General features: G+C 40.4%; 7 protein-coding genes and 1 long non-coding RNA gene across 11 annotated transcripts in view; 1 reads left to right on the top strand and 7 right to left on the bottom strand.

Annotated features, from left to right (window-relative positions):
* Positions 1 to 10743, bottom strand: part of znf385c (zinc finger protein 385C) — a 159465-nt gene extending 148722 nt beyond the window's left edge. Inside the window, exon 1 of one of the 2 annotated variants that reach the window (XM_038704596.1) lies at positions 10420 to 10743. The gene's annotated coding sequence lies outside the window, so the exon portion shown is untranslated. The remainder of the gene's footprint in view (positions 1 to 10419) is intronic. The other variant, XM_038704614.1, reaches the window with a different exon arrangement.
* A 2129-nt stretch (positions 10744 to 12872) lies between these two features.
* On the bottom strand, positions 12873 to 17278 carry dhx58 (DEXH (Asp-Glu-X-His) box polypeptide 58). Of its 2 annotated transcripts, XM_038704577.1 has the most exons (12): positions 17138 to 17278; positions 16744 to 16934; positions 16419 to 16623; positions 16091 to 16281; positions 15853 to 15966; positions 15453 to 15585; positions 15152 to 15337; positions 14785 to 15035; positions 14358 to 14669; positions 14086 to 14276; positions 13879 to 13978; positions 13562 to 13750 (listed from the first exon to the last, which is right to left on the bottom strand). In XM_038704577.1, the coding sequence occupies exons 2-12, from the start codon at positions 16918 to 16920 to the stop codon at positions 13562 to 13564; spliced, it is 2049 nt and encodes a 682-aa protein (XP_038560505.1). In that variant the 5' UTR covers positions 16921 to 16934; positions 17138 to 17278. The 2 variants fall into 2 exon arrangements, with proteins under 2 accessions (XP_038560514.1, XP_038560505.1); XM_038704586.1 differs by lacking the exon at positions 17138 to 17278 and having other exon boundaries at positions 12873 to 13750; positions 16744 to 16920.
* On the top strand, positions 16804 to 17387 carry LOC119892415. Its single transcript, XR_005442554.1, has 2 exons — positions 16804 to 16893; positions 17162 to 17387. It is a non-coding gene; the product is annotated as an uncharacterized LOC119892415 (long non-coding RNA).
* Positions 17388 to 21247: 3860 nt separating this feature from the next.
* On the bottom strand, positions 21248 to 27992 carry kat2a (K(lysine) acetyltransferase 2A). The gene is made up of 18 exons (XM_038704569.1): positions 27768 to 27992; positions 27311 to 27434; positions 27013 to 27158; positions 26788 to 26877; positions 26343 to 26524; positions 26039 to 26230; positions 25193 to 25299; positions 24832 to 24936; positions 24494 to 24630; positions 24195 to 24403; positions 23997 to 24123; positions 23385 to 23495; positions 23155 to 23298; positions 22941 to 23055; positions 22823 to 22859; positions 21761 to 21824; positions 21579 to 21663; positions 21248 to 21441 (listed from the first exon to the last, which is right to left on the bottom strand). Exons 1-18 carry the CDS (start codon positions 27990 to 27992, stop codon positions 21248 to 21250), a joined length of 2394 nt encoding a protein of 797 aa, XP_038560497.1.
* A 1628-nt stretch (positions 27993 to 29620) lies between these two features.
* Positions 29621 to 41519, bottom strand: rab5c (RAB5C, member RAS oncogene family). The gene is made up of 6 exons (XM_038704635.1): positions 41396 to 41519; positions 34485 to 34830; positions 32157 to 32308; positions 31799 to 31921; positions 31584 to 31677; positions 29621 to 30924 (listed from the first exon to the last, which is right to left on the bottom strand). Exons 2-6 carry the CDS (start codon positions 34648 to 34650, stop codon positions 30797 to 30799), a joined length of 663 nt encoding a protein of 220 aa, XP_038560563.1. The 5' UTR covers positions 34651 to 34830; positions 41396 to 41519; the 3' UTR covers positions 29621 to 30796.
* A 1211-nt stretch (positions 41520 to 42730) lies between these two features.
* kcnh4a (potassium voltage-gated channel, subfamily H (eag-related), member 4a) lies at positions 42731 to 59754 on the bottom strand. Its single transcript, XM_038704557.1, has 16 exons — positions 59423 to 59754; positions 54111 to 54344; positions 53596 to 53727; positions 53302 to 53435; positions 52156 to 52408; positions 50572 to 50729; positions 49828 to 50035; positions 49189 to 49383; positions 48891 to 49090; positions 46206 to 46455; positions 45884 to 46098; positions 45664 to 45702; positions 44785 to 45152; positions 44613 to 44692; positions 44243 to 44319; positions 42731 to 43975 (listed from the first exon to the last, which is right to left on the bottom strand). Exons 1-16 carry the CDS (start codon positions 59496 to 59498, stop codon positions 43001 to 43003), a joined length of 3594 nt encoding a protein of 1197 aa, XP_038560485.1. The 5' UTR covers positions 59499 to 59754; the 3' UTR covers positions 42731 to 43000.
* Positions 59755 to 64008: 4254 nt separating this feature from the next.
* Positions 64009 to 66120, bottom strand: hcrt (hypocretin (orexin) neuropeptide precursor). The gene is made up of 2 exons (XM_038737691.1): positions 65974 to 66120; positions 64009 to 64589 (listed from the first exon to the last, which is right to left on the bottom strand). Exons 1-2 carry the CDS (start codon positions 66028 to 66030, stop codon positions 64218 to 64220), a joined length of 429 nt encoding a protein of 142 aa, XP_038593619.1. The 5' UTR covers positions 66031 to 66120; the 3' UTR covers positions 64009 to 64217.
* A 3857-nt stretch (positions 66121 to 69977) lies between these two features.
* On the bottom strand, positions 69978 to 143820 carry si:ch211-210g13.5 (inactive phospholipase C-like protein 2). Of its 2 annotated transcripts, none has more exons than XM_038704540.1 (6): positions 143063 to 143820; positions 99044 to 101530; positions 90253 to 90456; positions 86064 to 86139; positions 75312 to 75421; positions 69978 to 71903 (listed from the first exon to the last, which is right to left on the bottom strand). In XM_038704540.1, the coding sequence occupies exons 1-6, from the start codon at positions 143363 to 143365 to the stop codon at positions 71451 to 71453; spliced, it is 3633 nt and encodes a 1210-aa protein (XP_038560468.1). In that variant the 5' UTR covers positions 143366 to 143820; the 3' UTR covers positions 69978 to 71450. The 2 variants fall into 2 exon arrangements, with proteins under 2 accessions (XP_038560468.1, XP_038560473.1); XM_038704545.1 differs by lacking the exon at positions 143063 to 143820 and adding an exon at positions 124471 to 124585.
* Between the last annotated feature and the right edge of the window lie 359 nt (positions 143821 to 144179).

The following is a 144179-nucleotide window of genomic DNA, read 5'->3' as shown; positions in this document are numbered from 1 at the left end:
AAATGCTCTTTTAAGGCTGAGCGAGTGTTTTTTTGTGTAATTCTCCAAAGGTTTAGTGTTTTCTCTGAATTAGAATAGAGCTTTGGATGCAGCGGAGGCGGTGTGGGCTTTTAAGGATGCTGCAGAAATATTAAACCTAGATTTGTGCCCTGAATCTTTTTAGCAAATATAAAACAAATTACTTATTTGATCTTTCTTGTTTTCTAAAACCACTGTTCTAGCTTCTCTGCCCTGTGTATTCTCACACTTTTGAGAGTGAGCTCCCACAGGTCATGCAAGGCTAGTTCATTTCCGTGTGCCATGTCCCAGAAAACCCTGACGTGCTGAGCGTCACTCCCATCCTCCACCCTCCACTAACACTCCCCTGATCTTCCCTTTCAATTTCCTGCAGCTCCACAAGACAATAGAGAGCTACATCAAAGGCCCGCATGAGGGGTTTGATAGCTCACATCAGCAAAAAAAATAAATCATTCACACACAATTCTTGTTCAACAGTATTTGGACAACTCATCATCATTCAATGCACTTCGACAGAGATTATATTTTCTCTGAGGTCTCCTTTAGAAAAAGTCAAAGAAAAGCTGTTCAGACAGCGTGTGCTGGCTGCCATAAAGACTGAAGAGTGGAAAGCATTTTCAAGTTGGCTTGATCCATTTCAACAAAATGTAAGGAATACAGGTCGGGTATGAAAACTGAAAATAGACAAATTGTTCTCTACACAAATTGTCCTCTACACAAATAGTATTCATGCTGAGAATATATATTGATTCAAGCCACCCCTCCATAGGTTTTGCACTGAAGGTGACTGCAAAAGTACACATACATGTGCACAACATTGATAGAGCAGAAATAACAGGGAAATTATGAACACAAAAACATAATTGAATGGTCCAGATATAAAATTACTTCTGGATCCATTCAGGCTAATTTACCTTGGTTTACTCTGTGTTGTTTCTCTTTTAACAATGGATATAGTGAGTCAACACTGTCAGTCTGGCACTGCCCTCCCGCTGCGACTAGAAATTACTTTCAACAGCTTGATCAAATTAATTGGCTTGACTGTTGGGCAGAGGGAGATAGATAGACCATTAGCTATTGAAGGGGAAAAGATTGACAAGTATGGTGTTTCTCAGGAATAATTGAGAGGGAGCCCTGCGACTGGAGGGAAAGTGAAGGGTACACAAAGAAAGCAGGCCTCAGATGAGGACAAAAGAATAGATTTTGCAGAAATGAGCCTGCTTTGTTTCCCCTCCTTGGCAGGAGTCAGATGTTTTGCTGTGCTCCATCTTGTGAAGCATGACTCCCTTTTCTGCTTAGACACAAAACCTATCATTTGGACATTTGTGGATAGACGAGAGAAAAGCCGCTTTACCAAAGACAGGAATAGACATTTTGAAAAAGGAAAAAAAGGGGGGTGTGGTGGCAGCATGAAAAGTATTCAGCGTGGAAACATGCGTTTCCTAGTAATACACTGCAGTGTATGATTAGTTTTATGAGAATATCTAAAGCCAAGAAAAACAACAGAAACATGATGAAGGCTTGAACAGTGTTGCTAATTGCTATTGCATCTACTTATGGTAAACCAAAGGGACTAGTGAGACAATGGGTGAGCAGGAGCAGTGTGGATGCCATGCTACCATATTGTTGCTTGTGTGAGGGTTGCTTGGAGGGCAGGGCAGTGGCAGAGGTATGTAGCTCATTCTAATTGGATCTGTCAAAACTCACCACCAGTTAATGTAGTGCCTCTATTAGGCAAAGCTGCAGCCCATGACCTGCAGCTCTCCAAGTGTGATCAATGGCTCCATTTGTTATTTTGCTGTTGTTGTTATTGCTGATGATAATGACAATGACAACATTTTTGAGACAACTGGTTCAAAATTGAAGTCACTGTTAGACAAAAACAGGCTTTTAAATTGTGAAAACTGTGGCTAGCATACTGAATTTATCATTTGTAAGTTAAATTGCTAGCTAATTAAGCTGACATAGGTTGTTGGAAATGCTAGAACAAGAACCCTGTAAAGGGCTCTTAAATATTCTCCTATATATATACTTAAGTTTTTTGTAAGACCTCTAGTGGCCATATGACAGTAGCAAAGGAGGAAGTCTTGTGTCATAGTATAAAGAGCGACAAAGTCCACGTAAGGAGTTGATTGGGTTGGTTGGATGGATGGGTCAAGGAAACTCAGGACTCTCACTCAGGGGGCCGAGGTTCAACTACTGTTCAGTCAACGTTAACTTAAAGGTTAAAGTTGAATAACGTTTTGTGGGTGAATTAAGTCATATGACTTACGTTAATGCTAACCAAACTATGACCGTTTCACAAAGTTTACCATGTGTTAAATGTCAAGTTACTTATGTAACGTACTTAAGGTCTTTCTTAACTCTAGAACCGCAACAGTCAAATTTACCTGCGGCTGTTTTTTGATTGTATGTATCTTTGTTTCAATATAATATTCAAGTCAAGACAGAGAGGGCTGAGCGATGTGTCCTAGGTTGATTCTGCATCGGGTAATTATCTGACAGCGATCTTGCATGAAGTAAACATGCATAAAAGCCGGTGCTTATAGCTTTTGTGTTGCTACATGATCATCAAAACTAATGCTGCAATAGCCTAGTTTGTCCCTGTGATAGAGGTGTGTTCGGTGGTCCCTTCAAGAGAGCGTTCGGCTCCATCATGTGTTTTTTGATCGGCTTTAACTTTTCCAATGCTATGTATTTTTTAGTAAAAGTGATCATTATATATTTTCCCGTTGGGTAAAAATCTACTATGAATTTTAAAATTGATTATAATTGTTTATTTCGAATAAATAGCCTACTTTTATTTAGACTTTCAAACTTTTGTAGCTATGTATTACTAGGCTATCTGGATGCCCGATGGAGTCCAAAAAAACAAGCAGAACAGTAAGAACTAGCCAACATTATTACCGCCTATAAAACACTACAACAGTCAGTCGTTTTTGTAAATTGTATGCTGCATTTAAATTCGAGCTGTGTTTAGAATATAACTAGGCTATAACATCTATAACAGTGGCGAGTGGATGACATCAAAAGAACCGCCGCGTGTGATCGTGCCCTTCGTAGATGCGTTGCGCAGGCGATCGACCTGCACGGTGAAGACAATGAATAGAATAAACATTCGGTAAATGCCTGAAATGTGGTAATGGTGTTTATAGGAAACGCACAGCCAAGGTGCTGAATGTTTCCCAAAGTGAGTTGGAGCAAAATGTAGCAGAAATAATCACAAAATCACTGCATTTTTATAACGGGTAAATTTTACCCGCTATGGCGGTTATAGGTAGGCCTATACAACGAACCCTGGCGGTTCTAGTGTAAAGGTACTTTCCAACGCTTGAACATGTAATTTTGGTGAACAGCTATATAGACTTTGTGATCTTAATTTCCAATTGTCATATGTTGTTTTGGGACAATTGAAAATGGAAATATTTTAGCGTTAAGGTATGACAACGTGTTAGAAACAGCATTCTTGAAAAGTTCTAGAGTGCTCGGAAGTTAAAAAAACATTAGTTAACGCATTATTTAGGCTAATTAACATTGACAATTATTTTATCTCACGTTAACACAGTTTTTAGATAAGATATAACTTTATTAATCCCCTCCCAAATTTAGTTCAACATAGCAGCACAAAGGAATATAAAAAACAGATGTAGTTTTGTAGAAGTATTAACACACTATACAATCAATAATAATTATTTACAACCATTTATTATTATTATTATTATTATTATTTTGAAAGTCCGTTGCTCACTGGCTCTGAATACACATACAGTCAAACCATGGGTCGTAGGAGGGGTGGGATATTGATCAGCCTGCAAATCACCCACCCAAACAAGCAGTGGAGGGAGGCTTCGGCAGACTACGCTGGATGCAGTGTGTGGTAGAGGTAGATAAACAAAAGCAGGACAAGTGATCAAATGCCATAGTGAAGTGGATAGCTACACACTGCATACTGATTAGTATTTGGGAAGATGTCGATCTTAGGAATGTCCTTAAAATTGCAACGTAGTCGCTTGGCTGGAGACACCGCTCCACGAGTAAATGGCAGGCGCTCTACGGAGAGTAACCATGGAAACAGCTTTTTTGCACTACACAGCTGTAGCCTACTTAACTTAAGTTAAAATTCTATTTAACTTTACCTGATAGGTCTACACCTAGTTTTGCGGGGATGCTCTGCCATGAAAATTCCCTGATAACTATTGGGTAAACAGTGTTGTAGTAAGACCAAGACCATCAAAAAGTGGTCTAGACCAGTCTTAAGACCACTTTTTGATGGTCTTGGTCTCGTCCTGGACTCGACCTGATTTGTACACGGTCTTGTCTCAGTCTCAGACATTGAGGACATGGGATTTTATTTCAAGACCAGACAAGATCATAACTTTGGTAATATCAATAAATTGCTTTTGCATTGTTTGATTTATTTGTTAACATCCTAACTTTGATTGGATGTAAAACATATTGCTTCAAATGCAACCAATAATCCTAATTAAAAATGTATTTTTACCGTTAGCGACTGTCACCCCTGTCTGTCGCGATGGTCAGCATGGAAAAGAAGCGTTGAATAAAGACGTTTACGTTGATTTCAGCTCTTAGTGTTTGTATGTGAGTGTTTTAATGGAAATATGGATCTTTCAGATCAATTTGAGAAGTACCGATGATCTTGAGCCACATTTTATTGTGTGTCATGTGGGGAACTGGTCTTGGTCTTGACTCGGTCTCGCCCTTCCTCGTTGTTGGTGTGGACTTGGTCTCAGCCCCTAAAAGTCTTGGTCTTGTCTCGGTCTTGACTTGCTCTCGGTTTGGGCGGTCTTGACTACAAGACTGGTAAACAGTAATAGATTCTGGAAACCCACAAACAGTGAGGATCAGTCTCTCTTCCAGTGATTTGTGCTGTGCGTCGCGACAAGAAATTCAAGACAATTCAACTTTGGCAGCGGGAGGGCGTGTGCGTGAGGCGAGCACAACCACGACAGTTTCACGGGAACGCACCCGCTTGTTGTTGTTGCTACGCCTTGTGCTTGACTACTTCACCTCACTCTAACAGGGACACGTGCTACTGAACATAGACTGTTTCTGCTGCTTGCTGATAAAAGAAAAATGTTTCTGCTGATACCTGTGCTGATCCCAAGAAAACTGGACTCTGATGGTAACTTGTTTTAACAAACTATAAAAGATGCCCTGGCAGTGGCAAATGGCTTTGTTTTATATTTGATTTGATTACATTAATATTTAAGTTGAGATTTATTTTATTACTTCTGTGTAAAGGGAATACTGCTGGTAAAAAGCACCTTATTTGTTTCAAGTGTTTGCAAACCACATGTTATTGCACTTTTGTGTATATAGAAGTACATTTAAATTAAAAGTGCGCAATACACTACGTTAGAATTCATTATTAAATTTTGTGCAAAATAATGCGAATAATCCCAAGAAAATCATTCAATTAATTGCGATTACAAGTTTTAATCATTTCCCAGCACTCTTCTGGGAAGTAACATGGTTAGGTTGCTGCAATAAGCTAACTGGCTGGACATGCTAACATTTGAACGTTGGAGGAGATAAACGCACTGTTTACTCCTCTTCATTAAATTTTTTAAAATCGATAGCGGCTATGTAGAGCGTGCTAACCTCAACAACCCAGCAGTATTCTAACATTAACATAGCTATCCATATTAGCTAGGCTCCTTACATGCTTGCTTATAACTTATTTGAAGGTGGGTCACTGCAGTGTAGTGCAGATTCTAGAGACTTTTTTAGGTCATCTTAGTTCTAATAGTAATTTAGTTAAAATCGCCTTAATATTGGTGCATGAAAAACCAATCACTGATCATCCCGTCAATCGTTGATAGCTGATCCAGTCGCCAATCGGCACAAGACTAGCACTTCATCATGTGGAGAAATCCAAAGCTTGACAATCCTGCCGTGCCTACAGCTAAGCTATGATAGCACAACCACTATCTGGGGGAGGGTTTAGCTGTTTACTAATTCTCTTCCCTAATGTGTCAGTTCACATAAATCCAAATTCAGAACAATCATTTTAAACTCACTCCAAGTGATATCAGCTGCTGAGGCTTCTGTTGCCACTAAGATACAATTTTGTGCTGTTCAAATGAATGAACGCACCTTGTTATAGAATAATCTACAGACACTGCTCCAAACACCTCCAGTGTTGTCTCCAATTGTCTTGACCCTGTACAAGACCCTGTACTGCCTTTCTAACTAATTCTATTGATTGCTTATTATGCAACCTATAGCTCACAACATGTAAGTAAAACATTCTGAGATTTGAAGTAGTCTTCACTCTTCATCTGACTGTCTCAGATAAAAGAAAGGGATCAATACCTCGCTGTGCCAGAGCTTCATAAATCTGCAGAAATCTTTTTATGCTATATGAGCCCTCTACTTATCTCTGGCTCCAACTGGTACAGAGAAACAAGGCTTTTTCTAGGTTGGACTGGGCTGCTTGGGGATTGTAACAATGTTTATCAACCAGCCCTGTGAGACTTTTGTGTTGTTGTTGTCTCTTTCTGTTTACATCAGATTTCTGGGAGTATGTCCTGTGTCCTGGCAAGGTTATAGATGATGAACGACTTCACTTACGTGTGACAGTCTAGTATTCCTCCTCCAGGACATATGCTGTTGTTCCTCCTCTCTAATTCAACCTCTCATTTTTCTACTCCATATGAAGATTTTCTGAACTCTCCTTATTCTCCCTTCTATAATCCATTTTTGTACACTCTCCTCCACGCCCTGTTGTTCTGTTACCATCATTTCTCTCTGTCTGTAAAATTAATAATTTTCATGACACTAGTCATTCTTTACTTTTCCCATTCGTCTTATTTTTAAGGTTGGTATTGAAAATATCAGACTTCGCATGTCTAAGCCTTGACTACTTTATACTAGTGAGGTTTTCATGGCATGCAGTAATCGATATCCTCATCACCGAACCTGTGGATAGACTGTTTTAGTCAAATGCTTTTGGGTTCCTTGAGTGTGCAGTTGTTTCAGCCAATAAAAAGAACAGAAAATAGTGAACCATTGCAAGTTTCTAGAATCCCAAGCTGAAATAGGTTGGGTTTTTTTGTCAAACCATTGTCCAAAACCAAAATATATTAAATTTACAGTGATTTAAAACAGAGAAAAGCAGCAAATATTCATATTTGAATACAGCTGGAATGCTGGCCTTTTTACCTGATAAAAAAACTTAATTGTGCAGTTGATTATTAAAGTAGGGCTGTAACTAACAATTATTTTAATTATGTAATGGTAAAATGGTAAATGGTTTGTATTTTGTATAGCGCCTTTCTAGTCTTCTGCTCACTCAAAGTGCTTTTACACTATGTCACATTCAGCCATAATTATATACTGAGCCTAAGTGCTCAGGATGCAAAGTAACATTCACACAGATTCACACACTGATGGAACAGCCACCGGGGACAATTCAGGGTTCAGTTTCGGGGAATGAACCGTTGATCTTCTGATTAACAGGCAACCCGCTCTACGTATTGTATGTATTATGTATTAAACTGATTATCATTTCCCTGATTAAATCAATTCATCATTTGGTCTATGTCAGAAAATAGTAAATATTTGTCACAATATTTCCCTGAGCCCAAGGCAACAACTTAAAACTGTCTGTACAGAAGTCTAAAGCACAGAGACGTGTAGGCATATATTCTAATTTGAAAAATTGTAAACAGTGGGCTTTTTTTTTTTGCTTTAAGAAAATAGGTAAACAATGAATATCAAATTGGTTGTTGATTAATTTTCTGTCAATCAACTAATCGACCAATCGTTTCAGTTCTATACCAAAGTTGTTGTTGACTCTTTTGTCAATAGAATAATTTATTATTGTTTCAGCGCTACAGTATTTGTCAAGGTGAGATGAGTTGAATGTATTCCGTTAACCCTCACATTTGTCACACATACAAGGCAAAAAACTGTTGTCAGATGAGTCCACAATAATCCCAACCAGTCTGAATGACTCAGAGCGACTCAACATGGATTAATAACAGGGATTAGAGTGACACAAATTGTGGTCAATACCATAGACAGAGGAAGGAGGACAGAAACATAAATTTATTTTAGTCCAGACCAACCATTACACCTACACACACAGCTATGTACATGGACACACACTTAAAATAAACACTACCTAGAATAATAATACTTAAGAAACATTACTCTGTCAACATTCTCTACTTCTCTACATTTTAATGTGAGCACTAATATTTATACTGCTGATATGTGATAATGTTTTATTGTCTAAATACCCAAAAAAAGTGCTACAATGTTGTAGAGTAAAATACTTTGCCAATGAAACAGTTGAACAATCTGGCCTAAGAAAGGGACAAGACAGCGAGTAGCAGACAAAAGCCCGGCCACAAACTGGCAGACAGCAAAGACAAGTGTGTCTTTTATTTGTTCTATAATAAAGCATGAAATAGGCAAGGTAACTCTCGACTCTGGCACTGAGAGCTCCAGTCCACTTCAGAGAGCAACATCCTCAATCCAAGGAGATGAGTGACAACAAAGATGCACCCTTTGAGTACCTGTAATTGCTTTCATGTTGCCCTGAAAATACACACAAACATTATTTTCAAGCATCTGGGTGTTAAAAGGAACGAACAGTGAAATTAAAATGTAGAAAGGAATGTTCTGTATAAAATTACTCTCCATCTTGAATTCATTCGAGAGCTTATTGATGGCAGCCAAGACACGCTTGCCCCGAAAAAGGTCAAATGGCATTACAAGACAGAAAAGAAATGCCAACGATACCCATGCTCCCTCCAAATCGCATGACTCCAAACATAGTTGACTTGCAGTACTCTACATCCACACAGGCTGGGCAGCAGCTTGATAAGCACTTTGAACTACAAATAAGGCACAGATGATACATAACAACATACAGTAGGACAACGGAAATGTCAACACTAATCGTGTCACTGAAAGTAACCTGATCCACTGCTGTTGCCATGAGAATAGAGACTGTGAAGTCCTATCGCCTAGACAAGAAGGCCAACAAACAACACAGCAAGCTCTCAGACAGCACAAACAGCTGGCTGACAAGTAGAGCGATCCCAGAGGAAATGCCTGTCCTGGTGACCGGCTCACTGTGCTGTATGAGATATTTGTGTCTGTCATTGTCTCTGTCCTGTGTGCGTGTAAGTCCTGGAGAGAGTATGTGTGGCGACTACACAAGAAGAAAGCGACTTGTTGACAGTGTGAGTGTGTTACTTTATGTGTGACTAGCCTGACACTGGCCTATTAGGTGTGACTTCTGTCTGAAGACAGGAAATTGACCAAGTCAGGGGCTCTGTAGTCCACTCCTATAAATGTTGTCTTACCATGCTAATTGTATGCACAGAATGCTTTAATAATATAAGGTACAAGTTTTTTTTCCACCATTGCCATAGTGTGGACTAGTTCCTATAATAATAATCCATGCGAAAGATGTTGGATCCTGTATCTCACACTAGCTGTCTTCCAAAGTAAACAAGTTAGATATGGATCCCTTGATAGATTTTAAGGTTGGTGACCAGATGATTGAAGGGATAATACAAGAAAATAAATATTTCTGTTACAAATAATATTTCATAACATTATTAGGCATTCTGTTTGTCCACCACTTTGGTCCAGACAGAAATATCTACTGGACTAGAGTTCTACTGGATGGATTGCTATGAAAGTTTGTCCAAAGTTTCAGTTATCCTGTGTAATATTTCAACATCTACAACATGGATTGTCACAGATATTCATAGATACCAGAGGATGAATCCTAATGGCTTTGATGATCCCCTGACCTTTCCACTAGGATCACCATACAGTTCACATATAGCCAATTGCTAGATGAAATTTCATATGCATGTTCATGTTCCCCTCAGGATGAACTATAATCACTGGTGATTGATGCCCTCAAATGTTTTATAGTGCCCTCATCGGGTCACACTTTCTATTTGTCCTTTGGTTTATGACCATCTGTCAAACGAACGACAGTCCCATCTGCCTCAACTGTATTTTGCGTTTCCTGTTATTTAGCAAATGTTAGTATGGTAACAATGTGAACTCAAAATACTACAGAGCAGCTGCGTTATTTGCAATACAACACACATCCACGATACAACAAGAGTTTGACTAGTCAGCACAAAATACACCCAGATAGACTATCTGCTCATGCGCTAAACTGGTTCAACACACCTCAGTAGATGGACAAGTACGGTCAGTGTTTCTCTCTCATATGCGTGTATGTATTTAAGGAAGATAAATAAAGGGGAACACATTCATTTAGGAATCCCAACAAGCTGCTTAACGTTAAATTTTCACCCGGAGTACAGCAGCTGTCAAAGTAGAATATGCGTATAGGTAACAAATAAGCTGCCAGTGCACAATTAATTTGGAAACACTCACCTGGTGCTGAGCTGCCATGCTGCGCCGCACTTTGCACTAAATCTTGTTTACTAGCTCACTTTGCTTTTTGTTGAGTGGCTAAAATGCCCACTGAAGATATCTGGAATTTGTATTGAGAAAAATGCAGCCAACTGGAGAGGCTTCTGCAATAATAGCCCTTCATTGCATAGTTCAAGACACACAGGTCCCAGGTCTCCTAGCTGCCATTACGATTAGCTAATTAAGCTAATGAGCTGTCAATCACACCATAAAGACAGGATTCATATATGGAGCTATGATTTAGAGGTTTCCTGTCTTTGATAAAACAGGTTAAAACCGTTCAAAACCGAACTTTTTTTTTTTTTAGAAAATGTTAAGTTAAAGAAGAACTTTAACTTTATTTTCATTATCAGTGAATCTGCCGAATACTTTACCAGTAAATAAAACATTGTCAATAAAATGGCAAGAGCCCAAGGTAACATATTCAGGTTGCTTATTTTGTCACGTTTAACATGCTGTCCAAAACTCAAAGATATATATATAACAAAAAGTAACATATGCATTTCAGAATTTGGAATCCACCAGATTTTGGCATTTTTGCTTGAAAAATTATGCAGTATTAATTGATTATCAAAATACTAATCGATTAATCCACCCATAATCTAATAATTGCCAACATTAAAAAAAAAAAACACTTTTAATTTTTAAGTTTCCATAGCTTTAATTTTGTTTGAACATGCCCCAAAAGAAATGGGATCCCTATTGCTTCTGTCAAAACATGCAGAAAAGCTCATCTTGCTTTTCACGTTTTAAATGAAATAACTGGACAAAGCCATGTTACTTAGCAAACTGATTAAGTTATGCTATATAATGGAAATGTCTTGTATCTATAAATAAATAGGATCTTACATGACATCAGACAGCTTACAGTCAGCTTAAGATGTGCTTCCCCTCATCATGTCAAGGAATACTTCTCAAGTAAGATACTGTATTACATGGGACACGTACAGGAGTCAGACAGATGTGTATGTGCTAGATACTAAAGGAAAGCTTATAAATTTGAGTGGCATCACATAAATTCACACAAACACACCTACAAACACATACAGTGTTATCCTTTGCTCAACTACTCCAAGCTGCTTTAATTTCAGAAGAGAGCTAATTGCAATTAAGATGCATGGGGTGTTGAGCAGGGAAGTAAAAGGAAGTAATCAGTGTTGATTATAGAGCCTGAGCCTGATCAGAGTAAATCATACACTGTACGGTTCCTGTCCGCCTGCCTGAATCTGAGTAAAACATGACACTGGAACAGAGCCTGTTTTTAGTGTGATTACATTCATGGCAGCAGTACTGACTCCAGAACTCCGCCAGATTTAAAAGGATTACGGCACATGTGACACAGTGAGGTTGACCTAATCATGTCTTGCCCAGAGATGCACACAAAGATGGGTTGTGGGTCAAAAGGGATTATTCCCCATACAGCTGCAAGCCTGAAATTAATGGTTTCCGTCCTTCCTTCCTTACTTTAGGTTTCATAATCTCAGTTTGTTTTGGAAACTGCTCATTATAGCTGAAGCTGTGCTGCCGTATATCAAGCTTGATTTGTGTATATAAACACAGCAGCAAAATAAAACTAAATAGTTTCAGCAAAGACTGTTTTCTGTGATTAATCTAAATCTGTATTTTGGAGATTGCTAAAATCAAGCTGCGAGGGTTTTGTGAAACAGTGAAATTATTATGCAGTAAAATGCATCTTTGAAGCCATTGTGTTAAATGAACAACAAAGTAAATTTGCTCCTCTGTGTCGATTGTTAAGATGTTGTTAAATGACCCAAGTTGAAGTAAATAATCCTGTATTGATCCAGTGAAGCAGAAGCAGCACAGTGAGGTGTGGCAATCAAAACATTTTAAAAACTACTACCGCTCTTGCAGATGTTGTAGTTCCAATGGTGTTTTTAGTGCACACAGGGGTTCTACCTAAACCTACATAAAGAAACACTTACATAGAAATAAGCCACTGTTTATATCAGAACCAATGCATGAAAATACTTTGTTCCCTTTCCTGTTAACTGAGTACATTTTTTATTTTACAGATGTCACATACACACATCTGGAGGCTATAACCAACCATCCTGTACTATCGACAAATGAGCTGCTTTATTGAAGCAGTGCCTTGCTCAAGGGTACACCAGTAAATTCTGGTGAGTTTGCGAACACAGTTATAAATGAATCTTTCTCACCCTCCTTTCTAAGGATTTAAACTCATGTCTCTAATCTCAGAGCAGCTGGGCATCATGGACGTCCTGCCTTCAGTTTGGGAAACAACAGATGTTTGGACCAAATGTCCATTCTGGCTTTATACTTTATTCACACCCTTTGTTAGGGGATACAGAGATAGAGAAATTGTGCCTAACGTGATTGGCTAACCAACACTGACACCCAGTGGTTAAGGCAAAATAATTACAAAAGCTTGGTTAGGCATTTCAAGAGGAATGTTTATTTAAATGTCATCTCAACTTTGGTTTTAGTTATGTATAGTTTATCATTTAAAAAAAGTACACAGCAACAAAAGAAAATGAAAGAAAATGAAAGTGGCAAGTAAAATATGATGATACAGTTAAAAATAACCTCCTGTAAAACTTTTGAATAATTATATCCATGATTTGAGATTACCAGTGCATCCACAACATCTGCAAACTATGCACACACATACATGTATATACTACTGCATCTACTGTAAAAATTTTGTTGCCAATTTAAAGCATTTTAAAATAGCTAAAGGAGAGTTCATGAGAAATCATCTTCCTCACGACATATCAAGTGTTCGTTATGGTAAAGGTTCATGTGCTTTGTTTCTGTACTTGACTTGAGATGAAGTCGAGAGTTAAGGACCTTGGGCATAAACAAAGCTCTCATGCTATTTTCAAGCATGACAGATGCGTAATGTGTTTTAGCACACTGCGGCCTCACTGTCCTGGCAGCACAAATGAATGCTAGCACATGCGGAGGGGATTTTTAGAAAAGCACGTGTTCATATTTAAGCACCTCATACAGTACAGTGATGGTTTCTCTAAATTGGCATGTGCAAGGCACTGGATGGGAGCACCAACAGACAAGAGTGAGAAAACAGATAAAAACTGACATGTGATGTGGGGGGGGTGTCTCAATCATCAAAGGTGTCAGGGTAGTTTTCTTCGCAGTATTCTTTAAAGCTGAAGTTCTCAACAGTGAAAGTGACATCCTTCCACTTCTTTACAGTCTTCCTGCCATCAGGAGTCTCCAGGGCAAAGTGCTTAATGGCCATATTGGGCAGCAGGGCTATCTCCTTGTACTTCATCTCAAATCCCCATTCCTGTGAATTTAAATAAGAACAAATCTCACACCCCAACATGAGCACCAACATCAGCTCTGTTGATGAGCTGCCTTAAGCGGGACAGAGTCTGTTTTTTAAATTAATATTTGACAGAGAGCCCACTGTACCTTGTTGCAGTTGCCGTTATTGCAACTGATTGTACGCCCTGGCTCCCAGTCTTCAAAACTCCGTTCTAGCACCACCTGCCCACCAACTTTGTAGTGTCTCCTGAGAGAAAAGATAAGCCATGATTAGAGCAGTAAAGACATTTTGTAAAGGCTTCAGCTTTAGTATACTTTGGTATGAACTCTTATACCAAAAAGAGTTCAACTCACTTAAAGTCAGGATTGACGTTGACATAGTGCACGTTGTCAACAAGTTTAATGTCACTGCCAGAGGCCACAGGCTTGAAACAGTTTCGACACAAGAACTGGATACTGGCAGCAGTGTTGAGACTCCTCCTCGCTGTTGTGCGGCTTTCCGAAAGTTTTCTGGAAATAACTGCCTGCTTTTGTAGCTCAGTTATCTGGAGAGATAAAAGAATAAAAAAAGGGGATGGCAGAAACACTAAGCAGTTGGAGTAAGGGATGAAGTGCCACACACTTACATTTCTGCGAAACTCATGGAGCTTCATATCTTGGACCACTGCAATGGCTTTTCCAGTCAGCTCTTCCAGATATTCATTGGTGAGCTCCCGGCGCACTTCCCGCCCCCCTGTCTGGGCCACCACTGAATACTGGCTGTCTCTTGCTCGGGCACGCCCACTGGCCTGCTGCTGGGCAATCTCATTTGTAAGCAGTCCATAGCGTACCACTAGGTTGCATTCAGGGATGTCAAGGCCTTCTTCAGCCACACTGGTGGAGATCAGGAGGTTGAGAGTACCGTTGCGGAAATTGCGGATTGTGTCCGCCTGCGCGTTCTGTGCACATAAAAAGTATTTAAGGACAAAGTCATAAAAAACACATTTATAGATTAAGATGTTACTGAACTGGAGTGATACAATGCTAATAGGCTGGAATTGTATATCAACACACCTGTGTCATGTAACCAATACCATTGCCAGCCCCAGTGAGTATGGCTGACTTGATGCCAGCTTTCTGCAAGGCTTCATTGGTGAGGACCCAGTCATGTAGGCAGTGGACGCTTTTACGGGTTTTACTGAAAAGGATCCCCCTTGATCGCACGCCTGGACCAAACTGTTTCAGCAGAGTGCTCTCAAGTTTGAACATCTTTGGGTTCTCATAGCGAGAATCCCGTGCCAGGTTCTTCAGCTCCATCTGATTCTCTGTATAAAAGTGACTGATATTAATCATTTCTAGCATGGGGAAAAATAGCACAGTGGCCTTAACATAAATTAAAAATCATGCAGTAAAGTACTAACTAATATTTCTGGATTCCTACCCTGGAAAAGTCCCACCAGGAAAAAGTCTGTTCCATCAATTTCTGTGTTGAACTTGGTGTTGTAGAAATCCTCTAGGGAGCGATAAGCATCAGTCATTCGCAAGGTGTCATTGATGAGCAGGGCGTCGTTGTACTGTCTGAGGTGGAGTGCACATTGTGCTAGCAGTCTGTTGCTTTCTATTACTCCTGATCCAAAAATACACAAATTATGTACAAGCATCAGCAGAAGCATGTGTTCTCCGTGCCATCACAAGTGAACACCCTTAAAACTATAGGATCAAAAAAGAAACTCTGTTCTTACCTCGCTGCTCTAGAACCACCACATCTGCCTCGTACTCTTGTGTGCCACACTCCCTCAGTCTGAAGTCTGGAGGTAGGTTCATGTACTCATGGATCTGCTGCATCATCCACTTCAGATGATCCCCCAATGGATCCTACAAGGAGAAAAAGTGCCTTTGCATTGACTATGTGGCTGATAATGTAGAATTTTTGTGATTATAGCATCTTTCAAATTGTTTTGAGAGCTTAAGTTTTTGTGTGTTAAAACATGACAATCCAGATGAAAATGAGTGCAGGCTATGTTGTGTAAGGCCCATTTATCTCAGGTCAGTTGCGGTGTGGAGTAATTATCAGGGTACGTTAATGTCTACCACAACATCTGTTTTTTTTATTCTACAAATAGAAAGAAAAAATCTGCTTACCTCAGGCCTTTTATCCACAATGTCAAATGTCTTGATGGGTCTGGGTACTTTATTCTTCAGCTCAGACGTATTGTTTTTGGTCGAAACTATGGCAGAGTCCAGGTTGGCACAAATCTGGGAGGGAGTGAAAGATTATGATGGAGAAAAAGAGGCAGAGATTTGTGGGAGGTTCTGAAAGACCAGCTCATATTAGTGAAAAATTCAGTTAAACAACAGGGGGGGGAAGGTAAACCCTGACCTGCAGCACATGCTCCACAGCCGTTTCTAGGATCCTTGCGCCCCCTGTCCCTGGTGATGCAGTGAGACCCAGAATCTGTGGCAATTTTTGTTGTCCTTTCAACTTTTTCTCCACATAGCATCCCATAATCTTGTTGTAGACTGAGTCCTTATGGGTGTGGTGACACTCATCGATTATCAATAGAGTAATATCTGTAAGGAACCATGAATGCAAGGGTCACTATTTGTGGATCTTATGTCTATATTAAGGGACTTAGTAAACCTATCCCACTTCAGTTCACCTTATCATCACATTATAATCAAGAATGTCTAAGCTCACTTTTACTGACCTGAAAGCTCAACATGTTTGGCTTTCTCCATGTTAGTCAGAGCATTATACAAGATCTGTGCTGTGCAGATGACCAAGTCTGAGTCCCGCACCACGTCACCGAAGAAGTCCTTCTCATCACTCTCTCCACTGACTGGCACCAGAGTGTAGTTACGGCCTAAGTGAGGTTTGAACTCTTTGGTGAAATGTTGGTCTACAAGGTGAACCTACAGTGTAGAACACATCAAAAACACACTGGTTGTAAAAAGAAAATGAAATCCATTTGTTTTTTTTATCATTATGAAAATGATTCTGGACTGCCTGTTCTGTCTGTGTGTTCTGTGTACCTTGTTTACCAGGACCACCACCTTAGCGTTCAGTGTGGTCTCCAGGTGTTTTTGGGCCACATACACAGCAGCACGTGTTTTTCCGCCTCCCGTCGGCAGCCAAATAATTGTGTTCTCTCCCAGAAGAGCCCTTTCGACCACTTCCTTCTGGTATGTATACAGTTCAAAATCTGCCATCCTACGCTTTCCTCCTGTTTGACAACACATCAGAATTACACAGAAATCACATTTTGTAGACAAGAAATGAACACTAGACCATAGAAGTGCATCGAAACTGTGATAATTTACACCATAAGGTCTGGCTAGATCGGGGTAAACAAACAAGCATTCTGCTGAATCATTGTATCATTTATCTGTAAGCTGATAGAAAAGACATCAGCCTTTATTAACTCACCAGTCAGCTGTGTGGTGTTTTCAGCTTCGCCTTGTCCACTGCCACCAAACAGTGCAGTTGGTGGGGGTTTTAAATTCTGTTGCGATCAGCTGTGTGACGCGGAGGCACGGAAACGAAAATGAAAGACTTTGAACTCTGAAAAATGGCCCCACTGAGGGAGGCTCTGGAGGAACAACATATAGTCTTCCTTTTGCAGTGACTGGGGAAGACTGAAATACAGTGACATAAAATTGGTCTTTTTTAAATGAAACCATGTCTACTCCTATATTTAAATCTTATCTATAGATTTGCTCTTTTAGGTGCTAACAGCAGAGCAGTTTTTGAATGCACCCTACTTGGGCCCTAGCTGCTGTTCTTCGTTGCATCAGGAAAGCGAAACCGATGTCAAGAAAGCAAAACCGACAGTTATTGTTTGTGTTTATGCAAGGAAACCCTGTGGCTGTTTAAACATAACCTGATGTAACTTGATGTTTCTGTTTTGGTTGGTTGAGTGATAAAGTTATAAAGTATAACAGTTTCTGGAGCAACCAGATGCACATCTAATCGGATCTAATCAGAAATAATAATAAAATCAATAACCTGAATAAAGTTCTGTACTTATACATACCAATAAAGAATAGAATAGGTTTTATTAATCCCACAATGGGGAAATTCACTTGTTGCATCAACTCCAGTACAAAAAAACAAACCACAACAGAAGCAAACAGTACACAAATAAAATAGACTTTAAATTACTATAAAGGAATTAAAATTGGAATAAATATGTATACTATTTACAGATGCAGGTATGTGCAGGTAGGACCGGGTTTAAACATTGCACAGATTGTGCTAGATAAAGTGCAGTAGTGGTAATGAGTATTGCAGTTGGTGTATAGCAGGCACGCATACAATGTTAAACAGTAGTGCAATATGATAGTCACACTATGTTGCTTCCGAGTTAAAAAGTCTGACTGCAGCTGGAATGAAGGACCTGCGGTAGCACTCCTTCTCACACTTGAAGAAGCTGCTTAAAGACACCACTGTCTCATGCATGGGGTGGGAGCTGTTGTCCCTGATGGACTTCAGCTTGACTAGCATCCTCCTCCCACCCACCTGCTCTGTGTTGTCCAGAGGACAGTCCAGGACAGAGCTAGCCCTCTTAACCAGTTTGTCTGTCTTAACCAATAATATAAAATGATTCCTATTCCTTTATTAGCAGGACAATACATTCTGGTCTTGACTACCCCAAAACTCAATTACCTCTACCTCTATATAAAAAGGTTGCTGAAAGAAAAATAATAAAAAATAAAATGTACATGATAAATATACTACATTCAGTAAAATACATATAACACATTGGAGTTTGTAACTCCCTTTTACTACATAGCAGATAATATACATTAATATAAAAATGGTTATCTCTGCCTGTAGACAGTGCGAATCACAAGACCTTTAGAATTGTGGTAATGTGATACAGAGAAACAAAACTAAAGCATCTGTGGCCCTACTGAGGGAGGCTCTGGAGGAACAACGGCTAGTCTTCACCATGAGGAAGCCCAAACTTTACTGACAATAAACTCTTTATAGTCTAGCCCTGGATAAACTTATATTGATCTTAAACTATAATAACAGGTTTACCGTTGAGCGATTTTTTTATAAACTGAAAGAGAGGCCACCACAAACTTGTTTTTCATACTGTCTTTCAACTGGGCCCTGCCTACTTTTTGTTACATCAGGAAAGTGAAACCTACAGCCTACTGCCACACACTTAAAAACCAAGTACATGAGAAGTACTGTTGGTACTAAAAAGAACAATAAGTCTCAGGATGCTGTATGCTGTAAAGCCATTTGAGGTAATTTAGACTATATAAATAAAAATGACAACTTTATAACAAATGTTATAAAAACAAAAGTGCATGCAACCTGGGTCACTAAGGGGAGACCTGCGACTTGAACACACTTGTCCTGTTTATTTAGTATTCACCACAAAAGGAATAAAAATAAAAAGTTGTCTTACAAGTCTTTGTATTTTGTCAAGCCTGAAATTCCCAAAATCTTGATTTAGTTCTGACTGGAATCAGAGTGAAGTGACTCAAGTTCATACCTGTCTGGTTGCATTCCCTTTTTGTTCCCAGCGAGTAATTTATGTTTCCTTAAATCTTGGAAAGCACCTACACATTTAAGTGTTTATTTAAAAAAAACAAATAAAAACATCAACTTTATTGTTATGAACAGTATTACACTTACAGTAAATGGCATTAATACCATAACTAGAGACAGTAGCCATCCTCAAACAGGTGAAAGTTCAGACTGACCTTAAGAAAATCTGAAATGCAGCATAAGTAGATTGAGGGAGAAGTATGCAACTGACAACCCTGAATAATGCAACACTGACATCACTTCAGTAATTCAAAGCTAGTCATGATTCAAGTACAAAATAAACACAACCTCACACACACATACACATACATACAAGTCAATGGAACATTCAACAAGCAGGCTCACCCAGCATCAGACACTTCCCATAAAAGCAGAGGATGCATCTCAGGAAGCACTTTGTTTGACACTGACCGCTGAACAAACGAAATGTGTTAAACATTTCATTAATGTTTGTAACACTGTAAAAGAAAAAAACTGCAACAGTGGCTAAAAGTTGGATGGTTTTTATGTTTTCAAACTGTAAACTGTCTGTAATGCATTAACACCCACTATAGCTTGTGTATGGGTGGGATCTTTCCAAAAGTCCAGAATCACTAAGGACTGCTGGCTAGTTTTCATCTCCACCATGTTTAGATCTCATCAACGTGAACTAGCCAGTAAATCTGCGACCACCACAAACATGTGGCTGTACACTATATAGACTACTTAGCATATGTGTGTGGAAGTGACTACTTCAGAGTCTAGCAACAGAACAAATCAATGACAACAACTACAGTATCACACCTGCAAGCATGATAAAAGCTATACTAATATGTGACCTTATCCAAAATGGTCTGGAACAAAACCCTGCCAATGGAAATGGTTTGTAATAGTATGGATGCATCATATTTACTGTACAAATAAGCATCTATTATGTTGTCAACATGAAAACAAGTGTTTTCTTGAAGGCAACGATTGGGGAAATTATTGTTTAGCACACAAGTGCTGGAAATATTAGATGCCCAGTCCATCACTAGCAGTGTCTCAAACTACTCAAGAGTAGGGCTGCCACAAAACGATTATCGGTTAATCTGTGATGTTTTCGTAGTCGTTTGTTAAGAATGAATGTTCCTAAAGCCCAAATGATAAATAAGTGCCCTTTTCTCTGACCAACAGTCAATAAATATCCAAATATATTCAATATACACTGGAATGAAGAGAAAAAAGCAATACAACCTCAATTTTAAGTAGGTTAAAACCAGTAAATGTGGCGAAACTTGCACATAATCGACTTTAACAATTGTATTCGATTAACTGTTCTCCAATCTACGGATAAAATCGTTTCAAGGCTACTCAAGAGTCAAAGTACTGTCCATCCTTCAGCGCGAAGCGTTTTAAAGACTTCACCACTCACTTTGTCTTAATACCCATGAAGATGGCTGGGATGTTCAAGTGTCTGTCAGTAACTGAAGGCAACGTGGCTTTAGGTCCCGAGGTCCAGTTTTCTATGAAAAGAACTACACGACACATACATCAGCTCGGGTGAAGAGTTTTAAGCAAACTGGAATGAACAAATGTCATTCAACGTGACAAAACCAGGTCAAATCATACTATAAATAATGGTGGAAAGTGTGGCATTGTTTCAACTTGGACCTATAACTTTGGTACACTTAATGACACATGTATATGCAGAGTATTAACCCATTGCGTACTGGAAGAGAGAAAATGACGGAAGATCACTTCAAGGGGAAAGGTAATGCCACTTTGACAGCAATGCTCAACTGGCTCTGATATTTCCAAACAACCCTCTGTTATGTTTGTTCAACTCCAACAATGCCCTTTTAAAATTTGTCAGTCATGTACATACCCATTTATTAACTCAGGACAATAGTTAGAGAAGTTTTCCTCACTATCTGCTCCATCTTGGTGTGTGGCAGCTGTAAAGTCATTCTTCATCTGTTACAAAATCACTAAATAATTCTGTGGCTGAGTTCATTTCTCGATCAGGCCTCCATCTTTTAATTTGAAGTAGAAGAACTTCTCCAAGGTGTTGGCACACTTAAAGTACTCGCTGTCTGAAGGGTTATACTCGCGACAGTTGGTGATGATTCGCTGCAGGTCGGCAATGAAAAGCTTCTTGGTCACATAGTATCTGTTCTTCAGTCTCTCTGTCATGGTCTTCAGGTCTGTGGAGACAAAACAGGAGAAGAGAACAACAATCTGTGTATTAATAATGGAATGAATAGTTTCTGTAACATAAGCAGGAACTAAACGATGTAATCAGTAAGAAAATAAGCTGCTATACAGTCAGATGTTCATGTACCAATGGGAAAGCGGATGATCTCGTAATAATCTGGAGCCTCCGATTTTTTCACTGGTTCCATGAAGGGCCAGGCATCAGGATGAGTCTGTTGAAGAGATAATAAAGTCCTGGTTTGTCTATGTTCTTGTTACTCGTGTGGTGTTTGTGTGTGTTGCTGTCTCGTATCAACAGCTGACCCTTACCTTTATCTGGGCCAGGAGGTTCTTCAACATGTTGTATAACACGTCAGGATCCTTCACCTCTTTCCTGCAAAATGTGGAATGATAAATTAGTAAAATATTGACTACACTTGGACAAGAATAGAGGGAAAAAAAGCACTTTGAGATCTCCAAATGAGATTATGCATTTTAATCAGATTCATACAACACAACAACATTCATACAACATACATACAACAACATTAATGAATCCCTATATTTCACAAACGCATTTCAGGGCAGGGTACATTTTTTAGAGGCCAAGCATTCAATGATGGATTTTTGAGAGACCTGAGACCTGGGTAAACCTTCCTTATCTAATCTTTTTGTTTCCGTGGTATTGATAAGGTCGGTCTGGGATCCAGAGGGGAGTGACATGAACTTCCTTAGAAAAAGAACAAGGTTTTGTGGTTTTACAATTTCAGAATGTGTCTAGTAGAAAATGTTTACGTGCTTTAATGTGCAAAAAAACATTTTTCTCATACTGTGCATAGTTTCAACACCTCTATGGCACCTTTGTTTGAACACTCAGCTCCTGTCTCTTGAAGCCCACCTTGCCCAAAACAACACTTTGTTCTGAATGGCCAAATTCTGGAAGCCTGCAGAGGGACAGGAATTAGCTGGCACAGTTGTGAATCGCAGTGTAGCGATAGGTCTGGCTACGAGACCAGGCATCACTGATCACAGTATGAAAGCACACCTTTATAACTCGATCAGATTTTATGGAGAAAATATGTTCTGGTTTTCCTTCTGATGTCCTCTGGCTGCTCTGCCTCAACCTTCGGGGATTTACAGATTTTTCTGATGGACAGATAGCTTTACTTGTTGTAAGCAGGAACTTTAGTCTTGCTTGGCGCTCTGGGTGGGTGTTGGCATTTACATCTATTAGTACAGGAGCATAAAAGCGCTTTATGCGAGACATACTGAACAACCTCCAGCTCTATAGCTCAGCGATGCTCTTCCAGAGCACCTGATAATAACATCAGCAAGAACACAGGCATCTCAACACTACAACATTCATTTAAATAATATATATTAAAAGTTTACCCTTTTTCCTTGTTACTGGGTTTCCAGCCTGTCTCTCCTGGAAGGAAAATATGTGTAAGTAATATGATAATACAGATTGTTGGTTTGTTTTTTTATTGTAAACAAACGAAACACTCACTTATGCCTGGAATGCTCTCCACTGGGATCTGTCGTACACCTTCTTTGAAGCAGGTGAGACCTGGGTAAACCTTCCTTATCTGGGTCTGTTTCCTCTCAATCAGCTTCTTAATAATCTGTTAAACGTTGACATTAAATATTTCTGCGATATTAAAAACAAAGATTCAGAAAACACATTTTTTGCTTTAATTAGAACATCTCACCGCCTCTCATACCTCCTTTTGTCTTTTAATAATATGAGAGAGCTCAGTGTAGGGGATTCTCGGGTTCAGCTCACACTCCATGAGTGTCGCTCCCTCGTAGTCTTTGATGTATCCCAGGTATCGACTCTTCGGCACTTTGATGTCTTTGGAAAAGCCCTGCCAGGAAAGGACAAATTATTGAAAGTAAAAGGTGGAGGGAGAGGACAGGGGCAAAGCTAATGTACAAGTCATGTCTGCAGTACCTGCTTCTTGAAGTAGCCAATGGCGTACTCGTCAGCGTATGTGAGGAAATAGAGGATGTTGTGTTTGATGTGATACTCCTTCAGGTGGTTCATCAGGTGGGTACCATAGCCCTTCCATTAAAAATACCAGAGAAGAAATTTGTTTACATAAGTACATAAGGCATCTCAATACTATTCTGATCTTTCCAAATGCAAATAATTTTGCACCACTGAAGAATATTTTTCTAAAAACAATTATTGAGCTTTTCACCACATTAGAGCAGCAACCAGTCCCTCCAGGCTTTTTTTGTATTGTATCTATCAAAGATAAACTCCATGAAGAAAGACAGGGCTGGCAGCAGAAAAGTCATCTGTGTGGACACCACATGTGTGTGAGATGTAGCAGTTCAGTGAGGTAGCCGTCACGTGTGGACGTAGCGTTAAAGTTAGGACTGCTGCCCTAACTTGGACCGCTCCTCTTAGCTTTAGGGTGTTTTATAAATGTGTCCGTGTCATTAAGAAACTAAAAAGATGCTAAAGAATATACTACAAATGAAAATGTGTTGACAAGGACTTCTTTAATCATTATTTGGACAGCCACAACTCTGAAGAGTGTGAATGATTATCATGTACCTTAACTTGCTCATTGGATGTGACTGCACAGAAGACGATCTCAGTGAAGCCCTGAGTGGGAAACATCCTAAAACAGATGCCACCGATGACGCGGCCATCTTTGATAAGAGCAAGGGTCTTGTGCTTCCTGTGGAAGATGGACATATCAGAACAGTGCGCAGGCATCCGATAACATGTGCTACAACAACATTTACTTACGGGTCAAACACCAGCCGTGTGATGTACTCTTTGGGCATGCGAGGTAATTGATGAGAGAAGACATTCTGCAGGCCAACCAGCCACATCAGGATCTTCTTGTTGGACTTCTGGGAAAGCGAGTTTCCAATGACGTGGAACTCTATGATACCCCGCCTCTCCTCCAGCCTGGCAGTCTCATCACGGGCAGCATTTGGCGTCAGCAGATTAGTCTATGAATATCAATAGACTGTGAGTATTACAGTCTAAACCTTTAACAAGCCCCTTTTCCCTTACCAGATCCCCTACATTAAATGACTTACCTCTGGTCCAAGCATAGCAGCAGGGTCAGTGATTGTCATCATGACTTCATTGACCAGCTCCATAGGAATGTCTCCCATCACACGGATCCGCTTGGCATCCTCCAGGGTCATCGCCTCTGGAAGTTTACGTTTTTCTCCTGAACAGACAGCAGTGATTACAATAAGCATATAAATATTTGAGTAACATATGTAGCCACAGAGTGTGTTGGGTGTTTTAGAGTGGCTTTTAATATTACACAACTCTATTTAACTGCATGAGACATTTATATGGTACCACCGTAGCTACTGAGGGTCTGGTAGAAAGGTAATGAAGAATCAAAGAAGCAGTGTTCACAGACCTGTGATGGGCTCTGCACCTCCTGGGTCCATGCTGCCCAAAGAGGAGATGCTGCTTAGACCCTTGGGCAGAGCGGGGGAGCCGGATACTGCAGCAGGACTGATCACTGCAATTGAGACACACCAAGGTAAATAATTACTAAACAAACTAAACAGCAGCAAAAGCTTGCTCTGGTTAATCTGTTTCCTATGCATTTGCTGTGTCTCTTAGCATGCTGCATCATGTGAATTTTACCTCAGGGGATCAATTAAGTCTTGAGGATTTTACATTCTCTACTTGTCATAGTTAATCCCTGCTCAAAAAAATCCCCACACTTATTGTTTATAGAGGTTATGATGAATTGAGTACAGTACTGTCCTCACCTGTCTGATGTCCGAGCTGTGTGCCGTCGGAGGCGGGCATGGTGAAGTCAGCCTCCCAGATGGGTGAGTTCTCGCCATAGATTTCCTCCTCCAGCATGGACAAGAACCTGATGATATTCAGCATAAAAAGTTCTATCAAAGGCAAGCACAATATATTTTCTGTTTCTAGTAGCTTGTTTCAACATTTTAATGTACTTCATTATCCACCTTATATTAGTGTTTACTCACTAATTTAATCGGATTTCCCTTCGGTTCTCTTTTCCCCGCACACACCTACACCTCTGCTGCAAACACAGCAGCTTGCACACTGTGGTTTGATGTCTAAAGCCTGAATGTAATCTCACAAATACATGGTCAGTAAAATCACCTGATCCTACAAATAAGGTCCCTCTGTAAACACTGATGTTAATGTATTAATGGTCTGTATTAAATTATTATGAACAGTTGTTCAGGGTGGCTGTGGCTTAGAGGTAGAGCAGTATAATTCACAAGATTCCCAACTCCTCTAGTCAGCATGTGAAAGTGTACTAGGGCAAGATACTGAAGCCCAAATTGCTCCTGTAGGCTGTGTGAGTGTGCATGAATTATGAGGTTTTTTTCTGATGAGCAGTTGGCACCATAGCTCCTTCCATCAGTGTATGAATGGGATGAATGTGACATTTGGCGCTTTGAGTGGTCAAATCATCATTATGCTAAGGTGCACAAAGGCAAATCCTCAAAAACCTTGTATAGCAGTGTAGCGATGAGCCCTTTGAGGCCCCCCATGTTGCTCAATTGAATCCATATCTTTTTCAGCTGTCATTAAAGCTGAGAGACACAAACTATTTCAAGACAGTCTGCCCTTACTTGGGAAAGTGTGTGAGGATGAGTGTGCGTTTCTCTGGTAGCAGTTTGTCCTTCTCCACTCTGAACTTCTCCAGGAGCTGGCGTCGAGTCACAGTGAAGATGGATTTGAGCAAGCTACGACCGAACACCTGAGTGGTTTCATAGCGCGGTAGGCTGTCATTGCTCTGGGGGACATGGCAGTAGCACAGCCACCTGGGAGTCACACGGAAAAAATACTGCTATTGACTGATATCAGCATCCAACACAGAAATCTAACAGGTAAACACATGTACCTGCTTTCTTTAAGAACAACACACCCACACACCTGGTGTAGTCCACTTTGTATGCTGTCCCATCGTCTTTCTGGGTGCGCTGGCGGTACTGCGTTGGCGTCTCCAGCTTCCAGTAATTTAGGCATAAGAGGAACATCTTTGAAAGCTCAAACATCGTCTGCCTTTCCTTTGGTGCCAGGTGGCTGAACTTGTACTGCACAAAATTCAAAACCCCCTTTGGAGGAAAAGGAAACAAAAGATTAAGAAAAAGAGGCAAATGCAACGAAGCAGCATCCTGGCATAAGTTTGTTTGTCTTCAAACTCTTTTCCACAGGTACACCAATACAAAACTATACAATGCATGACAAGGGCATAAAGCACAAGACACAAATAACAAGCATGCCCATCTTCTGAGACAGGCAGGATTATCCTGTTGGTTTTCCAGCTACTGCTGACCATCAGGACATGACCTGTAGATCATTTTAGTTTTATGTTCACCTGCTCAATGTTGGGCTTTTCAAAGGGTGGACTTCCAAGAGATCCCTCTACAACTGGCTGGCTCATCTGCAGGATGCATTTTCTCAGCAGCTAAGGGAAATACCGTATAAAAGAATAACAACGTTGACTGTTAAACTGGGCTGAAGAATATCATGCACATAGACTCGCAGTTATTGGTAGATCTGTTTTACCTCTTACATTGATGTGAGATGCACATTAGGTTACCTTGAAAAGGTAGAAGTAGACCTGTTTGGTGTCAGTGTCCTCCTCTTTGTGTACAGACATAAAAAGGTTCTCCACATCCACCACCATCCCCAACAGCCTGTTAATCTCATCCTCGGACACATTCTCCAAGTGGGACACATGATCAGCTGTAAGCAAGGCATTAAATAAGTCATAAATATGGTTAAGTCAAACTACAAACATAGAAGTCAAACAACATTGTGGAAGAAGTCCGAGGAATATAGCTTTATTTGTTGGTGGGAAAAAGGCTGTGCTGTAGTGGAAGCTGGTTAGTTTGTACCCAGAGCATGTCCACAGCTGCGGCACGGCTCGCTCAGGCTGGCTGCTTGTTGTTGTAGGTCCATACGTGTGGCTGATGGTGGATTTGGGTTTTTCCATCCATTGCACTTGCATGTGTCACTAGCCTGCGAATAAGCAAATTATGCTCAACACCAAATAAAGCAACGTAAACAGTGACTAACGCAACTGCAGTTTTTGTACGTTAATGAATGACTAAACTTAAGCTAGCTGATAATACATGCAGCATCTTCAAAGATGCAGTGCCAATGCCTGGGAGACCGTTTAGCTAGCTAACTTACAAAAGTTAACAGTTACGTAAGGTTACTGCGTTCATTTGTTTATGTTTATTCGTTTGCAATTCCTTAGCTGTGCTATAATGGCAATATGCACCAATGCTAATACTACCTAAGAGTGCTTTGTTGTGGTGAACTTTGGCTAGCTAAGCTAACGTTAGCTACCTTGCATGCGGAGAATACGCCAAGTTTCTCAAGCTTTTTCGCCCGTGGGAAAGCTCGGACTTGGGCTTTCTTCTGGCTTGCTCGTTGTTGCTGGCTAAGTCCTGGTCTGGCCGGGTCACTATTCCCCGACCCGGAGCCTGTCGCGGGAGTACTGGACCCAGCTGAGCCAGTAGACTGGGCTTGGAGAAGCCGGGGTTGCAAGGCCTGCGCCGCCGGGTCCGACATAACGCTGCTAGACTCTTCCTCCGCTCCCGTTTAGCTCATATGCTGCCTTCAAGTGCTGTCGGCAAAATGGGAGTTAAGATGACCGCAGCAGTGTTAACTAGTGGAAACAACTTGAGATGTTTCCATTAAAACAAAGGTGTTCATACGTAAAGAATTCAAAGACCGAGAACAAGTGATTTACGCTCGAAACAGACCTTCCCACACAGTATCAACTTTACAAAGTAGAACTAGAACAGCGAGCTGCCTAATTTTAATGTTTTATTTTGGATGTCTTGACCGGAAGATTCAGTAACTATTTTGTCTGCCTTGATGCCCGAGTCCTTCATGGTTGCCTTGATTGATGTTCAGTGAGTAACCCATAGTGCTTAACCACACCTCTAGCTATATTAAAAGGTCTTCTTAGTAAATTTATTAACTGTGTACTGACTTAGTAGAGTCACTGGTTGCCATAAACAGACTGACGGGAAAAAAACTCGTTCTTAAACCCTTTATAATCGCGAGGAAATTGTAGACCTTACAGATTACCTTCTCACAATAAGTAATATGCATAGACTGTGAAATTAGCCTACAGAAGTAGCTTCCTCAGTCCATGGTCGCAATCCACACATTGGCTTCTACACACCAGTGGTTAGTTCTCCGTCTGCCGTGTGTTTATTCAATTTTAGCAAATTTCTTATGGTATATTTTAATTTAAAAATCCTATTTCTGTATCTATTTATATTTTATTGTTATTTTGCCTTTAGATTAGAGATTACAGAAGAATTGCGAGGGTTCCCTGCTCTCCAGTGGTCACAATCATTAACTGCAGCACCTTAAATTCGTCCAAAGTACATAGGCAGACATAACATGCCATCACTTCCGGTTGTAACTTTTCCAAATAACGTGACTTTATGAAGCGATTGAAAAAACGAATCATAAATTAAAAAACTTATTTAGAGGCATCAATAAGGCTGTTCACTGTCATGTAATATACACAATAAATACATTAATGAAGTTAACTTTGTTATCAACCATGTCAAATAATGCAATAACTATTACTTTACTTAATTGGCCTACTGGTAGAAATAATATTTTTAAGACAGAGTCTCTCTTTTGTTTTGCAAAGGTAATCGGAAGTGCCAGCATATCTGCCTTGAATAGACTCATTTGTGTAACATGCAACACAGAAAAGATGTATGGGTATCTGCATAGCAAGTGCACATGAATGCAACACGTCTGATCTGTTGTAATGGTTCTGTGTAATGTAGTTTCTGGTGTATTAAAAAAAAAAAAAGTGATAATTAGGGTGGGGAGCTAGGATGTTTTAAATAAAGGATAATCAAAAGCAAATGTTTCACTGGTAATTGTCTGAGACATTAATATTTGGATAAGGTGAAATGATTAAACAGGCATACAGAAGAGATACCATCCCCTTGTTTATTGGTAAAATGTTTTTTTTTTCTCCTTCTTACTCTACCCATGACCCCACCCTCCCAGTTATCCCCCCACCAGCAGTGGTTGCTGTCCAGGTGCTGTTGTGCTAGCTGTTGATGCCATAACAGGATGACAACACAGTTGAAAGCAATCCCCTCCCTGATATGAAGAGCAAAAACCAAGAAAGAAAAGAAAAAGAAGCCAACGATAACATCTCAATTCACAAAGATGATGAGACAGAACCAGTGCATTTAATACCATAGATCTCCAGGAAAAAAATTGACATAAAAAAATCCATCACAAAATAATTAAGGTTAACAAAACATCATGTAGAGATTGTGAAGATAGTTTTGACAATGACTACTGATTGATTATAAACTTGAAGAGTCTGATACAAATACAGCAATGTTGTCAATACACAGTTGTGATTTTGGTCTAGAAATCATATCTTGCTTTATGTAGTTGTCATACACTGATGATTCAAAAACATTATATTAATGCTAAAATTACTTATGGGTGACAATGTTAATAAAGTACTATTTACTGTATATGGTTTAACATAGATGGGTGATTGTAAAACCTTAAAGTTTAGGCTTTAAAATCATACTGAACAGCCTGTGTCAAAAGAAGTTGGAGTAATAATAATAATAATAGTGAAAACAATAACAATGTAATAAGTCAATCTACACAGCCCTATCATCTATCTATCATATCAGTCCATTCCCATTCTCCTGTTACGAACCTTCCCGCTTCATCTTTTCCAGGAAGCTGACCAGGAACAAGACAGAAAAGCGAAGGACTGCTGCATGCACCTGGATTGGAGTTTAACCATCATCGAAATACTTAATTTATGGTGCGTGGGAAAGCAGAGGGTAGAAGAGAAAGGACAGGGCCAACCAGCCTGTTTATTTTCCTTCTGGTTGCGTTAATTCCCCCCCCCCCCTACACAAATACAGAAACAAACGTGAGAAAGATGGCCTTATTGTGTGCCATTGGTAATCACTGATCTTTTTTTTTTTTTTTTTTTTTCCATCTTCCATGAATGGGATGTTTTTTTCCCCCCCTAAGGTGACGTCAAGTGTCCATCATCAAGAGAGGTCATGGATTGGCAAGTCCTGGGGTTAAAACATGATTTTGCCACTACGCTTGTGGGTTGATTTCTTGGTCTGTTGGTTGGTTCATCAGCTGGATCCGTCAGTGGGGTCTGGCAGTTTGCTGGCCAGAGGACTCATTTGCCAAACAGTTAATTGATGATGTGTTGCTCAAAGGGTGGTTGGTCTGACCATGGTTTGATATGACCAATGGGACATTGTTTGACAGCTGGCTAATATCTGGTCTGGTTGATCGTAGCTGTAGATTGGTTCGGATCAGCGGACTTATTGTTGTGTTGGTTAGTTCCCGCCCCCACAGCACTGGCCACTCCTGCCATGCGGTGCAGCTTCCTGCAGGTCCACGCCGCCTCTGGCTCGTCCACCGGCGCCCACTCCGCCCTGAGGTTCGTTCTTAGGAAGCTTCTTCGCTGTTTTGAGTTAGGAGTACAAGAAATTAATTGGCAAGATGGCAGTCGGGCTGCAACAAATGACTCATTTCATTTTCAATTATTCTGCCAATTCATTTAATCAGAAAATAGTAAACACTATTAATAAAAATATAAAAAAAGTGATGAAAAAAATGTGAAAACTATTTTCTAGAGCCTGAGGTGATATTATCAAATGTCTTGTTTTATTTGACCAAAAGTCCAAAACCCAAACATATTCAATTTACTTCAAGAGAACAGCAACTTTTCACACATGAGAATCAGAAATATTAAACATTTGTAATTTTTACTTAAGAAATGGCTAAATAGAGCCTAAATCATTTTTTGGCTTGATTAGTCAATCCACAGAAAATGTATAAACTATTTTAAAAGAGGAATAATCCTTTAACTCATTCATTCTCTGGTTCAACCTTCTTAAATGTGAGGATTTCCAGTACACTAAATTGAATTTCTTGGGACTGATGGGCAGTTAAAATAAGTAAATTGAAGATGGGAAATTATAAACAAAACTATTAATCAAGAAAATTAACACTAATTATCAAGATATTTGAAAATTTATTTTCAATTGATCGACACATCGATTAATAGACTAATTGTTGCAGCTCTACATGACAGTAAAGTGTGTCTTTGTTAGTTCTTACCTATAGCCATAAAAATTTCATTGACATTCATAGCAGTCTTGGCTGAAGTCTCCATGAAGAGCAAACTGTTGTCATCTGCATATGCTTGCGCTTCCTACAGAAATAAACACACAAACACAGAAATTGGGAAATTGACTGCTTATATTAATATATTCAAGAGTTTCATTAAAGAATTTTTAGAACTTCAATGTCAGACTGTAAAAATTAATCTCTACCTGGAAATCTACAGCTCTCTTGTTGGCCAGATCTGCTTTGTTTCCTGCCAGTGCAATAACAATATTCGGGCTGGCTTGTCGCTGGAGCTCCTTCACCCAGTTCTTTGCACGTGTGAATGTATCCTTTCAAAAAGAAAAAAAGAAATAAAATACAGTTATATATGCGGTGCTTTTAAACTTTTAAACCTTGATAGAGGTTTTACATGTTACATATCACTGTAAGAGTTAAAAGAGCAAAGGTCTGTAGCCATCTCTTGAATTAAGCAATCATCAATCCAGGCTGGAAGACAAGGGTCAACAAACAAATGACACAAGACTTTTGACTGTCTTGGCTGACGTCACAGTCCATGTGACTTACTGTGTTGGTGATATCGTAGACCACGATGGCAGCCTGTGCTCCCCTGTAGTACATAGGTGCCAAGCTGTGATACCGTTCCTGTCCTGCAGTGTCCCAGATCTCAAACTTGACTGTTGTGTCATCCAAACATACCGTCTGTGTGAGAAAGGCAGCTGGACAGAAAATAAAACATGTAAGACTGAGAAGAAAGGGGGGGGTGTCAGAGCAGAAAATCCCAGACTTGTTATCTACAGGGCTGAAGTTTAATATTTAAGCTTTAAAATGCAGTGATTAAAACTTTGATGACACAAGGTAGAATCAGAAAAACAATAAACAATAAAAAGAGATTTAAATTGAATATGGGTAGGTATAGTGCTAAATCAACCACACCAAATGGGCGAGCTTGACCATTAATGTAGCTGGAAATACACAAAAGAGTGGGGGGGGGGGGAAATCAGGTGTACAATAAGATCATCATGTAGCACATAACAAGCAGGCACAACTGCACACAACTGGCTTACTCAGCCGACTGTCACATGACAGAGGAAACTGAGCACTCGCTTGTATAGCAAATACTTTAAAGCTTTGTAATCTTTGACTAGGCAAGCGGCTGACCACAAGTTCACTGGAACGTAAAACATGCTGAGATGCATACGTGCTTTTGACTCTCTGGGCAGTCTAAGCACTGAGCGTCCTGTCCCTACATCCTAAAGCCACATTACTCATCGGATACAGGAAGGTTGGTGGAAACATTGGTGCAAAGTAAAACAAAAAAGTAATGACGCAAAAAGAACTTCTGCTGCTAGTTAATATATGAATGTCTTCATAGAATTACACCACATAGTCAACCTCTTAGTCAAACTATTAGCTGAACGACGTTTCAGTTATTGTTGACTAATTCCTGCTCTTCTATTGTGCTTTTCACTGTTTTACAGACGTATCTACTAGGGACACAAATTACATTGTCAACCTCGTTAATGATGACTAATCAATTTATCATTAACTGTTTGTAAGGGTTGTAATTACTACTGCAAGTGAACACGAAAAAGGATGCCCTGATCTCCCGACAACAACAGTTTTTTTATATGTACATCAAAAGTAAGACTTATAGTTCTTTTGCAGTAACTTATTGTCAATACACATTTGGGGGATCAGCTTTGCACTGGACTGCAGTGGAGGAATAAAATGGTTAGATCAAGAGTTGCAGGTGACAGAAGCTTTCTTCACTTTGAGTGAAAACGTCTCACAGGCCACCACTGCGACCTGGGGGCTAAAATGTGTACCAAATAAAAGTCTGGACCCTCTCTCTCTCTCTTCCCATGTTTTCTGTCTGCCCTGCTGTCACATACCCAGCATGTTGTTATTTACAGCAATAAGCTGGGGGATTCAGACCAGGGTGCTGAGGCTGTGGGAAGCCAGTGAGAAAGAAGCAATTCAATAATAATTCATCAATTCAATAATGAACTACAAGTCCAGTCTCAGAAGTCAGCAGCTCCAGCGGGAAACCTGTCGCTGTTGTTTTTCCCAGCTGGACTGGGGATAGGCAATTAACACCCCAATGTTAAAGTTACAGGCAGATCATCATATTCTTGCTTTAAAATATAACAATACTTTTTGATCAGCTTCGGTGATCTACAGGAGGTCCAGGAAACCTCCATTGTTGTCTCAATTCCTTCCTGTTTAAAGTAACCTCGCCCCTCTGCTTCTCAAGAACTGGTATTTACAGAACACTCTAAAGTCATTTTCTGCTCATTATTATAGCTCTATGTTAAGAATCGTGTATTGATTTCTGTGAAATCAATACATATGGCATGGCTGCCGTGTGAGGAGCTTGGTGGCTCATGGGAGAGTCAGGTGATCAGCTGCAAAGAACTCATTCTGCCACTCATGCTGCACAACCTCTGACAACAGAAAAGATTAAGACCAGCAAGCAAGCCGTTCCTCAGTACTGGCGAGGATGTGTTTTTTTCCCCTACTTCAGCGCTCACTTTATGTCCACTGACACGTTGAAAAAGTTGTGTGTAAAAATGCGAACAAGAAAAGATTCTGTACAGCCACATGATGCATTTATGACAATGATAGTTCCTTCAAAAAAATAAAAAAACAAGATCAAAACTGGTTGGGTTTTTCTGTTATTATGTTGTTGGAGTGTAAAAATCCCTATGTAATTTCTAGTAATGGAATATTTAAATAATTCCATTGATTATATCTTTTTAAATATCATAAAGGATTTGTTTAGAATTATCCCTCTGCGCTGTAACTTACAGCTGAAGAGATGTACAGCCATGATGCCATTAAAGCACGACTGAGAGCAGAGACAATCCTGGGGATCAAACACAAAACCCTCACCTCCGATGGTGCTCTCCTGGTACTCGTGGAACTGGCCTTTGACAAAGCGCAGCACCAAGCTGGACTTTCCCACAGCTGATTCCCCCAACAGCACTAGCTTAAACTGGCAGATCTTGTTGCTTGCTGCAGTGCCGTTGGTCCGTGCTGGTCCGCCTCGCCCTGCCATAGTGCAGTGTTGAAACCTGAGGGAAAGAAGAAGAAGCCGGAAGAAGAGGGAAGATGTCTGGTTGACTTTAGCCTTGGTGCAGGGGCTGGTGAGGCTGAGCCCGACGGGGGGGAGGGGGGGGGCAAGTTCAGTTCAGGCAGGTGTATGAGCCAGAGGAAGAGGAGTCCTCACCAGTGGGAGCTGGAAAACAAAACATATTCAGAATATTACTCCAAACACAAAACAGGCTTTCCATTAAAACAATCATGTTGTGTGTTGAATATTATAGTCAGTTAAAACTCAAAGAGGTATAATTAAAAAAACAAACAGATTCATCTCTTGTTCCTGCTTTAATAATAATAATCTTTTTTTAATAGAGCACTTTTAAAACCAGCATTACAAAGTGCTTAACGTGAAGCAGTTATAACATAAAAACATATAAAAACAATACAAAAAACAAAAGTCACTTCAAAATATACTTCAAATAAAATCAGGGAATGCTCTTCGATAAAAGTATGTTTTAACAAGGGATTTAAAAGAGTTTACTGATTCAGCCGACCTAACTTCCTCGGTTAGATTGTTCCAGAGCCTCAGTGCCCTAACCACAAAGGCTCTGTCCCCTCTCAATTTCAGCCGGGTCTCTGGGACAAATAAAAGCCCCTTAACTGGGGATCTCAAGTTACGAGCTGGTATGTAGGGTACTAATAGGTCAGCAATATAGCAAGGGGCGAGACCATGTAAAGCCTTAAATGTAAACAGTAAAATCTTAAAACCAATTCTAAAACATACTGAGAGCCAGTGTAACGAGGCCAAAACAGGAGTGATATGATCACGTTTCTTCGTGCTAGTTAGAAGCCTGGCAGCTGAATTCTGAAAATACTGTAGCCGATCAATAGATTTTCGATTCAGGCAGGTAAAGAGAGTGTTACAATAGTCCAAACGTGAAGAAATAAAAGCGTGTAAAATGGTTTCAGTTGCCAATTTAGAGTACTGACTCAAGTAAAATATTCTGTAACTTTAAAATATCTCAGCACTACAGCTTTTGGTTTTGCCAAGATTATCATCAGACAATTTGAAGTTTAAGTTGTTGACACAGAAACCTGCATCACACCGGGGTCGGGCCTCCAGATGAAGAGTTTATTATTTAACCATGTTTAGTATAAACAAGTGGTGGAGAACACTTGTGTTTTATTTGAAACTGTGTGTCATGTTCCCACAGGTTGTCCTAACAGTGTGTGTTTTACATGTACGTAGTACATAGTACAAGTAATAGTAATTGATGGTGCAAATGTACAGAGGTAGGTGTTTAAACAAATGCAAAACTACAATTGAAGAAATTAAAAACAAACATGGGTTATGGTTATATACATATATATAATCTCCCATAGAAATTAGCGTTAGACGCCCTCCCCAAGCATAAGCTCAACACATTTGATCCATGAGTCAACTCTTAACAGATGATAGCCACAGTTTTACACCATGACTAGTAGTGTTAAGATCTTTGTGTCCATTTCCATGCAGCAACACTAAAGCACATAATGACCTTAATCTAAAACACTGACATTAATTGGCAAGTACAAATACAATATTAGTCTAGTGACAACATTTTGTTTTGCGAGGTCCAAACGGCATAAATAAAATGTACTTCAGTATATTTTGATTCAGTCTTGTTGTGGCAGTTTACAATCTGTAATAAGAGGAACCTGTAGCACACAGGTTGAATCTAAACTTTTTAGTTTGAGACTCCCAAGCTTAAAAAAACTTTACTTGATAACAGCATACCAAGATCTCAAAATAAGCCAACCATATTCTCTTCACTTGGGCCTGCTTTACGTATCTGAAACCTTGTCTAATCTTTTTTTTCAGTTGGGTGATACACATGAGGTCAGCCAGCTTCTGCTTGGTCAAAGGACAGGAAACACAACTCAGCTCAAAGCAGGAAGTGAAGATTGCAGAAGACATTTTACTGCTGAGCACATTAAAACTTGAGATAGTGTCAGCTTTGTCACTGGGACAACTTAATGCAGAAACGCAATGTATACTGAAGACAATTAGGAGGTTAGACTGTTTCTGAATGAGAAAGAAAATGTCAAGAATGACGAAACCTGAAGTAAAAGGTGTCACTACTGATTGTCTATAGTTTAGAGTTTGGTTGTGCAAGCCTTTTTCTCAGCTCACTACTGAGCCGGGCTTAAGCTTCAGCATGTGATAAGAGATCACAGCCCTGTCCATAAAATATTTAGAACAAGCATGCTTCATTTGACAGTGTACCAACCATGCTGCATATGTTTATCATATGAACTCATTTCTGCTGTGCGGGTCTACTTCTACCATTATGTATTATAGCATTAGTTTAATTTTAGAAATCACAGAGCATCGTGCGATATCAAAAACATACAAGTTCCTTCCGTCTTCCCCTTTTTTCTCTAATGCAAAAATAACTTGTCTCTAACACAGTGTCATCGTATGTGTTATAATTAAGCTTCAGCAGCCCACCAAATCTGAAAAGGTGCATGAAAGTACAACTGTAGCCAACTACAGCTGTCTCACCGGTTTCTAACTAGTGGACACACACTATCACAAGGCCTGAAAGAGCAGTGGGAATCCCTCACAGCCGTAGCAGAGCTGGACAAGGAATAAAGGCACTCTGGGTCTTCACTGGGTCAGTCAGTCTGTACACATTTGATTCTGAGCAGCAGAGCTGAGCTCTCACCTGTTTCCTCACTAGACAATGCAAAGAAAAGCAGGGGGCGATGGACTGGGTTTATGGAAACAGACCTACAAAATAACCAGAGATGCACGGATCAATCAGCCAGTGGCCAGAATTGGGCAGTTTTCGGCTTGATCGGCCATGAACGGTGACCAGCTGATCAGTCTCATGTGTCTGTGCTACTGTGCGCATGAATGGCACAGAATCAGACGGAAAACAGACACAGCTACAACGTGTTGTCTCCGTGGAAGTTCTTCATTGTGAGTGAAGATGACACAAAACACGCAATTTTTTCAAAATAAGTGGTGTTTCCCCAGACATTACCACAGAAGGCTATATATATATATATATATATATATATATATATATATATAGACCCATTTTAGCACTTTGCAGAGAAACACAGACAGAGAGAGAGAGAGAGATTTGATTAGCCCACATTAGAAGACATGGAAGATATTTTACAAGCAAGGACCACGCAAAGCAACAGTGAACATAACCATGCTGATGTCATTCGGTACCACGTTGGTCTCGATCGTTTGGTGTGGTCCTTCTTTGGTAAACACTGCGACGTGTTGTATTGCAATTAATCTTCAGGTGCACTTTTTTTTTTTAGATTTGTTTGAGTGAGTAGAGAAGGGTCCTGTAACAACAACAAGTGGAGTTTTAGAGAACACTTAAAAAACGTATTTTATTTAACAGTCAGTGTTTTATTATGAACATGCAATTGAACGGACCCCAATAATCCAATAATTGGATTTGTAAGGTTTGGAAAAGTGGATAACATTGACCTACACCAACAACAGGCCTTAGGGAAAAAAAAACTTTTGTTATACAGCACAGTTACTTACTTGTGACAACTATTTTTGCCAGCACAAAAATACTGTGCTGCAGTAAAGGTAGAAGTGGCTGTCTAGTTTGCAATCAGCTGCTTGCGATGGATGCTTTGATGGCATCCCTAATGGGCTAGGAAGACCTCCACAGGGAAGTGGGTCGGAGAGAGAGACAGTGAGACATGGGTCAGAGAAAGGGGGTGGAGAGCAAACTAGAGGGAGAGCCTGTGAAATATTCATCATGGCCTCCTGTATAGTCTGCTGCCAGCATGGTATCAAAGCGAAGCCTTTAGCAGGGAGTGCAGTGCATTCAACACCTAAATATGTTAAAAACCTGTATAGATACAAATATAAACATATTCCTATTATTAATTGCTGTTCACTTTATGGAAGCATACGCTGTGGCCTCCTGAGTCAATTGATTCCCTTCCTCTGTGTTGTCTTGTCACAGCTCCATAATAACAAAAAAGATAGAACAAACAAACTTGATATTCAAATGATATTCAAACTGGTTCAAACACATTGCCCTAAATGATATTTGAGTGTCAAGTCTGAAACTGCCGTGGCACGACAATTTGGATAAGGTTTGATTCTTCTCTGCATCTTCAGCAGAAACAAAATATGGAAGTTTAAATGTATTTTTCAACCAACAGCAACAACTTAAGATGCCTCATTTCAAGAACTAAATAAAGTTTTCCATTATAGGTCAAAATTTAGTTCAGGACAAAAAAGCGCATATAATATATAATGACTGCAAACATCTGAAGTCAGTCACAAATTCTTCTTAAGTAGCAATCCAACAACCTTTGTGGCTGGTGGCACTATACCTTTATTGAAAGGGTGGGGTCCTGTGGACAAACTGGTGGTGTCTGATATGAGCCATTCTCCTTTTGTCTATTATGCCAAATGGTCAGACAGTTCAAAGAAGCAAATTTCCATGTACAGGGAAACAATATATTCAAGACCTACACATTACTGGCAAAAGTTTTATATGTAACACAACAAATACAAGAAAGTAGAACAATCCTTGAGATTTTCTAATGAAACCGAAAAAGCTCTAGATCCAAGGTAAGCCCTTCTACAGTACTAATAAAGAATGGCTTTGCAAACAGTGACAGGGAAACTGGTGACATCTCTCAGGAAAAGCAAACAGGATACTCATCACTAGCAGTTAGCAAAGCCAATGGGAAATCACAGACACTTCCCTTTCTTGTGACTTTTGTGGGAACAGCTCGATACCCAAATAGAGAAATATAGTTATCCATAAGCACAAAATCAGCACCTCCCTGTCAAATCACAGCAAAAAAAACCTAAATTAACCAATTAATTTGAACAACAGTGGTTCTTCAGATAACATAAGTTACATAATTGCTCACCATATGAGGAAGTTCTTACAATATGGGCTGAGTCTTGCACAGTTTTTGTCTATCTAAACATGGCATAGGAAAATACAAAAGGAAGACCATCTCTTACAAATTCTTTCTTTATGCATGAAAATCCAAGTACAAATACTTGTTCCAATACTAGCTGCAACTGAAGTAAATTCCTTCCTGCGCCTTATACATTTTCCATTTATGCTGTGCTAGCAGTTTTTCATAAATGATCAAAACAAAAGCTTCAAATCTGCTTCTTTCTGCAAAAAAATAAGTTGGGGCATAGTTGATGGAACACTTTAGGAAATTAAACCACTACTAAGCCAAGTTGTCTGTTCAACAGTACTCACAACTTTAGACAGTGCTGAAAGAAAGACAGTGTGAGATGATTGAGGTGTGTTCTTACTAAACCCAAACCCAAATACTATGTTAACTGATGGGATGGGGGACAAATTCACAGTCCTTCTTTAAGGGCACGTTGGCTAAGATGTGTCACCACTTTAGAGAGACAAAGTCCATACACCATAAACACAAGAGCACAAGCAAGTAACTGTGAATCCATTCTGTCCACCATAAACAGGAGCTATGAAGATACCTGCATATGTGAATATGTTTACTGTTAAATGAATGGACACACACAATGACCGTAACTATGTAAATTGGCCAGATTACAACACAAATGCTGTCAGCATTAATGACACATTTATGATAATGTGATGGCACTATAGAAAGGAAAAGTTGGCTGGCATTTAGAGTAAGAAACTGTGAACCCTATTTACTACTTCAGGTAAGTGCCTAAGTTAAAGCTTCATGGGAAACTTGTCCATTGATGTCTGCTAACATTTACCATAATAACATCACAAAAGGGAGATTAAAAACTGTCAAACGGCCTATTTTAAAGTTGATCTACTGTACTTGAGGAATACATGTGGCTTGACAGCTATAACGTTAACGTTACATCCATGACTTGAGAGTAACAACAATTATTACCTACTTGATGATCACATAGTGTGGGTTAGTGTTTTTCTACTAGTGCATGCTACCAATGTTATCAATTACAGTTAAGCTAAAATCACAAATATATCTGAAAAGCAAAAGTTACATAGTTAAAATGTTACTTCTGTCTGGTTGTGATTAGCTACTAGAGTGATAAGCTGACTAACTAGCTAACCAATAAACGTAACCAAATACACAGGTTTGCTGTTTACAATAATTTATCAACTAAGTTACGGTAACGTAACGTTAGCTAACCCAAATGTGAACTGTTGCTATACTGGCTAGTAAGAGCAGATATAGATATATATTTGCTGTACCAAGAAGTCTACCAACTTACTAACGAACATCAACTAGCTAACGTCAGCTATTGATCATCAATCCAGCATTAGCACTAGCTTGCTAGCATCCATCGTCGACATATATATATATACTATTGCCAAGGAAAGGAAAAGTTGAATTCAGATAGCGTTAGCTTGATTAGCAGATACAGCCAAGTGTCGAAAACGTCAATAGACAACTTTCCTTTTCTCGGCCCCGCATGGCGTCAGCTGTTTGACAATTGACAACTCGGGGACTCAGACTTGTTATTGTGCCTGCTGCTAGCATAAACGTCATGTCATATGTCCCCAGGCTTTCTGGACATTTTATGTGGTCTCACAGGGCTAGAAGCTCGTAGCCTTTCTCGATCCGTTCTGATGGACATTTCGACTGAACCCGGACTTGACTGATCAGTTGAGCAAAATGTTGACAGAGGGTGTCTAAATATGGTTCAACTCGACGACAAAGGAGTCAAACATGGGTTTAATGTTCCTCTTTACCACCATCTCCTATCAGTTCTAGTTTTTTGTACTTACAATACTTTTTCTTCTTTCGCTGGCCTCATCGGCGGCTGTCTTCTTGTTCTTCTTCTTGGGCTCTGGCCTTCCCTTCCGGTTAGCGATTTTTCCGGGAACGTCCCACTTTTTGTCAGTGGCTGTCTGACCAATGACAAGACACCACTTTCTGCAGCACGAGGGGGGAGGGGGGGGGGGGGGGTGCAGGGCCTTTTAAGTCAGTGTCATTTCAAACGTACACATATTGCACCAAGTCATCAAAAAGCCGTGAATGTAAATCCTAATAATTAATCAGATTTACATTTAAATTTAAATAAAACATACACACTTCAAACAGCTTTTTTAAAGCATCAGATTAAATGTAAAATGTTGACATATCTTAAAAAACACTATGACAAAGTCTTCTTTTACAAAACACAGATCCGTTTTCAGGTTTTGTTTCTTAGCTATTTGTTTCTTCAATTACGTTTTATTTGTAATTCCAGGGTGCATGTGCTCACCTTGTGTATTTTTTTTACTCACTTGTCGCTGCTAGACTATACTGCAGGCCAACTGATGAACATGCACAACCACGGGAAAACAGACGGACGGAGGCATCTGTAACATTAAGCATTAAGACACAAGCAGCATTTTAATGTTAGGCTGTCGGATTGCTTAATCGGTGACTATCATTTTATATAAATGCATCATGTGAAATGAAAAGTAACTATAAACTCCAGCTGTAGCATAAATGGAAACACAAGTAGCTTGCCTCAAAATTGTACTCCAGTACAGTATTTAGTTGCTTTCCACCACTGCTCAATGTGAATGTTCATTTTGTTTTTATGAAGGCTGAAATAAATATGTAGGTGAAAAAAACTAAATAACACATTGTGATTTTCTTCATGAACTCTACAGTTGTACTCCAGATTTGCTCTTTTTATTAGACTTTTATCTCAGTTTTACAGTGAACAATCTGATGAGTATGGTCTTGTTCCTATCTTATTTGTTATTGTTACCACCTGTCGCCAGCGAGAGGCGCTGTGCACACATAACTCATTACTTGCAACTCACAGTGAATTGGTGTAATTGCTGTGATGACAGCAGTGAGAATATTTACAGTTAATCTCCCTTGAGCTAATGCCTTGCATAGCCGATAACAAAACAAATGCTTGTTTTTATAAATATCCAAATGATCCCGTATTGAATGCTTAAGAGACTGTGTGGTGCATGTCTTTGTGGATATCAATGCATTTGCCATTTAACAGTTTGCAGATCATAAGCAATCTCTACCAATTTAACAAATAACACTATTCATCATCAAAAACATGAAGAGATCAATATATCACAAACATGACAGTATCCTTTAAATGTTTTATTCAGGGGTGGTGATGGAGCAGTGGATAAGTCATATTCCTTTGGTGTGAGAGACCAGGGTTCAGTTCCCTATTGTGACACATCTGTGTGTCCCTTATCAAGACACTTAACCCCTAGTTGCTCCAGAGGCGTGTAACCTCTGGCATACAGTACTTAGCAATTGTAAGTCGCTTTGGATAAAAGGTAGGGTTTCAGCAGTTGTTGTTTGATGGAAACTTTACACCAAAAGTCTTCAAAGGTACATAAAGTCACAACACAATACTGAGATCATCAGTGTGGGGTGTGCATTCCCTCCATGTCCAAAAGAGGTGGTTGAACTTCTACGGTTGGAGTACTGCGGCTCGTCCCCTGATATTCAATATTGTCTGTTTTCTCTTGATACGGTGAAGCTCTACAGTCTCTGTCTGTTACCTGTCCCATATGAGAACATGCAACATGGTGTGCAGGGCTGGATCCTACTGGGTCATTTTTCCTAGGGCCAATCGTAGAGCCCTGCTGGCCCTGGTTGTGCCCTGTGCATACTGAAGTGTTGGCTCCTAAATGGGTTAGAGAGCTGAAGGTTTTGTGACACTGAGGTTGGCCAGTGTGAGTGATGGAGGAATGGATGGGTATCTGGGAGTTGGTCTGATTATGTGTGGGATCAGAGTTGGTTTGAACACTAGGAGACACATGGGAGCAGCCAGAATTCACTGGGGAACATACAGGGTGAGAGCTGCTCATCATGGGAATAGAAGCATTATAAGCCACCTGTGGGGACTGACTAATCACTGGGAAGCTACTGAAGGCAGAACTGATGCCCAGGAGGGATGGACCACCCTGGGCCATGTAGGGAGAGTTTGGAGATTTTCTGGTGGTTTGGTAGGGATCACACTGGCTCGTTAACCTGTGGGCTGTGACCCCCTCTCTGTCAGAGCAGCACAGGTGTAAACAGGATGACATAGGACTTGAAGAGTGCAGTAGGGTGGGACTTCTACCTTGGGAGGACATCCCACTGCAGCCCCACATATTTCTTGCAGGGTGGCTAATTGCTTCATGATGGAGGTGCAGCCCGGTGGCAATATTTAAAGGGACATGGGACTGCCAGTTGCTGGAAGCAGTCACACCAGGACCAGGAGCCATCTGTATGCCATAGGAATATGATGAGACTGGGGAGTTATGGAGCATGGCCATATTAGACTGTAAGAAATGCATCATGTCGTGGAGCTCCTTGGCCAGGTTGGATACTTCTTGGTTCAAGTTGTTTACCTGAAAAGAAAAAGAAAATCTGTCTGTAGAGCACATCTACCTTTAATGACTCCTCAATGACAAGAATCACGAGACACCTGGAGGAAAATGATAAAGGCCTAGTTTTGTCAAAGACTACAGTTAAAATTGGAGTGTGTCCCATTCTTATAGTATTTAACAGTGTCACCCAAAATGTTTTCAACTCAAGAATTCACAGATACATTGCATAGCAAGCTCATTTAAAATTTCCTATTTCTATTATTGAGTTGGATCTAATATTGACCATACCTCTTTGTTCAGTTTGCTGATGTTCTGTCTCACTTCCTTTGTCTCCAGAAGCAGGTTAGCATTTACCTGGAACCGGTCTAAAAGTATGAAAAGAGAGAAATTGAGCTGATCTGATCTGATAACCCCCTTCACTACTGATTGTGCCCTCTATAAAATGACATCTAACCGTACAATAACTAGAATTGTAAATACTAGTTTAATATAGAGAAACAAAATGAGACACAAAGTGAAAATCTGAAATTTCCCTATGCTTATTCAACCTTGCATAATTTAGAGTTAAGCATTAGCTCCTGAAAAGTGTTTTCATCAAGACTTTGGTGCCCATATATAGTTCACTTTTCATCCATTGTGCAGCTTGCAGAGACTTTACCTGTTAGAAGAGTCTTTGTCTCGCTCTGTTCTACATTAAATTGAAATGTGTGGCCGTTGTCCTCAATTCCATCCACGATCCTATTAGAGACATAAATCAGTGTTACATCACTTTAAATATGTACAGACTGATTACTAAATCATATTTGGGTAAAGGGGGATCAACAGGTCACCTAGGGCTAAGGTTCAGTGGACTAACACAAGGAAAGGATGGCATGAGTAGCTCAGCAGGCCGATGGTTCAGGCCTGGGTAACTGCTAAGACTGGGCAACAGAGATGGAGAAAACTCCTCATTAATGAATGGCTGCGGAGAGGGGCTGCGGCCTCTGCCGCCCTGAACAGGTGACCGACAGAGATGAAGTGCATTAATGTGGCGGAGCTCCTCTCCTAATAGGGTGCTGAGGCAGGGCTGATGAACAGGACTGGCTATTCCATCAAACAAAGGCACTCTCCTCTGCTGGGAGTGTCTCATGTCTTCTCCATGTTCCGTATCATCTGCCTCAACAACATAGGGTAGTTTATGGTCCAGAGAAGCATGACCCTGAGGGAAAGATGGATGGAAAATTAGATGTTTTCTTTGATTTATTTAAATCAATGAAAGAGTCTTAAAGCTGACATTTTCATTTATTTATATTTACAATATACCCATTAAATCAGTGTACAATTAGGGCGTAAACATATAGTAGAGCAGAATCCCATTTAATGTAAAATGTCAACACAAAAGCCTGAGCTTTTGCTCCTGAAACACTACATAAACCAAAAATAGAAAACAAACAGGGTTAGGTTTCTGAAAACAACCTTTCTGTGTCAAATAGTATGTGTAGTCCATGCATAAGCAGTTTCCTTCACTTTTCCTCTCTTTTATGTAGCAGCTTTGTATCCATCTTTATCTCAGCTCTGTATATGAATTCAGACACATTATCTACATTTATCAGGTTTTCCGTAAAGCAGACGAATGCCGTGTGATGTAAACACAGAATGTGCTGCAACTGATTGCAAGATGTATCAAGCAGATCTAGACTGTAGTAATTACTTTGGTGAAGAACACATACCTGAGACAGTTTGGAAGACCGTGGAAATCTTGTTACTCCCTAAAGATATTGAATTCAAAATTAATAATGGATTACACACACATTCTATATTTGGTGGCAAAGTAAAGGTATGTTGCTGTAAATGAGCAGGAGAAAATCAAATTTAATAGGCCTAGTACACTGAATTTTCTGTCAGCCTCTGCAGTTCTCCACTGCCTAAATGTGATTGCAAATGTCTTACGTCAGCTTCACTGCCCTCTCTCAAGTTGTAGGTGAGGTTGTGGTGGATGTCAGAGCTGAACCGACTGCCATACTCTGGGTACAGCCCAAGGACCTCCCTCAAAGCTTTAACACTGATGTACTGCAAGTCACAGTAAGTCAGCGCCTTCACGTCTGCATTGGTCTTGATCACCTTGTCATGTTCTGGGAGGTCAGCCCCAATAAGGTCACCCTTGCCTATAGATTTTGTGGATTAAAACAGAGGAGTTACAACAAGGTGCAAAACAGCCGATAGATGCAGAATGAGTAAGAGAGGAAATGTTTCACAACTGGTGCGCACTGACCCAGGATGGCCAGGACCATGCTATCTTTCAAAACTTCCAGCGAACCCGAGCAGACAAAATAGTTGGCTTGTAGGGCATCTCCATGGCGTATAAGGTATTCTCCAGGTGCACAGAAGGAGGTCTTGATGTGCAAGGAGAGGGAGCGCAGACACCCTCTGCTGGCTCGCTCAAATACAGGCAGCTGCAGGATGTCTTTGTTCAGATGCATGGCAATGTCAGCTCGCAGTTCGTCCGGGAAGTCATGCAGCAGCTAAGAAAGAGGACAGGAAAAAAATAAGTCTTTGATAGTCAAATGCATCCGCTACAGTGCTTCAGGAGAAAACCCCACCTCTCTGAGTGATGTCACTGTCTCTTTTTACTGATGAGCATGAATACATGTTATGTGCTTCCCAACACTGTCCACTGACTAGATGCTTTGACAAAAAACTATTACACACACTTCAATTAAAATTTTTAACGCTGAATCAAATGACTCCATGAAATGGGCTAGGGTCAGTAGCTAAGTTAAATACACTAACTTCTTGTCTACACTGGCTGCATAGCAAAAGCAGCACGCCAGCAGGATAACTGCAGCAGCTGGAGTCCTCTGTCACTGGATCTCGTCAACAATGCTTTTAGAAGTGTTTTGACAGTACTTATAGCCTAATACATTATCAACATAGTTTAAGCCAGTGAAATTCAGTTGAAATCTCAGAAGATGCCTCAAGTTGTAGACTAGCAGCTGCATTAGTTCAAATTGAAAGACATCTGTTTTGTCAAACAGTTTAGAGACAGAAAACTGAAAAAACATGGCTGAAAGACATTGTTGTAGACAGGGGCAGGACTGAACACCCAACTCTGCAGCTTTATGCAGATTCTGGCCACTTTCAGCTCATAGTTTAGGATGTTCAGCCCCCACATCAACTGATGTGACATGAGTAAATCACATGACCAGGAGAAGTGTCTCTTTGTACTTACCAAGCTAAAGACACAAATATTCTAGTCAGGGGGCGGTAGGGGCCAAACTAGAGCTAAAATGAATACATGAATGCATCAGGTGCCCGGAAACAAAGCTACTTGGCAAAGCTCCAAAAGGGAACCTCCTTTAAAGAGGTGGTATTATGCTCATTTTCAGGTTCAAAGTCCTATTCAGGGGTTGTACCAGAACAGGTTTACATGGTTTAATTTTCAAAAAACACCATATTTTTTGTCATACTGCACATTGCTGCAGCTCCTCTTTTCACCCTGTGTTGAAGGCTTCGTTTTAGCAATGGAGTGATACATCATTGTCATTACATACATTGTCTCTACATGAGGGGAGTTGCACATGCGCAGTTCCTAGTTAAGGACTACTAGCCAATCAGAAGCAGAGAAGGGCAGGTCAACAAAAGGCCGGTAATAGCCAATCAGAAGCAGAGAAGGGCAGGTCAGCGAAAAGACTGTAAACAGCTTTGATTCAGCTGTAGGCTACATGTTGCCGACCAGCTTGGCAACATAGACTAGAGCAAGAGTTTCAGAGTGGTGAGTTATAAATCTGTAACAAAAGTATCTTTCAGCCATAAAGTTTTAATTGAGCTCTGTCTCTACATCACAGTAACAACTTTATGTCCATTGACTGCCTGGAGGGTAGCTAGTGTTTGGAAGGGAGAGGAGTGTTTTTCCACTGGTGTTTTTGAGGGCGTGTTGGACTAGTCGCTCAGCGAGCATTATGACACGTATTTACTTGTGACGAGCTGTTTTCAGGCAGTTCAGACCAGTGTTTTCTGCGGGAGATGGGAACTTTGGGCTTTTTTACTTGTAAATGTAGTACATGCACAAAAAAGATATATAACTCCAAAAACCATAATACCACCTCATTGAAATACTTAAAAGACTAAACATTTTAATTAAAGACTTCTACTTGGAATTTTACCTTGAGGTTCTGCCACTCCATGTAGCCATGATTTGAACACGTTGAATATTCTCACTGTGTGTGTTGTTGTAATGGTTTATGGTGTCTGCGCCTGTTATTTCTCTATTCTCCCTGTGCTGGAAGTAAGCTCACATGCTGTAACAAAACAATTACCACCAACGCTGTTGTGTGGCAGTATCTATCTATCTATTTATTTATCTATCTACTTCTTCACTGCTGAATACAGGAGCAAGTCACACATTGTGGTTTTAAAGGTTGATAGTCTCACATGACGTGCCATGCCGCTCAGTAAAAACAGACACAAGGTGTGAAAGCCAGCATGTTCTCAGAAACTAGTGGCTGTGTCTGTTACAGTGAATTAATTATCAGATGTTGGTGGCGAGGGTGTTAATGAGTATTCTCTCTATTTCAACTCCTACCCTTATAATTACAGGGAACTTCTCGAAGATCGGTTCTGGCATTGTTACTGTCGTTCTACATATTCTAAGTGCCATCTACTTAAGGAAATGGAATAAGACTCAGGAGAATTTGAAGCGACCCACATATTAAAGATGACATTTCTGAATCTGGAATCTAGCACCCACATAAAATGTCTTTTTAATTCATGCAGCCCACACATACTAGCCCAACAGTTCACATACTGTATAGTTGCTTATTAAAAAAAAAGATTCACTTAAACAGAAAAACTCTTTTTAGGGTTCAATATAAAATAAAACAAGATATCACAGGCAAATGGTTACCTTTTGTAACTGAACAATGAGAAGAAGACTACTAATTTATGATTCTTCACCAACCTCATTGGCGTTGATGCCATTGTTGACTGACCAGGTGGCCTGAAAATACTCCAGCATCCTCTGCTTCAGCTGTTGAGGTAGCCGATGCACACGGATGAAGTCCTTGAGATCCTTCATGCGGGTGTGGTAGAGAGAGCGTCGTGAGTACATGCGCTGGATGATGGCTGTTACGTTTCCGAAGACCACTGCGTGCATCAGGGCTGGAGGTGGGAGAGGGAGTGACATTGTGATATTACATTTTGAACATTGAATATTTATCATAATTCTTGGGATTTTCTGTGATCACCAGTGAACTCACCTCCCATGAGCATAATACAAATGGAGAAGATTTTCTCGGCATCTGTATTGGCTGACACGTTGCCAAAACCGACACTGGTAAGGCTACTGAGGGTGAAGTAGAGAGAGGCGATATAGGCACTGGGCATGGAGGGACCACCCATTGTACTGTTGATGTACGGTGTCTCCAGACGCTTTCCCAGCTCTTGAAGCCAGCCTGGTGGACGAGACCAGAAGGTGACTCTAAAAGACTGTGGGTATCTTAGGTGACTAATCTAATTGTCGAGAATCAGTGTATTTATTTTTTCTTTGAGTCTGCTTCAATGGATGACCCTTTCTCCTTTGGTGGGTGATATAATGGGTGATGGGTGATATAATGTGGAATGATATAATGCATTAATAATGGAATTACTCTGTGACCTGCGCTTCCTCTGGACTGAGAGGAGAAGAGCTAGAGGTTGAAATGACTCTGTGGTATTCAGGCATTCAAGCATGACTAGAGATGAGGAGTACTTGCCCCCTAGGGTTGCCAAGAGAGACTTTAAAATTGTCTTAGCAAAGCTTAATGAGTGAGGAAGAACATTATAGTCTTGATTCAATGGTGTCAAACACAAACACCCACGCACCCACACGCACACACACACACACATAATGTGCTCACCTATGTCCCAGGTAATTGGGTCACCACTTTCTATCTCCTTACGTCCGATGACGTACCAGACACAAGCCATCCAGTGAGCCAGCAGAGCAAACACAGACATAAGCAGGGTCAGGACCACAGCGCTGTACTGGGAGTAGCGATCCAGTTTCTGTAACAGGCGCAGCAGACGCAACAGACGAACCGTCTTCAACAAGTGCACCAGCGAGGTCTGGACAAGAAGAAGGAGAGCAGAACATACAAGGTGGATCATTTTGTATCACTTCTTTAATATACATATTTCTGCACATGTAGTCTAATTCCACTCTTATTCTACCGGATAGATGTATTGCTTTAACTTGTGACCCATCCTTCTTTCTCTTATAACCTTGTTTCAGTGTCTTTTAATAGACTCTATTGAGAAGCACTGAATTTAATGTTACTAGCAGGAAGGTCATTTCAACAAAACCAAGGCTGCAGTTAGAGAGATGTCTTTCTGTGTCCGAAGAAGCCTGTGGCAAAGTACGATTAATCCATGAGAAGTAGTAGTGTTCATCCAGAGGATAAAACTGAAGAGAGCAGACAAACAAAAATGCTCAGTGAAGTGGTTGAATGTAGAGGGATGATCGTCTGCAGTATATTGCTCTGAGGGAATAACACAACTAAAACCTTAGTGGCCAATCTTAAAGTTAGTGCTCTTAAAGAGACAGGAAAGGATAAAACCTGGGGGCATAATATACTTCATGATACGTAAAACAACAATCTTACCACTGTGATGTTGAAAGCATAGAGTAGGTCAAAGGGCAAAGCTGCAATCAAATCCACAAAGAACCAAGTGGTGCAGTAATGGAGGTAGATGGATCGGGCGTCGTACACCACCTGACCCGACTGACTTACATATGTGGTATGGAAATTCAGGATAATATCTGAAATTGATCACAGAACATAAATAATACAAAGAAAAAAATGACACATTTAGTCTTAAGACGGACAGTTTATTCAGAATAAAGCTTAGGTACACACAAAAACAATTTAATAAATACTCCAGAATGATAACATGGTGATTAATTTGAAGCTCCCTAGGGAAAAGAGTAAAATGAAAATGTGTTTATATTGTAATACACCTGCAGATCTTAAAATAATAGCTGTAGTAACCATTAAGGATGTGATAACTGAAAAAACAAGACTTTAAGAACTATTCTATCAATAATGGGGGCATGAGAAATGGTCATTTTAAATATTGTAGTACACTATGATAAATAAATAATTTCTTTCGTTTTTCCCATTGGGGAAATGCATTTTTTTACTCTGTTGGTAATTTTACACACACACACACACACACACACACACACACACACACACACACACACACACACAGGTCTGAGCACACACAAAAACCTATGCACATGCAACTGATGTGGAGAGATGTGAGAGCAACAGGTCTACTGCATTGCACAATGTCCCCAGCACTTAGAGCCAGTCGTTAAAAAAAAAACACCCTCTAGCTTTAGATCCGTGATTAGAAAACACAGTAAATAGCCAGATGAAATGGACAAATAACATCTGCAGAATTTCCAAACAACATATGACCCAGTTAATATCCCTATCAGTACATTTAACTTGACACTAAAAAGACAGTCTCTTCGTTCGTTTATTGCAATTAAGACTGAATGGAGAGTGTTTGTGAATTTAAAGGACAAGCATTTAACATTTAGTAGAATTATCTTCACTGAAACTAAAATTTAATTTCACAAAAAGGAAAGACGGAGCAACAGCATGTGATAGCAGGTGAGCTAATTTTGAGCACAAATAGCACTGTCTGTGACAAGAAAAAAGTGTTGAGGGGAAGTCAGAGAGCCTCATGACAGATGTGCTATCACACTTCCTTTGGAGGAAAAGTGGGACGAAGTGAGAGAAATCTAATTAGGATTCGTAACCCGGGGCAACAAAGACACACCGTGTGAGAAAAGGTAGGAGGTTCAGTTACGTGTTAGTCAGCTGCACTGGAAAATATATTTGTTCTTAATTTAAACTCAACATTGTTGTCTCTTCATAATGTTGCTCAAGATGCTTCAGCATAAAGGTCAGCTGGTGTGCAGCATGCAATTAGTGTGTTGCTTTAAAATTATAGTGGTACAAGCTACGAAATGTTACTGAAAGAACAATACACTTGCCTGTTATCTGGAGAAGGACTTTTGTTACGTGAAGTTTCTTACCAGTTGTAGTTCAAATGTAGGTTTTTTTTATCATTGAAAATTAATGGTTTTTGCAAGATCAATAAGTACAAAATGACAAAACTGCTAACACACAATGACAACACAAACTGTTTAATCAAATACAAATATATCTTACCAAGAATGAAGAGAATCTCCACTGCTATGTCACTGCCCATGGTGCTGCTACTGACAAGTGAGTGATGGTCACTGCCCTCGTCATGACTGACGAAGCAGATGTCATAAGGCACAGCGACAGCAACGTAGAAGGTCGCCAGCAGAATAAGCCAGTCCCACAAGGCCTTGGAGATGCTGTAGTGCAGCAGAATGAAGCGTGACTTCTTCACAGCTGCCACCTTGTACTCAGGTAGAGACGGTTTCTGAAACACACTCTGACAGACAGGGCACATGTAAATCAATTACAAATCATGAAAGCATCTCAAGAATTTGAACTTGTTTGGAAAAATAGGAAAGGTATGACATTTTAATCTGCAGCGCTCTCACTGACATCCTGGTGCTGTGGTGAGTGGACACAGTTGGAGAGTTTATAAATGTAGTCTATTTGCTTACAAATCTAAAGCGCTTGGATTCTATTTATGGTGACCGTGACCCCTGATGTGTGTACTTAATTCTTTGGATAAATAAAATGAAAAATGGAAATAACAAAGGAAGCAGCAGTACATGCATACAGTAATTAGTTCAGCAACGAAAGGGTAGCCTGCCCATGATCATCCAGCTTCATCATCATCATCATCATCATCATCATCATCATCATCATCAAACTTGAATAAACTATTTATGCCCATATGCCTGCTAATTGAACAGCAGTGGTTTGAAGAGGCGTACATAAGAAGCAAGGTGCATTTTCTGATCTTTGGTGTCAAATAGGTTTTTGAGAAGACCAGCCTATTTCCACTAATACTTATTTGACAGACATCATTTCTGTTCACGGTAACTGTAACTATATTAGATTTTTTTTTAAAGTGAGATTTAGACTCAGTTAGGGTAATTTAGAACTGCCATTAATTAAGACACAATTTAGATACAAAGACTGAAGATTGGTGTCAACTCACTTGACTATGGTTCACATTACCTGATGAATGCCATAACTTGAGCAAGCTTTTTAAAATGTCTTACATATAAGTTTAGCTATTAAGAAAGCAAAAGCTTTTATTTTAAGGAAAATAGCTGAATATCTCTCAGTAATAATGAATGATGAAATACTGAGACTTAAACAGTATGTATATAGTGTTTGATGATCTTTAAGTCAGCGGTTTGCACTCACATTGGTCAGTTTCCTTTTGCCCCTCTTGGTGAACAGGTTGGTCATTTGGTGCAGAATAGTCCTCCCCCTCTCTTGAGCTTGGGAAAAGTGTGATCGATTGCTTTTCCTGCTCTGGTGAGCAGCCTCTGACATACCTTTGAGCAAAATCCCAATACTTACTGAATACATGTAAATGCTGTATTTGTTTTAAATTTAAACAGTAGAAATGGATGCGGCACCATGACAATTTGAAGATGAAAGAGCATAAATTAAAGTGAGACTGTTGACCGCTAAATGCATGTGGCCAGGCCTTACCGTCTCCTTGGCTGAGGTGATGGGTTTTCCCGTATGATTCACTGACATCTTTGAAGGATAAGAGGAACAGCACCACCTCACCTTTCTCATTTTTAATTGGCACAATATCCAGGAGGCACCAAAATGGATTTCCTGAGGATAAAAATGATAGCACTGAGATTATCCAACAATGCAGCTAGACAGTTCTTTCCCCCAAAATGATGATTGGATTTCTATTAACGCTGGAATCACAATGTTTTTTTTTCTTATTTTTTTCCTCACCTCACCTCTTCCTCATCTCACTTCACCTCACCTCACTCCCTTCTATGTGTTCTGGAGTTGCTTCCCTTAAAAATAACCATCCTCACAGTGATAGAAAAGGTCAAGGTTTAAATTCAATACATCACCGCCAATTCTCATGCATAAAAATACTTTTGGTTTTGGATATATAAAAAAATACAAATTGTTTAAAAGGTGTGTGTTTCAGAAAGCATGGCCATGCCAAACATGATCATGCAATGTACTGCAATCCTCACCATTTTTCCTATAGAAGCAGACTTCTCCCTGGTACTCCTGCTGGCCCTCCAGAGCTTTGTCTACCTGCTGGATTACACTTTCATTGGTCTCGGCTCCGATGAGGAAGCTGCAGGTACAAGTTTTCTGCATCACCTCATTCCGAACATGGCCTGTCAGCTCACAAAACCCATCAGAGCAGTACACGATGGGGTAGCCATAACGACCCTGAGCATTTCCCAGTAGGAAGTTACTGTCTGCAAGTGAAATAAAAGAAGACAGATGTTAGAGGTAAAGCTACTGTGTGACCTTGAGGAATAGAAAAGAGTGATTGAACAACAGGCAATATTTTGTGTTTATCTAACTGCACAGCTGTGAAGCAGCCAGAGAAAGCAGCAGCTTTGAAAGCATCACATTCAGACATGGTGACTAGGCTCTTTCGGTTGCCTCTTGTCTCCAGAATTAATTTGTTTATGCACCAACAGAAAACAACCATTTTTCTTTACCTGAGTCATTCTATCTACCTTCAGCTCAGAACCCTGAAATAGACTAGTGTACATCAGAGAGGGCTTTGAATTTAGCTGGTGGTGTGAAGTCTAAGGATATGTGCAGGCCCCCAGCTGGCACCATGGGGTGCCAGTGCCTCAGTTAGGATTTGGCCCTTAATTGGCATGTGGAGCTTGTTTCTATCCTGCCAAAGCTAGACACACGCAAACACACACATAGATTTTTTTTATTTTTTATTTTGCATTAAAGGTGGTGGCAGCAGTCTAAGCAAGGTGGTCCAGATGTCATTTTCCTCAGTAACGTTTTCCAGCTCCTCCTGGATGCCCAAACCACCTGGCTCCTTCAAATGTGAAGGAGCACGGGCTCTACTTCGTACTCCCTCCGGATGGCTGAGCTCCTTACCCAGTCTCTAAGGGTGAGCACAGTCACCCTATGGAAGAAATTCATTTAGGCCTTGTTAAGGCAAAACTGTGCCTGAAACTAAATTAGAGTTTTTCTTTATACTTCTTATACTACTTACACTCAGTGGCCAGTTTATTATTAGGTACACCTAGCTAAAACTACTGTCTATTACAACAGTACAGAATTAAAGAATCACATTGCCTTATACTGGCAGGTGTTTATATCATTTTGTCCATTTATATCATTAAGTATTTACAGTCTTTGTACAGATTAGATTAAACAATGAAGGAACACGTTTTGTGTGCTGACTGGTGGATTTTGTTTCCTTTAGACAGAGACAGTCTATAGTAGCTGTTTCTCTTTTCCCAGTCTTTGTGATAAGCTAGCCATCTACAAGTAGGCCTACATTTTTTGTGTTTGTGTTTATTTTAATTTCTTAATTTTTTTTGTTTAATTAGTTTAAATGATGTTGCTTGTTGCTGCTAAATGGACATTTCTTTGTATTTAAATACCCACGATAAAAAAATCACATGGACTCGGGAAACGTTCTAACACAGCTTAGAAGCATAATTTACTAAAACTTTAATATGCAGTTATTACATAACAGCAGGCTACATGCTCCTATGGGACGAGAGAGAATACCTCATCTGTCATATTAAAGGATGCTTTTATGCATGAGAAATAATGGTGGAGATGATCCTTGTGAAATCCATCCCGACGGATCCTTGAAAATTAAAAGTCTTGTTTGAAAAAGAAAATGTTGCAAACTGCTGGAACACTGAAGAGTAATTTTAGGGCAGGAAGTGTGGGTGGTGAAGCAGACAAAACTGCAATTAGACAAAGCACTAAATTCAATCTGCAAGATGCTTTAGCCTATGTCTCTTTTGTAGACTACGGAATACTTATACCAAAACATTTCTTCACATTAATCTGTTGAGAGGGCTGTATCAGGAGCCATGTGGATAGAAAGAATTGACCTTAGAAATCAGCAGTTAAAGCATGACATCATAGTCAATGTGCTACAAGATCTGTCAATTTAATTCAATTCAGTTCAGCTTTATTGGCATGAATGTAAAACAACAATGTTGCCAAAGCTTCAAATAAATTACAAAAGAACAATTCATTTCATACATTTCATTAAATAAAGCCAATAAAACAGTAAGTGTGTGTTAAAAAATAAATAATAATAATAAATAATACACATAAAATGTTGTGAATTAAAATCATATGGTTCATCAAATAAATAAAATAAAATATGTGTGTGTGTGTTAAAAATAAAATAACATAAAAAGTTAAAATAAAATAAATAAATAAATAAAACAGTAAACTTATATCATCTGCTAAATAAAATAATTTAGAGCAGGGAAATAAAGTAGCCTAATTAATTTAATCCACCCCTTATAAGCTGCAAAATCATGAGTAAAAAATACAGGGTCATGCCGTCAAGATTATTAAGAGAAGCAACAGACTAATGCTGCTTTCACTCCTGTCCACATAACCGATAATATCCATTCAATATTTAGACAGATTTAGAGTCCACTGAATGGTGTCTTTTATTTATTCATCTAGTTGTTATCTAAATGCAAAGGGATAAAATTTCAAACAAACATCTTTGTTTGACTATGCTTCAAAACAGTATATTGATGATGTAGCTGCAAAGGCAACACTGAACCACATGTTCGATTAATGATTTGATTAATAATAGCGAAGCCTTGTTTTCTCCCTAAGGCTATTAAAGTAAACACAGACGCATTATACCAAAATGTATTCAGATGCATGCAGTTACACAGCTATTGACCTTATACATGTTATGATTTTTAAACCAAAAAATAACTTTTAAGCAGGCAGCAACAATGGGTGTTATGTGTTTGTTCCAGAGCAAAACACATGCAATGAGTGATGTGTGGATATTTTGTACCTGATTAAGTGTGCAGTTAATCTCACAAGAAACTAAATTAAGATCTTTCCATGCTCATGTTGCCATAGCGATTTGTGTAGGAAAAAAAACATATGGCAACGCTGCCTGTAATTCATCAGTTTTATCAATATTGATGCAAATCAGTCACCTCTTCATGAACAAAGGTTTATCTTGGTAAGGGATCTGATCAAGATATGCCTTTGTTCCTGAAAGTATAGCTTCATGGACAAAGGTATATCTTGATCAGATCCCTTCCCACCAGTTGTCAGGTCCTGTCTCTAAAATCGAACTCTTTCACTTTCCTCCATATCTGTCCTCTCCCTCAGCCTTCAGAGAACAATATGGTTCACACTGACAGCCATCAAAGCCTGACTGGCAAATGAATTATCCATGAAACTTACAGTGATTTCCTGTCAGTAAATGCTTGTGTCTAGCTTAGATGGAATCAGGCAGTAATCAGTGCATGTTGTGAATCATTACATAATAAAATCATTTTAATATCTTAGTCAGTGATTCACTTTTGTCATTGTTACATCTCCAACTCTGCTGGGCATTCTCCTAATGCATTTGATTCTTTTCAGTTACAGTAAATTGCAGTCACTCAAACATCACACTTCTAATCACTAATTATCCATGACAGGACTTGATGAGGAAGAAAATACAACACCTACCAAGGCAATTAGCAGTAGAGACTGCAAAAAGGAGGGATACAAATAAGCCATGGCTTTCTATGGCTGGTACTTTAGTCTTCACTCAATCGTCAATTTCAAATCTAGATCTACTCTTGACCCTGTAATCCACACAGAAAAATGTTATATTAGATGTAATAAATGTTATTCTAAACTATCAATGTAATTTTGTCTTTAGCTGACATTAATATTTGGAGGTGGCAATTGATTAAATCAATAATGTTGTTTTTTCTGCCTTCAAAGCCCGCTGATCATCTTTGACTCTGCATGATGTATTTTAATTAATTTCCCTGCTCACATTTCAGTGACATGGGAGAAGCATATCCATTCCCCTGAGTCCAGCCTCAAGTCACCTTCACACTGTCGATATTTGTATTATTTCTTCTGCTGAGAGATATTGAGTTGAGAAATAGACTTTTAGCTCTGCAGTTATTCCTTTGTCTTCAGAGAGATGTCATCACACAGAAAGGCTTTCAGTTCAGCCAAGAGAGATTCGAGACAGTTCTTAGATTGAATAGTGCTCTGCGCTGAAGCCATCTCTTGTTAGTTGGCCCCTTCGCCTCCCACTCAGCTACTTGGTCAATCCGCCCACTTGCACATCTGATACAGAGGTATTATGGCAAAATTGAGAAAATGTGCACATCTATGTGTGTGTCTCATACAGAAAGCAGGGTCATGGAAGTTTTGTGTGTGTGTGTTGACACAGACAGAGATAGTGTCATCACGCTGAATTTATTAAGTTGTAAAGGACAGTCTGACCCATTCACACTCCTTCACACATTTCACCAGGCTCTGAAAGAGCTATCCAGTGGCTGTTGATGATTTTATACACTGTGCTAATTCTGAGGCATGGTGCACACTATCGATTTGGACCAGTAAGGTAGGAACAAAGCATAAAGCATACACAAAACAAGGGTATCATAAATGAACATTACTGTTGAAGCATGAAAAAAAACAACCACTGTCTAACTGTTGGGCTCAATTTTTATACGCAATAACACATACCAGCATAGTTTATGCAGGAAAGGTATGTGAGTGTATGTTCAATGGTAGCAACACAAGTCCCGTCATGTCACGCTTTGATGCCTAATCTTGCATATTTTTATTTTTAATGCAATAAAACATGCAGACGTTCCAAAGCCATTGTGTGGATATAGTATTATTTCCTTGGAAAGATGACAAACATAAGCTCTACAGTTGTTAACATTACTTTTGAATGAAATACTTTAACATTTGTTTGCTTTAAAGAAAGAGCTTGACTGATAAGTGCATAAATCTCAACAGTGAAACATTCTAAGCAGCGTTGTGGTTAAACAGGTGGCTCTTCAGTTCTCATCCCCAACTGCCCTGCCCGTCTAGTTCTGGTTAACTGTCACAACTTGCATTCTTATAATTGGATCTCACCACTGTTGGCCACGTGTTGACAGCAGTGTTTTTCTGTGCCAGTCACAATCCTAAACTGGGTTACAAAAATGCCAAAGGCCAAAATCCTAAAAGCTAGGCTTAGCTGGTAGAGTTGCAGATTCAAACCTGAGAGGAATCTATTTGCAGGCATCACAATTTTGATTTCACAATGTGTATCTCTGGAGAAAAAGTTTAAATCACATTGACTACAGTATTGTAGTAATACAGTATGCCAAAAGAACTAGCACAGGCAAGGATGTACACGTTTTTTTTGTCTGTCCAAAAAATTACACTTAAACTTTAAGCTCAGAATTGGCATATGCAATCTAACAAAAAGGCACTCATAGGAAGTTTTCATATTAAGTTTTGCCGGGACAACTGTATTATGGAAATTATTACTCCAAGCTATACTTACGAGTGCCGTCAAAGTGGTTTGCAATGGTGTCCAAGAAGGTGTTTTGTGGAGCAAGGAGGCCCTTCATCACAGGCATCTTTTACTAGAGATAAGGCTGCAGACTCTCAGAAAACAGTTTTCAGTAGTTCGTCACTATTTCCCAAAGAGGACCTGAACGAGAACCACGGTGCCTCTCCGCGTGCTCGCTTGTAACTCTTCCACAGTGTTCTAATGGTATTTTCTTTTCTATGCTGTTGAAAGGAAACAACTAACTTGCACCATACATTTCTTCTTCGGAAGAGAGCCTGGAGGTGTTCATTTCGCTCTCAGTATTGAGTCAATAGCTGTCAGGCTTAGTTGTGCATCCTTCTGCTCTCAGCACTGCTCCAGTATCACAGCAAAGCCTCCGCTTCTCTTCACTCAGTCTAACTCCGCTCACCATGGTTCCTGCCATCTCTGAGTGCCCTGCCTTTCTCTCTCCCTCCCTCTATCTCTGATACAAAAGCCTGAACCTTCCCCCTTTCCACACACTGTGGATTTATTTGTATCTCCTTCACCTTCTCTCTCTTTCTCATATAAAACCTACATCATCTTACTTGCCACTCCCAGAGAAGTGATCAGAAATCCCTTTCTTCTCTGTCTGCTCTCTCCTCTCTTTTTCTCTCTCTCTACCTCTCCATCTAAAACTCTTTATTGGGAGGTACAAGATCCTATTCTGTTGCTCAGGCTGCTCGCTTGAAATTGTTGATCATTTAGAATTAATATGCACAATTAATATGCATAATATAACACACACACACACACACACACACACACACACACACCATGTGTTGGTTGCTGGGGATATTCTACAACATAGGGGACAAGACTGCTTTTGTATCTGTATAAAGATTTGACTCTACTTCTGCTCTTCTATGGACATAGTGTTCAGCGGTCTGGTTGAATAAAGAGCTGCACTAGACGATGATTCGGTGTCTGGCTCAATTATACATCTACTGTTAAACTTGATGTTGTTCAGCTGCTTGAAGAAGAATCTATCAATATTACAATATGTATATCACATTTACTTGGTTACATAAACAAACACCCACATTCATAGTTGCTGTAACACAGCATAAGCATGCACATAAGCTAACCCACTCACGGTATTTCTAAATGATAACACACACCGCTTCTTTGTAGAGCAAACATGTGGTCAGCACAGCTAATTAAAATCAATGTTAGTTTTCATATCAAAGGTATTTTAGTTTTGTCTGTTTGAAAAGGTTACATATTGATCCACAAAAGAGTCATCTTGTCAGATTTAAAGCACCTTTAACGGCAAGATAAGCAATCTAATGGCAATGGTAAAATTACAGATTCAGCTTGAGGCAAGGTGTATGCTGTAACATGTTGCTGAGCAGCAGTCCTTCTTGAATCTGTCCCACATTTTGTGCTTATTGGTTACTCTGCAACAGAAGTGAGTACCCTGTCAGACAGCTGTCTAAAATAATCTGGTCCCCCTTAATTTGTATTTACTGCAATTACAATCAGCATTGTGTGAGGTAAAATGGTTTCTGTTTTTATCAGGTGAAGCTCCAGGAAAGGCAAATCAATAAAATGTCCCCAAAGGTAACAAACAAACGTGTAAATTTGTGTATAATGTAGCCTATCTGTGTTAGCATAGATTAATGTTAGGTAAAGAGTCCCAGTGAAGTAATTAGGCAAACTATAAGATCATCTCCCTCTGCAAATTGAGCAACTCTCTTCTAGAACATTTCAACATCTGCATAAATACACAGCTTCTCAATAATTTTCTATGACACTCCTACAAGAATCTGTAGATATTGGAATGCTGATGAAATAAAGTAAAATTATTGTGTCCATTTATCTTACATTGTGTACAGAAAACACAAGTATCATTCGTCTCACAAAGCATCCTCTAAGCAAAAGCACACTACGTACAAGCAGAGGCCAGTGTTACATAAAGAGACTCAAGGAGGGGTATGGCTTTGTCTCTCAGTATATATGCAAATGGTTCTCTGAATCTGATTACATCCAACATTTTCAAATTTAAAAAGCAGATTTGAATTTTTTACTTCTGAGAGGAACTTTAAATTGTGTTTATTTCTTTTTTTAAATGGACGAAAAAATCCAACCGCATTCCTTCAGCCCTCCCCCAAAACACATTTTCATGCACAGTGAATACACAGGCAAAGTTCAAGAAGGCGGGCAGATAGACATGCAGATAGGCAAGCATTCATTGGTCCAAATTAAATGATTGCTGCACTTATTACAGTCCTGCGACAGCCACAGATACGTTTTTTTTTTCATTTTGTGTCAGAGCATTTTATTTACAGATTGCTGTAAAGAGAATTTCAACAACATAAAATGCTTCTTAAATAAATTGCCTACCACAGCTTTAAAACATGCAAGGTTTTGAACCTCCAAGGTAATCCATGTGGGGCTATAAAAAAATATTATAAAATATGGTTACCAAGTATAAATACATACACACAATTATGCTAATATATTTGAGCTACAGAATACCACACATACGGTAGATCAGGACAAACAGAAGTGACTAGAACAACTGTGTATATATTTTTTTGTCCTATTGGATCTGCACTTTTGTCATATCAGCACCATCTTGTGGTCCTCTTTATTCCCAAACTGTGATGGTCTTATATAATGAATGAACTGAGAAGCTAGGCTGTTCAGTGTATTCAGTATAACTAACTGTACAAAATTATTGGGATGGGGTGTTGCCATACAGTTCAATGCTGTTTCTCAATTTTGTGAAGTGAACAAATGGCATGCTTTTTAGATGGATAATATTTAATTCCTACTAATTACAGAGATCCACAGTTTCTACTCTGTTTACTTTTTCTTAACTGACATTAAGCTTCTACTAGCTACTAATTGATGAAGTGAATTGAAGTAGAAAATAAAGCCTCGAAACAGAGACTTGATAGTTGTCCTCTGTATATGGTCAAAGGCACCATTATGATCCAAGGTGCACACAAAAGGCATTATTTTGGATGTACATTTTTGTTCAGTAATTCTTGACTTCCGGACTGGCTACATACTTCTTAGAGTAGTTTCAATCACAGCCTTTTTGTTAGATGGAAAGATTGTGAGGAAAAATGCTATGAAATAAGAATGCTTTCTTATCAATTAAGTAATGGAACAGAAGAAAAATCAAATCAACATTTGGTGTCTTTAAAAACAGCATAAATTCTTGTACAGTAGGTACTCTTGCACAAAGCTTTAGAAGGAACTCTACAGGTAGTTTGGCCCAAACATCTTGGGGAACTACCTACAGTCCTTCTGTGGATTTAGGCAGCCTCAGTTGCTTCTCTCTTTTCATATAAACCCAGACAGACTCGATAATGTTGACAACAGGCCTCTGTGGGGACCATCCCATCAGTTCTTTTTGCTGAAGATCGTTCTTAATTACTTTAACTGTGTGTTTGGGGTTGTTGTCATGCTGCAGAATAATTTGGGGCCTATTGGGTGACTCCATGATAGTATTGCATGATAAATAAGTATCTGCATGTACTTCTCAGCATAACTCCCCAAACTTGCAAGCAACCTCCACCATGCTTCACTGTTGCCTGCAGACACTCATTCTTGTAACACTCTCCAGCCCTTCGGCAAACAATCTGCCTTCTGCCACTGCCAAATATTTCAGATTTTGAATTATCACCTGCTGCCATTTTTCTGCACCCAAGTTCCTGTGTTTCTGTGCATAGTTGAGTTGATTGGCCTTGTTTCCATATCTGAGGTATGGCTTTTTGGCCACAAGTCTTCCATGACAGCCACTTCTGACCAGACTTCTGTGGACAGTAGATGGGTGAACCAAGGTCCCACTGTTTTCTGCCAATTATAAGCTGGTAGCACTGCTGGACATTTTCCGATTGCAAAGGGAAGTAAGCATGATGTGTCTTTCATCTGCTGCAACAAGTTTCTTCAAAAAATCGTGGAAAAATACATCTGGAAACCCCTGTCTGCCTTGAAGTGACCTTGTTTATGCTGTATAACTACCTTGTTTCTTGTTGCTGTGTCTTGCCATGGTGTATGACTTTTAAACTGTCTTAGCAACCTCACCTTGTTAGCCGAGTTGGTCTGTGCCTTATCCAGTTGTATTGCTCCTACACAGGTTTTTCTGTTTAAGTTAATGAGTGTGTTTCAACCTACATATTGAATTGGTGATCAACAGCACCTGTTTGGTATAATTGTTTTATCATACACCTGACGATTTGCCTACGAAATCCCCAACTTTGTGCAAGTGAACCTAGAAGAATTTATGCTGTTTTGAAGGAAAAAGGTGGTCACACCAAATATTGATTTGATTTATATTTTTCTTCTGTTCACTGACTTTGTTTTTTCCACACTTTTGAACAGTTCTGAATATAGGATATAATTATAGTTATTAACATGATTTGGGTTTCTAGGGACTGCATTATAAGCTTGAGCCGTGATAGAACCATCAATGCACTTGATTTTTGTCAAATGTTGTGATGTCAGGTAGCTGATGTATTTTGAGCACTTTCTTAATAATAGATTTAAGAAATATATAACCTAGAAAACCCACCAAGAATACTTAATGACATGTTGTCAGCTTTACATATTTTATTACACTACAAGGTTTTGTCCATATATGTACACAATTACACATTGTTCTAGAGTTATCTCATGCGGTCACAGTTCAAAGAAAATCACAAAAATGTTTCTACATAAGCAGTAAAATATACATTTGTTGAAATAACACTCACCAAATAAGTGAAATTTTTTTTTGTACCTACAGTCTCAGTATACTTATACCATGAGGTATTTAGCTTAAATCAGGCAGGGGCGTTGTGATGGTAGTTCTTGACTGAGCCATCCAGTCCATGTACTGCTCCCCAGACCTTTCTTCAGTCCTCTTCCCCATAGTCAGGATGCCTGCTGCTTGGTTCCTGGAGCCTTGGAGGAGCTGGTGGAGTCGGCTCTGCAAGCGTTCCTCATCTTCTTTCCGTTTACCCAGAGTGAGGATGCCAGCGGCAGCATCTCCTGTAAGCGTTCTCCCTGAGGTGTTGCTGCCAGAGCGACACAGCAACACATAGAGGCGACAGGAGCGAGACGGTTCTCTGCAGCACTCAGACACACTGTGAGCATCACAGGCCAGTTGAGACAGCAGCAACATCAAAACCAGCACCAGGATTTTCTGCTGGGCAAAAAAGGTTAGTTTACACTAAAATGAACTGATACAAAAATACGATCTGTAAAATGTTTCAAAACTCCACTTAACAAAATCTAAATATTGTTAAGCATGTATGTTTTATGTGCATACACCATGCTTAACATTTTGCTGATTAGATCTTGAAAGTGTATGTTTAATGCTGATTGACTCAAAGGACTTAATCATGGATGGTTAGACAAACACCTGACATTTATTCTAAATATTCATAATAAAACCATAACCTCTAGTCATGGATACATTGAGTATTACCATAATCGACAGTTGGGATAATGGTTCTGTGCATATTTATTTATCCATGCATTATTGACATGAATCACTGAATCTGCAATAAACTAATAGAAATTTATTCCACATACATGCTAAAACCTTAATCTCTTGTCAAACATAAACAACGTTACATTTATTCATTTTATCTGACACTTTTTATCCTAAGCGACTTACAATTGCTATACATGTCAGAGGTCACACGCCTCTGGAGCAACTAGGGGTTAAGTGTCTTGCTCAGGGACACACTGGTGGATGTCTCACAGTGGGGAATTGAACCCAGGTCTCTCACACCAAAGGCAGGCGTCTTATCCACTGCCCCACATCACCCCAGTCTAACAGAATCTATTTTATTTTTTTAAAGTTCTTATAATTGAAAATGTGCAACCCCAGTCATGGATAAGTAATTAACCTAAATTATTATTTGTGTTTTTTCATAGAAACAGATACATAGGAACAGAGAGGGACATACAGCCTAAGCTAATTTGCAGGTAAAATTACTATGTAAAGACGTTGATTACTCGTGACTATATGCATGATTACCACTCAGAGAGTTTCAACTTCTTCAGATGTCCCAGTAATGATCCATATTAATCCCCTGAACAGAGAAAACTGTCTGTCCAAAAGAAATTTGTAAGAAAGGGTGTCCTACAGTTCCCCGTGAATGCAACCCAAGTACCATTGCTTCTCCATGTGAACTTGCGGTGACATGGTGAAACAGTGTCACTTGTAAAAAGCTCAATTGGAAATGTTCAGAACAAATGAAAAAACTAACATAAACTTGATCATTTTATCAAAACTAACAACAAATTTATCAAAACACTTTCAGTCAGCTGCCTCTGAAAATACATCTTCAGAAAGATTTATAGACATAGAAAGACCTGGCTGCAAACTAATAAATGAGTAACATCCCTTATGCAAGTTTTAAAACCATGAATTTGCAATTTTCAATGAAATACTCATCCATCCATCCATCCATCGTCAACTGCTTCTCCTGCGTACAGGGTTGCAGGGGGCTGGAGCCAATCCCAGCTGACTTCAATGAAATACTAATAAATAAAAAATCTAACTCAAGCTGTCTTACCCTATTAGACGTGTCCATCCCAGCAGCTTTCTGGAAATTAGTCGAGAGCCACGTCATCTTCTGGCTTGTCTGAAGGGGAGTAATCTGATCTTCTTTCTCCCCATGGGAGAAACGAGTGTCTTTTATATTGTTCAGAGAGGTCCACACGGATGGACGTCATTCAGGCCAACCACAAACATGACACAAAAACTAAATTCTCTTGTTTGAAGTGATGTCAAGCTCGCTGACATTAATTAGTCTCCTGTTGCAGATCATCTCCAAGACACTTCTCTGGACCTCTGATGAACTACAGGTATTTCTTTGTGGCTGCATGCCAAAGTTTTATGAAGACATACCATTATAATGAGTAGTGAGTTCTAAAATATAAATATAGAAAAAGCCCAGATGCCCTTTCTCAGTTCTAATGACAAGCTCATTCAAAAGTCATGCTAATGAGCTTCTATGGGCTTTATTCTCTGGTACAAAAGCTGCCATACTAACACATCAAAAACAGTTTTGTGCATTATCTTGTTCCTAACACAGTGTTCACTTGTGGGCTGAAAAGGTCCCCAAGACTTCAATTATGTTTGTTTTTTTTCAATTCAACAACTTTATTAAACCCACTAGGGGCAATTCTTTAAGAGCAGCATGTTTGCAAAAGTACATAACGCAAAATATTCAACTAGGCAGTATAAGCATTCACGCTGCCCTCGTATTACTCTTTTGGGAAGCCAGTGTGACGGCCCCTCTGCACAGTTCATACTGCTGTTGGTGTTCTTTCTGTCTTCAGATTGGTGCTCAGACAGTAGAGTAATTGACACCTACTGCTCACCGGACCTAGAGGCCATGTCTGTCCAGTGCCGACCCTTCTACCTGCCACGGGAGCTAACGGTAGTCACTGTGACTTCTGTCTACATCCATCCCAAAGCTAACGTTAGCACGGCACTCGGCCAGCTTCAGCCCATGGTAACTAAACTACAGAGGGCTTATCCGGATGGCGCTCACATCATCGCGGGGGACTTTAATAAAGCACTCCTTAAGACTGTTCTCCCCAAATTCCATCAGCACGTTAAGTGTGCCACTAGGGGAGAAAACACATTAGATCATGTTTACTCCAACATAAAACATGCCTATAGAGAATCCCCCCTCCCTCATCTCGGACAATCAGATCACCTCACCCTGTTCCTCTTCCCAGCCTACACCCCCCTCAGGAGGCAATTAAACCAGCCACACAGACCATCACAGCCTGGCCTGAAAACGCTCTCACCCAGCTGCAAGACTGCTTTGCCTGCACAGAGTGGAGTACTTTTGAAGATCAGGACTTGGACACGCACACTGAGTCTGTCCTCTTCTACATCAAGTGCTGTATCGACAACGTCACAGCGGAGAGACGCATCCGGATCTTCCCAAACAGGAAGCCCTGGATGACAAGTGAAGTCCAGACACTGATCAGAGCTCGTAACTCTGCCTTTAGGACGGGAGACAGAGTTCTTTACTACACCGCCAGAGCTGACCTGAGGAGGGGCATTAAACAGGCCAAGGACTCCTATAAGAGGAAAGTAGAGGGACATCTGATCGACAACAACCCGCGACAGATGTGGAAGGGTATTCAGGCCCTAACCAGCTACAAAGGCCGCTCCCCTCTCACATCTTCCAGCAGCAGCACCCTGGCAGAGGAGCTAAACAGCTTCTTTGCCCGCTTTGAGATCACCACCACACACCTGCAGTCACTGTCTCCCCCTGGCTCTAGCACTGCACCTCTTTCTATTCAGGAGCATGAGGTGAGGAAGAACCTGAGAGCAGTGAACTCTTCAATCTCTCCCTGATACATGCTACCGTCCCCACATGTCTGAAGGCCTCTACCATCATCCCCATTCCCAAAAAAACTGCCATAGACAGCCTGAACGATTACAGACCCATCGCTCTGATGTCTGTAATTATGAAGTGCCTGGAGCGATCAGTCTCCCAGCACATCAGAGACTGTCTCCCTCCCTCATTCGACCCCCACCAGTTTGCCTACAGGGCAAACCGGTCCACGGAGGATGCCATCGGCCTCACACTCCACACAGCGCTTAGCCATCTGGACTACAGCTCAGTGTTTAATACAATCATTTCCGACATTCTTTACAGTAAACTGACACAGCTACAGATCCCTCTCCCCACCTGTATCTGGATTAAAAACTTTCTGTCGAGCCGCCCACAATCTGTGAGACTAGGCCCCCACCACTCCTCCACACTCATACTCAGTACTGGTTCCCCTCAAGGCTGCGTTCTGAGTCCTCTGCTGTACGTCCTGTACACCTATGACTGTTCTCCAACCCACCCAACAAACCACATTATAAAATATGCGGATGACACCACAGTAGTTGGATGTATCCACGAAGGGGACGAGACAGCGTACAGGGCAGAAGGATCTGTCGCGCTGGTGCTCAGACAATAACCTGACCCTGAATATCCCTAAAACAAAAGAACTAATTTTGGATTTCAGGAAGCACAGACAGGACTACACCCCTCTCCTCATAAATGGAGATGGGATGGAAATGGTCACCACCTTCAGGTTCTGGGCACTTACATCTCTGCTGACTACTCCTGGACCCATAACATCAGGGCCCTGGTCAAGAAGGTTCAGCAGCGGCTACACTTTCTGCGTGTCCTCAGGAAGAACAATCTGGAAACGAAGCTGCTGCTGGCTTTCTATCACTCCTCTGTGGTGAGCGTACTAACGCACTGTGTAAGTGTGTGGTACACAGGCTCCACAGCTGAGGACAGGAAGGCGGTACAGAGGGTTATAAACACTGCCCAAAAGATCATTGGCTGCCCTCTGCCCAGCCTGGAATACATCTCCATATCCTGTTGCCTCAGGAGAACCAAGGCCATCACAAGAGACCACTCACACCCTGCCTAGCCCCTGTTTGATCGTGCCCATGGACACTCACACACATAAGCCTCCAATTCACCCAATAACGCCCGAAACAGCAGACAATCAGCCCACTTCCCCCCTATTTTGCACTCTTGTAATAACTATAGACACTTTAAGACTTTGCCTTTTTATTAGATTTTGTGTGTGTATATAGAAATATACAATACAAGTATATATAACATATATACATATTTTATATTTATATATCCTGGTTGTATATATTATTGTGTCTCTATTTTTATGAGAACATAGTTTGTTTTAACCTGTTTTTGTCTTTTTTGTTCTTTCTTTCTTTTATTATTTTTATCGTGTAAGGGTGGCTCCGTGGGAGCACCCTAAATTTCGTTGTACCTTCACAGTGCAATGACAATAAAGACTATTACTACTACTACTACTACTACTACTACTACTACTACTATTCTATTCTATTCTCTTCTTCAGGGCTGCAGACCTGATTGGCAGAGTAATGGGCCCGGTGTGCCCCATGTCACATACTGTATAAGCCAGAGCAGTCAGTCTTGGTTGGACTTCCTTATCTCACGGCTTCTTTTGCTCGTTTAGTTTTTTGTCTTTGTTTTTACAGTACAACATCCATGCAGCACATTTTCACTCATCCACTCCCTACATTACTGATCTTCCCACTCATTGGTTTTGCTTATTTTCTTATTAATAAATCACTTTATTTAGTTTAGTGTCTCCCGTTTTGTTACAGTCCAAGAGCCGGGCTGTGACACCAGTAACTCTTAGCTACACCCCTGCTCCAAAATGAGCTGCTTTGTAAACCGTCGAATACCGGCCTCTCATAAAACAACAACAGGATCACAAAAATCACTTGAAAGAAATTACTGACTTTCAGATTGTTGCTTTTCATCCTTTCATCCTCATAACCACTTATTTCATATGTGTTGCCATCTTATGGACAACAGGAAGCATTGCTTTAAATAGACAAACTCATTCATGACAAAATAAATAGCCTACTTCTTTTTAAATGGTAATTGATCAAGAGAATTAACATTGCACTTATTGCTGAAATTCAAGTCAAATTATGAACGGGCATATCCTCATTTGAAAGTCATTAAAGAGAAATGAACGAGAGGAGACGGGATAAACAATGAAGCCAGTTTTAATGGGCCACTAAACAGAATCCACACTCACTTTGCAGTGAAACACATATCTGGTTATTGTTTGACCCTTGTGTTGAGCGCTAACCCGTAATTCCTCGTTCCAGTCCCACATGCACCAGTTGTCCTGATCTGCACCACAGAACCAACAAGTGTCAAATGACTGTATATGTGGAAGTAATGTTAAAAAAGAAACAGAATATCAATAGAACTAACAACAATTATCATAATATCAATTATTAATGTCTGTGTCTGCAAGAATTATTATAGCAATATATGTTTCTTTCGTACATTTTAAATACAGTTTACATCTATATTCACTTTATTTTGTGTTTTTATTGACAGCAGTACCATGTACCTGTTGACCATTGACCTCTAACAAGCAGGGTCAAATATTCCAGTTGTGAGTAGCTGGTGAGCCCGCCACCTACGGACGTGGGCTAGCTCTACCCTGGGGACCAAAACACCAACTCACGTAACGTTACACACACAGCCCCAAGGGAGGAGACAAGGAGACCTGTGGGGATAGTCCAGGAATGTTTTAATCCAAAGGAATGACACTGGAGATGTGTGGGGCTCGATGGAGGTTGAGACCAGCAAGGGATGCAAGAAGAGTGTCCATGTGACTAAACACATCAGCTGCAGTTAGTTTTTCTATTTAAGCTCTACAGCTCCCTGATTTGCGCTGAAATGGTCATCTGTGACTCCTACAGAGCTCAGCCTAATCGAGCTGCTTAACTTTGTGCACTTAAAATAAAAATGGGCATCCTCTTCTTTGAAAGGAGTAAGGGTTTGCACTTAGCTTTATGTCTAAGATGGAGGAGAAAAAGTGTGAACATGAAGAAATAAATGCTCAAAGACATGCCAAGGAGTCTCTGGAAATGAAAAGGCAAATGTGTCGTAGAAAATGCCAATGTGAGGTAAAGCCTGTACCCACAGAGCTAGAGTACATAGTGGAGGGGTATGTAAATAGCATTGCCCAGAGAGAGACAGAGATATATAAGTCACTGATCCAACTACTGAACACGTTCCTATGTAGAAACACATATCAGAAGTTTGTTACCATCTGTTACCCTTTTGGACTTTTCACAAGAGAGACAACAGAAGAGACCTAAACTTCCTGGCTCAGATGGAAGAGGATCTTCCAAATCAACAACACAGAAAAGCAAACACTGTCTTTCCAGTTTTCCATCCTGTTTAGAAATGTGTGATTGAAGTGTCAGGTCTCTCTTTCTTTTCTCCTTCAGCACTCTGGCCAACTCAGACTCTCAGACTTGTGTCTCGCTTCTAACACGACGACCCTTTCTCACCATCATCATCTCTTTAACTTTCTCAGTCACTTCCTCCATCTCCCTTTTGTTACTGGCCTCCTGCCTTTCTTTTTCATCCTTCTGCTTCTCTATCTCACTTTCTCTGTCTCTCGTTGGGTGGGATTCTCTGTGGGCACAGGCTGCGGGTCAGCAGGATCTCGCAGGATCGTCACTGACCACCTCTTTCTCAGGAATGGCATCCAGAGGTCCTGCTGCCCTCTGCTGCTGGCTCTGGAACTGAAACTGGAGCTGTGATAGGGGTGGGGGTTGGTGATAGGCCGGTGGCTTAGAGAAAGTTTGAACCAGAGGGAGAGCTGGTAGCTGGGGATGTTGCTGCGGAATGGGATGGAGATAAGCCTGAGATGTGGTCTGGGATTGGGGCTGAGTTTGGGAGTGGTGCAGTGATGTGGGCTGTAGGTGGGCCTTGGCCTGAGACTGTTGCTGTATCTGGACCTGCTGTGGCTGGTGGTGAGGATGGTGCTGGAGCTGAGGGGAAGTTGCTCCGTTCTTACTGAGACCACAGGACTGAGCTGCACAGTGGATCTGACGCAGGGTGTCCAGTGCCTCACTCTTTGCGTGCTTCAGCAGATCTGCCTGGCCCTGAGACAGAAAGAGAGACTCCTTTGTCAACAACACATAACCATATCAAATTTTAGGGCAACAAAAATACTAAGAAACATCTTTGATATCCATTCCTTCAAGGCTGCTTTAACAGTCTAACTGAGTTAGATAAGAGCATCTAGTTCTATGCAACCTTTTTGGCCTGAACTCTTTTGAAAATGAGACTTTAATCTCAAAAGGACCTTTACCTGCTAAATAAAGATGAAATAAGGAGAAAAGATACGGTAAAAGTGGTACAGGAATATTTTTCCTGTAGTGTATTAACTAATAAGCAACAGAAGAGGGCAGTATAAAGCCACTGAAAGAGGGCCTTTGGTTGCCTGCCAGCCCTTCATTCTGCTCCTCTCAGCTGGTGAATTGTACTGTCATATGGTGATAATGTTATACTACGTTTCTGCTCTTTATTCGGGAGCACCCCAGAGATGAATCCCTGCCATATGTGGAGGAAGTGGTCAGGGCTGGCCTCCTGCTTTACAGCACAGTCAAGTCAATCTGGGACACTTCCATGGCTGTCTGCCTCCTTAAGCTAGCTGTCTCTGCCATGTGGAAATGTGGTAGAGTCTTCTCCACAGGCGGTTATTTCTGTGTGTAAGAGGTACTTACATTAATAGAACTGGCCACAAGAAAAAAAGTAAAAAAATCTGACCACATGCCATTATAAAACTCTCTCCACTTCTACTGTCTTTAAATCTTTGACTCCACTTAGGCCTCTCAGTCTTGCCACAACCCCCTTCTTTCAGTGTGTCCGCTCCAACACTTTCTTTAGACCCCCCCCACCGCCCACCCCAAACATCTGTTCACAAGTTGAAAGCAGTTGCCTTCTCATCTGTGAATCTGCATATTTTCCCTGCCTGCCACTGAACTTCACTCTGGACTCTATCTGACCTGCTGTGACAGCTCGTTAAGTTAACATCCCTGTGAAGAGGCACAGGCTGACCAGATTGTGTAAATGGTGAAAGGGATAACGTTCTCAGTGCCACACGGCAGGCACAGCAGTCTAACATACTGCAGAATGAGTAAAGTGCTGCCCTGGACACAACGCCCAGGTGATGTCAATATGCTGCAAGTGGCCTTTACCTGAGCCACTCCAGCACGCAAACCACGAGCATGAATAAGTCATATGTTTGAAACACAGGAATTATGTAAGTCATGACTCACCAGGCATACAATAAGACAGCGAGAAGCCTGTCCTTTGCTGCCAGAGCCAAATCACAACGGCACTTGTTTTCACGTACATTCACCCTTACAGCTGGCTAAGCTCAAGCAAGGGCAGCCACCAAAGCCCACAACTATATCCTCATTAAATTCTATCTTAATCTCCTCCTTGTTTCTCAAAATCAGTCCCTTTCATACAGAATATCAGCAGTCAACAACATGCTTTTACTGTTCATTATTTCAAGGTTAAAGACGTGGATAGAGAGTTGTATGTGAATTCGGACGACGAAGAGGACTGAAAGCCGTGCATCTCGACTTGAACTGTCATTTATGGTGGCAAGACAAAACAAGGCCAGAGTTTGCCTTCTGTCGCTACAGGCTCAGCCATTTTAGTAGGGGCTCTATTTGGTCTGATAAATGCCTCAAACAATAATTAAATACAGTAGAAAATAAAATGTTGGGAGGCAACAAGTTGCAACATGGTTGTGGGGCTTCTTCTTAAAAAGGGTGGCAATATGCTTGACACTTGCCCTAAAGGCCTCTCTTTTTGTCTCTCTGATTTTGCTTTTCTCTTGACAGGGAGGTACAATGAGTCACAGGGAGAAATGGGCAAATACCCTCATTCACCATGACAGCTCTGATCTGACTGTAACTGTCAAAGTCAGGGTGGAGAGGGAGTTTGGGAAACAGAGAATGAGAGACAAAGGGAAGACTCTACTCTCTTTCTTTCTCTCACTTCCTCACACCCTTCTCACCATCTACCAGTGAGTTGCTGCCAGGCCTGCTGATAATCTGGAGAGGCTGACAGGTGAAATAACTGGGCATGGCAAATAGGTTCCTACCAACTGTTCAGTTGTAATCTGTGTCTCACACTTAAGAATCGGAAGAGGAATCATGTGCACGCTAAGATGCATTCATGTTGAGAATGTGGCTCAGCGAAGAAATTAGAGGACACGGAAAGGAAGAAGTGTTTGTTTGGAGAGACATCGCAGGAAGGAGAAGAGCTGGGTGCGTTTAGGGGTGATGAGTATAGAGGGAGTACGGGTGAGGTAGGGATTAGGTTTGTATCCATCTGTTATGCTACTTAAGCACACGTACTTCCCAATTCTAGAGAGTGCAATGATGGTTAATTAAGATAAATCTGTCTGCTGCTGTATTAGTGCAAGAAATAAAGCAAGAACACAAATACTTTTAACACAGCCTTGCTATAGCCAATACCTACACTTGTGCTGAAAGGTATAGTCAGTTATTCAATGAGTCAAAAATTTAGCAGAAACTGTTTTGATAATCAGTTAATTATTTAGGGCATTTATCAAAGAAGGTGTTTCCAGCTCCCTAACCTTGAGGATTTGTAGCTTTGTAAATTACCTCTCTTCAGACATGGACAGTTAGTTGGGTAAAACAAGCAATCTAAAGATGTCACAGTGATTTCCAGCTACTTGTAATGGTAATTTTTCACTATTTTCTGACATTTAATAGACTAAACTATAGTGAAATGATTGCTAGATTTATCATTAATAAAAAACAAACAAAACAGTCCTAATTTTTACTTCCTATCTCATAAGGCAGACATGAAAAGGTAAAGAAGATTAAGCAATCAAACATCTACCTAACCTGACACTCAAGCAAAAAGCTCAGCCAAGGGAGCTTCTTCACTCAATACTAAATAACTTCAGAGTGATGAGATAAAAATATCCTGGCTGCTCTGTCCTTATTTAGCAAAACAGGCCCACTGTGCAGAGCACAGTCTGAGCAGCATGTGGTGTTTTATCAGTGTTGGTATTACAACCAGTGCTCATATACGCAATGAGATGAGAGCATGGGACAACCTTATCTTCCTGTGTCATGGGGCCAGCAGAGACAAGAATGCATTTTGCTGTGCATCATCTTCAAGACATAACCAAGGGGCCGAATGTACCCTTATGAGAAATAACAGAGCAGCATGTGTGTGTTTACAAACAAGTGTGAACAATCCTATAATGTCTTATCAACATAGTTACACGATCAAATAAAAAAACAGAACTTGGAATGGTCAGTAATTAATTAAGAGATTTAGGGATTAGAGAGGAGGCAAATACAATTAGCCCTGAAAGCTTTCTTAAGACACCATGTAGTTTAATCTCAGCAACAGGCTCTGAGATTGCTTATCCAGCTGGTTCAAGTCTCTAGAAAAATATAGGGGTCTTGGTTGTGCTGAAGGTCACATGCCAGGTGTGGTTCAGTCCATCTTACCTTGAGGACTGTGATGTTCCAAGCGTAGCTCTCCATGGCCTTCTGAAGTTTGCGGCCTTTTAAACCCTCCTTTGCCCCAATGCAATGCAGGTCTTCATGGAAGTCCAGACCTGGACACAGAGACAGAAACACACGACATGTAAATTTTTCATAGAATATACAATTTAAAGCTTATATTTATCTATATATAAAGCCAAAAACAGACCTGCAATGCAAAAATGACATTTTAGTCAGAAAAGTTGAAAATGGCAATAATTTTCAAACGTCTGATTTTTTAGTAGCAGAAATTGTTAAATTGTTGTTCCACAAGTGCAAATATCTGAAGTATACACACACAAATTAGGACAATTCCTTTATAAACCTAATTAAAGAATTTGGCTGAATGTGCCTTGTTCTGTTGAGTGTAGCTGACAACTACTGTTATATTTTGTAATATGTGTGTATTACCTTTATTTATTTTATATTGTTTGCCCCATACCTAACTGTATATACTGTATGTGTCTATGTGCATGTATGATTGTGTGTGTGTGTGTGTGTGTGTACAAATATATGAAGGGGTATATCTATGTGCATCTGTACAAATAAGCGCATTACTTATTTTTAATTGCACATCTATTGTGCATTGTGGGGAGGTAGCACGAATTGTTGTCATTGCACTGGAATACAATGCTTCTAATGCAAGACAATAAACATGAAAGTATTTAATTATAGGAGTGTGCAACACAAAGTCTGCAGAACAAAAGACATCTAGCCAGCTCTTCATGAGCACCTTAATGGCCACAATAGCAGTTCACCTTACAATGTGCTGCATTACTAATGGGGGCAAAATAGAGGTAATGCAATGCAGGCTAACCTTTAATTGGTCTATCAGTAGGTCGGGCTTCATTTAGCCCAGGCAGAACATTACTAATCCTCTGGGCTTTAAGAACAAACTCTTCTTAAAGCTGTACTTCTCAGCCTGCTTGTCAGTCTCTCCCAGACAACTGACCTTATGCCAATCCAGCTTTGATTCAATGCAAAGACTTTCACAAGACAAAATACACAAATAATTCACAATAACTGCTTGTTTTTTGAAAAATTACTCAATACTTTATCCTAAATTACATGGGTAGAAATGGCATGTATGTAATGGACACAGATAATCCAAAAGACGTAGATGTAAAAGAAGCCATAGCCACCATGACATCACCCATTGGTTTGTGGACCTCTGTTTTGAAGCCTCGAGTTGGGCATTGTGGCTGTTGCCATCTTGTTTTATTGGAACCAGAAGTGACTATATTTGGACAAGAGGGATATACCTGACAGATCCCCATTGTAGTGACTTCTCAATCACAAGGTAGCCACGCCCTAAAGCTGCTTTATCTTCCATTTTTTCTAAATGGGACCATAATTTACAAAGTGAACATCATGGAAATAGCAACTGAGACCAAAAACTCATTAGGACAGTGTTTACTGAGGTAATAAATCATGTGAGAAGTAGGATAATTTTCTCATAGACTCCAATGTAATCAACCAGTAGTCACCCCCGGCTGGCCATTTTGGAATGCAAGTTTAAGGCACTTCCACATTGACTTCCCTTTTCGGACCCGGAGTTCCCGCTTGGTAACAGAGCTGTATAATATTGAATATTTGGCTTAAACCTGCAGTACGGAACCTTTGTCTCCCCCTTCTGACAGTGAGAGTAATTGACTCTAATATTATATATTATATAATATAATATATATAATAGATAAGGCTTTAATATTCAATGCACTGCTTACAATTTGCACAATGAAAGTATGCCATACTCTCTCTGTCTAATCATGCAGTTACATTGTCTTCTACTACACATACCCGTCATATTTGTCACAAATATGTGTGAACATGTATACACATATACACAGGCCAGGTCTCAGCACCAAAAGCCAAAAAGAATAATAAGGTATCAAACCTGCCCAGGCACTGCAGATGAGAATTAGCTTTTAGTTATGTCGGGTACAACATACACTATACACTAATACTAAAAGTATTGGGACATGCCTCCGAATCATTGAATTCAGGTGTTCCAATCACTTCCATGGCCACAAGTGTATAAACCAAGCACCTACACATGCAGACTACTTCTACAAACATGTGTGAAAGAATAGGTCGCTCTCAGGAGTTAAGTGAATTCAAGCATGGTACCATGAGGTCCATTAGTGAAATTTCCTCACTACTAAATATTCCACATTAAACGGTTAGTGGTATTATAACAAAGTGGGCACAACAGAAACTCAGCCACAAAGTGGTAGGCCACATAAAATCACAGAGCGGGGTCAGCGCATGCTGAGGCACACAGCGCGCAGAAGACGCCAACTTTCTAATAGCGACAGACCTCCAAACGTTGTGTGGCCTTTGGATTAGTCGGATGCATTGGTGTAAAACACGCCACCACTGGACACTGGAGCAGTGGAGACGTGTTCTCTGGAGTGACGAATCACGCTTCTCTGTCCGGCAATTCCGATGGACGAGTCTGGGTTTGGCAATTGCCAGAGAACGGTACTTTCCTTACTGCATTGTACCAAGTGTAAAGTTTGGTGAAGGGGGAATTATGCTGTGGGGTTGTTTTTCAGGGGTTGGGCTTGAGCCCTTAGTTCCAGTGAAGGGAACTGTTAATGCTTCAGCATTTTGGACAATTTCATGCTCCCAACTTTGTGAAACAGTTTGTGGATGTCCCCTTCCTGTTCCAACAAGACTGCGCACCAGTGCACAAAGCAAGGTCCATAAAGACACGGATGAGCAAGTTTGACTGGAACTTGACTGGCCTGCACAGAGCCCTGACCCCAACCCGATAGAACACCTTTGGGATGAATTAGAGCGGAAACTGCGAGCCAGGCCTTCTCATCCAACATCTTTGCCTGACCTCATAAATGTGCTTCTAGAAGAATGGTCAAAAACTCCCATGAACACGCTCCTAAACCTTGTGGACAGCCTTCCCAGAAGAGTTGAAGCTGTTATAGCTGCAAAGGGTGGGCCACCTCCATATTAAACCCTACAGATTAAAAATGGGATGTCATTAAACCTTCATGTGCATGTAAAGGCAGGCGTCCCAAAAAACTTTGGCAATAGTTATATATTGTGCATTACATTAAAAAATGAATAAAAATCCCTGTGTTACCAAGATCCTGTTGAAAATATACATATACCTATACCTTAGGCTACATCGCACTTTATCACATAATCTGAATTACCTCTACTCAATACACATCTCAACCCACTTTTCTTTGAACCACCCCAAATGTCTGCAAATGTCACTCCAGCCATACGAAGTGTATGCTTGACACTCACTTCAAGAAATATTTTTCTAAATAATCCACAACACATTTACAACAGATCAAGAGGTCAAGAAGTAAATACAGATGATACAATATCCGGCCTTCAGAGTCAACCTTGTTCTTTAATTTCCATTTAATTGGTGATGTACAGCCATGGCAGCCTATCTGTTTCTGAGCCTGAAAGTTGTGTTAACAGGGTTTAGGGCTGATTTGATCTTGTAATCTGGTGTAGTTAATGGGCTGCTGCTGGTGCAGAGCTGAGCCAAGGCGATTTGTGACCACAGAACTTTGGGAGTGAGGCAGACAGAGAGCCGAATAAGAGATGAAATTAGCTGGAGGCGGCCTGTCGCAATATAGCTTCTTAAAGCATTTAATTTCCCAATTATTAAGCATTTCCTTCCCCCAACAGTCACACAGTTGCGGTTTCTTACTGTCACTTAAACTCTTTGAATTTTGAGTTAATAAACAAAATGTGCCCCCCCGGCACACTCTGATGAGACAAGAGCTTATGCTTTGCTTCTCTAGTGGAAACACAAAGAGAAAGAGGAGGGGGGTGGGGGGCTGCTTTGACAGAGAGGAGGACTGAGGGGACAACAAAATGTCTTTTCTGAGTATAAACTGAGTAGCTTGAGAGACACAATCACACACACTAAATCCTTACAGTCTTTGCATACAGCAGAGAGCATTTTTGCCTTTGTAATGAGTACTGCAGTAGCACCTCTTATTCTCCAACTACACATGCACAGAAAAAGAGACCGCTTCAGCCAGGGAGAGAGAAAGGTATGTAAATAATAAAATCAAACAGAATCTCTAAACAGGATCTAATGAAAAGATATGATGACAACAAAGATGGGAAAGGGGGTGAGAAGGAGATACATTTAGCCGGATCACTGTTTCATTAATTTATCTCACTCATACACACTGCAGAGCCCAGACAGAATATCATCATTGCAAATAGAGAATGGGATTTTCCAGCTGCTGATAAGCAGAGAAAAAACAATGACTGTACAAAGACAAGGAAGACAAAGGGAGGGAAATGTCTTTATTCTTTGGATATACATGGTAATGGAATCCACATGGAGTGGCTTTAAACCGTACCAACACAGTCGGAAGGGTCAGACAAAGAGAGAGAGGCTTTGCATCAATAAATAAGCACAGTCAGTTTTTGCAGGAAGGCAGCAGCTCCTAAACTCAATGAGCTTGCAGATGTTCCACAGTCTGCGTGAACATGGCAGGATGCAGGACTATATTCACACCAGACACCTGAATGCCTCACAACCTGGATGTAGGATACATAGATGCGTGCTGTATTACTAGATTAATTAAGCACTGCCCCGTCTCTAATGTAGCTGCTGTTCTACTAGCATCAAGTTTCTCAAACCAAAATCAAATACTATCTAAGCTCAGTATGTATCTACTACTGTAAAAAAACTGAGCACCTTCTCACTTTAGCAAAAATAAATGATCATTTGGTAGCCAGTGGTGGAAGAGTTCAGATCCTTTACTTAAGTAACAGAAGAAATACCACAGTGTAAAGAATACTCTGTTGTACTTGAGTTAAGATACAGAAGTATTTAAGTTAAAGTATTTGTTATGCAAAATGGCTCCTCTCAAAGTGTTGAATATAACGTCATTCAAGTCAGAAACTCTGGCAAAATCTGTCTAGCTAGAGTTTGGCAACATAAAAACACCTGATGTCACAGCAATATGGCGGTGCACACAGAAACAGAATGACCCTTTCATCACATTTTTGCTATATTTAGTGTTTGTGTTGTGAAACGTTGTAGTTGCCATTCAGTTGATTCCACCAAAAGACCCTGTACACCTGTGACCCATACCCACAGGTGTTTCCACTTATTTTACCATTAGACCTTGAAATTGGCCTCTACCAAAAAATACTAAAGTAAAATCCAAGTACCTCAAAACTGTACTTGTTGCAACCAGAGACACAGGCGGATGCTTGGAAAACTAGTAGTGTTTTTAATTTCTGTACTTCACAGAACAAAGTAGCATAATACATCTCTTAATCCGCCTGCAAGTCTCTCTGCTGCCTAATATTTTCTTGCTATAACTACTGGTGACAACAAAAACAAAAGCGGAGAGTAGTTCTTCTTCTACAACTTCCTGCTCACTAACAGGTGGCAAAAACTGTGCAGCAAATTCCTATACATATGACTACTGCTACTGTATAAAATAACACTGCAGCACACATTAACAACAACATATTCAGGAAAATGTGTTGATATTGACCCATGTTGTTCTTGTTACTATGTTGGTCTAGTCAATTTTTACACATTTATAGTCAATTTTTACTTGTATTGGGCTTAATCTACGTGTACTATTTTACTCCTTTTATCTTTTTATCTGTGATATTACCATCTGTCCAGGGACAGCAGATGTAAAATAGCCTTTTGGCTAATTCTGGCACATTATACATTAATTTGTGTATTATTAGTGTGCATTGTCCCTGTTAAATAAAACTGAAATAAAAAATAAAATAACTAAAAGAATCTCTGTCTATATACACAGAAATTAATTTTAAAATTCAAAAATTTAAATGTTGTTGGGTCCCTTATATCCTAAAATACACATAAACAATATTCTGAAACATGAACAATCTCCTGAGTAGTGCGGTACTATTGAGTTTGATTGGGACTGTAGTTGCTAAAAAAATGATCATAATTTTACCTTTGTTAAAATTGCTAAAAGGTTAAAATTGTACCAGCCACCAATATGGCCACAAAAGCCCAGGAAGATGTTTCAAATGTTCAGAAAACTGCTGAAAGAAATCCTTCCTTGTGTTGGGACCACAGGGACAGAAAGAGTGGTTCATTTGTGTGGATTAAACTGAACTTTTATCATGTGAGTCATTGAACTCTTTTTTTCCAGGAATCCTCCAGGAGTCACACCTTGGAGTGCATTCAGTTCATAGACCCACGTTTCAGCTATAACTGCTCAGTGACCCATGACGTCACCTGATCAACAAAACCTCAGTGCAACTTCAGTTTGTTCCCTTTTCTATGGACTCGATCACTGATGCTGATGACAGCAGCAGCTTACTCCCTTTCTTATGGCAGCAACACACGTGCCTGCCTAAGACGCCTGCAAACCAACTCAGTTAGCCAGCGCCTACAACACAAATTCTGCAAGCTAACTTCACATGCTAACATAAGCATATTAACCTTTGTAAATGTAAACTGATGTATTTTTCATTGAGGATCATTGTTGTGATCATTTCATGGTTAACGTGAGGTTATCATTGTAACCGTAGTTCTCAGCCTCTGCTAAATTGATGTTACTAATGTTATGCTCCACACAGACACAGAGTCTTTGCATACTATCTAACTCCTTTTAACACTGCGATCCGACACAGATGACACAAACAGATAAACCTCTGATTTGGCCTTAAACACAAAAAATTTAAAGCTCTTGCTTCACAAGCCCTCTTTGTTCTGATCACGTGTGTTCATGCTCGTGAATGCGAGAAATACGGAGGCAGAACAAAGAAGCTCACACACTCACACATCTCTTTGTTCTTTAGCACAGTTTAGTTAGATTTCATCTTGTGTTTTGATTTTGTTCATGTTAAATACATGCTTGTGGATAGACATGCTGGTTTCCTTAGTAGTGCATATGAGTAAATATATAATTAACCTCATCTATGTAGAACTTCCAAATCCTTCAACCAACTAGCTATTGATAGTAATTGTGGTTATAGTTATTCATTTCATTATTAATCAGAGTTCCAAATTGCTGATAATTGGCTATAGTTTTTGCCCTGAGGTGAATTTAACACAAGTTCAATTCTATTATTATTCTTAATTAATAGTAATAATCATTATTATTATTACATCATTTAATGTAACTATTGATGCCATTTGAAACCCTAATTCTCAGCACTGGAGAAAACCATTTTGGAAGCTAGTAGTAGTAGTGGGAGTTGTGCTCTCCATACACAAAGAGATTATATTTGTGGACACACACACACACACACACACACACACACACACACACACAGTGGTAGCATCTGGAGGTGCCAGTGTGTGCATCCCAGCTGCCTATCTGGTCCCCCATTAGCTGTGTGTGTGATGGCAAGCCATCAATAGCTCCCAGGGGGGATCATCCAGCACCTCTCCATCCTCATCAACACGTCAGCTTCAGTTTCCAAATTAAACTGATTAGCTGCAAAAATGACGGGGCATAAACTGAACACAGGAAGGAAAGAATAGGCGGAGGGGCCGTTGGGAAGTAAGAGCCATAGCAACCCAAAAGAGCCCAGCATCACCATTTCACACCTAATGTATGAGTGATGAATCTGCCAACGTGCCACTCGTTGCACAATGCTTGGATTTAAAATGAAAGTCAAGCTAGGAGGTATGGGGTTAGTTCAGGGCCCTCATTTCAGATGACAGGCTGTGCGTCATTGTGATTATGGCTTTGTCACAACAGCATTTAGCCAATGTGCAGAGCACACTTTTACTGGCTAGGTCAAAAGTGTCAGGTCCAATCAAAGGCCTTAAATTAAACTTAGACACACACCCTCTCCCATCCCATATTCCCTCTCCAATGCTGACAGCCCATACTCTAATAGCACCTTTTTCCGCTTCTCACACACCCATTACACCAAAATTATACCTTTGGCTTCTGGATCGATCAGAGAGACAAAACCTTAAATTCTATGCAAATTTACCATCTCACTCTTCATATGCCTCCACTCTCTGATTCTCTGTCAGTGTTCAGGCTGTTGCTATTGTCATCATCAGTCTGAACATAATCATATGGCTTATGAGATAGCTTCTGAAGGGTGCATTCACCGCTTGTCAGTCTATCAAAAGAGGTAAATTCATGCTTTCCCAGCCTTCAGAAAGATGCAGCATTTTGTTGGTGAGTCATGAGTTCATCCAAATGTCCTCCATGGTTTTTCTGCTCTCTAGAGGATAAGACATGCTTATATTGAACTGAGACACAGGCTAAACAACGCAAACATGACAGAAAGAAGGAGAAAGACCATTTAGGAAGCATGTTGTAACAGAGACAGAGCACATTTTCGAGCAGATTCACAGTGAACAGAACAAGTTTTCTAGCAGCTCAGGACAATATATATTTTGTGTTTCCATGTGTTGATGTAGATGGAGCTGTTGCAGTAACAAGAAAGGCAATATTATAACAGTTATGACAAGAAATAATTGTGTATAAACCTGAACAGGTAGTCAAATCGTGTGATAAAATACTGATGTTGGACTTACACAGTTCTGTATTCAGAGCTAATCTTTCTTTATATTCCGGCCAAACAGGTTAAATTTAATTTAAAGTTTAGAATTGCTTTTACAAATTATGATTTAAGGCAATAGGTTTCTTTATCTTACTATTCTGCACATGAAACCTAAGTAATTAGATTTTAAACAGGAATCTGTTACTCTAACAGCCTTGTGGAAAGCCACATTATGTCAGAGAAAAAGCTGCTATTTGTATTATATTTTTTCTTTCCTCTTTTCAGCCTCATATATCACCATCAAAACTACAACTACAATGAATGTCTGGACCAGGAGTGAACAGACACAGCAGTTGTCTACTTGGAAAATGGCAGGGGTTAGGATTGAGGCATGTGTGTTAGGGCTGGGAGCAGTGGAGTGGGCGATAGGCAAAGTGCTATGTTTGACATGCAGCTGAGGCCCTTCAGGGCTGTCGCTCCAATCCTCTGCCTCATTGTTTCATTCTTACATAATGCCGCATTTAAGTGAAAAACTTGTAACTCCAAATTTAGAAACATCCATGTTTTTACTTTTTTGGATTGTAAGGATTACCGGCTCCTTGGAAAAATCTTATCAACCCCTAGGCTTTTGAAGCCCTTTTAAAATTAATTTAAACAAGCATGTCATGCATGAAACAAGGTTGATTTTTTTAATATTCTTCTGAAATTTGACATTTTGGAAGTAAAAGGTTTTCACCTAACAGCAGCAATAAGCTGAGCACCAGCATCTGGTATCCAGCTATAATGACACTGCTGTGAGTGCGACTGTGGCTGTGTGGGTTTCACAGGGGTTTATGTTCTGCTTAATTCTGCAGTCATCGCCTTTAAAGATGCTTCTAGCTCTGAGATAGGGAACCTTAAAACCAGAGGACAGCTTTGTGATTAAAGGCCCAGCATTCAACCGACATCCCTGGGTAAATGCTTGGCTTGTTGTGATGGGAGGAAAGAAGCATATGCCTTCCTCTGTGTGACACTAGGGAGTAAAGCTGGGAACAGCGGGCTTAAACTGGCATATCAGCCTCATGATACTGGGTTGGCATATGCCAGTGAATGAGCCTTCCCTGTCTTCTTGGGGTTTATTATACACACAACCACAACAATACCACACAAACTACAAATGGTACCTTTCCATGTTCACACCAGCTGCTGTAAGTTCTATAATAAACCTGAATCTGTACGTTTCACATTTGCTTCAGTTTTGGGTTGTCTACAGCATTAGAGTGTGAGGTATAAATATGCAAAATCAAATTGTCAGTATTCAAGCTATGCACTCCTATTTGAGGAGCTCTTCAGCAGAAGCACTGCTGCGCAGTAGAGAAGCAAGGTAAATGTGGAACAATTAGTGCTGAATGTGAAAGAGGCTGGAGAAGACAAGGCACAGGATTTCTTGATTTTAAGCCATTTCTCTCCTAATGATCTTATTATGGTCAATTTTATCCTCTCCCTTAAAAAGGCCAGGGCTTTTACATCAAGCACCCTTTTAAAAACTGTGTGCTGACGAAATGCTTCTTTAATTACATTCTATCCTTTTTGCCATCCCTCACCTCTCACTCCACACTCTGTCAAACCTTTTCATTTCTCTCCTCCTCTCAAAGGATGTTTATGCTCTCCATCCTCTTTCTGCTGTAGCCCTTTGTCTGTGTGGCTGGCTGATTGTTTTCACCTGCCCACTGACATGATAACTACTTGGTGCTGACTCACTGATGATGGCCTGTTCTGTTGACAGCAGCCACTGCTATTGATGTTGATGGAAATGATGTAGCAGTAGATACACTACGCTCATTCTATTAGGACGACACGACACATGATACGTTTGAAGGCTGCAGATGCATGTTCTTACAGTGCATGATTCATGACAGTAAAGTAGAAGAGCTAAAATATTAATCTCAACAAACTCTCTCATCTCATTTATTTATATTGCTTTGTGTCTTATGATCTTATTTTTCTTTAAAGAATTAAGAAATATGCCTGAAAATTCAGGTAATTTCATCTTCATCTTTGAATTGTGAGTTATTTTCCTCACAGTAGGAGAGAGATCTACCTTTTCCTACCTTGTTTAATGCTGTTGTTGCTTACTTTTTGGCACAAAAAAAAGAGAATCTTCATTTGAAAAAACATGATTCATCTCAAGATAAGATTAAACATGTTGGCAATCAAAATTTCTGGTTTGGAAGATGAGGACTCTGCCCATCCCATAATGCAGCTTACCTTCCCGTTGTGCTTGTGTGAGCTTGGAGTAGACGATGTCAGCCGATTCAATCAGTGTTCTGCTGGTTTGGATCATCTAGAAGACAAAGACAGCATGTAGTTAGTTTGCATCACATCTCAGCATCATACCGGGGGCCTTGAGCAGAGGCCCAGCCAAACACAGATTTGACCACTCAACATCTAGGGCTAATTTTGTAGTATTTAAGCTCTTAGCTGCTATGTTTACAGCCACACCAACAATTCAGCTTTAACACTACAAACGCCAATGGGTCAAATTTACCCACGGCTGTTTTTTGACCAGATTTGAAAAAAGGGCATTTATACCTATATGAAGAAAATTTACCCCATAGAGAATATAGTCATTTTCGCGCTATTCACTTTTCACATTTAGATAAACATTCTATGTTGTTATTGGCAACGCCTTTTCTACTACAGGCATTACACTTGCTCAGCGCAGTGAGTGAAGGAGAGTCTGACGTGGGGGCTGAGCGATGTGCCCTGGGTTGATTCTGCATCTGACAGTGATCCACTTGCATTAGGTAAACATGCATAAAGGTTGCATAAAAGCAATGCTTATAGATTTTGTGTAGGCTACATGATCATCAAAACTAATGCTGCCGTAACCTAGTTTTTCTCTGTGATAGAGGTGTATTTTACAATCCCTTCAAGAGAGCGTGCGGCTCCCTGCTTTTTGACCTGCCGAGGCTATACAGCTTTCCAACGCTGTGTATTTTTTAGTAAAAGTGATCATTATACATTTTTCTGTTGGGTAGAAATCTACTTTGAATTTTGAAATTGATTATAATTGTTTATTTCAAATAAATATTTTTGTTTGGATTTTTAAATTTCTTTAGCTATGTGTAATTCTGTGGATGCCCGATGGAGTCTGAAAAAAAACAAGCAGAGGAGTAATAACTAGCCTACATTATTAGGTTATTAACCTATTATTACCACCTATAAAACACTACAATAGTGAGTATATTGTATGCTACATTTAAATTCAAGATGTGTTTAGAATATAACTAGGCTATAACATCTACAACAGCGGTGAGTGGATGAGAGCCGCCGCGTGTGGACATGCCCTTCACAGATGCAGAGGGCAGACGAACGACCTGCATGGTGAAGTCATAATGAATAGAATAGAATAAAGCATTCTGTAAATGAAATTCTCCTGAAATGTGGGGATGGTGTTTATAGGAAATGCACAGCCAAGGTGCTGAATGTTTGTTGCAGTTCCATTGTTAACCCAATTAACCCCAACCCCCTAACTCTTGACCCCAAAACTACTCCAGTGGTGCTGCTCAGTTGCCAACGGATAAAACTGTGTTGTACTGGGCAGCTTCCAGGTGTGAATGTACAGTGAACAGTGTGAATGTGATCAGGGTCTTCCTGCAAAAAAGAGGCTTCCTCTCAGTGACCTCCCCTAAATAAATAAAGGTAAAAAAAAAAAAAGCATAATCAGGAAGCAGCTTCTTTCTAATTAATTGGGCGTGTAAACTACATAATTCAAATTAAATTTGCCTTGTATTTAAGTACAAGAGAAATCTAAATTAAATTCACGAGCAAAGCTAAATTGTAAGCAGTCTGTTTACTATTACAGCCTTATAACTGCAGTTTTTGACTTAGACTGCACCTGTCTCACTTTTTCTACTACTCTCACCAATTATGTATATAGCCTCATTCACTAATGTGTGTATAGAAATGTTCTTACTTTGAGTACAAAATAAGCGTCCACACAAAATTACTGTCGGATTCATGACATGTGCGCACTGGATAGTTTTGTTCTTACCACTGTGCATATGTAAATAAATCCGAATCATTATAAACTGATGTGCATGCAGATTGCAAATAGCGTACTTGCTATTTTCCATCAATATACTGCCACACCCCCATTTGTTGTAAGAGAGAAGCATGGCCCATGAAGCAAAAAAGTAAGAATTTCATGACTGAACAAATTGAGATAGAATCCAGAAAGGACACATTATATTAAACATTATTGGCAAAGTAAATAAAAACAAAGAAAACCAGAACTGCTACATTTCAAAATGGACATTCTCATATACTCCATTGTTAGCTTGGACTAGGATAGTTTTTATAGTACTCACTGTTTGTGAATGATGATTAATATATGCACATAAAACCACCGCTGTATGTAGAGTAACTTATTATTCATTAAAGCTGCAATGATTAGTAATTTAATCAATTAGTTGACCAAAAGAAAGTTAATCTGCAACTATTTATTTTGTCTAGCAAAAATGCAATTGTTGCAGGTTTTCACATGAGAATTTGCACTTACATTACAGTACATGGCATATTTCTGGATTGTTGGTTGTACAAAGCAAGACATTTAATAATAGGATATTATGATGGGCATTTTTCACAGTTTTCAGATGTTTTATAAATAAAATCAATCATTAAAATTTCACATCAATCGATTAATCGAGAATGTAAATGGCAGATTAATCAATTTAAATATTTGTTGCAGCCTCATTATTTATACAATAATTATTCTTTGCATTCTTTGCACTACATGCACTCTTGCATGATCTGTCCCTCAACCCTGTACATAGTCTATGGTACATGTACAATTTGACCTGTATATAGATTGTTGTCTGTCTCTTGCCTGTACATAATTGCTGTATGTTTGAGTTTGTTTACATTTGTGTGTTGATTCTGATGCAACTTCAAATTTTCACCTCTACCTTTGCATCTGATCAACACAACACTGTAGTTTGAGCCCTAAACATCATCCCACAGGCTGAGGAAGAGCAGCTGGACCAGCCCTGCAGCACAGAGTAGGAAGGTAATGAAGTTTCACACTCCTGTTAGCGAGAGATAGGAAGTGGGGTGGGGGGTGTTAGTGTTTGTGCATGTGCATGCCTTTTCCTTTGTTTTGCTTTCCTTTGAGTGCAGACAGTTTTGTTAAAGTGAGCTCATTTTGAACAGTCCCTTCATTGGGAGATGTTTTAAGCTAAGGATCTAAAGGAAAAATTTAAAAACATGCAAAATCTAACTATTCGATTAACGAACATTTCCAAGAATTGCTTCACCAATCCCAAAAGAATAGATGCGAGTACAGTGAGTTGTATACGTACATAAGAGTTGTAGCAATAGCGAAAGTAAGACAAGAGCAAATATTTCCAACAGCCACAATTAACAAGATGGGGAAAGCATTGGAACTTGTCATTATAGGCTGACATAAGATGATTAAATGAAAAGAATACATTTCTAGTGGAATTTTTAAAGTATATTTTCTAATCTCTAAAACTCCAAAATATGGATTCTGGGCCTGCTTTTCTGCTTGTCCCCAGAAACGTTTTTTGTGGACTGGAGCGTGAGAATTACTCTGACAGTGCCAAGCCTCCTGTTTGGTGCAAAGCCTCATAAAACCCAAAGCAGATTCTATTTGGAGCTGCTCGCTGCGTCGCTGCAGATGTCAATGCACTCCTGTAGATGTCAGCAGCAGGAGCACTGATGATCTGAGCAGCGTGGACACAACAGCCTTGTTCCTCCCTCATGACCCACTTCACCAGCTCCCACCAAGCCTCGCAGGAGGGGAGAATGGGAGAGGAAACAGCAGGTGATAACTAATTACAGACACAGTCCTCCAAAACCTTTTTTGGGCCGTACCAATGTCAAGTGGTAAAAAAATGCAGTGTTCTTCGAAGAGAGGAGGTAGGATGGAGAAGGACATGTTAAATTATAAAATGAGTAGCTGCAGCTTGACAATCTGGCTGGTGGTTTTAGCCACGTTTAGAAGCCTTGTAAACATGTCCAGCTGTGTAAATGATTGAATCAAACGATAAGCAAACTAGTATTAAGGGAGGAAGCAATGTAATGCTCCTCTTTGGGCTTTTTCTGTGCAGCACCTATGAAGATCTGCACAAAGTAGGAAGTGCACACAGCCTCTGTTATACTTAAATGCCTGTGTGTTTTGACATTTTATCTTTACCTGAAGTAGATATTTAGTGAGATGTTACACACTTTAACAACAGTGTTAAGCGTATCACATGTAACACAGTATAAGATGCATATAAGTGTGTATGTATCCATGTGTACTGCATTTTCATTTAAATATTGATCTTTAAAAGGAATTTCTGCACAATACATTTCTTCAAAAGATGTTCACATGTGTTATACCAACAACAATATAAACATTTCTGTTTGCATGCGTGTGCAGGTTATTTACCATGTCATAGGCGTTGAGCACTTTGCGCAGCAGCTCAGGCACAGGACCCTGAGCTTCCATGGTGGGGTAAGTCTCGCTCAGGTCAACTGTTACCCTCAGTGACCGCTCGCTGTTCATCAGCCAGGTAGACACAGTCAGGATACACTGCTTCATGTTGGCAGCTGGGGTCAGGCCACAGAGCTCCTTGAAGGACACCATGGCATTCTGGGAAGGAAAACACCAACACTGAAGGATAGCAATTTGGGTATGAACCCTTTAAAAGGTATATATAAAAAGAACTAACTCTCTAAGCCACATTTGTGTTCACTCATTTTAAGTTGCTCTGGGAAGTAGCACCAAAAGTAAAGTAAGTGTTTAATATTCTGCTTGTGGTGTCCTCTTTGTCCTTGCTCTCTGAAGCTCTTAGCTTTCACAGCAGTATATTTTTGTTTTAATGAAACCAACCAAAGCATCGATCCAACTTCCAATGTAACCAACTATGGCATATTCCCATAGAGTCTTTTGCTTGGCAAATGACATGATTATACAGATCGAGCCCCTAAAGGGCCATGGACAAAAAAAACCCAAACAGATTATCTCATGTGCACCAGAAACTAACTCAAGCACACCAGATACTTTCTCTTGAGCGCCAGATACTCTTCTGGTGGGCCTTAGAAACGTGATTTTTTTTCCTTCTCCCTGTCTCCTTGGGGGCTCCGTATGATTGTGGTCCTAATGGAATGGCAAATATTTTTACAACTTTTTACAGATGACCTTGAGTGAGGAGATTCAATGAGAGAGATCCTGATGCTCCCCTCATACCAGGAACAAGATAGCAGCAAGCGTTTATCTTGTTGACAGTAAAATTATCAGTTTCTCATAATGTCAGTCTGCTCATTCAATAGCTCTGGAGTCAAACTTCTAACCACAGCCTGAAGGTTCTATGTACTTTTAATTACTCACTCATCTCTGTATTTATCTTTCTTCTCTCACTGCAAATATCCAGCTTAAAACTATGAAATAGTAATTAAACAAAAGCGTCAAATAAACGTGATGTAATGTCATTAAAGAACGTGGTTAAATCTGCAAGCACAGTGATATAGCAAGTTTGGACAGGTAAGATTTGGAACCACAACACAGACAGTGGCTTTTAATATACTTTGCAGTCAGAATTCCACACAGCCATCATTGATGCCTTATATCAACTAGAAATCGGTTAACAATGCCGTGGGTTTGTATTTTACCAATTTGATTATTTCTTCTAACTGAACAACTCTCACAACAGAGTAGATGCAGTGTTTGTGAGCATCTGCTCACACACATGGCAACCCATTATATCTGCCCACCATCAATGTTCATGGATTTCCTCCTCACAAATGCTTCTACCTGACAAGAACTACTGTGTACTGTCATATGGTGGGAGCATCAAGTTCAACAGCAGTTTGGTTTGTTGGCCTAAAGACACTAAATCAAATTGAATTAAGAATATGCTGCCAGACTCACTCTCCCTCTGTTTCGCAAAATCTTCCCCTATCCCGGGCCAGCCTGCTTTAAAGTCCATGGAAGCCAGAGTTTCTGCACGTCTGAGTTCAAAGGCTTTGCAGCCCTAGCAACTAGGCAGCATGGGAATTTAAGCAACCAAATCAGGCCCACTGTTTTCACATGGTACCTCATCAGTTACGTTGGTTAAAGAGAGCAAGAAAAGGAAATGCAACAGAGCAGGATGAGAGAAGAGAAAGGACAGTGAAAGAGTTCAAAAGAGCAGTCTAGGCTGAGGCATGAAGAACAGAGTCTGAAACTGCAAAGAGGTAAGAAGAGTAAGGGCGCTAATGAGAAGCATTAAGGAAACTAAAGTCAGGTAAGACAGCATGAGGGAGAATAAGATGGGGAAAACTAAGTGCAGAATATGAGCAGGCAAAAAAATAATAATTTATAGAAAACAAGCCAGTGTTGGTGTTTAGGAGTCCGTCCACACATTTGGCATTCTGCAGGGAACCAGCTGTCTCACTGGGCTAGACCTCCAGGACTGCAGAAATATCCACCCCACTACCCCAGAGAATGTGCTGTCACTGTGGGGCCAGACCTTCCTGTAGATGGAAAGGGTGGCCAGGGGACATAGTCGGCATTTGTATGCTGAGCTTCAGCCACAGTTAACACCTCATGGGCCACTGAGCATAGCCCGGGGAAACAATGGTGGAAGCGGGACAGCTCTGGATTAAAACCCAGCGTATGCTTGTGTGAACTATGAGCATGTGTGACTGCATGTGTTTATGTCTCAGTGTGGTCTGAGCCGAAGTTATGCTATAATGCCATACATGTGTGTACGCAAACTCATGAATGAATGTTTTTCGATAATTGCTATGCAATAAAAACACTATCAAGCCATGATGTTAAAAACCCCTTGAGAGGCTTGTGGGTTTTTTTAAGAGTAAAAAAAAATAATTATCTTTTATTCTATGCTGTCCACCATGAGGTTTTGCCTACAATCTTGGCTTGTGTTTTTAATTACTCCCTTCCCCCACTTCACTCCTATTCACATTCCCCAAATGAGAGCTCCATGTCTGGTTACAACACTGCTTTTGTTTCTGTTTGCTCCTCTCTCTCTCTGATTCTATCTTTCTATCTCTCTCCTCTTCTCTTTGGCCCACAGTAGTGAGTGGAGGTGAATGTGCCTACAATGGCACACACACTTTTTAGCAAATAAAAAGAAATCCAGGCTGGCAGCTTTCCTCCAACTCCATCAACACATTATAAGGTTGATGGGTCGCAGCACTCCAGAGACTTCATTCAAGTCTTCTGTAGAAATAATTGATTTGCAGCCTAGATCCACATATGAAACATGGCAACCTATTAACCTATCGCAGCTGCCCACTGATCAATGTTTACGGATCATTGACCAGTGGGTTGTCTTTTCAACAGTCAAATACACTTTCTATAAATATTCAAAGCAGACCACCTGGAATTTTTGCTTTTTAAGGATGAAAGGAGTCCTAAAAGAGCTAAGTTGGGTGAAATAATGAGTTTGATGGTGACATCTAAAGTGTGTGCATGTGTGTGAACTGCTTTTATCGCTAAGGTTATAAGCCATGATATCTGGGATTTTAATGAGTATGAGTACAAAAGACATTTTTTTTCCTCATGTTAACGTCTAATCTTGGCTTCAGTTCAGGGGTGGCAAAGCTTCCAGTGCTGGCATGGCTGTTGCCTTGTGAGTTGTTGGCTATAGGCACTGTTTCTGCCATTCAGCTCTCTCAGGATCTAAGGCACCAGGCCCTACACAGCTGGCCTCCACAAAGCATTCACAGCTGTTCATTTTTTACATTTAAAAGGCAAAGGCCTTATTCTAAAAGCACCTTAATTTATCCTCTTTAAAGCGTTCCTCTCACCTCTTTCATTTATTTCATTAACTTTTATCTCATAATTTCAAAAAGAAAAATTTACATTTCAAACCTGAGGATATTGTGGTTTGGGGAGCGGTAGTGTTTTTGATCTGGTTAAGAGTCATTTTTCATGCAAGTCTATTGATTCAATTCTAATTTCCATATTTAGCATAAGTTCATTGACTGGAGCTTTACAAAAGTTTGGATGTGTTAGATATGTCTGTATAACTTCACAATGAGTCACATTTCATGTCTTATTCAGGAAATGTTCCTATGCTAACTCACAAGCCAGCAAAGACTAGAACCTAATCATGACAAACTACTGAGGCATCCATTTGTCACCATTTTAGATTGTCATGAATTTATTTTCAGTGATTTTCCTGAAATTACCTCCCCCTTATCCCATTCAGACAGTAATTTGCTAATATTACTACCTCTAAAATTAATTTCCCTTCCTGAACGTAAACATATTTCTCCCTCTGTTGGGATATTGGAGAGTAAATGTATGTCCTCTTTCAGAACATGCGTCTTTCCACAGTTGAAAAATGCATGACAGCATGCCACAGGATCTCTAATCACATCTCTGTTCATTTAGATGGTCTGGTCTTTGTTTGCTGTGCCATTAGACCAAAGTTACTGTTGACTGAAGACAGATAAACAGACCTTTGTATTTATGACCTGGTTGCGTAATACATATACGTAGTAAGAAGTGTGTTATTAATAGCTTCTGTTGGAACATACATGTGTCTATCTAATTATATGTCTTCTTATACATGACATTAACTTTATACATTTGATTTTGTTAAGCCTGCATCCTTCCAACAGTAGCTACAAGTAGCACAAGACATTAGGTATCAGGTTAAAATATAATACTCAGAAGATGCTGCCTACTACCACATTTTTGAAGTGAGACAGGTATGTTTATATACATTATTACATTTACATTACATTATGATTAAATTCGGACTGATGAGGTAATCAGAGGACAATCTCACCATTTTTCATCATGCATATACAGTATCTGCTCAAGTGTGTCAAGTGACTTATTTACATTATCAGTATAATTTTAAATTAAACTTTGGATATAAGAAAGAATCCCTGCTTTTGTTTTTTTGCAATACTGTCACTGTTTTTGTCCGGGATTCTTATTTTTACATTTTATGGTGCTTTTGTTTTCACATGTGCAGCATTACCAATAATTATTCAGCATTGTTTTATGAGAGCATTGTTTAAAGTATGTAATCATGTAAGTAAGTTATTTGGTTACTCAAAGTGTTTTCTAAGAAGCACAATAAAAATAAATTACATTTGTTATTTTTGATCCCTTTTTACTACTTAAGACATTTCTTTCCCCCTATGTTGAGAAAGTATTGTTGATGGAGTTGTGTAAGCAAGATCATTTTTATTGTGTTACTTGTCAGAGAAGACAAGAGCCTGCCAAACAACACAACACGTGGCATGTAAAATGCACACTGGCTCTCCGTGTGCATGTAATTTGTAGACTGAATCAATGAGACAAGCATGTATATTGTATGACACCATTCAGTCATCACAAACAAAATGATAAATGCACTGGTTATCAGGTCAAATATAAACTGTGGTTACTAATCTTAATTTGCTCATCTAGGGGACTTTGCTTAGCAACCCAGTCATCTCCTCTGGGCATTAACTGTTCCTCATTAATGATCAAACTATTCATAAACCTCATAATTGTACAGCAGTGTCACTTTATTACTGTTCTCTTGAACAACATTAATATAGTACAAGTGGTAACAAGCCTTAGTTCACAACAGCAAGTGATGTGAGTCCAATCAGAAACACACTGTTGGAAGAGGGTTCCCTTTCTTTTTTATTTCTTAACTTAAATTACGGTATGGAGATGAGTTTCAGTCTAACCTTTCATCAACTATAACACAATATAATGTTCAGGATACCATTTAAATTACTAAGAATATTCAGGTTCTGTAGAGCATAAACATTAACGATTTTGAACATCCTGCTTTACCCCTCGGACTGCATTTAAATCATTTAAAACACCTACAGGCAGCAGCATTTGAATGTGTTGCTCCAATGATCTTTTCTATGCCCAGCACTGGACTGGTAATACCTGTCATTTTCCCAGAGAGCTGACGCACCTTGGTGGCCAGTTGAATGGCAATAATATTATTTATTTTTTCATTTGACGCTTGGCTTGCCCAATCATGTCTCTTGCTGGGCTGGGCCCACCACTCCCATTCTGTCCTCTCTAACAGCTCGTGTCAGATGCTGTGGCTCTGGCTTCAAGCCAAACATCTAAGGCGACAGCAGTAGCTGTTATGCAGCAACAGGTGGAAGAAGGAGAGGTGACAAGCCATGGCCAGTGCCAGGCAGAGGAGCAGGAACAGTAGCAGGCAGAGAAGCAGTGTGACAGGGAAGTCGAGGAACAGAGTGAGCAGGAGGAGAGTGTAGTTGAAGAGGTATGCACGGGGTAGCATGGAGGGAAACAGGGAATCTCAAGAGGTGGTGTGTGTGCCATGCCATCATGGCGATGACGTATGATGATTCATTCAATTAATGACGACGATAAGTTTACATAATCTTAACACTACCATAAAGTGAGACCATTAGCTACTGGTGCTCACTCAGTCAGTAGCAATCTCTCTCTCTCTCCCTATGTCATTGTCTAGTTAAGCCAGGCTGTTGAGGTCACAAAGGAGGTGAGAGACAGGGAGGAACAAGAAGCTGTAGACTACTTAAGCATGGATATTGTGCACTCCACAGCTACCTCTGATCACCAGAGAGTCGGTCAAGAACGAGTGAGTACACTGGTCAACTTGCACTGATACACTTGTCCATGGCACTTACTACTCAGCTTTGTAGTGGTTTGGAGGAAAAGACATATTTAAGTGGGCTGCAAGGATGGTTTACTGGTGAGTGGTGTTCGACCGGTGATTCTGACAATTTATGTTGCCTAGTCAAAAAATGCTACCATGGTGCAAACTGATAACAGAGTCTATTGATTCGCTCTACCGTAACGAAAAATGCTACCACGGTACACGGGTTTCTTGTATCCAAACGCTACTGGATCACATGCATTCAGGGGACAATTTCGCATTGTTTGTAAATTCTTGTTTACTCAACAATAAACTTTAATTTCAGAGTTAGATCTGTTTGTTTGTGTTTCATTTGCATACTAATATAACATGCATGACTGCGCTGCAAGACAGCAGCACCTTATGTTGTTCAAGTTAGCTGTTACCCAAAAAGCTAAAGGAAGAATGGAGAACGATAGAGATAGGTGTTCTTTCCTGGAGCTTTATGTTTTACCATTATTGTATCACAGTCTAAGGTGTAAAGAACATTGTCATATGTTGTAAACTTTGTGCGACTGGCAAAAAGCTTTAAATCGCGAACAATTCTACATCTGATTTATTGAAGCAAGCGCTAAAGCAGCACAGCAATGTGAAACTTAGCCTACAGAAAGAAACTCCGGCAGCTACTGCCAAGGATGCATCCACTCAGCAGTAGAGAGTGGTATTTAGCAACGTTTTGTGTTTTGTAAAAGCACTGAATACTTCTCTTATAAATGCATGTGCAAAAAAGTAACGTTAGTTGAAAAGTCGAGAGAGCCTTGCTTTATTTTTTTTATCTCAGCCAGTGGCGTTATGAAACGTTCTGTTTTGTAAAAACCATACTCATTGCTATTAGTTGAAAATTCGGGAGAGACTTACTTTGTTTTTTATTATTTTTAAATATATCCATAGCCTCTATCCTACTGTACAGCATCATCTAGTATGAGAGGCTGCAGTGTTTTAAGTTCGGCTGGTTGTTGATTTCTAAAATGAGCTGCTGAACAGTTTTTCCATCTCTTTTAAGGATGGGGTGGGGGTGGTGTGGGGTGTTACATTTACATTACATTAATTTATTTATTTGACGCTTTTATCCAAAGCGACTTACAATTGCTTTACATGTCATAGGTCGCACACCTCCAGAGCAACTAGGTGTCTTGCTCAGGGACACAATGGTGGATGGGTCACAGTGGGGAATTGAACCCGGGTCTCTCACACCAAATGCATGTGTCCTATCCATTGTGCCATCACCAAAGTAATATTGTAACGAGTAACGTAATTTCATACTTTTAATACCAGGTAATAAGTAAATTAGTATTAGGCTATTACTTTTTCAAAGAGTAATAAGTGAAAAGTAAGTTATTACAGTTTCTGAGTAACTTGCCCAACACTGCTGCTAGATATGCCACATAGACTGATATACCACAAAGAAAGAGTGCTGCTTTCTGCCCTCTTGTTGCGAGCACATCTCTGTGATGACGTTGCACAGAAACCCATCTATGTGTTCCTATTTCTAATTGTGCAGGTTATATCCGATAAAGGTATAACTCTCACAGTATCACAACATCTTTATCTTTGGACATAGTTTGATACTCCATTATAACATCTTTATTTACAGTTCAAAAGGCGCAATATAAAAAATAATTTTTTAGATATTGCTTAGATACAACTCATCAGCCACAGTCTTGACGGCATGCTTGACAGCAAAATTGCAAAGATTTATGGCTGTGAAAACAGAGACCAATACTGTGGGTCATGCGCAGAACCGCTAAGTAGCACATCTCGATAGGTAGCATTAATCAACATGGGCAAAAAAATACAAGGACTGACTTTTTGTCAAAGTCCAGCCCTGTCTATGCTGAAGCATAAGCTTTAATTAGAAGCAATCTATTACTTATTGGAAGCTTTTGTCTTTCTTCTTATTTCAATGGAGAATGTGAGTGACAGGCAACTTAAGAAAACATCTACTGAATGTGCGCAGACTCAGAAATGTTGGGTATCTTCAGGAAAAGCCATAGCAGCTGAAGTTACATTGTCATGTTTTCTTAAAAAAGAGGGGCAATATTCAGATCAGCAATACCGTACTCAGCAGAGGTGCTTACTAGTCCTGTTCTGTTAGAAGGCATGTACACACTGAGCACACAATCTGGATCAAGTGCTCAGTCTAAAAGTGTGTAGCTCAAACAGAAATGACAGAGTGAAGGAACTGGTGGAGAACAAGATCATCAAAACTGAAGACAATGAGCGCAACTAAATGCACATCTGCATTCTGAATGTCACTGTTACGTATGAATGTTATTGTTTTACAGAATTTAAATTATTTCACTGAACGTTGGACCATAAACACACTAATCAAAGAGTGATCTATGACGTTATTCACTTGTTCTTGCATGATCAAAATCATAAACACCAGAATAAAATGTCACAAATGTAAGGTGTCAGAGATCAAGCCAGTCAAACCCAATACAAAACCCACCATCAAAAAGCAGTTTAAGGCAATTAAAAGGTAAGAAGTTCAGACAAAACTTCCGCCTGACACAACCCAATGTGCCACTCTTAATATTGGTAATGTTTCATGAAAACTTTAAGTAGGTAGTTCCTTACCTGCACATTTTCTCTGAGGTCTGTGGCCTCCCTGAGGGGCTGGGTGGAAGCTCTGAAGAGCTCGTCCACTACTTTGATCCCTGTGGTCTTTGTCGTGGTGTACTCCCGGGCCTTCCTACCCTTCCTGACAGACAGACCCCTCTTATGTGCCCTTCCTCCACCCCGCCTGTTTGTGATGGCTACATGGACAAACAGAGTGGTGTTGGGTAGGAACTCTCCTGTCAGAGATTGTAGAGGGACATGTCTATAGCCTGGTTGTAGGCATTCAAATGGAATGGTGTACTGGCCAATGAACTCGTCTCCAATGTAGTCGTCATCCAGCACGACAAAGCGCAGTACTGCAAGTTCCGGTAAATTGATCTGGAATTCAAAACTCTCTTCAAAAATGGGGTTGTCACCATTCTGGGACACAGTCTTGGTTCTTTGCTCAGCACAGTCAGCTGGGATGCCATGAATCTCCACATATATGTAGGGCTCCACCACATCTCCCTTAGCAGCAGAGCCACGAGGCTTAGGCAGATTCTGCCCACTGATGACCTTGATATGAAGAAGCTGGGCAGACACCCCTGGCAGGGAGTCCCTAGCATTGGCACTGAAGTAGGACACCTCCTCCCTCATGATGGCCGGCCTCAAAACATACCCACAGTTGCCATTCTGCCTGAACCAGCCAAGGTTGAGGTCCATCATCAGACCTGGCGTCTGGTAGTTCATGGCAACAATCTGGCAGCCACACTTCCAAAAATCCTGGGGGTTCATGTTGCTGGCATCAATCCTCATAGGTGTGGGATATACCCTCGAGAGAAAGCGCTTGTTATAACAGACAAATTCCTCTGGGAACTCATTGGCAAACCGGTTTGCATCTACCTCATTGAAGGAGCAAATCTCCCAGTATTTTTGGTCCCTCTTAGAGATCTCAAAGTCCCTAAACTGGACAGACTTGCAGAGAGAAACAAGATCAGAGAGCTCCCTGCACAGTCTGAGTCTCTTGCAGCCTGAGCCATTTAGCTGGTCCCTCTCATCGGCTCCAACTCTTCGGGACATTTCCAGACCCTCCTCCTCATCAGTTACATCCCCCTCAGGGTCAGTGCAGCTAGGTGGTAGCCTTTTTCCTTTGAGGAGGATTTTACCTTTGAGTTTCTCAGGGGAAGGTAGGTAATTTTCCTCCTTGTTGGGGGGTACAATGTACAGCTTGTCCCCAACAATCTTCTTGATGTGCTGTGCCATGACCCTCTGCTGGGGGATGCAGCAGTGGGTCACTAAGCAGAGAATCAGGGGATACTCAGAGCTCTCAAAAGCATATTGGTTTATAATGTCCAGGACTTTAGAAAAAGCTAGGTGCGAGGCTACAGAACTACCTACATATACAACTGGTTCATTATCAGGGCCATCCCATACAATAACCTCAATGCTGCGGCAACCCATCCTTAGAGCTCGGATGTAACTGCTGATATCTGACGACCCCCAGAAATGGTCTTCCAGAAGGGAGGCATTATGTGCCGAGTTGATGTAGTAGTGGGAAAGAGGCTGGGTCATATCCTGGCAGACACGTTTGTGCTGGGGGTCAAAGATGTGGCATTCAGAGGATAGGAGGTAGTGTGTAAAGCCATCAATGGAGAGGTATCCCCGCTCCCTGCCTTCGGCAGATGGCTCAAATTTCTGAACAATATCCCTGCACATGTCTTCCGTTACACCTTCTACACCCTGCTCCACCTCTACGAATAGCATCAGATCTTTACTGTCCAGATACTCCTTGTTACTGGAGAACTGCACCAGTAGGAAGAAAATCTCTGGCCTTGTACAGAGCTCACAATAGGCCTCCACAAAGGTGTCCATGTTAATTGCCTCTCCGTATTGGTCTTTAGCTTTCTGGAGTTCTTTGAACTTGAGCTCTATTCTCGACTCTTTCATTCCAGGGTTGAGCCCTTTGATTATCTGGGTGGCCCTGAATAGGTCTATGTGTCCTTCCTTTTCCATATCTGCTAGCTCAAACACTGAGCCAATCCAAGATGTTCGTAGACTCGGTTGACTGGGTTCCACCATGTCCACAGTGTGCCGGCCATAAGACACCAGATACCTAAGGCCCATCACCCAGGTACTGACAACATCTGCAGTACTGGCTACCAAATCTAAGGACTCATAGTTATCCCCATATATGATTGAGAAGGCGCATTCATCAGGAAACTGATCTGAAAGACCATTGCTGCGCAGAACTGGAGTTTTCTTTCCTAAACGGACCTCCTTAATGCCCTTGATCTCCAGTTTGGCCTTCTCTGAATCCTTCTTGGATGGCTCCCAACGAAGCCAGTGCATGTCTGGATCCAGCAGGAAGTAGCGGTTGTACATACGTGAGTTGGAGCGCACCTTCTTCATCTCACAACCCTCCATCATGAAGGCCATGCAAGCAGCTGTGCTGTTGATCTTGCGGTCACTTGGCATTGAGCTGAAGGACACCGTTTTCTTCCTTACCTGCCTCTGTTTGGAACCATCCTGGAAACAGAATGGGGTGGGGAAGGGGTGGGGTAGAGAAGGATTTCTTGGTTACAATTTATCTGAATTCAGGAAATATCACTGAATACCACAGTGAGATTACAATGTATAAAAGACAAGACAGGAGACAGAAAGCTAAGTTTTCCCTTTTATTTCAGATTAGCACCTAGATAGATGTATGCACATTCAATTGCTAAAATAAAAATCCTAAATCTAATCACAACGCAGTTATGCTACTGAAAGGTAACGATAGACATGACACATCATTCCCATCAGTAAACTGTGCTGAGCTGCTAAATGCTATATTAATGGGCTTCCATTAAATACCCAGTTATCAGTTGCTTAGTGAAAAGGTTTCTTCTCTCCACAGTAGTGAGCCAACATGCTGGGGTCCATCTTTATGGAGAGTGGACACCGCGGTAGATGGGCACCATGTGAGGTCTTCTTCAATATTTTACTGTTAAAATGGCAAAACAATCAGTACTTTTAAAAATATATTTATAGGCAAATAGCCTCAGACATAATTACATGCTTATTTAAAATGCACATCTCCTCATATAATTATTCTGCTCATATTTTGAATTGCACAACTTCACATGAACGCAGAGTAACTTCTGAAAGTTTTCCCCTTGGGATAAATCGTAACATACTGTAATGCATGCACCATGACGTCTGTTTCTTTTTAAAACAGGGCTGCTTGCTGTAATGACAGGGTATAAAACGATTTCAAGTTACCTTATAACTGAAAATGAGATATGGTTAAATATTCATCAAGTGGGTGACCTCTTATAAATACATTTCTTGCCAGGTGATTCTAAAATACATTGCAATGTTTGTTGAAGCTCTGAGGAGACTCTCTCTCTACAACCAAGGCAAAACCCAAACTCGATTTAAAACAGATGCTCCACACACCACTTGCCATGACTTGGCTGAACTTTTGCAGCTTTTAGGTTGTAAGCCTTGCTGGCAGAAAGCAAGTGCTGCCCTATTTCCACACAGGGTTGTGGTTAGCTAGACAGCCTGAATGCAGATGGCCTGGTTAAAGGCTTGGAAAGTAGGCTCATTGAATTATGCATACCACAGAGAACAGCACATTAAAATAAAAATAAAAACTAAACATATCCACAAATTACTGTTACATATTAAAGACACAAAGTCTTTGAGACTGTCTCTCTTGAAACTTGAACAAAAAGCAAACTCTCTTTAAGAACATTTTTGTGAAAACATCACCGGTCTTTGGTTATGTTTGCTTACTTGCAACACTTCAAATGTAATCTCAGTTTTCTTCCTTGTTGCATATCTGTTGATCAGTCCGTTTTTACAATAATAAAAGGAAGTTAGAAAGGACAGAGGACACTATGGCTATAAAGGAATGAGTATGTCTTGCCCCCAGTGAATGCCTGTGCAGGTCTGATGGATCTCCCACGAGCATGGTTCAACTCTAGCCACAGTGAAACACCTCAGGGCCATCCATCTTCCACCTGACGGTCAGAGGCAGATGACGCCAGGCACCTCATCACGATTAATGAGCACCACTTGACGCAAAGCTGAAGAAATGACATGATCATCGCTCTCTGGTTTTGCCCTCGTTTTACGACCTCTATCTCTTTTCCCAACACATAAGTCCTCAATATCATAATTTCCAAATCTGTATTCCTTCACAGATGGAAAAATATACGTATATACAGATACATATCATTCTTTGATGTGGTTGGAAATAATTCTTTGAAATTCTAGTCAGGGCCCTAACTGTTTTACACCAGGTGGTGTGCTGTGGTCCTATTATGCTGGGACCACCAAGATCAAAAGGGTTGCTCACTAGGTGTTAAAATTAGGGCTGGGCACGTTAACGCAATAATAACACATTAATTCATTAACACCGATAATTATTTTATTGCACGTTAACACAGTTTTTATTTTTATTATTATTATTTTGAAAGTCCCTTTCTCATTGGCTCTGAATACACATACAGTCAAACCATGGGTCACAGAGGGGTAAGGATGTTGATCAGCCTGCAAATCACCCACCCAAACAAGCAGCAGAGGGAGGTTTCAGCAGACTACATTGGATGCAGTGTGTGGGAGAATGATTTGTGCTGCGTGCGCGTACAAAAAGTTCAAGACAATTCAACTTGGGTAGCGGGGGGGCGTGTGTGTAAGGCGATCACTTCAGCTCACTCTAACAGGGACACATACATTAATGTTTAAGTTTATGAGATTTACAAGAAATATTTTATTGCTACAAAACACCTTATTTATAAGTGTTTGCAAAACACGTTATTGCACTTTTGTGTATATAGCAGTACATTTAAATTAAAAGTGCGCAATATACTACTTTAGAATTCATTATTCAATTTTGCGACAATGCGATTAGTCGCGATTAAAAATTTTAATCGTTGCCCAGCATTACTTAAAATAATGTTATTCAAATTTATTTTCTCTGCCTTGAGAAATACTTGCATGCAATTGTTGTGAGAGCTAGTGCCAAGACCCACAGGCATATGGTAATACATGTACCCTTGCCAACACTGTGAGGGTAAGGAGGGCGGCTGTTGGTTCAGCTGGAGAATAATAAAACTCAAGCATAAAGGTAACCTAGAAATGAAAATAAATTGTCACATAACAGGCACACAGACCACAGCATTGATGCTGACCCTATCTTTGTCATTCTCTCGTTTATTTCAAAAGATTATCCGCCCCTAACCCATCATAGTGCTTTTAGGGGGGGATAAATCTGGAGGCCATAATCAAGAGATCATATTTCAAGTCAAATGCTGTCATCTTCAATCTCACTAGCCTGCTCCTTTTGCCTCAGGAGACAGTTAACAACTCTATCCAACAGTCCATAAAGACAGCAAGTCTCTTCTGGTATGTTCTCTGCTTTTTTGCAAAATCAACCACATAAACCTCTACATTGACTGGGGTATTGGGGAAATGTGAAGAAAGCTCTGAGAGACAGAAAGCCTGCGCAAGAGGGAGAGATCTGTTCAGGTCTGATTGTTTCCAGGCCTTCTTTAAGGAAGTAGCCAAGGTCCAAGTGTGAGGGCAATCTTGTGTTTTATCAGCATGCTGTACAGCCAGGCAGGACAACTCTCAGCTCCAGCCACTCAATTCAAACCAAGTAGGCAATATTTGTCTGTTAAGGATCATTTTACACACCATTGAAACTACTGAATTTAAATATAAAATCAAATCAAGTCTGGTGACCTAGAGGTAAATTACTGTAGGTATCACTTGTTTGGTCAATGATTTCTGTGTTTTGGATATATGCATAAATAGCAAAGGCAAGGCAAAAAAAGATAAACCTGTTTTTGGTTTATCTTTCCATTATCAATCCCAATTTCATCAACATTTAAATTTACTTGAAACACTTATTTTTTTGTCTTTTTTAAAATTGTATGCCTTTGTATTTCCCTTCTTCATCAACCATACTTCTGTTGCACTGTCTTTTGTTTTTTCACAGCCCCTGGGCACTTACTTGGCAGAGATGTCAGTATTTCTGTTTATGTGTGTGTGTGTGTGTGCTCGAGTGCTTCCAGCTTGACTGCCTGTTGCTGCTGTTTGCTACTGATGTTGCAGTGACGTGGGGGTATTTTGGTAATCCTCAACACCTCCCCCATCCCCTTTCCCTTGGTGACGCCGGCTGCTCAGGGCTGGGTCAAACACTCCCTGATGGAAGGGCGAAGCTGCTGGGGATGGGGCAGGCTGTGAGGCAAGTCCCTCAACATCCTCTGAAGGGCAGTGGTATGTCACACTCACACTCCCTCCCGTCACTGTTGTCACACCCTGATGCTGGGCGCATAAGCAGTTTGACATGGGGAACTTAAATGGTACTGTAGGGCATAGTGGACAAGCTATTTTCACATTCATATTGCATATTTCTATAATCATTATATTTCCAATTAGATCATTATATCATCTCTAAAAACAATATAAACCTGGTTGGCTGTCCTGTACTGCCCCTGTCTGTTGTATGCCTGCTTCATCTCTGGAGAGCGTGTATGTTTGTGTGGGTGCAACACAAGGCCCCCGACAAAAACCCAGAAGACCCTGAAGCCTGATGTCATTATGTTCGGCCACCGAAATTAATCGGTCAAAAATAGCAAAAAAAGCACTTTCGGTGTTCGGCCTAATAAGTCAAAAGACTGAAGAAATTTTACTACTATTTAATTTTTGCAATGGTAAAAAAAAGATTGGAAAAATAATGGAAAAAATGTGAACATACTTGTTCAGTGTTTGGTATTCAGCAAATTTTTTCATTATATTCGGTTTCAGCCAACAATTTTCATTTCGGTGCATCCCTAGTCGTTATGTCAGAGAGCACAAGCAAAACTAAAAGGTCTTCTTTCTTTAACTTCTTATGTGGTGGCATGAACACAGCTGTGCAGGCTGCCTGCCATTCAGTACTCCTTGCCCCTATCATGTCTCAACTCTAAACCAAGGCTGCAGAAAGTAGTGAGGCACGGCTCAGTTCCTCTCGCCCACAGAGCCACTGTGTCATTTGTGTGTGCAATGTGAATCGGTGAATAAGGCAACAGGGGAGCATGGGTAATGGGGAGTGAAGACAGAACAGAGCATAGTCCTCTTGCTGACGTGCTCTTCAAGATGTGAGTCAGAGTATGTGTGTTTTGTTTGCCTGCATGTGTGCTGGGGGGACCATAGGATCAATGTGTACACACATACAGAATACCCGATAACTAGTCTCAGCTAAGCCACATTACACATCAAACGCACACATTGACCTGCACATTGACATGTCAAGCACTGAAAAATCAAACACACACACACACACACCACAAAGACACATGCTTACTGTGTTTTGATGGTAGAGTGTTACCATACCAAAGTGCTCAGAGTTCATTTGCGTAACTAATTATTTTTTCAAACTCAGTGATAATATTACAGTCAAGCCAAAATTCTCTTCCTCTCTTAATATCAGATTAGTGATTTTCATAGTTCTTGTAAGTGTTACCTGCCTGGATGAAAAATGGACCAAGAAGTAATTGTTTCCAGGTTGAATAATTCTCACTATATCGATTTTATACAAATACAAATGTTAATGAAGTGTTTATATAAATGACACATTTAACATGCATGTTAAACTAAATTTCAAGTACAGGTGATCTGATAATCATGTGTAGTATCTGTTTTATGGAGCAGGCCCAACACCGTTACCTGCAGAAGCTCTGGCTTTTGCCTTGAAGGATTTCTCAGCTCAGTAAGCCCCGGTCTACTTGGATGTGGTAGGTCATTATCAGAACCCCCACTCCCCGCCCACTACTACCCCAAGGCACTACAGTGCCTCTTCCCACATCCAAGATGGTTACACAAACTGTCATCTGAGTCCTGCCACACAGAGCTTACAGCAGACGTCATTCAGCCTCTGACAGACTCTACTCCCGAAAAGTGGCTGGGAAGAGGCATCCATAGAGAGGGAAAGGAAGAGAGAGAGGGGTAAACTGGAGGTATGTTAAGACTGTATGTATGCAAGAATGAGAGCTAGAAGGAGCGATTGACAGAAATTGAGAAAGAGAGCAAGTTTACTTAATGTTAACTTAATTTGTTTAGATGTTTTGGCTAATGCTATGCAACCTCAATGCCAATAAAGCAAATGGAAAACTAAATTGTCATAGAGGAAAATGAGAGAGAAAGTGAGGGATGAAGAGATAAATACAATGTCCGTAACATTTTGCCTTGGCAACATGACACTGTTATCTATCATGCTAATTAAGCATATTCGGATTGAATACAGATTCTGGATATAGGAGAGGCAAGGGAAGGTTATAGAGAATAAAGAGAGACAGATGAGGGAAAGAAAGTCATGGGGAGAGACAAGTCAAGCCTGTCACTGTTTGTCACTGTAATCGCTCGTGTGGGCGCTGCTTTAATTCTCACAGCGGTAGTCTCAGCCGCACTCATCGCACCCTCTTAGTGCAAGTTTCCCGAAACACAAACATAATGTGTGAATAGGCGAGATAATCGAAGGTCTGAGAAGGAAGTGTGAGAGTCAGACGTGCTCATGTTTGTCTCGGTGCACAAATGAATTTACATTTTCATCCAGGTGGTCGGACACTCGCTGTGCCTCAAATGTAAAGTCCCGGTTCTGCTGTTAACGCTCTTTCCGTGCTCAGACAATAAGTGAAATCTGTGGAACTCCCCAACAGAACTCTGAACAAGGCAAAGAGCACCAAACAGTCTCACTAATTACTGGGCCACAGAGACAGTGGAGGTCAATGCTATCGAGCCGTGGAGCCACAGGAAAAAAAAGCACCAAGTGCTGCCGTCCAGCTACCACTCAATACAATCAGTATGGCATGTCTACAGGTTTGGTCATAAATCATTTCACACCTTTCTTAGGTCACAGCACATTCGAATGCACACATGCACATAAACATGCACACAAACGTCAGACTCTCCTGTGGCTTCTCTGTCACACCGCCCTCATTCTCCCCAGCTGCTTTCCTTATGCTTTTCCTCATCTCACATCACCAATGGGACCAATTATTTTCAACAAAACCTATTTCATAAGATCAGTTCAGGTAAGTCTGCGCATGTTCAAGTGTGCACATGTGCATGCTTGTTGCTAAGCATGAGAAGTGAGACAGAGAGAGAGAGACCCATCCAGTTCAAGATTTCCTCACAGTCAGCTGCCTGTCATTTCAGTCTGTGGTCATCCTCTTCTGTAGGCAAGGCGTCTGCTGCCAATCTCAGCTCCCACTCACTCTGATTGATTGTGTGTTCGTCAGGTCATGTTGGTAATTCTGTAGAAGCTCTGTGAAATCATAGAATAATCCCTGTATATGGGAGGGGGAGACACAGGAAGGGGTTGTTTGTCCCTGAATTCCCTTACAATCTCCTGCCGAATGTACTCTCATGGTTAAGCGATTTAGGATTTAGAGGATGTTTGAAGGTTGTTTTATCAGCTCATATGCATAATTTCTATCTCATGTCTCCTCCATTGACTATGCCAACCCTGCACAAGCTCCGTTTCCCTATTTAACTAATGTGTCTGAGTGTCCCAAAACAGAATGGGCCAGCAATGAGGGTTTCCATTTTCATTGGGGCCCCCCATACATCTAAAAACACATGCACCACTGGTAATGTCAGGCACTTTGAATTAAACCGCTCATAAAGTGGAATACTGAAAATCCTCTATCTCCTAAAGCATCCAAGTGTTTTTACTACTTCAAGCTGCATTCAAAACCTTTGCACATTGGTGTTTTAAATGTGACAGGAAATAGTTAAGGTAATGTTTTAATACTGAAGGCACCAAAGGGACAAGAGAGGGCTGGTGAGTATTTGCTTAGCTTTCGAGTAGGAAATTGTTTATTATTTTGTTTAAGGCTTGGATTAGTTACTTCCTGTGCATAAAAAAAGACTATAAAAACTACTTAATTTTGGGTGGGCAAACAAGCTGAACTTACATCATCTCAGTTAGGAATAGGATGCTCTTATCTCTTGCAGCAATTGTTTGGTCGAGGCCTGTGTTACGTTAGACCCCCTTTACACCTTGCAATAAAATGTATCGTAGCCTGATTGTATCTAGAATCTTTTTAACCTGATTTCATTTACACTTGGTATTAATGTGTGTCGCCAGTGTCCACAGTGAGATCTGATCGACCAAATGATACACCCTCCTCACATTTGTGTGGGTTCATAAAATGTTTTAACTATTGACTGTATAATAACTCTCCACCTGGCATCGTTTCCTCGCGCTACCTTTCTTCTTAGTAGCTCAATTGAGTTTAACTCAACAGTGCGTGAGTTTACATTGACAAATGGACACGTTTCACAGCACATGGGGGACTGTGTTTCCTACTAATTCAAATTAAATCATGAAAGTCATTAAAATTGGAGTTGCAGGGTTTTTATCTGACAAAAGCCTTATACTAATAAACTGACAGCTGTGTGCCAAGTCCCACATAGCTATCACTACTGGAGGCACTCGTCGACTCCTATCAGATATAACAATGTTTAATACTCCCCTATGGTCTGCATTGCACTAATTAAACAGTGTTGTCGGACCTCAAAGCATTCCTCTCGTTACATTCATTACCAAAGTGTTTTCTCATTTCCCCAAATGGTTTTTTAGCCACAAGCACCGGATCTCGGCTGTGTTTGCCAAAGATATTGAGGATGTGGGGGAGTGTGTCTTGAAAGTATGTTTGCCAAACTCTTGATGATGACCAATGAAAAGATAGTTGACACTGGTGCACTGTCCTTTAATTTTCTCACTACTGTTTGCTCTTGTCTTTCTCTCTGTCACTCCGTCTTTTTCTCTACATATTTCCTTTTATGAATGTTTCCACCCTGTGGGAAATTATCTATCACTTCCTCGAAAACATATGACAGGCAGCAGGTTTGAACCCAGTTAAAGAGGTGGTATTATGCTTTTTGGCTTTTTCACCCTCCTTTATTGAGTTATATATCTTTTTCAGGTTTGCAAAGTGAAAAAGCCCAAAGTCCAGCCCAAAGGGAGGTCCCATCTCCCACAGAAAACTCTGCTCTGAACCGCTTGAAAACAGCTCGTTTGTAGTCCAGCCCTTCACTTCCTTTACTTGTGACGTCACAATGAAAACGCGTCATAAAGCTTGCCAGGCGGTTAGCGGGGTCAGGCACGCCCTCAAACCAAGCTAGTCTGAGGGGAGGCCCTTTGGCTCGACTCGCCTTTTTTGTGTTTCCATTGTAGAAATGTTGTACCTGTACCTGCTTCCAGGTACTTTTTTTCGTATCACCTCCGTCGAGGTTCCAAGCGAGCTGAGGGATACTAAAATGTAACGTGAAAACACGACAGACTGCTGATTGGTCAGAGAGAATATTCACTATTCACTGCATCATCATTGCTGCACCAGACAGAGTCCAGCAACAGAAAGTTTTATATTTTACAGTTTTCGTATGAAAATTTCATCACTAAATTCACTTCTGAGAAGTTTTGAGGTGAGAAATCAGCTGTGTAGATTTCGAATATTGACAGTTTTACGAGAAGTGATGGCGGAACAAAAATGTGCTTGAATATTTTCGGAGTTGAGGAGCTCCAGAAGTGGCTGCGGGGGAAGCCTGTGCCAACCCGCGGGAGGAGCTGGTATTTTTCGGCAAGGCAGCATAGATCGTCAGAACACTGGCAACAGTTCAACGTTTAGTCCTAAAAGACGATGCAACACCGACTCTGTTTGGGCCTGGAAATTCACAATCACAACCTGTAAGTATGCTTTATTGGTTGTGAATTATATTTAAAATAAACACGGCAATGTAACTTCACAGACTGTTCAAGTGTGGAGTTGTTGTAAACATTGGCTAAACACAGCTAAAATTATAATGCTAATGTTACACCTGATGTGAAAGCTACTGAGCAAACGTTCAAATTGTTTGGCCAATTTTTATGTAAAATTGAGTTGAAATATGGTGATTTTTGTAGTGGTTTATGGTAAGATGTGGAACAATGATATTGTGTGGTTGTGGACTTGTGAGTAACTTATACCATCTGCTAGGTTACGGTCGCAGTCTGAAGCGGCTTTGATTTGGATCACACTACCTTGTTTCTTACGACCCGCCCTTCTCTGTGGAGTGGAGCGTACAACACTCAACACAACACACACAAAAGAGGAGCTGCAGCAATGTGCAGTATGAGAAAACTATGGTGTTTTTTGAAAATAAACCATGTAAACCTGTTCTGGTACAACCCCTAAGATTTTGAACCTAAAAATGAGCATAATACCACCTCTATAAAATGAATCCCCTGCCTGAGCCTGAAGCGCAGCAAAAGGGGAAGCCAGAGGAATTCTTTTGGGTACATGCACACACACACACACACACACACACACACACACTAGCCATCCTCATCTGTTGCTTCTCTGTGTATCTATGTAAGACTACAGCTCACTTTGAACAGGAAGTGAGAATGTTGCAGTGGCTCTTACATGCAATGCTACCAGATGTGGCCTTTCTCTAATCCCCTTCCAATGAAACTTTGCACAGGACCTCTCTGAAGCACTGACTATATACAGCCTGCGGTCCTTAGTGTTGCAGTGTTGCAGAGACTGGCATATTTATCACAGCCAGGCAGAGGACTGAGGACTGAGCGGGAGACTGATTAACAAAAAATGTCACCCTGCCAGTCACATGCCACACATCTCCACGATATTTAACCTCCACTTCAGACACAATACTCATATGAAATGACAGCCTGCCAAAAGTGTAAGAGAGGCAAAGTGTGGTCTTTAAAGCCGTAGAAACATCAGGTACTATTGAAGGAGTTGATCTGCGATTTGCATGTATGAGCATAAAGGTTCTATGGCTACACCATTATATACCATCATCATACCACTACAGGACAACAAGGTTTTCAAAGCTTAATCGTTGTCTCTCAGACTGCCTGTACCAGTCTATCAATACGGCCACACGGGCATAGCCTTGACTGCCGTCTGCATTGCAGCGAATGGCGGTAAGAGAGAAAAGCCCCTGCTTGTCACCAGAGAGCTGTGCTGCTGCAGCAGGACAACTACTCCTCAACAGGACCAAAAAGGGGGGCGGGGGTTGAGAAGCATCCTGCACTGTCCTGCGACAGATGTGCCTCATAGTGCTCACAAACCATCACACCCACTTATATGCACACACACCACCACGGCCAGTCCTTGATAGTGACTCTATGTTTGTCTCCATCTCTTTTGAGGTATACATTGGAGAGAAATTCACAAGGGGACAAACCATGAGATCCATAATCAATGCAAACAATTGTCATGACACAATATTAAAATAGGTTCTGTTTTCCCTTCTACACCTCCTCATGTACACCTACACAGACACACAAACTCACTGCTTCAATGTAAAACTGACATATTATTGTGGAGGTACACACCTGCCCCCATGGGCAGCACATTCACTCTCCAAATGCCCACCATGTATGTATTTTAAACATCCAGAGCTGAGAAGCTATTTAGATGCTGGAGTAGAGAAAGAGAAGGAGGCTAAAATTGGCTTTTGTTCAGTACAGTCCAGTAACCTGTGTAGGTGCAGAGGACTCTGTGTGGGTAGAAGAGCAGGCAAGCTTACTATAGCACACATGGAGCCTTTGGTAAAGGCTATTGTTTTCTTCCATCCCCCGTCTCTGCATTTGGCAAAAATAAGACTAGATTTCTGAGCAGGCTTTTGATCAATGATGCATTTTCACTCTGACACATTCCACGCCTGCGTCCGTGAAGCCCACTCAACTCTATAAATAATCCCTGTGAGCCTGATCCTTGGCTGGGCTCCTTCTGTCTCGTCAAGAGGCTGGCAAACCAACTCATGGACTGTTCCTGTGCCAGTGAAAAATAAAAACAACTCTGGTGTGGTATCTGTGCCCGCTTGTCTTTGATCTGCAAGATGATGAGCCTTCTTACACAGCTCCTTCTCTCTCATTTTCTATTATTATCATTCTCAACTGCACTTAAATGGCTAAGCATACTTGTACCATGAAATAAAAGGTTATCATTTTGCCAGTTACTGAAAAGTAACTGGGTACATTTACTCCAGTTCTGCACTTAAGTACAATTCTGAGGTAGTTTATTTGAGTTTTTCCACTTTATACTACACTAAACTTCTACCACACGTATTTGTGTTTGATTCTAAAATACAATACCCAACAATATAACAATCCAAAATAGTTAAAAGTAGTAGTAAAATGCTGTTTACACATTAACCCATCAGAAATAACAATCCAATTATGTAATATATAATAATACAGTTAACACTACCAAAGGCCTTTTTGCATTTTAATAATGTATTTTCATGGTGTGGAACTGCTACTTTTGCTTAAGTAAAGGCTTCTTCTTTGAGCAGACTAGTGATAACTAGAGCTGGGAGTGGAGCTAGGCTGAATTGCTGCTGAGATGAATTACTGTTTCATTAGCTTTTTCTCCCAGTAGTGGAGACAAATGTAGGACATGGGAGGAAGTGAGTGTGTTTGTGTGAATGCAGAGTGAAGGGAGGACACAGAAGCAGAGTGGTTCAATGTACCCACTTTAGAGTTCTAGGTGAAGGTGACATTTGTTTTTTCCGGAAAGCCTTATGGGCAGGACTGCAGTGAGGAGAATCAGGTCCAGCCTGCAATGAGGGGGCTAGGTGGATTAATACTACTGATGGATCGGCAGAGGAAAGACATTGGTGCAAAACTGGGAAATAAAGAAGGCAGTTGGCATGCCAGGGGGGAACAGGGAGAACAATAGTTCCTATCTGTAGGTCTGGCCTCACTTGTCTACTGAGAAGAGGGGGAGTTAGGATTCCCTGGGAGAGAACTGAACAGCAGGAGCAGAGGTGAATCTGATGAGGATGCGTAAGAAAGCCACACTGACATCCAGGCCTCGATACAAGCTGACCCAGTTTCACCAAAAAGCCTCCACATTAAACTGAACTCATGTGCTCTAGTTGCTAAAGGTCATGTGAAGGTGTCACCTATGACCACCATCATTTCTCATGCTGTCGTTTTTTCATCAGCAATATTGTTATTCTCAGCACAGTAGAGATGCAGTAGCCCCAAAACAATCATCACCTTGTATATAATCATACGCAGTGTGATCCTCAGGAGTTCATTGGTATGAATATTGCAGTTTGAGCGGATGTGGAACTCAATCTGCTGCATTATTGTAAAAGGGAACTGCCTGGTGAAAAGATGAGTGTCTCAGCCACAATCCTCTCAGGACTGGGCTTCATCTGGACCACCATCTCAATGTGCTTCTCAAGAGTAAGAAAACCTGTTATGTAGGTGCATGTCCCTTAATCACGTAGTCTCTTCCTCTGTCTTTTGGAAAAGAAGCATAGACTTTCAACTGCTTTTTTGGCTGGCTCATATGGAGTCAAATTCACTTTGAGATCATCCTAGTACTACTACCCTAGCCTATGTAAAGCTACGTAGATCCCAACTGCACACTTATACGCACTCCCACACAGCTTCACAGAGAAAGTGAAATCGGTATCAAATGGAGGAAGCACCTTTAATGAGTTGGACAACAGAGTGAAGCACAGTTAGGCTATTTTGGTCTTCTGTTGTGTTATGGTTTCATGTAGTTGACTTTAAAGCTCCCCGTGGAGCACAAAAAAACCTTCAATCAGCTACAGAAGCAGTAGTTCCAGCAGCAGACCCGCATCAGTGTTTAAAGGAGGACCTTCCCAGGCTTGGCCCTCAGCCTCTATCATTACCACTCTCTGTGGGGAGCTATATGGCCTGGTTCCTGGAAGACAACTTTTGCCCCATCCAGCATCACTTCAGTGAACCCACCCTAGATTCCCTGCACCCTTTAGAGATGTAATATTCAAGATGAAATCCAAAATAGCATAGAAACATAGATGAAGGCCTTATTTTTAAAGGCAGAAACTATGCCCAAAGTCACAGCATTACTCACATCTCTCCAAGGAAAACAAAGGCTTTTGTTGGGCATTTGCTTAAATATGGACAGAAATATTGAAGAGTGTGGTACTGAATATCCTTCAAAAAGGAAAAATCTAAGTCCCACTGAGGTTTGGCTGCTTTGACATACCAGGCTGGAGTGTGTGGGTGTGTTACAAGGGCATGGGGTCGGAGTGACAAGGGTCAGAAAAGCTGTTGAGGGCTTCGGGGGGAATGCAGCAGGAGAGAAAAACACAACACAAACCTCCATTAATTGAAATAAACATTTCCCCCCTGCAGTGACAATTCCTGATTCAACCATGGCTTAGAATAAAGTTTCTGCATCTACAATGGAAGCATTTGTATGTGTTGTATGCTACACACATAGTAAATGAAATTCCTATGTGAGCTTTAAAAATCAATATTCTTACAGTGCAGAGGGTTTTGGGGTTGACAGTCTCTAGGTGAAATGGAAAATCTTCACCAGCCTGGTAAACTCAGCAGCATTTGAGGCCAGTGCACCGGCCACTCACATGCAGTAGGGATCCTACAGGGCACTGCTCACTTCATCCATCTGCTTCCCCTCTACCCCTCCCTTCCTTCCTTCCTATTGGCATTACTTTTCCAGGTCTAAACAGAGTCATGTAACAGAGCTAAATTTGACCATCATTTGGATGCCATTTCTTTCCTCCCCCTGTACTGTTAACCAGAAGTTGTTCAGTCACTGCAAGTGGAAGCTCTTTTGTCACTTCCTGTACAAAGGGCTTAACGTCATTTAACATGCTGTATCTCTGAGCATCCTGCTGATTTAGTACACTCATTAAGGACAACAGCTATGCCAGCACTGCACTGCTCCTCTGTACAGGCTTACTGTGCAGGGATTTAACAGTAGTGTAACACAGAAGCAAGGTGATATGTTCAGAAGAAGAATGCAAGGCCTTCTACCATCGCCTTTATCTCTTTTAATCTCTTTGCTTTAGAGCTCTGTTTGAATTGCCAGGGCACCTGAAGGATAAGAAGTGTCATGTGCACACACTTTTACACAATGCAAATGCTCTGCAGATAATCTGATCAAACATAGAACAAGGGGAAATATAAAAAACAGCCAGCTGCATAATATTAAAGATTGTCATCATCAAGCATAATGTTGTGGGCAGAAGAGACAAGGGTTTTGCTCACTTTCAGGAAAAACAGGAAGTAAAACACCACATACATACATTTCAAAATGTTTTTCCACCAGCGAGTAGCAGAGGGTACCTGAGAAGTACCCACACCCTAAATCAGCTCAATCTGCATCCTTTCCTTCACACAGAGTGCGCAGTGCTGTCAATCAAAATGCAGTTAACCACTTTTGAATCCAGATTACTATTGACTGCCAGTTTCTGGTACAGCAGATAGCTGAACTCATCAGGTGATGAATGAAAAATCTTTGTTATAAATGATAACACGGATATGTTGGCAGGCAGTGTGCTGGAATGAGTTTTCATTTAAATCTATTGCAACAGGAAATTTCAGAGCATTTTAAAACCACATTTTGCAAGAGAGGAAAATTGTGATGACTTCATAGAATATGCTGTATATGGAGACCTTTCCTCTGGTTTTAGCTGCTACTGTCCTCCCCAGATTCCAAAGTTATGCAAACAGCAGGGAACCTCGATTTGGGGAATCCCTGCATCTTGCTAAACCCATCAAAGCCCATATTCCAACATTAGAAGGGCCTGTGCAAAACATATGTAATTGGCAATGAACCTTTAGGAAATTGGAGACAAAGCATGTTGTTGTTTCTTTCTAAATGAAGCTTAGCCTATTGACATTCATACAACTATTGAGTGTAACAGCTTAAGAGCTTACATGTTTTCTGCAGACTAAGAAGCCCACATACCCACCCCCATCGTTACCAAATATTCTTTCACCTGTAGTGAATACTACTCACAGAGGCTTAACATAATGCACAAGTTAGAAAAATCATGGATTGTTAGACTGAAACTAAGCAAATTTGTCTTAAAAAAAAAAAAATCAAAAAACATTTCTACCGTCTGACACAGTATAATGAACACTAGCTGCAATTTTTAAAGTTGTACACAAAAATAATTGTTCAGTTTATATGATTATATCAACTGTTTATATGATTATATGGAGGTGATTACATGTTTTAGGCAGTCAAAAAGAATGGGAAGTCAGCAACAGCCAATTTGCTATTTGTTGTGTTCGATTACTAAGATAAGGGATGAGCTGAGGCAAGAAGTAGTCTAGTTTAAGTTGAGGACCCCAGAACCTGCAATATACTTTGCTGCTATACAATTTGGCTATCTCTTAGGTTATTTAGAAACTAATCTGCTTTACCCAAGGTCTGTGGTGACATTATCATCTGAAAGTGTTAGTGCTACAGCAATCACAACAATTAAATTCAATGTACTGCATGGCAAATGCAATGCTACAGTTCAGTATGTGGGAACAGAGAATCTGTGCTAGAACATATGAAAAGAACAACTCATCTAAAAACACTACTGTCACTGTGAGGCCGAAGGTTTTAAATGCATACACTTGTTGTTCAAACCGATGGCTTTTCTGCCAAGGGAAAAATAAAAATTGATTGAGCAGCAACGTAGGGACTGATCCATTAACTCAGGGCACATGGGATGTGGCCCACTCTCCCTGATATACAATTAAAAACAGATCTAATAAAAATAATCATATCACATTGCTTGTGAGAGACACACATTATTGTCTCTTTCCAGCAAAAGCAGCTATGTCTGAGAGACTGATTAACCTTGTAAGGGGTTAAACATATTTGGTTTAAATTGTAACAAAGAACAAACTTCAGCGTCCAACATTTAATGCATTTTATACAACAGCCCTGCCATAAATCCCTCCTTCATGAAGGTTATAGTTTTGTTGAAAATGGTTTAGAGCTTACTCTGCCACCAACCACTGGTTTCAGTTGAACAGTCTGTTGTTAGTGGTAAACACTACTGGAACAGTTTCACATTTTTCAGACCAAACTGTTCTTGAGACTCTCAGAGAGGAACTGCCCAGTGGGGAGTTTCTCCGACAACAACATACCTTCAAGGGCTTCTTTTCTGTTTGCATTCGCGCCGGCAATAAGAAAGAGCAACATACAACAACTGATAACAAAATGGAGGACGCTGTGGTTGGAGCTGTGTGTTTGTGTGTTATGGGTTTGATGATAATAACTGAAGTTGGAAAAAAGATGCAAATGTAGAGTTTAACTAATGTTATTCGATATGATATTGTTTCTTCCTGGCATGAAGCACAATGTAACTAATCTAAGCTTGTCCTAACTAGTAGTATGCTTTTGTGATACCTTGTTACAGCACTAATTAATTTCTACAGTACCATTGGTATTGTTTATGGTACATTTTTAAATTTTCAATTCGCTTGAAAATTGAATTGAGTCACTTCCAGTAAAAACGTTAAAAGCCAACTCCATGTCTTCAAACTTTATTGGAAGTGCGTTTAGCTTACCACATTGCTCTGCACCTACACGCAGAAGAGTGGTGTTGATTTAACTTTATGGTCACTTTGGAAGCATATTTTTGTAGGTTTTGGTGCTGTTGAATTGTATTGCATGATACTAAAAGTTGTTTCTAGTATTTTAATTATCACCAACATAAATGAAGGTACACAATATATTACATCAACATTTAGCAATATAACTGCAACTTCATGACAATAAAAAATATAAGTAATATAATACTGTATACTACATAAGTAGTGTTGTCTGTTTATGTGTTCATACAGCATTCCTACTGTAATTTATTAATTTGAGATGTAGAGAGAAATATACAAGGAGGATAATAGAGGAGCCCGGTTGCCTAGGAACTCAGGAATGTCTTTCATTTGTTAATTTACCACTCAAGGAAGGTCAGCGACTCAGGGGCCAACAGAAGAAGGAACAAATTCGATCTGACACAGGACACAGAGAGTCTTGAAATATGAAAAAATACAGTCAGTTAGAAAGGTGATTCCTAAAATGATTCGATATCTCTACCTGTTATGAAGTCTTTATACTACCTTAATAAGCTAAATAACTTATAACCATTATTTCAAAATATATATTTGATATTTTAATTTACATTTTCTTCAACCAGGTTAAAGTCTGCATAAAAAATGTCACAATATATGACACACACCATAAGCAGACCATGAACTGTATTATTCATAGCATACAAGAGCAAAAAATTGCTAAGTATAATTTCTTCTCTTATATTGAGAAGGCAAACTACTCACCTTAAATGATTTACTGCATTATTATTAAATGGTTAATTAATGTTTTGGCACATTCAGCATTTAATATTTGTGGTACATTCTTTATGAGCCTTATGGGCCCAGGCATCACCGAATCCACAGGGAAATACAGTTGTGGATGATGAGCATCACGGTAGAGGAGGGAGCTGAAAGCTGCTGTGCACCACTGACTGAGCCTAGTACATCCAGTTCCTGAGCTGTGCAGAGGTGGTCTGAAGGACACCAATCTCAGTGTGTACCACCGGTGCAAAAGGAAAACAATGGACACAGCAAAATGACTCATCCCGTTTTAAATCTGCCCAAACAGTGTGAAAATGCAGAGAGGAATCAATACACATGTTGACGAGAGTGTGAGAGAAGGTAGGAGAAGCCGTGGGTGTTTGCTTGTGCGTTTTCCAGCACAGTGGCTAATTCTGACAGGGTCAAAGGGCAGATTACTGAAAACTCAAAGGGTGCAAAGACGGATATCTGTTTGAAAGCAGAGTTATACAAAATAAAATAACACAATAATATAAAATTCTGATAAAAAAAAAAAGAAAAAAAAAAAGAAAAATCACACTTTTTTCCTCACTCTCTTGATGTTCTCATCAATGTGTCAAGATTATTTTCGGTTTGTTATATAATATCATGTTACATCAGTGACGAAGGAGTGATGGAAAGCTGTCTTTAGAGGAGTTCAACAGCAGCATGGAGCTGCCATTAGTGTGCTTAGAGATACTCTCTCCCTCTTTCTCTGTTTCTTTGTCTGAATGCTGAGTCAGCAGGATGCAAGCATGCAAGGTACAGAACGAGATTCACCAAACAAGCAGTGTGCACATTTTTCAACCTTCTTTGCCTTTGGGTTGCTGTTTGTCCTTTCAATCCAGGTCCAGCTATCTTGTTTGTCAGCAAAACCCGCCCTCCAACAACGTCCTTCATCCCTCCAAAACAAAGCCAGACACACAGAGAAAACCTTATGAGGCATTACCTCGCAGATGTCTTGCCTTCTCTGTGTCTCTCCATCTCTCACACAAACATCCACACGCAAATACAGCCGACTCGCCACTTTTTCCGGCTGATTGTTCAGCTTTCAGCTTCTGCTTTTTAAAGCGAAGAGAAAACAATTTCCAGCTGCACATCCTCTTTCACTTTTTGTCATGTTCTTAAACCAGGCAAAGCTGCAATTCTGTAAGTAGACACAAATAAACAGCCACAAACATCCCTGAACTAAAAACAAAGAGCTCACATCATGATTCTATGATCAAGGTACTGTATCACCCAGTATTATATTACAAGACATGATAATCCTAGTTTGGTAAAGCTAAGGCCTTACACCCGAGTGCTATTTTTAATTTAATGGCCTGCTCCCAGTCATAAAGAGCATGTAGGAGTTGTTCTGGTCATATGACTGGCTGAGGCGTGACAAGGTTTGTGGGTATGTGCTAATTTTTCGCCACAGCTATTATGATAATACAGCAGCCCACGCCACAGCCTGCTTGATACAGATGAGCAGAATGAATTTTGATGGATGGCTAAAGTGGAAAATCACTGGTTGAACCAGTCAGGTGGCACTGCCAGGAATAAATAACATTCTGGGAGGAATTGATGAGAACATTGACACACAATGGATGGTTGACTACAGACATGAAAATATGCGTCTCCTCCATCACACACACCGTGACAAGGCTATGACTTGAATTGTTTTGGAAATTGCTGTAATTGTCATTCAGACCTGCACATATGCAATATGCTCAGCTGTTTTCACACTACTGCTATATAAGACACCTTTTACAAAATTTTAATTTTAAGATGAGTCAACTGGAGTCATCAATTTGAACAAACTCAAGGAGCTAACGTTAGCTTATTTAGCAAGCTAGTTGCCATACTAGCCAGCAAAAGAGCTGTTGGCTAGAAATGAAAAGACTGTTTTTGTCTACCTCTGTCTGAAGTCAAGGTCCGCTATTGTAAACTACATTATGTGCCATGCGAGAATGGAAAGTGGAATCAGTAACTAATGTCTTAGTGAACGCTAAAGCTGTTGGAGAGCCATGTGGACTCAGGTATCATGAGTGAAAGTGTCTGAAAGCTTCTGGATCACAACAAGACAATGCTGTTAAAATAATATGTTCAGGTCGGTAGGCTGTTGAGCTAATAGTTACCTGCTTTCTCTCATGTGCTGCAATTTCCACAGGTGACAGGACATGCCACTCCAAACACAAAAAGTTAATTTTGTGAGAAAATGGCGAAGAATTGGCAGTGAAATCTAACACACTATGGCTGACCCCGCATAGTCGGAGATTCGGAGCCTGATTCGACAGTCAATCTCACAGTTGAAGCTTCGCAGCAAAATGAGGATCATGCCATTTTGGCGACATGGGGGTGCTAAACATCTGATTTTACATAAAACTACCAGTAAATTAATATCCAGCCTATTACAATATGAATTTCAACATAGAAATGCTGTAATGAACATGTAAAAAGAAAACAAACTTTCAATAAATGTTTTAAAAGTGCGGGAATAAATCCAAAATTACCCTTAAAGAAGGGGGTCAGTGCGCATGTGTAGGCGTATGTATGTGTAGCCCTGCAGTCTATGATGTAGCCTAGTGGCAGAGAGATGGAGCCCCAGCATCACCGCTGTTGTGCCAAGTTGTCCACACCTCGCGGGACATTTGTCATCATTTATCACCATTGATGAACCACACAAAGAACATTATATTGTTTTTAAATAGTACTTTAAATAGACCCGCGAGGAACCGCAACGTGCATGCATTTGTCGGCCCCACGGCACGCACGCAAAACTCTGCACAAGACCGGTGAATGGCAGGCCAGCAGAGCAGAGAGGAAATGATTAAAAATAAGCCTCAGTTTATCTGTTATGTTAAATGTACAGTGTAAGTTACAATGACTAATGAATAGAGGCTGCAGTTCTGCAGCTTCTACCGTGCCCCGCACCGTGCACACACACTGATTCAACTATCAGCTGACTATGGGCAATACTTGACAATTCTGATTCGACTATGTAAATCGTTGGTCGGTACAGTAATATTCAATGAGAGAGGACCGTTTAATATAATTTATAGGCTCTGTGGCCCTCTTATTTTGCATTGCTGAAAGTGAGGGCCCTGTAGGCATGCGTGATCCTTACTTTCCTTTATGGCCAAGGCTAAGACAATAACACATTTCCACAATGCAGGCTAGGGATGAAACGATTACCGGTTTAACGGTAAACCATGGTAAAATTCCGATGGTTATTATTACCATACAAATTTTAATTACCATGATAACCGGGTATGGTTAACCGCGCTATTTTAATCTCATGGCAAACACTGTCCAGCTTTTCCCAGAAGCAGGCGTGCATGCGCAGTATTCAACGTGGGTTTGTTTGGGTCAATGACAACACGCCGGAAGACTCGCTGCGGAGATTTTTCAGTCACTCTGAAGTCCGGTTGTATTTTAGTGTGCTATGGGAAACTTGATTGAAGAAAATAACCTTATAGTGAACGAAGGGTGAGTTAACTTTTAGCTTTGGGTTGTCTCTCTGACTTGCTAACAGCGTGTAAACTGAAACTCTCAGTGTTGCTGCTCTTGTAAAAACGCTACACGTTGTTCTGCTGCTGTGTGCGTCGTGTGTTGGCAGAGTCTTTTTCTGTCCACTGCACATGATAACACGTTACGCAGTTTAGTCAACCAACCAGCATATCTAGAAATGCTACAGACTCCTCTGTATTTATGTCAGTTTTTGGGCTCATTGCAGTTACTATCACTGTCTTCTAAAGACTTATTTGTTTTCATGTAATTGTCCACAGGGTCATTGTATTACCTATAAAATATAAAATTTTGATAATGCACACTTAGATCACTTTCATTTGTTTACAAAAGGTATTTGCTGTTATTTTATTTTTTATGCAAAAAAAATAGGCAATTGTATTTGTAGTTTTCAATATAAAACTTGTTCAAATGGTTTCAGTGTGTATCAGTACATTTTAATATTTTTTGGCACACCGTGATAATACTGATAACCATGATAATTTTGGTAACTATAATCGTGATATGAAATTTTCATACCGTTTCATCCCTAGTGCAGGCCTTTATTTCAATTTATTTCCAGTCAAGGGCTCCATCAATAAGGGATATAGTAATTGACATGATACCCACAAGCTAATGGCCCTACATACATGTCAGCCATACCATACAGAGGTATTACACTAAGCAGGGCAGGCAAACATGCGTCACATACACACTGGGGATCAACTCCTGTCAGTCTAAAATCAATACTTAAAGTCGGGGTGGAGATTGTGGAGGTGAAGGCCGTGCTGGAAGATGTTTATGACCGATTGCTGGCTGCCACGTTCCTATATCACCTATGCAGCGTTGACTCTGGGAAATGTGATCCTCTTTTCTCTCCTCCTATATCTCTCTCATATCTGGAAGTGAGTTTGGACACGGAAGGGAGGGGCTGAGCAGGAGAAGAGGGAGGAGTAGCACATCCTCTTACAAGGACAAACTCCTGTGCAGACAGGCAAGCATTTAACAACATTAGCAAACAGAGCACGTGCATGTGTGTGGTTGAATGCACACTTGTGCTTGTAGTCTGAGGTTGCCCTGGGATGTGCAGTTTGGCCTTCACATGTGTTTCACTGCAGTGCTCCTAGCATCACTGTTTGATAAAATAGCCTCTAATAGGATTGCTGCACAGTTATCTGCTAATCTAATGGCGCCTGGCCAGCCTCAAGATTTAGCTGACCATCACATCAACCCTCCCACTCCACCCTGAAGTTCTTGTCCTCCTCCTTCCCATTTTTCTTCCTTTGCTATCCAGCTGCTTAGCACTATGTCTTGTAAACAACCCTCAGTCCCTCCAGTTTTCACCTTGTTTGTTTTTCCTTTCCCTAACTTCTGGAACATCATAATACACCCTAGCACCAAAACAATGCTGTTTCTTTCTTTCTCTGACTTTCCCTGCATCCTTAGCCAGACCCCCTTTTCTCTTCCTTTCATCTCCACTCTTTTCCTCCCCTCAGACACACACACACATTATAGGTCTCTGGAGTTTTGAGTGTAAGCGGTAGGTATAGGAGAGAGGCTGTCACACAGGAGCTGGCATTGTTGCCAGCACCATGAATGCTTCTTCAACAGTATAAACAATAACACACACACACACAGTGCCCTCCTCACAGCCACAAGCAATGTAAACAAAGACAGTCAAATGGGGAGATGCACACCTGTTTCCAATACTTTAACACACACACACACACACACAGCAATGCCTGAGGTAGCTTTATCCATCTCAGCATGAGGTGTCTGTGAATAAAACGTGAATACTAATTACCTGAGGGATGACTGACATGCATTAAATGTGTCTGCTCAGTTTTCTCACTTCTGGTTTAGTATCCGCAGTTTCCTGGAATACTTCCTGTGTTTCTCAGAAGCCAAACTTCAATTCGTAACAACATTTGTGATCTTTGCTCATCTGTAGTCACACACACACACACACACACACAGCACTGCGTAAATAAATGCTATCAGATAAACACAGAGTAGGGCATATATTCTCTCAATGATTTGTAAATGCTCCGTACTTGTATAGCGCCTTTCTAGTCTTTTCGACCACTCAAAGCGCTTTTACACTACATCTGCATTCACCAGTCACACACATTCATACACTGAGCCTAAGTGCTCAAACGGAAACTAACATTCACACTCACTCATACACTGGCGGAACAGCCGCCAGGGGCAATTCGGGGTTCAGTATCTTGCCCAAGGACACTTCGACACGCAACCAGGGGGAGCCAGGGATTGAACCGCCTACCTTCTGATTAACGGCCAACCCGCTCTACCTCCTGAGCCACAGCCGCCCCTGTTTGTAGAAAATGGCTGATTAGAAAGATGAGGGTGCTCTATTTGCCGTCAGTAGGCAGTCATGGCCTACTTTGCTTTCTTTGTCCAGTTCTCTGCTGCTGCCTATAATGTCCTCAATGAGTAACTCCAGATTGAAAGCTGTATTGTCGTATGTGGAACAAGTTGAACTGCATAACTAAATTCTTAATTTGCTGTTCTCTTTGATTGCTGTGACTTGAAAAAAGCATTAGAACATAAACTGTACAATACGATTACAATAAACAGAGGTATATGTAAAAATATGTAAAGTTGCACTCACTACCCCAATCCTGAAGACCGACACCTATTTATATACTCACGGTTGTCAGTTGAGAGAAAATTTGGTTTTTAATTGGTTGTCGATATTCACTGCATGTTGGGTAAACAATTACAGTAAAGCGTGTGACTTGAATACAACTGTGAAAACTAAATGAGGGAAAAAAAGAGAAGTGAGAAATTTGGCAGAGAAATAAAATCCCTAAAAGCACAGAGTCAGTCATTACCATGTTCCTTCATCAGTGAGTCCTTACAAATATTAATCTAAGGAAAACAAAAAAGGAAACTACAATTGCACTTTAGCTTTGATATCAAATGTTTGGGATTTTTTTTATTTTTGCATATGTAAACAGATCATTGGTTTATAGATTTAAATGCAACTACTGCTCTGAAGCTCTAACCTCTATAATTAATCAGCAACTATTTTGACAATCGATCAGCCATTTTAAAAAAATTATTTCCTGGTGCCAGTTTCCCCGTCTTTAATTTTCTTACATTATAGAAATAATATTAAATATGTTTGGGTTTTTGGCAGTTGGTACAAAACCAACAATTAGACATCATCTTGGAACTTGTGATGGGCAACAATGAATTAATTGAGAAAATATTTAACAGTTAATCGATAACTAATCATTGGTTGCAGCCCTGAACTCAACACAAATTCATATGACGTGTACTAAGCCCATTGTGTAGCTAATATATTGTGGGGGTACATTTAATCGATTAAATGTTTCAGCACTAGCCTACACATTGAACTGAGCGCGCGCGCACACACACACACGTATGGTTTGAATCAACCCATAAGAACCAACCAACAAGAATTAAAATCTGTTGGATGCACACCCTTACACTTTTTTGTTTTGTCTGATAAACCAGTTATTACACTTGGGGTTAATGTGGGGTTCCAACTGCCAAACAACACACACATTTGAGAGTTTCTCTCAAGGCAAAAAGGACCCACCCAAGTAATATTTTTCAGTTTGAAACATCTGGTGAGAAAGCTTGCTTTGTCATTTCAAACCTCTCATTGACGGAGAGACGAGGACACAGAAAGAAAGGAGGAGCCCTCTAATGGCTTCACTGAAGCATGTACATGCAAAATGCATGGCTTTAGCATCTTCACTCACTCTCTTCATCTGTGTCTCCCTTCCCCATCTCTCTCTGCATCCTCCTGCTTCGTGACTGGGCTGTTGGGAGAAGGCTGCAGTCCTCACTGTTCAGAAATACTGCCAATTGGAGGTGCTAATGGCCTAAAGCTGTAGAACAGACAGTGCCCTTTCAGTTCTTGTATTTCTCCATCTCCATCCCTCTGCCTTTTCATACTTCTCACCATCTCTGACTGACTCGCTCCTCACTCTCCACTCCTCCTCCCTTTTCTTTTCTCTCCATTGGTGATCAGCATTCTACAAAGCAGTCTGGCCAGTGATCTGTATGTTTGTCCCTCACAGCTGGTTTAGCCCAATAAGCTGTAAACAACAAGAAGTATGTCCGATCATTGCAAGGAGCTCACCCAGCATTCACAGTAAGTCCATCTGTTAGATGTTCGATTACTCACAATAGTTATTAGTATGGATTGCAATAGCAAAATAAAATACAAAATGTACATTTTGTACAAGGAAACCAATCATTTTAAAGGAATAGCTCTTTGCACAGAGCAATTTAGGTGTTTCCCTGTGTTTCCAGTCTTTATGCTAAGCTAACAAACTACAGGTGGCAGCTTGATATTTAGCTCATGGCCATGAAAGTGGTATTAATGTTCTCCTCTGACTCGCAGCAAATAAGTTATATAATGTTGAACTACTGCTTTCAAGATTTCTATCTCAACGTAAATTGCGGTGAACTATGTCTTCTTGCAGCAGGAGACAAACCTTTTGGATGCATGCGAACATTAAATCATGTTTAAAAATAATCTGTTCAAAATGTCGCCAGATCTTTTAATCTTTCAAAAAATCTAAATTATGAGCCTTTCTCATAAACGAAATATGCCAAGCATTAAGCTGATAACTGTCATTAGTTTCCAATTTATTGGAACACAGTTCTAAACAGAATTAAATGTGTCAGTTAAGAGTCTTTAAGAATGGACCATAGGATCAATGGTGAGCTCTGAATTAGTTTAATTGAGATTCTTGTGTTTATTTGTGGCCCATGCTGTGTGCCACCCTCACCTCCCAGCATCCGCCAAACTGCTGACAATCAGAGCTACACACTGACCTTAATTCTCCCTGATTACCAAACCAACTTCTCTGTTGCATGAGTGTCTGACCTTTCAACACAATCACGCACTCAAAGTTACACTTACTCATGTGTGTACATCGATAGCGTCACACATACACACACACACACACACAAACCCAAGCACACAAATACAATTGGATTCCGGATGCAGACCGGTGAACAGTTTCTCTGTCTCTTCCTCCTTTACACCTCTAAAATAGGCTCATGACAAAGAGTGCTCCTCTCACACACCTCGTCAACGTCGCTGACAAATGGGTCACCCTGTGCTGCAAAATTGCACGCACTTACTCTGACTGACCTGCTCTGTTAAGGCTAATTTATACATGAAATTATAAAATGGCATTAATAAGGTGCCCACATAAAATCATCAAGAAATCTTGGCATTAGGAACTTATTAAAGACCATAATGGTAATTTCGCATGTTTTTGTCCATTAACTACAAATAACCTTGTTTTGGATGTTTCCGCCATTGCAAGCACGGATGGTACAGACGTACATCAGGAAAAATAATTTTCAAGACTTCGCATACTTTGCATCATCCCATTCACGACATCCGTTTGTTTATTGTTGATCTTTGGGGGATAATTTTCGGGCAACATATCAGATTAATTATTGTTTTTAGGTTTCAGTTTCTTTGAACGGACCACCCAAGAGAGTTTTGAAACAGTCTTTGCTCACATCTACCTCGCAATGACAATCAGAATCAAAAGGAGCTTTATTGCCAAGTAGTGTTTTACACATACAAGGAATTTGCTTCACGTAGACAAACATACAGTTGACATAAATAAATGTAGAATTTAGGGCTGACACCGAATAGTCGAAGATTCGATGGGCAGAGCCTGATTTGACTGTCAATCTCTCGAAGCTTTGCATTTTGGCGATATGGGGGTGCTCAACGTCTGATTTTACATTGAACTACCAGTTTTCTCCCAATAAGTTAATATACAGCCTATTACAATATACATTTCAACGTTTAATGATGTAAATAAATATTTAAAAAGAATAAAACTTTCAATAAATGTTTTTGAAGTGCATAAATAAATCCAAAATTGTAACCCTAACCCTGGGTCATCAGTGCGCATGTGTAAGCGTAGCGTGTAAGTGTGCAGTGGAGGAACACTTACTGAAGAGATGGAGCTCCGGCTTCACTGGTGTTGTGCCGAGTTGTCCCTCGCGGGACTTTCGGATAATTTATCACCGTTAATGAACCACACAAAGAATATTTTATCGTTTTTAAATAGCTGGCTACTTGAAATAGACCCGCGAGGTCAGTAATGCACGTAAAACTCTGCATAATACTGGTGAATGACAGGCGAGAGAGAGAGAGCGCCTCAGTTTAGCTGGAAATTTACTGTGTAAGTTGAATGAAAAGAGACTGCATCTCTGCAGGGTGTTACACATGGTAGCTCCACTTTAATCTTGAAAAGAGCCCTAGTAGAATTATATAAATATGGAATAACCTAATGCAAGTTATATAAGAATAATAACAGAATAGAGAAAAATAATACAACTATAGAACAATGTGGCAGATATTTACATGGTTTCTGTTGTGCAGACACTGAAAAGCAAACTTTGAGGAAAAAACATGGAGTCAACATATTCCCTGAGGTGAATTAATGTCCATGAAAATATATTCTATTCTGTACTGGCACAAACTGCAACTAATGGCTGTCTAAAGGGTAGGAAATCCATGTTACAGAATGATATCCCAAATGGTTGGCAGTAAAGTGTAGTTGTGGCTAAAATATAGAAGACACGGTTGTTGAGGGTCGGTAAACCGCAGGGATTCTACTCTTCTGAAAGGATGGAGGCTTTTTCACCAATTGTTTTGTCACTGTTCTGTGACTTTTATTGACCTTTTCCTGACTCATTTTTCCTCTTGTTGTGAGAGGAAAATGGAGTTTGCTCCCTGCTGAGAGGCTCAGTGGGGGCTGCAGCAGCCATAGAAGCAGAAATAAACACAAGGTGAAATAATATTCATTCCAGTTTAGCAACTGTCACAACGCGTTACACTTATGCAAATATGGTTGATGCAGTGGCACTGGTATGTTGGCTGAGTCCTGAATTTTTTTAAACTTAACTTTAACTTCATGCTCAGTACCGTGCTGCAAAGCTTGCAGTGTCCACACATTGAAAGTTGCTCGGCCATGTACAGTAAATCTAGCGAACAACAGAGTCCTTGAGTTAGCACATTTCATTCTAATATCACGCAGGATTTATTGTATTTATTTGTATCTTTGTATTCTAATCTATAGTTACTATTTAATTAAACAACAGCCTAAACGCTTTTCACGTTGGTCTTTAAAGAATAAGATTTTTATGAGAGATTACCTTAAAGAACCTGGGTATTGCTGAATTACTAAGCTTGTCTATTAAATACGAGAGGCATCACTTGGTTTTATTTCCGTTGGCCAACTTTTGAATTGAACCTCAAACTGAGTAGTTTGCTTACTGGGATATAGAAAGATGGACTCCTTGGAGATTTGAACTGAGATAAGGACTCATTAATTGGTGGTTGAACTGTGGGTTTTGTATTGAGCGCTTACTGTATAACACACTGTGGTGAGCTCAACAGTTAGTGAAAGCTGTAGTTTATACTATTTATTAGCACTTCACTGTACTTGTGACTCATATAAATGTTCGTACACAAAGTGCTGTCCAACAGCTGTCTGTGGACGTGTTGCTACAGTGTTTAGTGTGAGTAAATATCGCACAATGCATTTTTTTAATCAACCATTGTATCATTAGCTAACCCGGCTAGTTGTAAACAACAGCTGGCCGTGCAAGGATTTCCGACCTGTTAACCAGAACGTCGTCAACTCGGGTGTGACGTCATTCCCAGCTCCGACCTACGACTTCCGACTTCCGAGGTAAATGGAACACGGCATCACTGTGTGCAGTAGGGCTGCCTCCTAATAGTCGAATAAACTGTTAGTCGATGAGAAGTCTTAGTTGATGAAGTTTTCTTTGCCCAGGTAGTCACAGAAAAAACAACAACCTGAAACTCCATGTGCACCTTGCCCTAAGGCCCGGGACAAAAGTATCAGGAATTGTTATTGGTGTTTGTTTACACAAATAGCACAGGAGTATTAGACTGCCATGAAAAAGAGTTTTTTGGGGAAATATATTTTTAATAGATGGCAAATTGGATATCATTTTAGAGGACCAAAAATTTGCTGAAGCTGAAAGAGAGTATCAGCAACAGGGCCATCAACTGACATCAAAAGTTAAAATATTTTAACCATCCTCCACGAGGGAATTTACAACCACAGTTTACATAGTTCCCTCACACAAAGAGAAAACATGTGAGATCTAGAAAACGGGAAGCTAATAATTTTGGTGCAACAACACCTGGAATTACATAATCAGAGCTCCTGTTTTACAAGAAAAGCTGAAATATGGCAGGCAATCAGCTCAGAGGTAGGTGATATACCAGAAAGGTAATATGGAAAGAATGTAATTATCATTCATTTGAACTTGGAATAAACTAGAATATTAAAAGAAAGTTGCATTTTATAGCTTCATGCATTATTAGAATAATTACATAAAACACATATATATTCCCACATCACCATAGCAACATGTTGTCATACGTCTTTTGCCGTCCTGCCATGCCGTCGGCTTGTTTGTTTGTTTTTCCTGTGCCATCCAGAAGGTGTTGTCCGGCTGCTGTCTACCATCTGCCCGAATCCATGGGAAAGCAGCATAATCCTCCCATCCCCAAACTCATATCTTATATATTCTCTACCACTACACACATACAACACAGTATTGCAAACACACTTTAGACTAATCTAAACACATGTACTACTACAGAAGAGATGAGCACACACACTGACATAGAGCTTTCCCCTCACAAAACTGAAAACACGCTTGTAGAATGTAAAAGAGTGAAGCCCCAAAAGTGATGTATTCTGTTTAAGCTGCGGGGAAACAAACTGACACTGCATAGGAAATGCTAGTGCTGTGTGTGTGTGTGTGTGTGTGTGTGTGTGTTTAGAGCATCAGTGGAATGTTTGAATGACATGCTCATGCTTGCACTGTAACCTGCAGAAAGAGACCCTGGGGCAACACACACTAGATCCCAGGCAGCATGAATGAGGACATTGCGGCATCCAGACCTACATTTTTAAACAAACGAGACCTCAATAAATTTGAGGTATCACGCAATATAGAAATATTCAAATGTATGGGCAATTATTTATGGGGACAATTCACAATAAATGTATTGCAACAGTAGGGTATTAAAAAAAATACTATAATACTATTTAATAAGGACAATTCACTATGAATGCATTGCTGCAATACATGTATTGTGAATTGTCCCCTATTAAACAGTTGATTACTTGACAGCCTCCACATGCTGCTGAACACAATGGGTGTGGGACAGAGGCTACTCTCAATCCGGCCACACAGCCCAGAAGTCTACAACGAGTTCACGTCTTGCATCTGCCGATGTGGTCTCACTTCTGAAAGTTTGTTAAAGTGATTAGCTCTTGCTAGCTGCCACCTTTGATATGTGTGTGTGTTTTTGTCTGTGTGTGTGTGTGTGGAGGAGACGCTGAGCGCTAAGCCCCGCCCTCGCTGAAACACCGACATGGAGAGGACAGAGGCAGTGCCTGTAAACTGTTTGTTTGGCTTAAGCAGCCAAAAAAGCTTACAATGTTGGGGAAACTCCAGATTTTTAAAAATTGCATCAACATTTTGGCAGATTCCATGATATTGCATGTCCTGCCACCCCAAAACAATGGTAGGGGAAACACTGGCATCTCTTGTTTAGCTTGTGCATGCTTTTCAGTTTAAGAATGGCCCATCAATAAAAGGCACATTATATGTGGGCAGCCACCAAAACTACTGGTAAATTCTAAACAAAAAATGGTAAAAACTGAAACAAAACACCAAATGCATGAATGGAAGAACTTCAGCTAAATTATCTTTTTCCCGTTTTACTATTTTTTAGGCAAATTCTGACCATATGGTGAGGTTGATTTCTAACAACACAACATACCAGAAAGGGTCAATCATTGAATCAAACAAGACAATTAAATTGTAAGTCTCAGCCCCTTTTAATCCCATACCGCTCAGCTGCTGAGTTTAAAGCCCAAATTTTCCCTCACTTTTGCCATCTGTGCCAAGGCAAAAAGAAATAATGGCACCATCTGCGAATCCTTGGCAAGATCTGTCTACCATAAACCACAGTGATAAAAAGACCTTCACTATAGCTCAGAAGACAACAAGCCTCTCCATACACACTGGCCCATGTTGTTCATGACCATCCATAATATGCCACTTAATTCTAAGCTACAACATGTTATTGAATACTGACTGAATAGGGTTAGAGGTTCATTTCATAACGGTGTCACTTCAGTGCTACAGTTGCTCAGTATGCAACTCTCAGTATGATGCATAATGCATTGTGCACTTAGTATCAGGTTTGTGCAATGCACTGAGTTTGATACTTAAACACGACTACAGACTGATTGGAGCCAAAAGCTAAAGTCAGCCTGGTAACGTGCATGTTAGCATGCTAACATTTGCTAATAAGCTCAGAACAAAAAGTAGAGCTGTGGCTGATGGGTATGGTATTATTTCTGCAAGTATTTGGTATCATAAAAATAATATTGGAAAACATTTTTTTTACCTGTTGGTGCTGGAGGAGATGTCAGGGATCACAAAAGTTATTAGGATTCATCCTCTGGGGGCCATGAATGTTTTGAAGTGAAGTTTTTTCTCTACAACGACATTGACTTTAAAGACAATTAGTGCTCATGAGGCAAACAGACTAGTTCTTAAATTACGATACCTGAATTTTGGCACTAAAACCAATAATTAAGTCTAAAGTAGCAACATTCAGTATTTGACAGTTCTTGATAATCTGTGCTCCAGACACATTTCAGTTGTTACCAAAAAAGGATTGAGGTTTGACACCCAGCACTGCTAGTTACATGACTGTAAGCTGCAAACTGATCATAAGATAATGTCATCTTGCGGTTTCTACAGCAACCTAAAAACACAGCAGGCTGTTCTGGTTTGTACACCTCATATTATAAAAGCAGCTGTTGTTCAGCTTTCAGAATAGGTGAATATAAAATTATAAAATCTATAAATAACCTGAGATCTGTGTTTGGCTGGGTCTTGACATGGTCCGAGGTTAGACAGAACGCAAGAGTGGAGAGAACGCAATGAAAAAAACCAAAGCAAATATAGCAAAGCGGAGCAGACACAAAGCAGGAACAACACTGGCATCCCTACTGACAAGGGAGACAAAAATATAGAAACCAGACAGCATAAGAAAGCCAGAAGGGTTTTTCAGTAGCTCCACAAAAGAATTCTCCACTCAAATCTGTGAGAGTTCAAACCTCCAAACGCAACCTTACATTCTTGCATACCAACTGTGCCACAGGTTAATCTGTGGTAAAGAGCAACAAAAAATGCAGCAGTAGAGTTTTTAGTTAAAGTTTAGCTAACTGCGGCTATTGATCAATATTTTTTGATTTATTTTCCAGTAGGAGAATTTTTGTTGTCCATGATTAGGTCTGAAACACTGTGGTTCACACATTGATGATGGTCTGCATGTTTACATATTTAAAGTCAGGCTGAAAAAGTCAAGCTGCATTCAAGACAGCTATGTGACTGTTCTCAGACTAGACATAGACACACTGTTACAGTATAGCGTAGTACCTAATAATTTCTACGATGTACTAAAATCTCACCACCTTTGGCATTCCTTAATGCAGATCCACCCACAAGTTCAGATGGTCAGGAGTTACATCACTTCCTTCCTCCTACAATTCTCAGGCCTCATCTTCTTTTATTAGTTTTCCTCTCATCTTTTTGTATCCTCTCAGGAAGCAGTTCTGAAGGGTTTAGTCTTCTGTCATGATTAACTTTCTGTTGGTGATTTCCTTCTGTGTCAATGAAAAAAAGCGTTGTATTTGCTCTTTGCAAGAATGCTGCAAAATTCACCATTAACATTCACCACTGTCACTTCCAATATCAGAGTGACAGCGACTGAAAAGGACCACACACATGCATATAGACACACATCCACATCAAAACGTTCCCTCTACTAATCGTTCTTTCCCGGTTCTGATCTCAAGCACAGATATAGATCCACCAGACCACCCTGTGCAGCAGCAGAACGGTAAGGAGGAACAAAAGAATGAAATGCTGTGGACATGGAGGCAGTGCGCTCCCTCTGGCAGGCCAAACCTTACAGATTGACTGTCTGAGTAAATAAAGCGAGGCCGATGAGGACTTGAAGCTGGTATTACCCGTTACCATCCTTTTGTGCTCTTTTTAATTAAGTTGTGTAATGAAAGAAACCAGAGGAAACAGAGTCTGATCCATCTCCTCTGTTGCCTTCCCATCAGGGGGATTACCTGAGGAAACCCAAGGATTCACACATAAGTCTGTAATATAACACAATGTGAAACGTGAAGCACGACTGCTTTATTTGGTGACAGAAAAAGTGGGAGATTGAGAGTAGCACAATATATAACTTCACTCCCCTGAATTGTTCTCAAACTATATCCCACCTTACGGGATACATTGAAAAAATGTGTTGTTGGGCTATTACACCGATTTCAAATTGATTTCACATGGAAATGTTAAAAAATGCAACATGCAATTTTTTATTTGGATGAATTGTTTTGATGATTGCAAACTGTTTCATCATCCTTAGTCACACGGTACTCTTCTGAGTGTACTGTTACATTCCCAGAAGAAAAAAAATGTGATTGAGAGGAAGTGCCATATTCTACAAGCAGTAAAAAACATCTCTCACAGACATATTGTCCTATTCCATCAGACCCCTGTCCCTTGAGTCTAGATGAACCTGGGAAACATCCAGCCTGAAAAATCTTATATCTTTTAATATTACTCATTCTTACTTATGTCTTTGAAATGGCAACAGTTATCGTGGGAAAGCAAAAACCACTCTGCCAAATACTATGTGGTCTCATCCCCTCATCAAACCAATGTCATCTCCTGACTGTTTTGGCCAGAGATTTTCTCTCTTTCATGATGACCACACATACAATAAAATGCCAGCGCCTTGCCTCCGCTGTGGTGTCATCGCTGTTGCACATGTCCCGCAAGGATCATCAAGATACGGCATCGCCCCAAACACACCCTGGTGGTGTCCTTACATATCAATTGCTCTTGTTTGAAAGAACTGTGTTTGTGTGGGGCCCAATTTGACACATGGGTAATTGAAGTGTTATCCTTTAAGGCAATAAAATAAGGATAAGGAGGCAACTTTGGACAACTAGGCCACAATGGTGAATTATTTGCCACAAGGACAAGTGTGTGTGTGTGTGTGTGTAACCAAGATTAAAAAACTAAGATATGTACCCTTAAAACCATGTCTCCAATAGAAACTCTATAGTAAATAGAAAATTACTGATCCATTTGATTTATCCCTCCATCTTTCCCTTTCTTTTCTCTGCTCTGATTGCAAAATTACAGCAATGCAGCTTCAAGTCACACCAAATTTTGGAGAGACTAGAGAAACTGACTAGGTCTTTCAAATAACCTTAGAATAACAAGCCAAACGAAAACATTGAACATACATAAATCACAGCGCTTCTTTGTTTAAATTTGCTCCACTGAGATGTTAATCACACCTGAATGCATTTGAAGCTCAGTGTTTCTCTGAGGGTGAGTGACCTTTATAAAACTGTTGATGCTTTTGCTCCCTGTCTGATGCTAAGACGTAGTTTCAAATACAAAGAGGCCCATTTGAGATGTTTGTATTTTGCAGATTGCTGCTTTGAGAGAACCAGCCAAGAGAGCAAGTGATGATTCAGCAGCCCCAGACGTCTGTAATCACCACTTCACATTTTCTGCTGCCTCCTTTCAACGCAGTGCAGATCTCTGTTTTCCAAAAATATCTAAGCGTTTAGTACGGGGTACTGCTGCAGGAGGTATGGGAATTACTTAAGTGTTTAAAATCCTTAAAAAAGATGTGTACTTTTCCCTAGCTTTCTGAATCTCTATTCTATCTCCATATTCCATTACTTCAAATTACAATTAGGAGGTAGCTCTTAATCTACGTAAAGCCTATGATCTGAGCAGTGAGGCGTGGATACACTCTTATTCTACTTCTCTTCATCATCATCATCCTCATCTCAGATGATCCCACTAAATGTAATCAGTGTTATAAGTTCAGGCTTGTACTGAGGTATCTCACATTTGCTTAACAATGGGCAAGAGCAGAGGCCGCCTGACAACGGGATCCATCAGTGGGCAGGATTTAAGACACTACGCTCATGTCTAACAGATCCCCTAAAGCTGCAGGTGTCAGACAGGTTTTGAAAGGTCACAAAGTCCTGTTTGTAAGTTTGTAAGTTCTGTTTCTTTCACCAGGAGGCTTTCTGAAAATATGCTGTAGCTAAATACCAAAGGCTTTCAAAAATCAATTACTGTTGTGCATTGTTTATGACTGTCAGCTGGCAGTTCTGACATTACAAACCGAATATAACGAAAAAATTTGCCGAACACCGAACAAGTAGATTCACATTTTTTCCATTTATTTTGCCTTTTTTTACCATTGCATAAATAAAATAGTCAAAATGTGCTTTTTACTCTGTTTTTCCCACATTATTTGGAGAGACCACGGTGGGTGGGTCCGAGGCCCAAGAGGGTCTGGTAAAGTAAATTACATGTGTCCGTTTACTTTTAATGTACACATGTAATGTTTGATACTTTCTGTGAATATAATCTAATTTCCATACTTTACACCTTATTTTGAAAATTGGACGTTGTCACATGAGTATCCTCACGCTAAATTCATCAAATCCGACCCAATTTGATAAATAATGTTGTATGTGGTTCTCGTATCACATAACATGAAGACTTCACAACCCCTCTTCAGGTAGGACTCTCATACTGCAACACTTGTTTTTTTAAGGAGAGAAAATTACAGGATAAAGTCGCTAACCTGCCTTTCAGCTCGCACTGGTCCGTTTCACTGGACTTACCATAAATGCTTGAATACGTGTGCACTCCAACTTTAGGTGCGGCTAGCTTAATCGCTGTCTCATAAACAAGTGACAAACACTCAAAGCTATTCAGAACGCCTTTTTTAAGAAGTCAGCCACAGATGGAGAGGATGTGCTAGGAGACTGTCTTTCTTGGACAGTTTAAAATGCTTCCACATTACAGACATGTCAACGTAGGCTAATTGTTCAGTAAAATTTATTCTTCTTTAGACGTAATAGGCCAAATAACAAAAGTGCTATATTGGCCAATTTCGGTGGCCGAACATTCAGCGCATCCCTATTAATCAGTTTGTTTTGGCTGTGTTTTTTGCTGCTTAAAGATAAAATACATGCACTTGATTGAACCAATTCATAAATTAGAAGAGCAGTGACAGAGCGCCATTGCCAGTAGTCCAGTCTTCTATGACATGCAAATCTGCAAGCGCAAACCACTGTATCTGTCTGGATATATTTCTGCTCCAAAATGATTTCTTCCTTGGCTCATGATGCACCCTTCCACCAGATTTCATGAAAATCTGGCCATTGATTTTTCCGTAATCCTGCCAACGGTCAAACAAACAGCAATAAAAACATACTGTATCCTTCTTTGCGGAGGTCATATACCATACAATCACACTTGCCTTAAACATACAAAACAAGGACAATACCTAGAGGCTGCTGATCTTGCGCAGCAGACACTATTAAATCTTTGACAAATAATTGACATAACAATTTATAACTTAATTGACCCTTCACTAAGCCACGCCCCGAAAGCAGAGCTGGCCAATCACGGCGCAATATAGGACTCGCTCTAACTGAAGTCCGACACTTTCATGGATTCGCTCCATTGACTCTAATATAATAAGAGTCATTTTCTAGCTTTTGGCTGTATTTTTCTTAGATATGGTCAAATGCTGTTCCTGGGGCACTTGTAAAAGTTACAGTTGCTACCCAGAGAGGTTGACAGGAGTACAATTTATTCTCTTACTAAAACCTAAAATAAATCCAGAAAAATGTCGGCTGTGGATCATATCCTAATGTACTTCCTACTCACTGTAACGTAATAAAGCCCAACTGTTCTGCTTTTTAATGATTGTAATAATTAATAGAGGCCTACCCAGCTTTCAAGGAACAGTGTTGATCGTTCATATCGTTGTCTTTTGTCTCAATCGCCGGGGGATGTGGTGGTTCACTTGTAAGTTACTGTGTGATCAGTAGGCTTTAGCAACCATCTTTCTTTCTTTTTTTTCAAGTCCGTTTGAGTCAGTCTGACAGCCTAAATACAACCTTCAAATGTATAATGCAACTGCAAAACTGTCTGCTTCTTTCTGAGATCGCCTTTTCCATCTAATTTGACAATATTTCTCCAGGGAGTGCAGTAATAGACAGTGGCAGCGCCGACAGTTTGTCAGACTTAGCAACAGTAACTAAGGGGGTGGGGCTTAGCAAAGGGTCAATTGAGTATAAACACTTTTGGGAATATTGAGGAAATCACATCATTTACAAATACCCAGTTTATGGACGGTCTGGGCAAACCCAAGGTGGTGCTGGGGAGATGATGTAGGGAAACATCATGCTGTGCAGAAGAAGCACTCCCTTTCTAATTGCATAAGTCTATATGTCAGTACATAAACAAATGTATGCAACAGCAATTCATTTCTACACTTGCATGTGAACTGGCAATTTGCAGAAAAGTATAAAATGAAAAGCCATATTTATATGTGCCTTAACTACTTTCCAACACAGTTAATGTAAGATATTTTTCTAAATACCTTAGCATACACCTTCATACCAAAACAAGTTCCACCATTTAAAGTCATTATGAACCCCTAAGTGGACAGTTTGTTTCAATAAGATTATGTATCCTGTCAGAGTACAAGAATCATCCAGATAACATCCACATAAAATTACATTCATGACCTCATCGCTAATATCAATCTCGCTGAACCCCTGTGGGATGAACTCAAATGCACCATAAAAAAAAAAGACTGTCCACCCATCAACCTTGGGAAGTTATGAAAGGCACTGATGTACACATTGTTCGTTTTAACACTGAGACACTACAGCCCTTCTGTTTCTATGTAGCAGGATACATCACTTCACCAAAGGCAAGGCTGGAGATGCAAGTGTATCAAAATTGCATGTTTCCTGTTTTTAACCCAGGAATTTTCTGCCCTTTAAAAAAAACAATAACACAGTTTTCCAATCTCCCCTTTAAACTAAAAGATACCACATTTACTTGACCTAAATGAGTAAAGAACCTCCAAGAGCAAAACTCAAATCTCTCGTCTTTTAACCTTTATGACCTCTTGAAAATCCAAGATTTACCTCCTCCTTTACGACATTCTTGTTCTCACTCATTCAAAGAAGCTTTCACTCTCAGTCGACAGGATTCACCCCTCCTTAAGCCAATCATATATGTCAGTCCCTTATTAATCATCCTGATGCATTCTTGACCTAATGAGGAACACACTGGTTCATATTGCCTGAAATCTATTAAATGAGGTCATTTATGAGAGGATGAATTGATATCCTGCCACTCATGGAGGCAGAGTGCCAAAGAGGATGGGAGAGAGGACCTTATGCGAGACAGACTGATAACCATGTGATCTTTATTGATCTGTATTCCCATCGGACATTAACTGTGTTACATCACTGATGTCTTTCCTTGTTTTTGAATTACTTTTAACCCAACTGTGAACTGTGTTTTTTTTTTTTTTCCTTGCTGCTTTCTATGAAAATAAATGTTTGACCTTTATCTGCTTGCTAAGGTTAAGGACTCAACAGAGTGCAGAGCTGGTCAGGGGAGTGGGGTGAATAAAGAGCAAAAGCAAACATGTGGCAAATGCTTGGGAGATTCTGCTAATATGTAATAGCGTCATCCTTTCGATTCTTGGTAAAATCCTGTTTGCTCCTTCTCTAGTTGTGCTGGTTGTCATTCCCTACACCCAGCAGCCAAGCTGGAGCCAGCCTTGCAGCTGTCCACAGTCCAGCATTACATAACCAGGCTGCATCACAAACCCCCCTCCAGCTACTTTGCAGCCTCTCCACCATGACACTGTCACCCCGCTATGGAAATGACAAGAGGACAAAGTTGGATGCCTGCTTAAGGGACAGGCACACAAACTCTTCTCTTTTAACATTTGCGTGTTCAGGGCCAAATTAATGAGGTAATGCAGTGCTGTAATTGCTCATTTGCTTCCCCATTCCAGAGGACCCATAACCCCTTCACCTTTTAAACCTCCACTCAAGCACACACACAGCAAAGTGCCGCTCAAGTGTGGGTGGGTGTGCTGAAGCTATACATGAACCATGAAGCTATACATGAAGTCTACAGAATGACTGACCCAGTTTATCTATCATTCTTGAGGTGCTCAGACTAATTAAACCCAACTCTGACAGACCTGCTGAACATGAGAAAGTATCAAGACATATTTCAGGCTCTGTAAAATGAATCCTCTGTATTTGAATATCTTTATGTTAAATACTCAAACCGGTTCTGCAAGGCCATCATGGTATCAACGTAAGAATGAGTAACTGCAATGACACTTACTAACAGGAAATAGCTGAGGGACTTTTGTCTACTTGAAACTGCCCTCGAGAAGGAGAGGACGTTGAACATGTGATGTGTTTGGTAGTCTGCAATCTATTAAAATTTCAGCAAAAAGCAGAACTTAATTATAGTTTAATATCTGCAGAAGAGTTTGCTAAAACACTGACTACTGTCTGAAGTGCAGCTGAAACATGCTTGTGCAGTGTGCACAATTTAATAGAATACATGAGGCTAAAAATCAGTCTTTCACAAAACTGTGCTTGCCCTTTACTTCACCAAGGACATGTATGAGAGAGTAAAATGGATCACTAGCGGGGTCATAAAACGCATCTGTAGCGCACCACACTCCAGTGACAGTGGTCCACTAACATGTCAAGGCACTCAAATAAGTACAGTCTGCTGATTTTTCTGAATTACAAATATATCACACAGATCTTTCCTTTCAGTATTTCAGTGAAATTGTGGGTAGGTTCCGGAAACTACACATCGACTCAGCCTCACCTAAAATGAAGGAATGGTCGACTGTCTCATTTTTAGAGCTGTCCCTGGTTATTTTAAGAGACAATACATGAGAATTTGTTATATTTCATCACACTGTGCTAGCAAAGCACAGCGGGATCACTTTCTAACATCACATGAACACGGTATTCAGAGAATTAGCCTTTGAAGATTTGTTATCAATCATATTTAGACAGCACAATCCCCCCAGCTTCCCTGTCATGAGCTTCACACAGAGGAGAAATGACTGGGAGGGGATGGATTTAGAGCTTTCAACCACATGATACTAAAAGATTTTTTTTTCCACCAAGAACAAATGTTTTTGTAGTAAATACCAAAGAAAAGTGTGTCCCACCTACGCAATATTTGTATCTCCACCAAGGACCCCATGATGAAGTCTGCTAAGAGTTTGCGCTCTGTATTGTAGGACTTGCACACTAAAAGTATAATTTGGGGTAACATTATTTAAATCATATGCAGAAACTTGCCGTCTTGACTATGTCTGAGTGTGGAAGACCAGTTAATTAACCTCCAGAAATGGGAGCACTAATTAGGGCTGGGCAACCATTAAAACTATTAAAATCACACTATCCATTACTGACATAGCTATATGGAGAAAGATGACCTGCCCCCTGACACACAAATCAGGTTTATATTAGGCAAACATTTCAAAGCAGGCAAGATTCTTTGCACCATCTCTTTCACCAATACCTGCTTTTACCTATTTTTAACCCTAGGTATACTGCAGCTTGACTAAAAACTTTATGATTCTTGTCTTATATTTTAACATAGATGCCACAGCAGAATAGGAATGTCATAGTAAGTTTTTAAAAAATCATGTGAAACCTCACATAGCACTACAACTCTCTAAAGTGACGTTATTGGTGTTTCACTGTCTGGTACTAAGTGTATGCTGCATTGCATTGTAGACAATAGGGTAACTGCAGCAAAAGCCACTGATTCCGAAGATCCTTTTGCTACAGTAGAGCCTAGTGTTTGAACTGACATTAAATATACAACCTGCATGGCTTAGGAGTTTAGGACCTGAGTAAACATATAAGTTTTACAAGATGATTATTGCAACTAACTTCATTTCATCAGTGACAACATGCAGGGACATCCACATGTGAAGGGTCCAAAATACAGCCGATGGGGAGCCCATGTGAATATTTTAGTGTAAGTTGTTCTTGAACAATGTATGTTTATGCAATAAGTGGGGACATGTGTCACATTCGGGGGATTTCCATTATACATTCTTTCGTTGTTCAAAACTTCTACCGAGAGTTGCTAGAATAAGAGCAGTTTCATTCTCATTTTCTGTAACCAGTGGGACTCTAAGGAAGTGTATGGACCACATTAGGCAACTGAGCTAAACGCACATATGTATAGCCTTTTCTTGCTTTGTTAACGCTCTAATGTGGCACATCCACTTAGCAACATCCCCTTGTGTCACCTTGAGAATCCATGACAAGGGGAATTAAGTGTTTAAATAAACCAACCTTCATGATGCCGCAAGGTATGTTTCCAGCGCCCTGACTTCTCTCGGCGGAACTATCACGGCTGCCCCTCCCGATCCTTGGACTGCCGTGTTCCCTGTACCGTCCATTGGTGTAAACTCCCTCGGCTCCGTAGCCCTGGGCAGCGGCTGACACCTCCAAGTAAGCCCGGGTACCGGTCGGAGGAATCGCGGCCGCATCGCCGGTGATTCCCGCTGCGTTGGTCGCGCCCTGGGCCGGCGGCGAGCCGATGGCAGAATCCAAAAAATGTCCCGACACAGCATCTGAAGCGTGTACCCCTGCCATGATCTGCCGGTTTTACAGCAAAGCCCTCCCCTCCACGATGTAAAAACAGCCCATTTTCTCAAAGCACTGTGGACTTGTTGACGTCCAGGGCGGCTCGTCTTCTTCACTGGATCAGTACCGCTGGTCCATCATCGGAGCGCACGGTATTGTCTGGGCAGCGGACGGTCAGACTTAGCCGTCCTGGTGAAATAATTCGCAGACGGCGTACCCCCCGCACGCGACCTCCTCTGATTAGCTTTCTGGAGGCGTGTGCTCAAAAACACTGGAAATACACTAAGGTTAGATGACTTATGCCGAGGTTATATGTTCACAGTTTGCACTTTCATCTCCTTGTGCTCAAAAATCTGTTTCGCTCACCACGTCCGCTTTTGTTGACTAACCGCTGTGCGCTTTGCAAACGGGAGAGCTTCCCCTCTGTCATGCATCCGCGGGACAAATTCAAGGCTGTGAGAGCGCAATCGCAATAAGCCCCAAAACGTCTGCACACACTGGCGCGTGCGTGTACACTTGAATCCCGCAATCATAGTTTCTTCAAGCGTGCGCGCGCACTGTCTCTCACCTACTTAAAGCAAACATTATTAGCAAACTGTATAGACAATTCTTTATAACTTCTTATGCACATTAGGCATTAAGTTTTATTATAGAAAACATTATCTTGATGTGAAGTACCCCATAGAGCTTGTCCGTTTAACAGGCTATAGGCTCTCCATTATAGGGAGCAAAGGAGCCTTGCAATTTAAAAATTGGACATTTAAAAATATTTAAAACAAACGTTTGTTTGTAAATCTCAATCTGAAATATAAAATTTTTAAAT

The sequence above is a fragment of the Micropterus salmoides genome, unplaced genomic scaffold, assembly GCF_014851395.1.
Source record: "Micropterus salmoides isolate LMB-PRFRI ecotype aquatic unplaced genomic scaffold, ASM1485139v1 Ms_hic_scaffold_10, whole genome shotgun sequence".
Classification (NCBI taxonomy): domain Eukaryota; kingdom Metazoa; phylum Chordata; class Actinopteri; order Centrarchiformes; family Centrarchidae; genus Micropterus; species Micropterus salmoides.
Note: the sequence above shows the minus strand (reverse complement) of the source record. Positions and strands in the feature narration are given on the sequence as shown.

What these genes read in the sequence shown, in the direction of transcription:
- si:ch211-210g13.5 (XM_038704540.1), bottom strand. Translation starts at nt 143,365, where the DNA reads ATGGCAGGGGTACACGCTTCAGATGCTGTGTCGGGACATTTTTTGGAT. An exon ending in TACCTTGCGGCATCATGAAG is followed by an intron (nt 101,531 to 143,062) that starts GTTGGTTTATTT and finishes TTCTGTTTCCAG; the next exon opens with GATGGTTCCAAACAGAGGCA. An exon ending in TGCTCAACGCCTATGACATG is followed by an intron (nt 86,140 to 90,252) that starts GTAAATAACCTG and finishes TTTGTCTTCTAG; the next exon opens with ATGATCCAAACCAGCAGAAC.
- dhx58 (XM_038704577.1), bottom strand. Translation starts at nt 16,920, where the DNA reads ATGGCAGATTTTGAACTGTATACATACCAGAAGGAAGTGGTCGAAAGG. An exon ending in CCTGGTGGGACTTTTCCAGG is followed by an intron (nt 15,036 to 15,151) that starts GTAGGAATCCAG and finishes ACTTTTATACAG; the next exon opens with AGAATCAGATGGAGCTGAAG. An exon ending in ATAACGGCAACTGCAACAAG is followed by an intron (nt 13,751 to 13,878) that starts GTACAGTGGGCT and finishes TTAAATTCACAG; the next exon opens with GAATGGGGATTTGAGATGAA.
- kcnh4a (XM_038704557.1), bottom strand. Translation starts at nt 59,498, where the DNA reads ATGCCTGTGATGAAGGGCCTCCTTGCTCCACAAAACACCTTCTTGGAC. An exon ending in GAGAGGGCAGTGAAGCTGAC is followed by an intron (nt 45,703 to 45,883) that starts GTAAGACATTTG and finishes CAATATCTTTAG; the next exon opens with GGAGTAACAAGATTTCCACG. An exon ending in TCAGCAAACTGAACAAAGAG is followed by an intron (nt 43,976 to 44,242) that starts GTATGGTCAATA and finishes TTTTCTTTTCAG; the next exon opens with GTAAACAACTTGAACCAAGA.
- rab5c (XM_038704635.1), bottom strand. Translation starts at nt 34,650, where the DNA reads ATGGCAGGGCGAGGCGGACCAGCACGGACCAACGGCACTGCAGCAAGC. An exon ending in TCTACGATATCACCAACACA is followed by an intron (nt 31,922 to 32,156) that starts GTAAGTCACATG and finishes TCTTTTTGAAAG; the next exon opens with GATACATTCACACGTGCAAA. An exon ending in TGAAATTTTTATGGCTATAG is followed by an intron (nt 30,925 to 31,583) that starts GTAAGAACTAAC and finishes AACTCAAAACAG; the next exon opens with CGAAGAAGCTTCCTAAGAAC.
- kat2a (XM_038704569.1), bottom strand. Translation starts at nt 27,992, where the DNA reads ATGTCGGACCCGGCGGCGCAGGCCTTGCAACCCCGGCTTCTCCAAGCC. An exon ending in TCTACTTCTACCTTTTCAAG is followed by an intron (nt 26,878 to 27,012) that starts GTAACCTAATGT and finishes TATTTCCCTTAG; the next exon opens with CTGCTGAGAAAATGCATCCT. An exon ending in ACAGCTCGGACATCAGACAG is followed by an intron (nt 24,937 to 25,192) that starts GTGAGGACAGTA and finishes TCTCAATTGCAG; the next exon opens with TGATCAGTCCTGCTGCAGTA.
- hcrt (XM_038737691.1), bottom strand. Translation starts at nt 66,030, where the DNA reads ATGACGTGGCTCTCGACTAATTTCCAGAAAGCTGCTGGGATGGACACG. An exon ending in GGATGGACACGTCTAATAGG is followed by an intron (nt 64,590 to 65,973) that starts GTAAGACAGCTT and finishes TTTGCCCAGCAG; the next exon opens with AAAATCCTGGTGCTGGTTTT.